This window comes from Mercenaria mercenaria, chromosome 15 (genome assembly GCF_021730395.1).
Source record: "Mercenaria mercenaria strain notata chromosome 15, MADL_Memer_1, whole genome shotgun sequence".
In the NCBI taxonomy this organism is placed as follows: Eukaryota; Metazoa; Mollusca; class Bivalvia; order Venerida; family Veneridae; genus Mercenaria; species Mercenaria mercenaria.
In genome coordinates, this window is record NC_069375.1 from 30,880,780 (window position 1) to 31,024,958 (window position 144,179).

Sequence of the window (144,179 nt, forward strand, 5' to 3'; positions counted from 1 at the left end):
CTTACATGGAGATGCCTGAATAATATTCTTCACTGATTCACGACCCCTCTTTGCTTAGAATTATACTTACTTATTGTTTTGATACACTTTATCTTTATCTCTCTTATTACTTAATATTTTGGATACAGACTCATGAATACTATTTTGAAATATCTTCATTCACCATTGAACAGTCATTAAACACTCCAGTTACAATTCCAGCTTCCTGTTACAGATGTAGTGTTGACCTACTTTCCAATAAATGTGCAATGTAACATGTTGTGTTGGCTTACTTTCCAATACAAGTACAATGCATCATATTGTTACAGTTGCAGTGTTACAGTTGCAGTGCGCCCCATGTGGTTCTGGGACGATCTGTGTATGAAAAGAATTGGAACCACTGCCTTACCTTTGCATGATCGTAAGAGGCAACTAAAAGGGTCTTAACACTTGGTTTTGCTGTAACTCTGTGATTCCAGCAGGTATGCAAATTTTGATTCCATACCTCGTGTTTTTATTTCGATGTAAATGAGATGTGGAACCAAAATTTGTAGTCGTGTTTGACGCCATATTATATATAACCTTTACTGTGTTGGTGCGCCGTAAAACCCAAATAAATAAATAAATAAATAAATAAATACAATTGCAGTGTTGACATACTTTACAATAGTAATACACACTATCATGTTGTTACAGTGTTGACGTGCTTTCCAATAAAAGTACTCTGTATCATGTGGTTACAGTTTTTTTGATTGGGGTGTGGGTGCGGTTGGCGGCGTTTTTCAACAGTATTCAAGTAAGAAACACTGGTTGGAATAACTGCCCGCCGTTTCATAACAGAAATACTGTAGAAAAATTCAACATTTATTATTACAGTTGTAGCGTTGGTGCAGTTAGTCGCTGAGATTGTCCATGGTAAAATGAAACAAAACATTGAAACAAGTGGATACTCTTGGGTGGTTAGGATAGAGAGAAACGGAAAATTCGAGTGTGGAGGAATATTGCTGGGTAGGCAGAGCATACTTACTGTGTCAGGATGTATAAACACAAGGTAAATATTGTTAAAATTAACGTGTTTAATTTGCAATTTTTTATTTGTAATCTATAGTCGTTATGATTTATAAAAAATGTACAGAATGTGGTTTTGTTCACTTTTTTCAACCAATCCAAAGCCGCGGTACAATAACATCATCTGTCCCCAACCATCGCGTTTGGGGATGGTAGGATATATTAAAACAAAAATATGTACCGTAACAAAGTTAACTTACAAGCACATGCTATAATTATATGTACAGAGGTACCTCAAAACTAAAATTTAAACGATTAATGTACATTTATCTACAAAAATACAGAAATATGGCACGCAAATTTTCTTTTGAAATTGAAAAGATGATTTACAAGTTCCGCGAGTTGTACGGTATAATCTATAGATTTGACATCAATAATACATCGATCTCGTATTCTCACAAATTCTGAAAGACGTTTTTTTTCTTATGTACATAAAGATGAGAAGTTTTCTGGAACAAACGATAACACGTAGATTTTGAAAAACACGAAAGTACGTTGCAAAATCACATTTTACACAAATTCAATTTCATCTAACGGTAAACTCATTAGCCTTTTAGATTTCAATATATTGAATTGAGACAACGGTGTTACAGTATAATAAAAAGTTGGAGCAACAGTGAGTATATTTCTTGTGATAATTCTAACAGCATATGGTATCAAACTTAAAAAAATATTTTCACATTAGTAAGTAACCAATATGTTTCATTCGAATTAAGTTGGTCTGCAGTTTGCAGTTTGCAGTTCGCAATTCGAATTGCAAACCGCAAACTGTTTTGCATTTTGCAGTTCGAATTGCAAACTGCAAACTGTTTAGCAGATTGCGATTCGAATTGAAAACCACAAACTGTTTTGCAGTTTGCGACTCAAATTGCAAAATGCGTTTTTATTTTGCAATTCAAGATTTGTATGAACCGCGTTGCTTTCCGAGAAAGCTGTTATTGTTTTGGGCTTTTTAGGATTGAAACTTTAACAATTCAATCTAATTTGTACATTGTAATATGAATTGCAAACTGCAAAACATTTTGCATTTTGCAGTTCATATTGCAAAATGAATTTTGTATTTTGCGATTCACGATACATATGAAGCGCATTTTTTTAGGCTTTGAAATTTAACATTTCACTCTAATATGTACTTTGTAATTTGAATTGCAAACTGCAAAACATTTCGCATTTTACAGTTCGAATTGCAAAATGCATTTTTATTTTGTGGTTCAAGATATATAAGGACGGCAATTCTCTTTCTAAGAAATAATCTATTATTTTTTGCCTTTGAGGCCTTATTATTGAAGATTTCAATCTAATTTGCACTTTGTAATTTGAATTGCAAACTGCAAATTATTTTGCATTTTGCACTTTGCAGTTTGAATTGCAAAATGAACTTTTATTTTGCAGTTCGAGAGATATATATAATCCGCAATTCGCTTTCCATGAAAAATTTAATATTTTGAGCAACTCGGGCTATAACATTGAATATTTCAGTCACATCGTTTTTCTTTTCTGCGATTTGCGATTCGAATGGCAAAATGAAGTTTTACTTATTATTCATTATATATATATGAATTGTAATGTTTTGAGCTTTTCAGTATTTAAAAATGAATATATTTCAGACTTTAAAATCGAACTTTTCAGTCACTTTTGCGCTTTGTATTTTTAATTGCTAACAGCAAAATATTTTGCGCTTTGCTATTCAAATTGAAAAATGATCGTCGTTTAAGATATAAATTAATCGTGATTCGCTTTCCGAGAAAGATGTTAATGTTTTGGACTTTTCAGAATTTTTATTTCAACATTTCATTCTCATTTGCGCTTTGCATTATTAATTTTCAAAATGAACGCATAGATAACGCACGTTTTCTTTTTCTTGTTATAACATCTGCAAAATCCCAAGGGATCGGTTGGTGCCCAAGCTCGGTAGGGCGAGGGCGAGAGTAGCAACGTATCCCGAGGGATATCTGATGATGTTATAACACGAAAATATAATGAACACGCGTTAACGCAATTCTAGCATAAAACGCGCATATAAAAAAAAGTTTTAATAGCACGCGAACACGAGAACACGTTGTTCAAGAAATTTATACCGCGATTTGCTTTCCGAGAAAATGATTTTCAGGCTTTAAAATCATTCCTGTGCTTGTAGTTTCAATTGCAAACCGCAAAATATTTTCCATTTTGCAGTTCGAATTTCAAATGCGTTTTTTCCAATTCTGGTTAAGATTCAACAAGTTGTCTTTTTTGGCGATGCTAGGAAAAGAATATGGGCTGTGTACACTGACCTCAGATCAAAATCAAGGCCAGTAGGTAAGGTTAGTTTAGTTTACTCGGCAAAGAGAAGTATGAACGAAAAAATTGTGAAAAAAATGTATTTTCACATTGGGACTATATTATGTGCAGAAACACAAGCATCAAGTGTTTCTAATAACAATGTACCCCAGTATGCTCATACCCAACTTTTTTCTTCTTAGGCGTCTTATCAAGCCATCCGCAGCGGGGTGGGAGAACAGGCGCCGCAGAGACTTTCCGATATCAGACAGACCTGAGATTTACATTGAAATATAGAAGGATTAAATTTTGTTTCGACCATTCTTATTTCCTGTTCTGATATTTAAATTTATCACTGTTCCTACCATAAAATTCATTTTCTTATCTTTCCACTGGTGTATTTTTTATTAATGTAACACTATTTCTTCTTGCTTCCAATTTCATTTGAAACCAACCGTAGTATTTCCCTATATAACCTATATAAAATGCAAGCAAAACACGTTTTTCGCTTACTTTAAAGGACATTTAATACTGTTTCTCTTCTGGAACAAATTTTATCACTGTTATGACGTGAAAGTATAACAAACAAAGAAAGTGATGATATAAAAATATTCAAAGTAATTCAATAGCATCTTGCTTCCATTTGCATTTAAAAACGGCTAAAATTGCACTTTAGCCACTCTGCCCAAAATGTCCGAGTTATGTTCGGTTAGCTGATAAGATTCTCTGTCTAGAGGCAAAGATATTAGAACTATTATAGCTGGAATACCATTGTAAAGGTTAAGTTTTTTGGCTGATTGTTTTAAAAATAAAAGATAAAATATTGCCTTTATCCCATTTTGCGTTACATATCGTTTATTTTATGTAAAAAAAGAAAATGGTGTAAAAAATTACTGTGTATTTCGGTAAAAGTCAGTCATGTGTCATTGTTACAGTCAACAAATGTAAATTGTCTCAACCACGTGTCATTAAAATATTCGATCTTAGAATATAACAGATTTGAAATATCCAAAATTACAGTTTATAGTTTTGTAAATTGTACATCCACGCTTTACTGTGACTGACAGAATATATCGATTGCATTTTTGTAAAAGTGAAATTAGTGCGTGCGAAATAAAAATAGTATAACGTGCAGATTCAGTATAGAAATTAAATAAAATCAGAATTCTAAACTGTTTTTACAGGGTTTTCGCTTCTATTAGTATTTATCAGAATCGGATCAGTGCATAACAGAATAAATCACAGCTATATCAACATACGACTGTATTAATTTTACTATTATTATATGTATTACCAGATTGCTATATGATATAATGGACTAATACATAAATTTAGCACTACTGGAAGTATATAAAATATTCTATTGAGTCGAGTGTTTAATTGTAATTATCATGTTTACAGTCGAACAAATAATTGTCAAAACTATTCTAAGTTTAAATGTGAACAACGGCCTGACATGATATATCTTTTAATTTGATATCTTTTTATTTAAAATAGATTTTAATATTACAGTAATTTTGATTTTAAAGTAAAATATCATATAGCATGTTGGCTGTTTTGCTTATTATATATAAGCGTGTAATGTGTTTCTGATTAATAGCAAAGTGTTAAGTATAGTAGCTGTCAGCATGACAATATGATAAAACTGCAGTTAACACAGCAGGTTTCCGCGCCTGTATAAGGGTCAGCTATAAAAAGAAAAATTCATGATGAAAAGAAATGAAAGAAAATGAACTGGATGTTTAACTAAATCATCATATTTCTATCCTAAAAATATATCCTAAAACGTTGACTTTTTCGGAAATTATTGAATACTTTTGATCACAGAATTGCGGGTTTACACAACTGCAAGCAGTGTGTGCTATCCATACGGATAAATACAACCAGATGTTCTGTTGTGCAACATATCATACTTGACTAATTAAGCAAATGCAAATGCGATAGTGGTCTGATAAACCTAAAATTTTAGTACTTAAAATTATGTGACCGGTGTCTTAAATTTTTCTTTCTTTCTGTACTGTTACATGTATATTGTAAATACATGTGTTTTAATTTTCCTTGAAATTGATCTAGTGACCTACTTTCACATGTCTCAAGCTACAGCTTTCAAATTCGGACAACATGCATGGACCACGTACACAGTGTTGTGTACCGAAATGAAATTTGACCTTGAGCTAGTCTTGAAATTTGAAACATTCAAAAATGGCTCATTGGTGGGCGCCAAGATCATTCTGTGATCTCCTGTTACTAAATGGATTTGATTCAAACTAAAAGTAGTTGTTCCACATCATATGACACAAGGTCCATAACTCTGGTACCAATATTTATTGAATCACCCCCCCTTTTTTACTTGGAATTTCAGGTTTAAGTTTTGATGCATTTTCACTCTATCTCAGTTATTACTGATTGGATTTGATTCAAACTTAAAGTAGTTGTTCAACATCAATACTAATAGGCCTATCATATGGCACAAGGGTCTTAACTTTTGCACCTATATTTCATGAATTATCCCCCTTTTACTTTGAATTTCAGGTTAAAGTTTTGATGCACTTTCATTCTATCTTATTTATTAGCTCACCTGTCACAAAGTGACAAGGTGAGCTTTTGTGATCGCGCAGCGTCCGTCGTCCGCCGTCCGTGCGTGCGTGCGTCAGTCCGTAAACTTTTGCTTGTGACCACTCTAGAGGTCACATTTTTCATGAGATCTTTATGAAAGTTGGTCAGAATGTTCATCTTGATGATATCTAGGTCAAGTTCGAAACTGGGTCACGTGCCATAAAAAACTAGGTCAGTAGGTCTAAAAATAGAAAAACCTTGTGACCTCTCTAGAGGCCATATATTTCACAAGATCTTCATGAAAATTGGTCAGAATGTTCACCTTGATGATATCTAGGTCAAGTTCGAAACTGGGTCACATGCCATCAAAAACTAGGTCAGTAGGTCTAAAAATAGAAAAACCTTGTGACCTCTCTAGAGGCCATATATTTCAAAGGATCTTCATGAAAATTGGTTAGAACGTTCACCTTGATGATATCTAGGTCAGGTTCGAAACTGGGTCACGTGCCGTCAAAAACTAGGTCAGTAGGTCAAATAATAGAAAAACCTTGTGACCTCTCTAAAGGCCATATTTTTCATGGGATCTGTATGAAAGTTAGTCTGAATGTTCATCTTGATGATATCTAGGTCAGGTTCGAAACTGGGTCACGTGCCTTCGAAAACTAGGTCAGTAGGTCAAATAATAGAAAAACCTTGTGACCTCTAAAGGCCATATTTTTCATGGGATTTGTATGAAAGTTGGTCTGAATGTTCATCTTGATGATATCTAGGTCAAGTTCGAAACTGGGTCACGTGCGTTCAAAAAGTAGGTCAGTAGGTCTAAAAATAGAAAAACCTTGTGACCTCTCTAGAGGCCATATTTTTCATGGGATCTGTATGAAAGTTGGTCTGAATGTTCATCTTGATGATATCTAGGTCAAGTTCGAAAGTGGGTCGCGTTCCCTCAAAAACTAGGTCAGTAGGTCAAATAATAGAAAAACCTTGTGACCTCTCTAAAGGCCATATTTTTCATGGGATCTGTATGAAAGTTGGTCCGAATGCTTATCTTGATGATATCTAGGTCAGGTTCGAAACAGAGCCATGTGCGGTCAAAAACTAGGTCAGTAGGTCTAAAAATAGAAAAACCTTGTGACCTCTCTAGAGGCCATACCCTAGAATGGATCTTCATGAAAATTGGTCAGAATGTTCACCTTGATGATATCTAGGTCAAGTTTGAAACTGGGTCACGTGCCTTAAAAAACTAGGTCAGTAGGTCAAATAATAAAAAAACCTTGTGACCTCTCTAGAGGCCATACTTTTCGTGGGATCTATATGAAAGTTGGTCTGAATGTTCATCTTGATGATATCTAGGTCAAGTTTGAAACTGGGTCAACTGCGGTCAAAAACTAGGTCAGTAGGTCTAAAATTAGAAAAATCTTTTGACCTCTCTAGAGGCCATATTTTTCAATGGATCTTCATGAAAATTGATCTGAATGTTCACCTTGATGATATCTAGGTCAGTTTCGAAACTGGGTCATGTGCGGTCGAAAACTAGGCCAGTAGGTATAAAAATAGAAAAACCTTGTGACCTCTCTAGAGGCCATATTTTTCATGAGATCTTCATGAAAATTAGTGAGAATGTTCACCTTGATGATGTCTAGGTTAAATTCAAAACAGGGTCACGTACCTTGGAAAACTGGTCAATAGGTCAAATAATAGAAAAACCTTGTGACCTCTCTAGAGACCATATTTTTCAATGGATCTTCATGAAAATTGGTCAGAATTTTTATCTTGATAATATCTAGGTCAAGTTCAAAACTGGGTCACATGAGCTCAAAAACTAGGTCACTATGTCAGATAATAGAAAAAACGACGTCATACTCAAAACTGGGTCATGTGGGAAGAGGTGAGCGATTCAGGACCATCATGGTCCTCTTGTTACTAAATGGATTTGATTCAAACTTGAAATAATTTTCCCACCTTATCACCCACATCATATGACACAAGATGCATAACTCTAGCACCAATTTTTCATGAATTAGGCCACCTTTTACTTAAAAGTTAAAGTTAATTTTGATGCATTTTACTGAAGTAAATATCTCAGTTATTACTAAATGGATTTGATTCAAACTTGAAATAATTTTCCCACCTTATCACCCACATCATATGACACAAGATGCATAACTCTAGCACCAATTTTTCATGAATTAGGCCACCTTTTACTTAGAAGTTAAAGTTAATTTTGATGCATTTTACTGAAGTAAATATCTCAGTTATTACTAAATGGATTTGATTCAAACTTGAAGTAGTTGTTCCACATCATCATCATCATTATTATTATTATTATACCTAACTTATATAGCACTCTTTTCATACAAAATATGTACGTTCAAAAGTGCTTTACAAAAACATAAAGAACACATACATACATACATGTAAATATATTGGTAAAAGATTAAAATGAATAGTAATTAAAACAAGATCATCCATAAATTATGTTCGGCGTTAAATTACATTACGAGACCAATCCCATTCTAAACATGAAATAAACCTTTCATGGTTTTTGGTTTAACGCCATTTTCAACAGTATTTCAGATTTTGTTATTTATTTATAACATATGTGATTTGGTTTAACGCCATTTTCAACAGTATTTCATTTTGTTATTTATTTATAACATATGTGAAAGAGATGCGTTTTCAAAGATTTTTTTAAATGCGGACAGTGAGCTTGAATCTCTGATGCTTGCTGGGAGGGCATTCCAAAGCTTTGGAGCTGCATGCTTGAAACTTCTGTCACCATACTTTACTGTTCGACTCCTCGGTCGGGCCATTTGCCGACCTTAAGTCTCTACGAGGCTTGTACATGTCCAGCATATCGACAATGTACTTAAGAGATTCATTGTGCATAGCTTTGTATGTGTTAGATTTTGAACTCAATGCGGTGCTGAACCGGAAGCCAATGCAACTCCTTGAAGACCGGCGTGATGTGTTCGTATCTTGGAGTCCTGGTTATGATGCGGGCCGCTGTGTTTTGTACACATTGAAGATTTTGCAGTGAGTCTTTGGAAATTCCATACAGCAGCGAGTTACAGTAGTCTGCTTTCGATGTAACCAGAGAGTTCACAAGAGACTTGGTAGCATCAGCTGTGATTTACTGCCTGATGTGACCAATTTGCCGAAGTTGTGCGTAACTAGCTCTACAGAGTGTTAACATACTGTGTCATGACCATGTTTGAATCCATTCTAGCACCGAGATTCTTCACACAAATTGATGGTTTAACCTGAGAGGGTCCTACTTTCACGCAGATATCTTCGGGTATTTTTGTGTGATTTGTGTGAAACAAAATGACCTCCGTTTTGTCAGTATTGAGCTTCAGCATTCTGATGCATCCAAGAGACTATGTCGTTGAGACAGATTTCAATCCGAGATAGGGCTTCGTGTTGGTGGGAAATATTTTTTGGCTTAAACGATAAGTATAATTGTGAGTCATCGGCATAAAAGTGATGATTCAGTCCATGGCTTCTGCAGATTGAACCAACGGGTTTTGTGTACATGGTGTAGTTTTTCGGTCCTAAGACAGATCCTTGTGGTACACTGTATTTCATATGGACTGGAGTAGATACTTCGCCATTTACTGAGACTGTTTGGTAGCGGTCATTCAGGTAAGAAGTCATCCACTGTAGTGGTTTGCCAATGATCCCGAAGTCCTTTTCCAAGCGTTTAAGCAGCGTTTCATGGTCGATAGTATCAAACGCAGCTGATAAGTCCAGCATTACCAAGATTGTGATTTCGTTTTGATCCAGGTATTGAAGAATGTCATTTTGAACTTTGAGAAGTGCAGTTTCTGTCGAGTGATGCTTTCTGTATGCAGACTGATGCTGTTCATGTAGATTCTTTGAAGTCAGGGGGTACTCAATGCGTTTATTTACTACTTTTTCCAGTACTTTTGAGACAAAAGGTAGGTTTGAAACAGGCCTGTAGTTCTTTAGTTCATTGGAATCAAGGCCTGGTGGTTTTTTTTGAGATTTTTTAAATTCTTTTGGAACATAGGCGGTTTCCAGTGATGTGTTGATAATTTTTGTCAAAGCCGGAAGGAGCTCGTCAAGGCATGTCTTTAAAAGCCAAGTTGGTATTGGGTCTAATTCACACGACTTACATGGAGATGCCTGAATAATATTCTTCACTGATTCACGACCCCTCTTTGCTTAGAATTATACTTACTTATTGTTTTGATACACTTTATCTTTATCTCTCTTATTACTTAATATTTTGGATACAGACTCATGAATACTATTTTGAAATATCTTCATTCACCATTGAACAGTCATTAAACACTCCAGTTACAATTCCAGCTTCCTGTTACAGATGTAGTGTTGACCTACTTTCCAATAAATGTGCAATGTAACATGTTGTGTTGGCTTACTTTCCAATACAAGTACAATGCATCATATTGTTACAGTTGCAGTGTTACAGTTGCAGTGCGCCCCATGTGGTTCTGGGACGATCTGTGTATGAAAAGAATTGGAACCACTGCCTTACCTTTGCATGATCGTAAGAGGCAACTAAAAGGGTCTTAACACTTGGTTTTGCTGTAACTCTGTGATTCCAGCAGGTATGCAAATTTTGATTCCATACCTCGTGTTTTTATTTCGATGTAAATGAGATGTGGAACCAAAATTTGTAGTCGTGTTTGACGCCATATTATATATAACCTTTACTGTGTTGGTGCGCCGTAAAACCCAAATAAATAAATAAATAAATAAATAAATACAATTGCAGTGTTGACATACTTTACAATAGTAATACACACTATCATGTTGTTACAGTGTTGACGTGCTTTCCAATAAAAGTACTCTGTATCATGTGGTTACAGTTTTTTGATTGGGGTGTGGGTGCGGTTGGCGGCGTTTTTCAACAGTATTCAAGTAAGAAACACTGGTTGGAATAACTGCCCGCCGTTTCATAACAGAAATACTGTAGAAAAATTCAACATTTATTATTACAGTTGTAGCGTTGGTGCTATTAGTCGTTGAGATTGCCCATGGTAAAATGAAACAAAACATTGAAACAAGTGGATACTCTTGGGTGGTTAGGATAGAGAGAAACGGAAAATTCGAGTGTGGAGGAATATTGCTGGGTAGGCAGAGCATACTTACTGTGTCAGGATGCATAAACACAAGGTAAATATTGTTAAAATTAACGTGTTTAATTTGCAATTTTTTATTTGTAATCTATAGTCGTTATGATTTATAAAAAATGTACAGAATGTGGTTTTGTTCACTTTTTTCAACCAATCCAAAGCCGCGGTACAATAACATCATCTGTCCCCAACCATCGCGTTTGGGGATGGTAGGATATATTAAAACAAAAATATGTACCGTAACAAAGTTAACTTACAAGCACATGCTATAATTATATGTACAGAGGTACCTCAAAACTAAAATTTAAACGATTAATGTACATTTATCTACAAAAATACAGAAATATGGCACGCAAATTTTCTTTTGAAATTGAAAAGATGATTTACAAGTTCCGCGAGTTGTACGGTATAATCTATAGATTTGACATCAATAATACATCGATCTCGTATTCTCACAAATTCTGAAAGACGTTTTTTTCTTATGTACATAAAGATGAGAAGTTTTCTGGAACAAACGATAACACGTAGATTTTGAAAACACGAAAGTACGTTGCAAAATCACATTTTACACAAATTCAATTTCATCTAACGGTAAACTCATTAGCCTTTTAGATTTCAATATATTGAATTGAGACAACGGTGTTACAGTATAATAAAAAGTTGGAGCAACAGTGAGTATATTTCTTGTGATAATTCTAACAGCATATGGTATCAAACTTAAAAAAATATTTTCACATTAGTAAGTAACCAATATGTTTCATTCGAATTAAGTTGGTCTGCAGTTTGCAGTTTGCAGTTCGCAATTCGAATTGCAAACCGCAAACTGTTTTGCATTTTGCAGTTCGAATTGCAAACTGCAAACTGTTTAGCAGATTGCGATTCGAATTGAAAACCACAAACTGTTTTGCAGTTTGCGACTCAAATTGCAAAATGCGTTTTTATTTTGCAATTCAAGATTTGTATGAACCGCGTTGCTTTCCGAGAAAGCTGTTATTGTTTTGGGCTTTTTAGGATTGAAACTTTAACAATTCAATCTAATTTGTACATTGTAATATGAATTGCAAACTGCAAAACATTTTGCATTTTGCAGTTCGAATTGCAAAATGAATTTTGTATTTTGCGATTCACGATACATATGAAGCGCATTTTTTTAGGCTTTGAAATTTAACATTTGACTCTAATATGCACTTTGTAATTTGAATTGCAAGCTGCAAAACATTTCGCATTTTACAGTTCGAATTGCAAAATGCATTTTTATTTTGTGGTTCAAGATATATAAGGACGGCAATTCTCTTTCTAAGAAATAATCTATTATTTTTTTGCCTTTCAGGCCTTATTATTGAAGATTTCAATCTAATTTGCACTTTGTAATTTGAATTGCAAACTGCAAAATATTTTGCATTTTGCACTTTGCAGTTTGAATTGCAAAATGAACTTTTATTTTGCAGTTCGAGAGATATATATAATCCGCAATTCGCTTTCCATGAAAAATTTAATATTTTGAGCAACTCGGGCTATAACATTGAATATTTCAGTCACATCGTTTTTCTTTTCTGCGATTTGCGATTCGAATGGCAAAATGAAGTTTTACTTATTATTCATTATATATATATGAATTGTAATGTTTTGAGCTTTTCAGTATTTAAAAATGAATATATTTCAGACTTTAAAATCGAACTTTTCAGTCACTTTTGCGCTTTGTATTTTTAATTGCTAACAGCAAAATATTTTGCGCTTTGCTATTCAAATTGAAAAATGATCGCCGTTTAAAATATAAATTAATCGTGATTCGCTTTCCGAGAAAGATGTTAATGTTTTGGACTTTTCAGAATTTTTATTTCAACATTTCATTCTCATTTGCGCTTTGCATTATTAATTTTCAAAATGAAACGCATAGATAACGCACGTTTTCTTTTTCTTGTTATAACATCTGCAAAATCCCAAGGGATCGGTTGGTGCCCAAGCTCGGTAGGGCGAGGGCGAGAGTAGCAACGTATCCCGAGGGATATCTGATGATGTTATAACACGAAAATATAATGAACACGCGTTAACGCAATTCTAGCATAAACGCGCATATAAAAAAAAGTTTTAATAGCACGCGAACACGAGAACACGTTGTTCAAGAAATTTATACCGCGATTTGCTTTCCGAGAAAATGATTTTCAGGCTTTAAAATCATTCCTGTGCTTGTAGTTTCAATTGCAAACCGCAAAATATTTTCCATTTTGCAGTTCGAATTTCAAATGCGTTTTTTCCAATTCTGGTTAAGATTCAACAAGTTGTCTTTTTGGCGATGCTAGGAAAAGAATATGGGCTGTGTACACTGACCTCAGATCAAAATCAAGGCCAGTAGGTAAGGTTAGTTTAGTTTACTCGGCAAAGAGAAGTATGAACGAAAAAATTGTGAAAAAAATGTATTTTCACATTGGGACTATATTATGTGCAGAAACACAAGCATCAAGTGTTTCTAATAACAATGTACCCCAGTATGCTGGAAACCGTATAAATGAATCAGTTGCACAAAGCTATGCCATTTCTGACTCCCCTTAAATACCAAGGCAACAGAAATCAAGATCCCCGCCATCAAACCGTGGTTAGAGCCAACGAGCTCCCACTTTGTACGATCAAAAAAGAATGTCTGGATACGAAATCAAGCGTCCGAGGTCCCAAGAAAAACAATCTTTGTCGACGTAGCAGACTTTAGCAAAACCCCAATAGGACAAAAGGGATGGGGGATGTCTAAAGTATTACGAATGACTGTAATTTGACATTTGCCTCACTGAATCCTAGTTACTTGAAACAGAATCTCTTTTTTCTGTATCAAAAACAAATATAAATATGTATGATATTGTAGATATTGAAGGTTATTTGCGATAATTTGCGTATATTTTGAAATATTTTGCAGTTTGCAATTCAAATTACAAAGCGAAAATATGATTGAAAACCTGAAAAGCCCCAAACAATATCATGTTTCTGAGAAAATTCATCGAAGTTCAATACATATATTGAAACTTATGTAAAATTCATTTTGCAGTTTGCAATTCAAATTACAATGCGCAATAGACCATTTCACGGCAAGCGTCTAAGTATTGGAAAAGTCTTGATCGGTAGACGCATTCTAAGCGAGAATCCTCGAGACGCAACGAGATTTGAAAAACTGGGGGCTCTTCAGTTATTTATCTATTTTTGCAACAAAGTTTCCTGATACATAAATCGGTGAAAAAGGTTTTGCACTTCAGTGTTTTATTGATTCGGCTGATATTGACATAGGAAAACTGAGTAAAAATACGGTTATGATTTTGTCAGCATTTGACCGTATTCATATCGAACACTCAGATAAAACCTTCCACCGTTTTTATCAGTATGTGTATTTCTTTTTTATCAAATTTGAATAACGTGAATATTATGCAAAAATTTAGAACCCGTGTCACCGCTAAGAGTCTGTTTTAAAGAAGCACTAACAAAAAGGCAAAAAAAAGGCAAAAAAAAAAACCCCCAAAACAAAAACAATGGACTTTCGCGTTTAAACAGTTATATGCTTACTTCATTTTCTTATTTTAATCATTATATTTGATTGCTTTTTGTTTCATACATAAAATAATACAAGCGTATCATTTTTACACAGAACAAAATGAAACAACAACTTTCATCTTTTTAAATGAACATTTTAAAGCATTGTTAACAAATACGTGCAATTCAGATTTTAAAATAATTCCAGTTTTGAAACTTCAAATACAAATGACTCTTAAAAATAGTCTTTGTCTCATTCATCCAGTCAAAAATTACCCCCCGCCCGGAACGAATTACACACTGGTTGGATCGTTCGCCCGTCAGTCGAGCGATCACATGTTTGGTGTCTGGTACGGCCACTCTATCCGTAAGTATTATTTATCAATGGGACAAGTTTAAGTTACTGTGGAAATAGCTTAGTGCTTGCAAAAAAATAAATAAATAACATGTTGAAGAAAACGGTTGTATAACCCTAAACAAACAATAATTATTATTTTATAAGTTGGTCGAAATATGCACAACCAAAACGACATGAAGTTAATGTCAGACGTAAAAATTTACGGACATGAAATAAATAGATTATTGTACTTATCCATTTGATGTCCATTATTTGTGTTGGGTTTACACCGTTTCTCAACAACCTTGTCACGGCGGTTTGCTTACACAACCTGTTTTCATACTTTCTAACCAGTAGGTTCTCTCCGTAAGAAATTTACATCTTTCCTACTTGTCAAGTGGCAGGTCTGATAATATGTATGGTCACTATGGACAGCATCTCAAACCACGAGTTTCATATACCAAATTGTTCATGAGACTCTTGACTGTCTCCTTATGTATTTCATATCCGTCATATCTTGAGCGGTTTGCCTAAAAATGAGGGTCTTTTTAGGGGTTCACTAAAGCCTGAAAATGCGCAAATGATTCCTTCTGCACTTTTCTCTCAAAGCAATAGTCTCATAAACAGTAAATTATAACTGTTCTGAAAGAAAATAAGTTTTTGTAAAAATATCATCTTATTTTCAACAGTTATTTCCTTTTGTTTCATGCACGCCATGGTTTTAGCGTGTTTAATGTAATTGTTTTGAAACGCACGTTTCTTTTCAATTTTCTAGAGTTTTGTGTTCTTAAAAGGATATTATAGGTAAAAAGGTAAGACTTTTACTTTATTTTCTATCTTATATGTTATAATTGTATATATTTTATATCATGCTGAATGAAATACACGTGATATACGTGCAAAAGTCGTTGTCATTTTACAGAAATGTGGTTGTTAAATGGGATTTTATATATGAAAATTTACATTTTCACGAGGAATCCATGCAGAATTTTTTTTCGAAGTGTCATAGTACTCGGATAGGTAGATGAATTCAGATATTACTGAAATATTCCCATTGTCGTGTATTTGTAGTGAACAATGAATAAATAATTGAAGCATTCTGTTTCTTTTTTCAGATATTGCTTGAATTAAGCTTACCTACACAGGGACACGTAGAAGAATAGTCTTTGTCTAGATTCATGTATTGAATATTCATTCAGGTATAATGCACATTTATTGCTTCTAACTCATATGATAGTAGGTTATAAACATTTAATAATTTTGATTAACATATAATAATTTTGCATCTTTGAAAAGTGAGAATTATATAAATCAATTAACATTATTGATTTCAGAACTTTACAGAGTATACGTCTTTTATAGATATCTTTGCTGCTAGATGACAAAATCTTTAAATAAGCCAGATTCTGTGCAAGCTGTTAGAGCTTGAAATTTTTGAATAAATGTTAAAGAACTTATATTAGAAAATACTCTGTTAAAAAGACACACATACATTTTATACATGTAGTGTAAAGAAAATATGCTCAAGCATTATTTACAATGTAAAAAAAACAATTCTAACTACACACTCTGTGTAACTTTTTAAAACGGCAATACATTTTCATCTTAACTTGAACCCTAAAATGATGATGTGTAGCAGATTCTTTGTGTTTGCGCATGATTAGCAATCAACCATCTACCAGAAAGATATTGTTAGGATGGATCGAGGGCCAAATGCTAAATAAGAAAAGCAATAAAAGTTTACTATATTTATTTTCACACTCAACCTGGTGTAAAAATATGTCAATAATTATTTATACAACAACAATATTTAACTGTAACCATTCATTGAATAATACCTGTATCTTATGAGTATTCATGCTCAATATATCTTCTTGATCTTTATTTTTATCTTTATCTTTATCTTATTCTATCTTTACCATTCAGATCAATATCCAGTCTCCAACTGATGGCCATTTAAAATTCGGCCTATTTATATGAATGTTTTTGTTTACATTGTGATGTCATCTAGAATCAGGTTTTCCCGTAAAAACTGGGTCGCCCTCTAGAATTCTGGGAAACAAAATGGCGGACATTCACAACGTTGTTGCAGGAGCAACTTTATATAATTAATACAAGATAATACATAAATGATTGAAATAGTAATTATGGATATTACTTAATAAGGTACATTTCTTAATGTTATTACCAATAATGGTTACTACATATTTTCCGAGAAGTATTATTTTTGATTGAAAGAGCATTGCATAAAGTAGGTGGGGAACAGCACATCAATATTGACATATCCGCTTTAAAGCATATCGGATATGGTCCTTTGCAATGTTTAGTAAATTATCTTGAAGAATATGCATACATTTCAGACTGCATTGATTGTATTTTTCTGTCTTCAGATATATCGTACTTATCACAGACAAGAGAGTCATGTCATCTGGAGACGTTGAGCATACTGATGGAGAGACTTGGAAAGTGACGTTGCAAATACATGAAAATCAGTGTGTTGTCTGCGGAAAGTGGTTCCGAAGTGAAAGGGTTATAACAGCTGATGTTGACAAAATAGATAAACTGGTGAGCATATGCAAAGTTCGAAGTGACAATTGTGCCAAACGAATCCTATCAAACATCACACAAATATATCAAGGTAACGTAAAAGTGAGATACCACAGTGCATGTAGATCAAACTACCGTGATCCCAGTACTAATAAGGATGCTGATAAGGGAGATAGCCTCTCGAACAAAGTTATGTGCAAAGAAAGAACGACTAGATCTGGTGTGAATAAATTCGACTGGAAAACCGATTTCTTTATTTGTGGTGGAAAATGTGAGTCAATTAAGTATAAAAGAAGCGCTGTTAGAAACCAGACATCACGAAGCTGGTCATTAGTTACAGACGAAACTGATACACAGTCTGAAAATATGTTTAGTAACGTTTTAAGTGTGGCTGAAGAACAGAATGACACACAGCTGCTTCTACGGCTGAGGAGTTTGCCTAATGGTGATCTATTAAGGGTGAAAGCTAGGTATCACAGAAAATGGGATTGTTGTAAATACTTAAAGGGTACTAGAGATATAGAACAATGTTGCTCAACGTCTCCTAGCAAGATATCATATACCGACATTGCCAAACGGGTAAAAGAAGAGATTGAAGCTCCGATATTCAATGAAGGTCAAATTTTGTCTGTTCCTTTTATTCGTGAGAGATTCAAGAAGATAGCGGAAGAAAGCTCCTTTGAAATAAGTGAAACCTATGTTAGAAAACAATTGCAAAGTTTGTAAAAGTCGGTCATGCCAAGGCTAAAATTCTTAAGTAAGCCTGGAAAGGCTACCTTGGTGTGTTCAGATGAAGTATCAGTTGGTGAAACACTGAGAAACATATATGAACTCAGTAACAATGATGCACTAAATGTCGAAGGTATTGAATCAAGAACATGTAGTACAAGTGAAACTGATGAAACAATTCTACATAGAGCAGCGCATATTCTGAAAACACGGTCGAATAAAAGAGTACCACGCACAGACAATGAATACTTTTCCGCAAGAGAAATGTCACGTAAAGCGCAAGAAGAGTTTGTTGACCCACTGCTTTATCAATTTGTACAATTGTTAGCAGAAGATGAGACACATGTCGAGGACATAGATATTTGCAACGAGGTAGCAATGAAGAAATGCTTGTCAATTTCTTGTGACTTAACAACACTAATGACAAATGTCTGCTCGCCCAAACACCTAGGATTGGCCATACATTTTTATAATGAGTTTGGCAGTAAGCACATAATTGATGACCTAAGTAACTTAGGTCACTGCATTAATTATGATGAAGTTAGAAGATTCTTGACATCTGCTGCCTTACACACTATAAAAGATCAACACAAAACAAGAAGCGGCGGTGTGGTTCCAAAGGAAGTTTTACAACGGTCTGAGGGTGGTGGACTGATAGTTGGTGCAGGTGATAATTGGGACCACAACGAACGGACAGTTGATGGAAAGCGCACAACTCATGCGATGACGTCAATTATAATAGGCGACTCTCCAGGCGATGTTTCGGCTACAAAGTTACCAAGAACCAATACTAAAACTCTAAAGCTATATTCAACTAATGGTAATATCATTTATTATTATTCACCCAATACTTTGACTCCTACTTCATTAGACTAATATTCATATACAAATGGTTGGTGTCTAAATTCCTGTTGTTTATTTTTTCGTCAAGGGGATGCATTTCATGTTCTCTCAGATCTTCTTATGATTTGATGGGTGCAATCATGCTGGGTGCTTTAGCCAGTTTGCTGAATGCATTTAGTCTGTAACTAGAAAGTAAATGTCTTTTCAAAACAAAATGTTCCCTTGCAAACATGTCACTTTGGCATGCTAGCTAAAATCAAAATGAACCGACAAAGTTTTTAACCTAGAATGTATTACTTATTTATCAATTGTAGTTTGTATGATTGACACCTTGATATTTTTTGCAGGGACACAACTTTATAACGTATCATTCTACAAGAAACCACACACAAGACCGGAACCTATTTTAAGAGAGCCATTTGTTCAACCACATGAACTTGTTGCTGAAAGCACAACGGCCATGAAGGTAGCAAAAATGAGAGAACGGTTATACAATATTGATCGGTGTGCAGATATATTCTGCGAGGATGTGTCTGTCAGGAATGTTGTTCCACCCTGGAGTATATACCAGTCGAAGTTTGAAGACAAGGTTAATGTTCCAGCTTCGGGGATCTCATTTAATCTAATTCTAATGTCCCAACCAACCGATTACAGCACGGTATATACGACACTACTGAGAATGAAAGAGGTCATGAATAAAATGGGTCAAGAGCATGTACCTGTCTTTTTTGACATGGGACTTTTAACCAAAGCTCTGGAAATTCTATGGGCACGATCGGTCACTTTAAGTGGCGTTATTCCATGCGAAGGGGGCATGCACCTTCTGATGTGCTTTTTTGCAGCAGTTGGCAAATTATATGGGGACTCAGGCCTGAGAAACATATTGTCTTAATCAGGAGCTTACGCTGCCGGTACAGCAGAAATGATCCTTAAAGGAAAGGATTTCGATAGAGCTATGTTGGCGTATAAGGTCTTAGACGAAGTTTTGACTAGACTGTATCTATCTCAGTTTTTGAATTGGTGCACTAAAAATGAAAAAGATGTCCCCCATGAACTTACAGAAACTGTCTGGAAAGTTATCGGCAATACAACAGAAGGACAATCTATACCTGATGAAAGCATTTTGCTAAAGCTCCATGACTGTCTTGATCCGTTTTTTGAAGAGTTCAGCGCATATGCTTCAGAGAAATCACCAACCTTTCGATACTGGGAGCAGTTCCTGAATGAGGTTTTACTACCATTTAAGCTTTTCGTAGCTTCTACTAGGTTAGGGGATTGGGATATTCATCAATCATCAAAGAAGTACATGCTACCATTGTTATTTGCTGCCGACAGGTCAAACTACGCCAAGTATATGACTGTACAGCTCCAAATCATGGAAAGACTACCAAAGGTGAATTTCGCAATGGAAAATTTGCAGCCAAAATTGCAACAGGGATTGGAAATACCACTTGGATCGACTACATCCTAGAAGCAACCCAAAATAAAGCTTTGAAAGGTTCGGGTGGTATCATCGGTCTAACGTTAAGAGGCGATGCTCTTCTGGGGTGGTTTTTGGCAAGACCTATCTCCTCCAAGTATTCAATGGAGTTTCACAACTCCATTTCAACAAGTACTGACTACGAAGAAAAGAGTCTCCGCCACCATACTGATACTCCATCAAAAGTGAAACAGTACAATGAGATGTGTATCAAGATATCGTCAATCTTTGAAAAATCGTTCATTGATCCGTTCGATTACAGTGAGCACCCAGATAGACTGATTAACATTGCAACTGGAATACAAGCCACTCAACAGATTCAGGACAGGGTGTTCAATGCACTTGAGACGGGTGCAAAGGTTCAACAAAACTTTGTCGAGGAGCGCCTTGTTACAAAGCCTGATGGTTCTTCAAATTCTAAGAGTTTTTATAACCCGTTACCAAGAATTAATGTCAGAACGATGGCAGAGATGAAGAAAAAGGTAAAAATTCAATCGAAAGACATTCCAATCGACGCAGATGTGATGTATCAAAGGCTGCTAGCGATAAATTCTTACAAGAAAGTACCTTCAGAACGGGCATTTTCATTTGAAAATACACCGGTGCCATTGAGTCTGTACGAAGAAACTGGGAAAATGTATAAAGGAGGTGAACGCAAATCAGACTACTTGCATAAACTTGAAACCTTACTTGAAAGAAAGATGCATTCAATTGATTCAGCGGACTGCGTGATATTTGATGGAATGGCTGTCGTTCAAGCACTAAAAGCACCAAAGGTACCCGTTACCTTTGTGGACATGGCTAGAGCACTTTTTCAATACATTTTGCAGAAGTCAAGAGCTATCGTTGGTGTGAAAGAGATCCACGTTGTGTTTGATAAGTATTACAAAAACAGCATCAAAAGCTTAACTAGGCAGGAACGCGGTGACGAATTAGTTTGTAAAAATATAGCTGTGAAGAGGAATATACTTATTCCTGAGCACTGGGAAGATTTCCTTTCATTTGGACAACAAAAGGCTCATTTATGTGACTTGTATACCGATTTCTTCCGAACTGAAGGACAGTTACTTTTGCACGATGATGAAACCATGATACTTAGCGGTGGAAGTAAGGATGAGACTGTTAAACTCACAATTGACGAGGTCATGACTGTAGATGACTTGTATTCTAACCAAGAGGAAGCAGATACAAGGATTCTTCTTCACGCCAAATATGCCATGGAAAAGGGTTATCATATCATTGTCGTTGAAAGCCCTGATACCGATGTTTTTGTTCTGCTTACACACCACTACCAGATATTTCGATCATGTGTTATATATTTCCATACAGGTCACTCGGGTGTTCATACAGATCCATCAAGATACATTCCATTACATGAGATATTTGATAAGCTAACAGTTCAGCAAAGAAATACATTGCTTCCAATATATTGTATCACTGGCTGCGATACGTGCAGCTATATTCGGGGCAAAGGAAAAGCAACTGCTTTTCGAATATTGAGTAATGATTGTATTGAACACCAAGGACTGACAGACTTTGGGAAATCAGTTGAAATCACAAAGGGGCAGAGACAGGCTTGCGTCAAATTTGCTGGAATGCTGTATGGGAAAAAGTCATGCACGTCTTTGAACCTTCTTCGTTGTGAAAAGGCAAAGACTTCGACAAAACCAAAGAATCTTCCACCAAGTGATAATAGCTTCACGCAACACATTTTGCGATGCTGCTACCAACTACTTATATGGCGAAATGCATTGAGACCGATCCATGACTTCCCTCCTGTAACAGAATTTGGATACAATGTTGATGAAAGTGGAGAATATTTGGAACATGTTCTTTCAACACAGCCTATGGCTGCACCAGAACTTCTTAATGATATGTTGTGTGACTGTAAAGAAGTATGTGATGAAGAATGTCCATGCTTCCAGAACAAACAGCCTTGCACATTTGTCTGTACATGTCTTGGTGATAGTGGAGACACAGACAGTGGTATCTGTGGGAATATTTACACACTTACGAGTATGGTAGATTCCGACAGTGATTCAGACAATGAATAAATAGTAATTGTTTTAAAGGCGTGTTCTGTGGTTTGTTCCAGATAGCAAGTACATGGCAAACATATTAAATTGAGTGAAAATCAACATAAAATCATTCGAGAAATTGAATTGTTAGACTAGTGGTGTGATCTGTATCACCTTTTATGAAATTCTCGTATATGTAAATGAAATGATAACAACTGTATTTTTTTCAATTAAACTAAGATTTGTTCCAGATACTAAATACATGACAAGCTTATGATATCAGATGACTGTCAATATGAAATTATTCGAGAAATGTAGTTATTAAACTACTGCAGAAGTGTTGTGATCTATATCAGTTTATCGTATGTGTATAGCTCTTAAAATCAAATTATAATAAGTATATTTCTCCAATGAATTACATGAACAATTATCAGACGGATATAAAATGATCCAGATGTATAACATTTAAATGAAATTTTTGCAAGTCTTCTGATTTAATTATTTTACAGAAATATGAATTTAACAAATTTTATTTAGTTCAACACATATGGTTAAATTATTTGTTATCCAACGTTATACAAAAAGAATGGAAAAAATGGTCCTCGGGCAACACGTGAAAGTAGATTGAAATTAAACATATATATCAGAATAAATACGCACAGTTTTTCCAAAAGTCTTGACAAGAAGTTTATAAGTTCATATTTTATTCGAATTATAATTGTAGAATACCGTTCTAACATGAATCAATTGAAATGAATATTCTTTAAAATGTTTCTGATTGTAATGAAAACTTAAAACAACAATAATTTCGATTTTTTGTGTGATTTGGCAACTGCCAAAAAATCCTGTTTTTACCAAAACTGCTCAATTTTTGACAGCAGAAAACTATTTTACATGAAAGAGCAGATTTTTCTGAAGAATTTGGTATATAAATCTTGTGGTTTGAGGTGCTGTCCATAGTTGATCGTTAACTAAGCGTCTTTTAAGTCTTAAGCCGTTCAGCTATACTTCATGCAGTGCTGTAGGAAGTCGGGCCCGAACTAACATCTCCAGATTCCGGAGAAAACTGCATTTAGTTATTTATGAAACAGCTGAAACGGGCTTAAACTTAATACGAACAAAAAAAAAAAAAAAAAAAAAAAAAACAACAACACTATTTAATAACGATACAAGCCGTAAAATAAAGGCTGCAAATAAATTAATAAATTCCACAAACAGACAATATGAACTTGGTTGGAAAATGCGGGAAAAAGACATGTTTAAAGTTCCTTAAACTTCCTAATTTTCTTAGCACTGTAGCGTGAAAATGAACCCGGTAGTCAAGGAGTTTTGTTATCTTATTCTATTCAAAAACATCTCGGGATCATTTTCAGAAAATTTCTAAATATCTATGGAGGAGAGAACGAGCAGTAGAATGTTTAATAAAAAGTATCATTTTTTTCATTACGCTTTTTTGTGTGTCCAACATGCATTCAGGCATACAAGCGTGACAATAAAAATCGGAAAGAAATCGGAGAATTGCTAACAAAATTGAAGTACGCTTAAAATGAATTTTTTGTTGTTGTTTGTATTTTTCCCTAAATCTCGCGTGAAAAGGATGGTAGGGGAAAATTGAAGACAATACAGCGAAAACAAAGTCGGAGACCCCGCATTTTATCTCTCATTTTACAGTAAAAAAAATTGTATTATGAGTTTAGTTTTTTTTTTAATTCTATGGAATGGTTTTTACACATTACTTAGTCATTCCGTTCGAAAATGATAATTTCGTAGAAAGATTTTGGCATAGTCTTTGCATAAAGTAAGAATTCCTTCGGCGAATAGTCGGAGTACATATTTGAAAATTACATTACCGTAAAGATTTCAACGGTCCTGTTATAATAAATGAAATAAATTTCTTTTTGATTGAAATGGGCGCCCGAAATTAAATTTATCGCTGTAAAAACAGCAACGTCAAAACTATTTAGGCTGAAACGTGATTTTTCGACGCCATTTGCGTAAAAAGTGTGCAATTGACCTTTTCAATAATTGTACATCAGGTGAAGATCAGCTTTTGCTATTAATTAAACAAGTTATTAAGGACGCAACTTGTGTTTGAAATTCCCGCTCATTACACCTGTCAATAAACTACAGACGCAGCGGTTGGTCAGCTATCGTTAGACATTTAAGTAAAGCGTTCAGCTATACAGACTATTTCATTGTTTATTCTCAACGTAGTTCGATCCAAAAATGAAGAAAACTGTCTCAAACTTAACACGCTGTACATAACCTATCTATCTATCTATCTATCTATCTCTTAGCCCCCAGTTTTTGTGTTATCGTTTAATCACGTTAATTCACGGATTAACGGTAATCAGTTTGCGCATGCGCATATACTTCGTGAAATGGTCTATTGACATTGAAAACGCAAAACAAAAATTCGTTTTGCAATTTGAACTGCAAAATGCAAAATATTTTACAGTTTGCAATTCAAATTACAATGCGCAATTGACATTGAAATCTTGAATTCTGAAACGCAAAACAAAAATTCATTTTGCAATTTGAACTGCAAAATGCAAAATATTTTGCAGTTTGCAATTTAAAATTATAAAACGCAAATAAGATTGAAACGTTAAATTTTCAATTTTGAAAACCCCAAACAATACCACCTTTCTGAGCAACTTCATCGCAGTTCAATACATATTGAATCATTTTGTAATTTGAACTGCAAAATGCAAAATATTTTGAAGTTTGCAATTCATATTATGAAACGCAACCTAAATTGAAACTTTAAAATTTCAAGCCAGAAAAGCGCCCGACCCCCACCCCCGCCCACACACACACACTCAAAATGCCATGCTTCTGAGAACCTTCATCGTAGTTCGATACATATATTGAATCGAAAATAAAAATGCATTTTGCAATTCGAACTGCAAAATGCAAAATATTTTGCAGTTTGCAATTCAAATCAAAAAACGCAAATAAGACTGAATTGTTAAATTTTAAAGTCTGGAAAATCCCAACCAATACCACTTTTCTAAGAAACTGAAAAGCAGTTTATTACATATATTGAATCGATATGAAAAAATATTTTACAATTCGAACAGCAAAATGCAAAATATTTTGCACTTTGTTATTCAAATTAAAAGTTTCAAAGTTTATTTCATTCTCAGTTTGTACATACATAAAAAATCATGATTTTCAAATGGAAATGGACATTGATATCCTAAATTCTGAAAAGCAAAATAAAAATCGTAGTTTGAAATTCAAATTACAAAGCGAAAAGGACATTGAAATACTGAATACTGAAACGCAAAATAAAAATTCGTTTTGCAGTTAATATAAATGTAGAAATTCTATTCTCATTAGTATGTTTGATTGTGACCTTGTTTTATATGTTGTACTGAATATATAGAAAATATGCACATACACTTTTGCAAAAACGTTTTAGGCGTAAGGTTACAAACACAGAATTCTTTTCTCTATGGCGAACTAGGAAGAGTGCCACTAATAAATCAAAGAATATTACAGATAATTAACAAAATCATATAAAGAAATATTATTGGAAACATCCAAACATACCAAAATTTATGGAGTTGTTAACGTCTGAAAACAAGCAGATTCAGAAAACTCTGTCAATATTTGTATACAAGGCATTTGAATTCCGTAGACCTATATATTATAACTAACACTTTTCTCCTCAAGACATAGAGCATTATGCTACATATTGATTTTTACATAAAACTACCGCAAATTTGCATTTAGATATTCATACGTGCACATTTCTGTTAACTGTTTAACTTAATAACCTTTCATAAATAATAGAAAGTTTTAGGTCAAGTCAGCGTAATATGTTACACTGTACATCATGAAACGACATTTTTGCTTTCTTTAAAGTTGTTTTCTACTTTAATTATTCATTACAGAAACTGTGGTCTACCAGAATAGAGACGAACATGTCACATTATATTAGAAAGTATATTTTGCTTTAAATTGTGTATCATGACATATTTTGTTTAGGCACATTTATGCTATATCTTACTAAGCATTTATTTAGATTTAAGCATTACAGCTTATCATATATACGAAACATTAGATGGATGCAATGGAAATAAATGACAAAATGAGTTTTATCAAAATAATGAGAGGGTAAAAATTCTATAACTGTTTGAACACTTTAAACAGTCGTCTCTTAAAAGATTTTTTTTCATAGACGATGTAAAAATGTCTTATTAGTGCTATAAAACAGTTCTATTATCTTGATCCGCGTCTAATATGACGGTATATACTGTTGTCTCAAGAGTCTATAAGCACCACAAACTAGCATAAAATTGGAGTAAAGTGATTCAGTTTAAATCACAAACTTTTGACTAACTCATGCCTTGCATCAAATCAAATTTACCGTCTCCTGTCTTCAGCTTACTCCTGGGCCCGGCTTTTATTTACAAAGTTAATGGCCATTTGTTACCCTTTCATATGATCTTTTCATTAACCGTGTCCGCAGTTGCCTCGCTCTCAGTGGCTTAAACTCTTCGAAGATAGCCAGTCATAGTTTTCGTAGAGGCGGAGCGAGCTTTTGTTACGCAACTGGACTTCCTACGTTGTTAGGTGATTGGCGCTCCTCCTGTTACCAGTCATACATAGACAATGGCGCCCAAACACGTTTCCAAATTATTCGTAGTATTATTCGTGTTAGGTAGAGTCGACAAAAAGTAATATTCTGTAAGTAAATTCTAAGTGTTACGGAACCTTTAAAAGAACTTGAATATCAAAGTACCTGTAATATTTCTTCACTAAATGTACACGTAGTTCTATAGAAGAAAAAGGGAAATATATACATATAATAACATTGGCGTAGTCTATTTTGAACGCAGAAAGTGTGGTTTTTTGTGACCATTTTCCCGCGCTGAGATTAAAATTTGTTGCAAAATGCATTATTATCTCAACATGATTAAGCATAAAATAAAAAGAAAATTTGTTTGTTTTTCGTGAATATGGAATATATCTCACCTCAAAGTGAGAAAATGTTAACATTTTCACTGGCGCTACGCGCTCGTGAAAATATTTGAGATTTTCTCCCCTCTAAGCGAGATATATTCCATATTCACGAAAAACAAACAAATATATATAACGTGAACCGCAAAATAACAGTTCATTTTGCTATTCGAACTGCAAAATGGATATGTTTTGCAGTTTGCAATTCAAATTACGAAGTGCAAATAAGATGGAAATGTTAAATAATAAAGCATGAAAGGCAAAAAATTACAGAATCTTTATTTATAAAGCGGCCCCATGTGGTTCTGGGACGATCTGTGTATGAAAAGAATTGGAACCACTGCCTTACCCTTGCATGATCGTAAGAGGCGACTGATAGGGTCTTAACACTTGGTTTTGCAGTAACTCTGTGATTCCAGCAGGTATGCAAATTTTGATTCCATACCTCATGTTTTTAATTTAATGTAAATGAGATGTGGAACCAAAATTTGTAGTCCTGTTTGGCGCCATATAACCTATACTGTGTTGGTGCGCCGTAAAACCCAAATAAATAAATTTATAAAGCGAATAACAGAACAGTAATTTATTGATATAACTTGAACATGTACAGTTCATCGTTATAAGAACAAAATATACTAAACATGCATAGCAATGCGAGAGTGAACAAAACAAAAGAACATTCAGTTAAAATTCATTCAATATTATTTGCAGTGTGACCTGCCGTGAGAATCAAAGACATATATGTAATAGTTTCTAGATAATATTCCCTCAGGGATAATCTTTCTTCAGTGATTGTACAATATGAGATAATATACGAAGGATACAATGTACACATTCATTGAATGTAAAAAGCGCAACTTTCTCGGAAAGCGAAATCGAAGTTCATCTACTTATATATAACTCGAACCACAAAATCATTCATTTTGCAATTCGAACTGCAAAATGCAAAACTGCAAAATGGAAATCAGTTTGCGGTTTGCATTTCGAACTGCAAAATGCAAACTGCAAAATACAAATCAGTTTGCGGTTTGCATTTCGAACTGCAAAATGCAAACTGCAGACCAACTTAACGCCTATATATGTTTCATTGGAATTTTGTTTCCTTCTCAGGAAGCTCCGCGAATACCGCCTCGTGTTCGGTTACCAGAATGGCGATGTGACAACAAATGGAATTAACAAGATTGAAGAGGTAATGCATGATAAGAGTATAAGCGCTTATTTTCGAATCATATTCATACTCACGCTCCAGCTGGATTGACCTGATTTTCTTGCACACCAGACTGGCGTTTCCGGTAATTTCGCAGAGCCTCGTTACAACTGAAATGTTACCATGGAACTGGATATACTCATATGCAACTACAACCAATGGCAGATTATTATAAATCTATTTGCAATATTCCAATGAGATTTTCAACACATATTTGCGATGACTGCTTGGTTAAAAGAATATTTATGATACATACTATAGATATTTATACACACTACTTTGGTATTTAGATCTACTTGCAAGGGTGGATCCAGGATTTTGTGTTGGGGGGAGGGGAGCGCAACTGGGGAGGGGGGGTCCGAAAATTGTGGATCCTTCTGGTGCATTCTAGACGTTCTGAGGAACTTTATTAAGTATTTTAAAAGGACAGGTTTTGTGACAAAATCAACCCAAATAACATGCTAATTATATTCCAAGTTTTATGATTTATCAGAATAATTCTTGCGTAAGGATCCCAGAATGGAATGTCTTAGCCCGAATGGATTTCTGAGGATTTTTATTGGGAGGGGTTACCAAGGGCTATTAGCATATTGTACAAATGGTAAAGAGCATTATAGGAGCTCATGCAAACTTTGTTGGATTTCTATTGTGCGAGCGTAGCGAGCAAGCAAAAATGCATATTTTATATCTTTTTTTACCAAGAACAAAAGACAAATTACCTATGCGAGCGTAGCGAGCGAGAAAAAATACATATTTTATATTTTTCACCCAGAACAAAAGACAAATACCTATGCGAGCGTAGCGAGCGAGAAAAAACGCATCTTTTACCCTGAACAAAAGATTAATACCTATGCGAGCGAGAAAAATGCATATTTTGCACTTTTTTCACCCAGAACAAAAGACAAATTACCTATGCTCCGGCGATTTTTTTTTTTTGGGTGGGGGGGGGGGGGGGGGAGGGAGGGCGCCCAATGTTATGGTATTTGGTGAACTAGGGGCCTTGCCCATTAATGTTATTGTCAAAAGTAGAGTACTTAATTACTGGTGCAAGGTTATTGAAAGTGAAACTGATAAGATCAGCCATATTCTGTATAAGTTAATGTATAAGCTTCATATTCATGATGTATATTGTTGCCCTTGGATTTCATATGTAAAGAATACATTGGAACAGCTTGGATTTGCAGAATATTGGATTAACCAGTCAGTTCCTTCGCCACTTTATTTTCGTAATATTATTAAGCTTAGATTAAAGGATCAGTATATACAAACTTGGACTAGAATGGTTCAAAATTCAAGAAAATGTGAGCGTTATAAAATATTTAAACCAGTCTAATAATTTGAAGACTATTTGAAATTATTACCATCAAATCTTGCATTATCCTTATGCCATTTTAGGTGCCGTAATAATAAGTTGCCTATTGAAAAGGGTATATTTCTTAATATTGTCCATGTTGAGACACTTGACACATGACACTTGTGTAATAATGCTGCATTGGGTGATGAGTGTCATTATATTTTTGATTGCCCTTTTTTTAATCTGGATAGACAGAAATACATTCCAATTCATCACCAGATTTCAAATGATAATAATTTTCAATGTTTGTTTCAAAGTTGTGATGAAACCCTTCTCCTGAAGTTGGCATTATTTACACAAAAGGTTCTGTATGTTACTCAGTGAAAGATACATTCTGTTAATCTGGTGCTAGTCAGAAATTATTGATTTACGTCAGATATGCATATATCTTCCGTTAAATACCTACAGTAAGATACAGTATCTGCTATGTATATTTTCGACTATCGAAGAAGTTTGAAATTATATAATTTGTCGGCTGCAAATATAATATATAAACGTGCTGCCCTTGTCACAATTTATAGCATTTAATCGAAAATAGTTCCTGTTTTTACAGATAAATTGAAGAAAAACTTGAAATTGAAGAAAATTGTACATTTTTTTACATGTTAATGTGCAGAATATGTGAACGTTTTCACTTTTTACACCTTTTATAGATGTGAAATAGTCTAACCTTGCTGGGACTGTTCAGTGAAGGACTGAGTCTGCAGGTCAACTTGCGGCTTGCTGCATAAAAGCACATATTTCACCGGCGGCATATCGGCTTTCATTTTTGAGTTTGAACCTCAGCAGGTCCTGAGTCTTTTTCGACAGGTTGCCTCATTTTTGGTTCTAATCTTATATATTCAACATTTTCTGCAGCAGAATATTGACCTCCGGTCCCTAGTGAGAAAAAATAAGCTCTCTTAAAGTTTGTCTTCCATTTCTTTTTGTCACCTTTTTCATCTTTGATTCTAATTAAGCTCTCATTATTTAATGATATTAATGATTATTAATATTAATTGTTACTGAACAAAATTTATTGAAATGATACTATGAGAAAATGCTTTCTGATAAGCCAAGTAAAGTTTTGATTGTTAGTAGATCTCGTATGAGTCATAGATAGTGTGACATACGTGTGCATATGATATGGAGTCTGATAGTAAGAGCCTGCAGTTGAGGTAATTAATTGTTAAAGGGGTCATTAAGATGACTCTGGATTTACAGAAATCACTCTGTATATGAAAGTTTACTTCTAAACCATTCTTCAGCGATATATTTACACGCTGAATAAAGTACCATATCATAGATTTGCCATATTTTTACCATTTATGTGTTGCAAATCTTACCCCATAACCAAGAAGAAAATGATAGATTGATTTTAGATGTTGTGCATACTTGGAAAACATGCCATTATTATGTTTCATTTCAGATTGAAAGTAATTCTTTTCAAAGGAACAATAATAAAATTTTAGTTTGACCAAATGTATTCATTTTCTTTGTGTTTCTTTTATATACTACAGCTTTTTATACACCATTGTAACACATTTCATTTAGAAAAAAAAAACATTGGAGACTCAGATCTTGTCCATATAAAAAATACACACATTTTATGTACAATAGTCTAAGCTTATTAAAATATATTTTATTATCATAAAAGAAAAGTCTGTCCTGAGGTCAGATTAAGTTATTGAAAGACGGCTTTGGATAGATTGAAAAAAAATGTGTAGGGAAACCGTTCGATTTAATGAGACATTAGTTGATTGGATAAAATATTATTGTTTACAATCATAAACAGGTTGTAACAAATAAGAAATACAATGTTTTCTCTCAAATTTGCTCTATGGTGACATTATTTACCATCTCCCATAACGAAGATTTTCATAAAAGGTTGTACAGTTAGCATTTCCCTTGTAACATAACAGAAATGCTGTTAAACTGAAAATCAGATCTTTCAGAATATTCAGAGTATCACAAATAACAAATTCTGTATTCTTAGTACAAACATTTGTATATTCCTATTTGAATTGTCTCCCTTGAACTAACAGGCAGAACATATGAAACCTTTTAGACCATAAAAAAGTTTGAAATTATAAAATTTGTTCATTTTCATGTATCGGCTACAATTGTAAGACTTATACGCGTCACAATATAAGGTATCTGATAGAAAACTGTGTTCAGTTTTAAGGATAAACTAAAGGCAAACTTGAAGAAACTTGTATATTTTTTCTTGTTGGTGTTCTGAAAATGTGAATATTTTCACTTTTCAGACCTTTTAAACATGCGAAAAAGTCTTTATATTGCTGGAACTATTAGTGGTGTACTGAGTCTGTAGGTAAACTTGTGGCTTACATATTTCACTAGGAGCACATCTCGGCTTTCAGTTTGTGCTTGAGCCTCAGAAGGTTTTTGTGTACAAATTGTCTCATTTTTGGTTCCAGTTTGATATTTTCAGTTTTCAGTAGCAGAATGTTAACCTCGTATCCATGGTTCGAAAGAACGACCTCTTTTACATTTTGTCTTCCTTTTTGGGTAACTGCTTTAATCTTTAATTCCAATTTAGTACAAATTCTTTATAATAGAAAAAAAATACTGAACAAAATTCATTGAAATAATACTGTAAGAAATGCTTTCTGATAAGCCAAGTAAAATTTTATTGTTACAATTTAATATATCTGGTATGAGTCATAGATAGGGTGACATATGTTTACATATGATGTGGAGTCTGATAGAGACATTTCAGGTTAAAAGGGTCATTATGAAAAGATAGTCTTTACATAAATCATCATGTATATGAAATTGAACTTTTCTTCTTAGCCATTTATCAGAGATATATATTTAAATTCGGCATTACATGCTGGAAAAAGTACCATAACATATAGTTGCTGTGTAACTAGAAACTTGCCATCATATATGTATCATTTCAGATTGAAAGAAATTCTTTTCAAATTGTAAAATTTTAGTTTGGCCAAAGTTTATCATTCACTCATATTATTTTTACTAATTTGTTTCCTATCTTAATATAACTAGTTATCTCTTATAATGTACCTAAATAGTGACATTATAGAGAGGCCTATGTGGCTGAATGCTTAAGGTCCTTCACCGAAGTGGCTTCGAACCTCGCTCGAGGCGTTGAATTCTTCATGTGAGGAAGCTATCCACCTGGCTTACGGAAGGTCGGTTGTTCTACCAAGGTGTTCGCCCATGATGAAGTACAAATGTAATACACGGAGATGTACCGTGAGTCTTCCTCTTGCCATATGACCTTGTGTCGGTGCGACGTTAAAGCCAAAAAAAAAATAATAAAATAAAAAAAAAATGTTACAATATAAACTTACACTTTCATGGAAAGAAAACGGCTAAAGCCATTATTAGTCCCCTACTGGTTGAAAACCAGTTTCAGGGACTATAGGTATGCGCTTTTCCGTCCGTCATTCCGTTCGTCCGTCCATCCGCAATTTCGTGCCCTGTCAACAACTCTGTCATCCATGAAGGAATTTTCATATTACTTGGTACAAATGTTCCCCATGATGAGACGATGTGTATTGTGCAAAACTCGGACCCTTAGCTTAAAGGCCAAGGTCACAATTTGAGGTCAAATTCAACAGGGTTTTTTTCCTGTCCGGTCAATACCTCAAAGGTCAAGGTCACACTTGGCAGTCAAATGTAAACATGGCATGAACACGGTCTGTTTCGTGTCCGGTCCATAACTCTGTCATCCATGAAGGGATTTTTATATTACTTGGCACAAATGTTCCCCATGATGAGACAACGTGTCAAGCGCACAACCCGAACCCCTAGCTAAAAGGTCAAGGTCACAATTGGAGGTCAAAGGTCAACAGAGCTTTTTTTCCGGTCCATAACTCTGTCATCCATGAAGGGATTTTTCCTTGGCACAAATGTACCTCATAATAAGACAATGTGTCATATGCAAAACTTTCAGACCCCTAGCTCAAAGGTCAAGATCACACTTGGAAGTCAAATGTTAACATGGCATGAACAGGGTCCTGTCCATAACTCTGCCATCCATGAAGGCATTACTTGGCACAAATGTTTTCCATGATGAGTTGACGTGTCATGCGCAAAATCCCGACCCCTAGTTCAAAGGTCAAGGTCACAATTGGAGGTCAAAGGTTAATAGGTTTTTTTCCTTTCCGGTCCAGAACTCTGACTTCCATCAAGAGATTTTAATATTACTTGGCATAAATGTTCCCCCTGATGAAACACACAGAACCCTAGCTTAAATGTCAATGTCACACTTGGAGATCAAAGATTAATTGGACATCCTTCCTGTCTGGTGTATAACTTTGTTATACAAAACAGGATTTGAATATTACTTTGCACAAATGTTCTCCACAATAAGAGGGAGTGTCATGCACAAAAACCTGCATGCATGTTACATCCAATTTTAGGTGTATTTTAACCTATCTCTACCTGGTAGAGAGTTTTATGTGGACTTATATGGACTTTTTTTATTATAAATAACGTTACCTTTTTGATAATCGGCCATAAATGCTATATGAAAACAACTATAGGGTTTTATATGTACAAATTTTAATCCAAGTCTTTTGTTTATAACATACTGTATATATAGTATAATATTGTTTATACATCGTTGACAGATATCAGTTCATTATGCTATACTGCAGTAGGGGACTTTGTATTGCATGGCAATACTTCATTCACTTGTTTTCCTCGTATTTTTGAAACACTTTTATACAATTTTTCGAAATGTTATTAGAAGCAGATTTATTTATCCCGAAAAGTTAAAAGGATATTGCCATTAATACTTAACATTTAGTTTCTTTATTTTGCTGGAACACATTGTGTTGTTACTGAAACATAGCTTGGTCTTGTCAGATAAATTCAGATTATCTTTTCTCAGGAAAATAAAGCGCCGCCCAACGAAACCGACAAGAACTTGGAGAAGGAATATATATACAGCGAAAAGAAAAATGGTAAATAAAATGAAATTTAGACTTATTAATCTAAATGGTTAGTGTGCTCTGAAAATTTCTATATTTACCAAACAAATGTTAAATTATATCACAAACACGGTATTTGCCAATATCTTCAAAATCACTTAAATTTGGTTTTTGGCATTTGTTATACGTTTAGCTTTTTATGTTCACTAAGAAGATTGAACAGCTTTTTCTCCATGTTTATTTTGACATATAAGTAAATCAAATATAATTACAATAATCTTTTGTCTCTTAACTTTCTATTGTATGCTCAACTTTATTGAATATGACGAAGTAACATGTATATAATCATGAACCATTTACTTAGACTTTCAGAGAAAGATTATTCAACTGTATAAAAATAATGTTGTCGAAGTATCTGCGCTACCAATACAACCGGAGCTGACCATGACAACTATCAACGAGGTATATGTTGATCCATGGCTAACTGTAAAAGAACATAAGTATTCAAAGGAGGAAACGGAAGTTACAATTTCAATGCCTGAAATATTCCGACAACAATGTAGGAGAATAAAGACCATATACGTAGTAGGAGAAGCCGGGTCGGGAAAAAGTTATTTCTGTAAGAGTCTAGTACATAGCTGGTGCCTTGCACACTCTACTCATAAAACGATATTAAAAGATAAGCTAGGTATAATAGAAGAAATGGAAAATTTTGAATTCTTGTTTTACATTACCTTGAGACATAACACTGACTGCGACAGTGTTCACAGGATGTTGAGCAAACAGTATAGCGACCAAATTCTTGATACCATCCTTTCAAACGAACCGGAAAACTGCCTCATTATACTAGACGGTTTGGATGAATGGTCACAAGAGAAGCAAGACTCACAATTTCAGACTAAAGGACTGCCTACGCGAGATCTAAGAAAGGGGTACACAGTATTAACAACGTCTAGGCCATGGAAATTTCACTCGCTGAATATACGTGAAAATGAAGTTCATTTGAAAGTTGATCTTAAAGGTATACATCAGGATTCTATCAAAATAATGACCACTTAATCGATCCAAATTTTGAACACATTGACAAAGAAGAATAAAAGTGAAGTAGATTTTGAAGAACGATTAAACAAATGCTCTGTTTCCAGTATAACCCATATACCAATAATTTTGCAACAGCTGATATGTCTTTGGTTTAATGATAAATTTCAAGAAACATTAATGATTGCCACGTATACCAATATCCTGGAACTTATTTTACAATGGACAAAAACCAGAAGCTACGGAGACCACGAGCTTGACAATATTAGAGAACAGTCGAAATCTTCGACGCAAGAGGAGTTGCCAGAGTATTTGAACAAATATGAATTATGTAATGACTACAGTTATGCAATACACCACTTATCGCGATTAGCTTTTGAAACTCTCTTTGGAAAGGTTAAAGATCAGTCATTGACGTTTAGAGATGCGACGCTTCAGAAACATAAGATACCCGATACCGTGACTAACTTTGGGTTGAAAACAGGAATTTTAGTTCAAGACAAGAGGATAAGTTTGTGTGAATTGAGCAGCCCTGTCCGCTCAACATATTCATTTCTCCATAAGTCAGTGCAAGAATACCTAGCAGCGGTATATATTGCAACGGAATTCGAAAGAATGACCGAAACTCCACTAGCAGAAAAATGCAAACGATGTGCTATGAAATACCTTGCGACGTATAGATCCATCGAAGACATTTTTGACAAATTAAATGTATTAGTTATGCTTTGTGGCTTAGAACCTTGTCTGATATCTCGCATTACTAAGTATATCTACATCATTGTTAATCTGGACCAACGTTTATCGAATTACAGGCATTTGCAACCCGCCTTTCATTTAGAAAGTATGTTTAAGCCGTTAGAAATTTGGAATGGTTGCAACTTGTATGAAAAACTTCAGGAGTGTATTGACAACTGTATCAAAGAATGTAATTGCAAACCGTTAAAATCCAGTATTCACATAAGAGATATTACTTCAAATGACTTATTGATCGACAGGAACCTGTTTGGTTTTGATGAACAGATTGTCTGTGCAGACAATGTCAAGTCTATAAGCATTCATCTATCCTGTTACGAAGTGAAAAACTTTCCAAACTTTCCAACCAAATATCGTGTTGACGCTGACACAATATATCAAGTATTGAAACGTCTTACAGAATTCGAAAAATTGAAAGCCATAGCGTGTTTTATATTTAGCCAATTCCAAAACGAGACAATTAGGAAACAGCATGATGATAAGGTTGCTGAAATTCTGGTAAAAAATTCATCAACCCTTGAAAGTGTGTTTTTGCATGCTTGCGGAAGACTTGCCAAATATTTTGTGACAGTTCTTCCTGAAATGCATACTATTACTACTCTAAGTTTTGCGGATCCCTCGCTCAGTCTCAGTCATGACGATTGTTGTACTTTGAGCAACATACTAACGGACTTTGTACAGCTGCAGCAGCTATCGCTCTCGGTAAATTGTAGCAGGTGTCGTCAGCACAAAATTGACTTGTCGAAGCATGGAATGCTCCAATATGTCGAAATACGTGGGAGCTTCTTTGCAAGCAGTTTAAACACCAATTTTCTTGAAATATGTTCGTTATCAGTTAATATTCTCAACGTCAAACACGTGTGTAATGGTCTAACAAAAGCAGGGAAACTGAGAAACATCATACTGGTGAGTGATGGGACTGATTCTATGATAAACAGACAAATGGTTATGTTGTTGCCATATTTGACCAGTCCTATCACTCTTTGCTTAGACAACTTCACTTTTACTGACACTGTCATTGCACATCCATCTGATATGAAAAATCTTAAAGAGATTGAACTTATGAATGTCAGAATGAATCTTAGAGTCTGGTGCAAGTTTATAGACAGTCTTCTTGAAATTCCACATGCTGTTCGGGTATACACAAGCGGCATACTTATTACAGAGTTAAAGAACGAGTGTGTGGCTTTGAGTGCTAAAGAAGCAGCTCATCGATATGTTAAAGAGAAAATACCATTCTACCGTCCACCAGAAAATTTGAGAGAGTTTCGCTTTTGCTCAAAGGAATTTTGAATTGGACATTTTTAAATGTTGCTGTATACTAACTGTACCATTTTAAAACACTAAATACATGCATTTTGTAACCTCTTAGGTTATCTTTGTTACTGACGGACAGATACTCTAACATTGAGGTCAAAAGTCAAAATAAGGCATATGTTATGGCCGCACTTTGAAATGTTCTTTCCAGTTATGGCGCATTTTTAATTGATCTGAATCCTATAAATCATCATAACCGTTTTATGTAAATCAGTGTTAGAAAGCTTTTCCAGCAGAGAAAGTAGACTATTCACTGGACAACGGGCAACTTCTATTTCTATTGTATTGAGTGTTTTCATGGAAGTAAAACAGTGAGTGAAAACGTCTTAATAAAGACTAACTGAATATTGCTTGGAACAACAAGTTTAATCCTAATTTATAAAACGTGTATTTTCGCATTTAAACAATTAAAACACAGCAACTTATTAAGCTGTAAACAACAAGAAGAAAAAAACAGATTTGTAAAAAAAAAGGAGATATGACAGTCTGTTGTAAAAATTACAATACCATTTGGTATAAAAAAATGTCAATCGCTACGCTCCGTTTATGTGTAATAATCATTTATTCCAAATATAATGATTTAAAGGTCCAATACTAAGGAAAGTGAACATTTTAATTTCTTTTAAAAAGCACAGAAACTGTTTCATTTTATTGGAAAATGAAAGTTGGTATGTAGAAATTCGAAATAAATCGCAGTATATGTACAATTATTTTTCTATTAAGTATTAAGAAAGTTAAAAAGACCTGGGGGGGGGGTCATTCTGTCGATTCATTGAAATTTCAACATAATACACATACATTTCTTTGAGTTTCAAAGACCTTCTGTAAATTTTGACCTGCCAATCTTCATTATTTAGTGTCTTGCAGAAGTCTATGCACTGGCTATGAAAAAAATTGCCAACTCACTTTCCCTTAATAATGGACCTTTAAATTAGTTGAAATTTAAGAAAATAAAGAAAAAGTGTTATGGTTGAAAATCTCTGCTGTAATGCTCATTAATACAAATTTCATTTAGTTATATTTGACGGTTTAAGCATAATACAAAAAAGAAATTATAAAAAAAAGAAAGACGGGCGAACCGCCGTACAAAACAGAAACTGTTTGCTAAACATTAAATAGCACAGTGTAAACTACCTTGATTAAATACACTAAACAATACTGTGAATGAGGACAAAAAACACTGCCCGAGTTAGTAACTCAGTGTGGCCTGTACAATTGCTCATCTGTTATTCTTAGTGGTGTACAGCGAAGAACTTAAACATTTTATATTGCTATAATGAGTAAACAAATGCACGTGTAGTCCATATAGCAACAACAAAAGAGTGAAAAAAGAGGATATGTTTGTCGGCACAACTGGCACGAATGGCTGAACCTAACACTGGACTGGGCCCACTCTGATATGGCACTTGAGGACCACTAGCTGTATTTAGTTCCTCTACAAGGTCTGAAATATATATGTTCAAAATATTTGTAGCAAGCAGCACAAGAAATGCTTCTAATAAACAGTTGAAATTATTCAGGATATTTTTGCTAAATAAAATTGTTTTGCATTTAATACAAAATATTAGCATGCGTTATGATAAATCCTCCTTGATAAAACTTGAAGCCCATCTATGGATTAGAATACTAGACAGACGATGATTTAGAAAACCACCAAAACATAGTAAAGTTTAAGAGATACTTGTAATATTTATCCACACAAGAGTCCTGGCGTCAATTCAATATATCTATACTATAGAACGCCACTTATGCCGCTGTTCGGGGGCGTGATGTGAATCGCACATTTAGTTGCTTTTCGTGCGTGAACAGACTGCACACTTTATCCATAAATTCATTGTATTTTCCATATCCAGTTATGAGAGAATAAACAGCTTCTCTTGCCCCAATTATCTAAAAGAAGGAGCGGTGGTTTAGTGGTTAATGTGTCTGCCGCTTAACCGTTAGGTCGTGCGTTAAAGTCTCACTGGGGACACTACCATGCCTTCTTATGTGATGTTAATATTCGCTTTTCGTGGAATAGGACTTGAGACTCATTCAAATTTTGTCGTACAAATATTCTTTCTTTCCTTGCTCGTATTTTTAATCCCATATTAAAATGACGATTATAAGGTTTCAAATATTGAGGTAGCCATTTACATGTACCATTTACCATTACTTTTATTTATTTTAATTTATATCAAGTGATATCTGATGAACCAACGACTATTTAGAAATCTATAGTTCGTTCATGTTTATTTGCTGTGTTGTTTCAGGTATCCGATTACTATACGGCGGTTATCATAATCATGATAAATAGCGCAATCTAGTTTTCTAATAATATTTTTAAACAGTGTATTATATGCAGTTAGATGATGTTTTGATCTGTACAAATAAATTATTTATTTTGCCAAAATCTCTTAAATCTACATGACTATCGGATATTATTGAGTATATTGGATAGCTTTATGACATCTATATGCATAATTTAGGTCTAATCTTGGTCAGTCATATCGTAAAAAATTAGGCCATATCACTTAAGAGAAATAGTTCTGGCTCGTCTCAATTTCGAAGCTAATATGGTCTTATAAAGATATCGTGTGAAAGTCCCATGCTTTTATTACAATTTGCACCATCTTTACAATAGATACATTTTTGCCCGACCCACTAATCAGATGTACTTGATATGTAATTACAATGTACATGTGTATGCACTTAGTCTTTAATAATAATTGATTGCCAAATAATATGATTCCACATAAAAATATGAAATTATGACTCTTAACACATTTGTTTGATATATCTTTATATATCTTAATGCACATCCATTAACGTTGATGACTTAATGAACTTTGTTAGTTATTAAAACTGCCAAATATATATAAGCAAGTAGAATATTTTTTTCCATAAATTTACTTAGAAAACGTCAAAGTTTGGAATATACCATTACAAAAAGCTTTTGATTATGATAGTCAATAAGTTAATATTTAAGAAACAGTATTGAACCAGCCTTATGAGATGATATTTGTTTATTTCACACATTTTCATACACCAGGTTAACTAAAATGTGTAATGTCTGTTTGACATACGGTAGAGAAGGTTTTGACCTCTCCAAAACTGATTTTGCTAATGGCTGAAGAAGATAAGTCTTTAGTAACACTAGAGGACATAAAGAAACTGGCCAACCAGCTGTTAAATGCAGAACGATAACAATGTTATTTTCTGTTTGTTGTCATTGCATACTTTATAACGTTTTTTACTACTCGAAATATCTTTAAAAAAAGTGGCCGATGCAAGCATAGAACATGTCGCAATCTTAACTCAAGATGTTTGTTGTGAACATACAAAGATACATTTTCAAAAAATAAACGTTAACAACTCGAATGAAAGTGCATATTGCTTTAATGCTCTCTGCCTATGCACGTTTATATGGCATTCATATAAAACGTGGCCGGTGCAATAGAAAGATGTCGGAATATCAACTCAAGAATTTTGTTGGGAACATTTTTTTTTGGTAATATATTTTTATTTCCAAATAGGTACAGTACATTTACAACAAATACATCAGTGACAGTTATTTCTTTCTAATATTGAAAAAAGTACATTCTTGCTTAATCTTTTGTATTCATTATTTATTATAAATGTCTATATCATTTGAAAAAGTAATAAAAAAGGAGGAGAGTAAAATAAAGGAGAGGAAGAAAAATAATAATAAAAAAAAAAAGATTTGGATGTTCTTGATAGAATATATATACTGTTATTGGTGGAACATACAAAGCTACTTTTTTTATAGTTAACAACGTGAAAGAAAATGCATCTTGCTTTATTGCTCTCTGCCTATGCACATTTATATCTCATTTATTTTAAAGGCCAAGGAATGCCTTATAGTAAGTTATTTCTGTATGAGAGCCATTTTCAAGCCTTTCTTAACACTGAAAGAATTTTTAAAATCGGACCACTGTTAAAATAGTTATAGCAGTTTGAAATTTTAGAAAATGGCTGATCATGGAGGAAGCCATCTTAGTGTGTTTATGACGTCATTTACACACTTCTGAATTCGTTATTTGGCAAATAACATTTTAAATAGATTATTTTCAGATGTTTCTTGAGTGTAAAAGCTGGAAAAAGTAAAGACATTTCTAACAGAAATAAGTAAATACAGTTCAAATACGTATCTAGAAATTTAATAAATCCACCATCTTGTTTTTTATTGCCATGGAAACAAAATGGGCACCATTTTGATAAACTATTTAAATGCTCATAACTTTCTCATTTTAAAATAGAGAAAAGTGGAAACTTCACAGGTCGCTCAACACGACAAAAACGAAAATGTTGCAGGCTCGGTTTGATTGAGCCTGTTCATGGACGGTAGTGGAAATGCAGGCTACCGTCCACGCCCTCTAGCCCCGGGTTGAGCAGAACTCAACATTTAAACATGCTAAAAGTACAAAAAGCAATTTAGAGACATCCGCAGATATTAAGCCTATTTTGAAAATTATTTCACTCTTCTAAATGATTTAAAAAATCCTTTCAGATGGAATTAAGATAAGAACAACATTGCCTTTCCTTTTAAGGCATTATAAATTACCATTCAATAAATGCAGATGTTATTACTATAGTTGGATTTAAGCAGAAGATGTACGGTGTATGATCACGCAAGACACGAAGTGATATAAACAACGACCTACATAAGTACCTTGTTTCATTTCATAACAGTACTGTTCTTTTCTGACATGACGCGTAAATAAAACAAAATGATAACCACGCTCTAAGGAAACTCACCGACCACAGTTATATGGAACTCCATGCCTGTCTGACCATGTTTGTTTGACACTTGGCAAAGGTATATACCGGCATTAGAATGACCGACGTCAGGAATAAAGATACTTTCTGTGTTAAGGTCTAAGTCTAGAAATGCAAGAAAACACATAATATTTTAGTATAAACGTGTCCATGTCCCATAACATGATTGACCCACTGCATGTTATTGTGTAATTGTAATGTAGAATGTATACCAAACACCGATTGAGGGTACAAAATTACAATATGAAAACCTTTATACCAAATGTTTGTCAAACTGAAAGTAAAATAACTTCTTGCTACAAAAATTTTGTATTTAGGTCTATGCTGTTTAGTAGACTGTGTATTTAGGGAAGTGGTGTACAGTAGAAATACCAAAGACGATTATATGTTTAGGTTTACGTTATATACTGGTACTGAATTATTATTATTATTTATTATTATACCAGATTTGTTGAGCGCCCTTTCCATATGAAATATACGTTCAAGGGCGCTTTACAATTAAACATGTGACATATCGCAGATATGTAGGAAAATCATAAAACTGAAACTGAAACTGAATAATTTGATTAAACGCCTATTTTTATAAATGATATATTCAATGGCGATGTACACAATAATAATAATAGTTATTATAGGTCACAAACAGGTAAGTATTTTCCCCTATATATTCTATATAAAACTGACATTTTTAAAGAGCTACGAAACATAGCTAGACCCATTTCAGAGAACATATCCTTACCTAATTTTAAAGAGTTATGATAAATTTTTACTATAATATGCAAGCAAATTACATACTAACACTTTGAAATGTACCAAATGTCCCCTCTGAAAGCTATAAATGGGCAAAATTTAGTGTGTAAATGTGCATTTAAAAAAAATACACCCAAAACAGTGAAAATGTGATTTTTTTGGTTTTTATCAATTTTTGTAGCAAAATTTCAATGAAATGCTCTTTTTTACCAAAATCTGACCAAACTAGTCCATTTATAGTAATATCTGGACAAATCTCAATTTTTGCCCACATTTTCTTATAGGTCACAAACAGGTAAACACTTTTCCCTATATATTCTATATAAAACTGACATTTTTTAAAGAGCTACGAAACATAGCTAGACCCATTTCAGAGAAAAAATCCTTACCTCATTTTAAAGAGTTATGATAAAACTGGTATAAAATGAAGAGAAAAGTAGGGGTCATTATTTTCTAAGAGAGATTTCTCTGGTCACATTTGCTTACTGTAAAATATCATCAAAATCACACTGCTGTGACCTGGAAGTACTACTCATACTAAAACTGAGCTTCACTTCACCAAGTACAACATGCTCTCCCCTTTTTTCCTACCAAAATGTCAAAAATACATCCACAATGAAATTTAAACAGAAACTAGCTTTAGTTTAGACCTCTGTTGCCATGCCAAGTGAAAAATTAGTGTTCAAAAACCTGTCCGCCATTACGCGACTAGACCAGATGGCTCCCACGCTGGTTCCTTTACTTTAGTTAGGCCTTATAACAATATTATTAATGACAATGACAATAATTACAGCCTTATTGTAACAAACAGTCATGACCGCACCCCACCCCTTGAGGTCATTATACCCCTATTGCCAATACCAGTGCTTAAAGCACCTAGTACGCCCAGACGAGCTGCATATAGAGGTTCAAACCCCCCGGTTAATGGTGCCATCATATACTGTTTTAGAAAGGAAGACCACACACTTCAATATCACAGTTCCATTTTACAAGTGTGGGACTTCGTCCAGTCATCTCAAAAACTATCTCCCGTATTCTTGAATGAAAAAGTGTGTTTTCAGTCATGTTTTAAATAAACACAATGATTTTGAATCCCGTATTCCTGGAGGGAGTGCGTTCCAAAGCTTTGCAGCGGCTGTTTCAAAACGTCTGTCACCATAAGTTGCTGTTCGAATGTTCGCAGGTAACTCCAGTCTTAGTGAACCATTCTGGGATCGTAAGTCTCGTTTTGGTTGGTACACATTCAGCCTTTTCTTGATATATACTGGACCTTTGTTATGTAATGTTTTATAGGTAAGTGTTAGGATTTTGAATTTGATTCTGTACTCTACAGGTAGCCCGTGGAAATCTTTCAGGATAGGAGTAACATGGTCATAACGGGACGATTTTGTGATGAGGCGGGCTGCTGTGTTTTGAACATGCTGTAGTCTTTTAAGATTTGTTTTCGGTATTCCATGCAGCAGCGCGTTACAATAGTCCATCCGTGATGTAACTAGGGAGTTTACTAGAGATTTTGTTGCGTCAGTTGTTAGATATTTTCCTATGTGACCAATTTGTCTGATCTGACCCTAGCACGATCTGGATACCGAGTTTATGTGCTGTTCCATGTATAATCTCACGTCAAGCATTGCCCCAAGGTTCCTAACACAAGACGATGGTTTCATTTCAGAGTCGCCAACAGTAATTGTGACGTTTTCAACTAAATGAGCAGTTTTGTTTGAGGCGAAAACTATCACGTCCGTCTTATCAGTATTTAGTTTGAGCATGTTGCTGTGCATCCATGACACAATTTCCTGAAGACACGCTTCAACACGATATATTGTGTCTGTTTGAGATTGCTTATTCGTTGGTTTGAACGGTAGGTATAATTGCGAATCGTCAGCATAAAAATGATGTTTAAGTCCATGTCTTTTACAGATGGAACCAACAGACTTCGTGTGCATGGTGTAGAATTTGGGTCCTAGTACTGAACCCTGAGGAACACTGAAATGCATCTGGTCTGTTTTTGATAGTTTCCCATCTATATACACCGTTTGATAACGATCAGTGAGATATGATTTCATCCAAGAGAGAGGTTTATCAGCAATTCCGAAATGATGTTCAAGACGGTGTAACAATGTTGCGTGGTCTATTGTATCAAAAGCTGCTGACAAATCAAGTAGCACTAGTATAGAGACCTCACTTTGGTCCAGGGATTTGACACTGGTCTGTAGTTCTTCAACATATTTTCACCAAGATTTTGTTTCTTCAAGAGAGGTCGTATACGAGAGCTTTTGAAAGATTTTGGTACTGTGAAGTTTCCAATGATAAGTTCACTATTTTTGTTAGAATTGGTGAAAGTTCAGCTGTGCATGATTTTAAAAGCCAAGTAGGAATTGGGTCGAGCTCACACGATTTATTCGGTGAACTGTTAATAAGCGTTTTGACTTCTTCTTCTGATGCTGGACTGAAATTCGTTAAGCGGCTAATATCAGTGTTCGATTGCGTTTTCGTTTCTTTATTGTCTGTGTTTGAATTTGATTGAATTTGTGATGTTAATTTGTTCCGAATGCCTTCAACTTTTTCAATAAAGAAATCACTAAATTCCCGTGCAAGGACCTGCGATGTCCTACCCGAGGGCAGAGAAACCTCACTAGGTCCGTCCAATAGATGTTTAGTGATCTTAAACAAACTCTTTTTGTCCCGTCCGCAGGATGAAACTTTGTCCGAGAAGTAATCAATTCTAGCTTTTCGTAGCATTTTGTTCATAACAGCACATTGGTTTCTGTATATTTCATGATCAATTGCAAGTCTGCTAGTACGCCATTTCCGTTCAAGTTTTCGTCTGGTGTGTTTGGTGTCGTGAAGTACTTCCGTGTACCACGGGCATGTAGGTCTTTGCGTTATCGTTTTTGTTCGTAATGGTGCATGTTTATCAATCAGCACCGACAGTCCAGTGGTATATACCTCTACTATCTCTTCAACATTTTACACTATTGCAAAGGGTTTCAGATGCCATTATATCAGATTTGAATGACTCAATATCAATAGAGCGCAGTCTTCGGAAAGATATCCTTTTTCTTACAGGCAAAGGTTTTGTCGCGGCCGCATTAAAAGTTACTGCAAAGTGATCTTTCGTAGTTTTCACAGTGCCGTCTGACAACCCTGGGTCTCTTACTTCTATATTTGACACAGTTTTGTCTGAATCCCTCGTAATCACCACATTGAGTGTGTGGCCGCGAACATGAGTGTGTTCATGCACAAGTTGTGACATTCCACAAGACTGTAAAACACTCATAAACCTGGTCGTGTCACAATCTGCCGGGTTATCAAGATGGAAATTTTAGTCGCCAGTTATTATAATATTTTTGTCCAAAGTCGCATATTTTGCAAGATACTGTGGCCATTCTTCTTCAAGAAATATGTTGGTTTTCAACCCATTTTGTTTGGATGGAGGCGGTCTGTATATGACGGTATGGCAAAGTGAATCAGACTATGTGGTTAGGTTTGCGGTGGAGAATCTATAAACTGTACCGGACAATGTGTTTAGGTTTACGGTATAGACTCAATGTTCTGAATCAGACTGTGTTTAGGTTTGTTGTGGAGAATCTATGTAGTGTTTCAGACTATGTGTTTAAGTTTGCGGTATAGAATCTATATACTGTATCAGCCTATGTGTTTAGGTTTGTGGCGGAAAATATATGTAATGTATCGGACTATGTGTTTAGGTTTGCGGAATAGAATCTATGTAATGTGTCAGACTATGGGTTTAGGTTTGCGGAATAGAATCTATGTACTTAACAGACTATGTGTTTAGGTTTGTGGTGGAGAATCTATGTACTGTATCAGATTCTGTGTTAACGTTTGTGGTGTAGAATCTATGTACTGTACCAGACTATGTTTTAGGTTTGCGGTATAGAATCTATGTATTGTATCAGACTGTGTTTAGGTTTTTGATGGAGAATCTATGTAGCGTATCAGACTAATTGTTTAGGTTTGCGATATAAAATCTATGTAATGTATCAGACTATGCGTTTAGGTTTGTGGTATAGAATCTGTGTACTGTACCAGACTCTGTGTTTAAGTTTGTGTTGGATAATCTATGTAGTGTACCAGACTTTGTGTTCAGATTTGCAGTATAAAATCTATGTACTGTATCAGTCTATGTGTTAAGGTTTGTGGCGGAGAATCTATGTAGTGTACCAGATCATGTGTTTAGGTTTGCTGTATAGAATCTATGTAATGTATCAGGCTCTGTGTTTAGGTTTGCGGTATATAATATGTGTACTGTATCAGACTCTGTGTAGGTTTGTGGTGGAGAATCTGTGTAGTGTACCAGACTATGGGTTTAGGTTTGCGGTATAGAATCTATGTACTTATCAGACTATGTGTTTAGGTTTGTGGTGGAGAATCTATGTACTGTATCAGACTCTGTGGTTACGCTTGTGCAGGAGAATCTATGCAATGTACCAGGCTATGTTTTTAGGTTTGCGGTAAAGAATCTATGTACTTTATCAGACTATGTTTTTCGGTTTGTGGTGGAGAATCTATGTACTGTATCAGGCTGTGTGGCTAGGTTTATGCTGGAGAATATATGTACTGTACCAGACTGTGTGTTTAGGTTTGCTGTGAATAGTCGGTTCCTGGATCAGACAATCAATTTAGCTTTGCAATAAAAAGTGGATATTGAACCAGGTTATATATTTATGTTTGTGATGTAGAATCGACAATCAATTATACTATATGTTTAGAAAACTGTTACTAGCGTAATTATCACATTAAATTTGGTGGGCAGCGTAACGATTAACTAAATGAAGATTTGTCTTACATTTTAGCTTTTCCTTGGATATTCTTTTATACCATTTGATTGTGGGTTGCGGTCGTCCAGTCACATTACAATATAATGTTACTCGTGCAGTGTTACACACTTGCAGGTAAATTTTGTTTGCCAGGTAGCCTGTGACAACCGGTGGTGCTGAAAATATAATGTAAAGATACATTTTGAAGTATATTATTAGTATTAAGTATATACAAATACACATAAATAGTAAAGCATTCCAGTTTTTAATGAAAATACATAAAACTCATTATACATAAATGTGCTTCAGAACAGATTCAATCTGTCACAGCGGCAAAGTCACAAAGAAAACTGCGAATTGTCCTGTGTTAATAGTCATTAATATTCAATGTGTTTGTTGCCATTTTAGATTAAGCATTCAAAGAAAAAACAAAGGATTACATTCATATAATATCACATTTTATATAAAACGTTTTTACTACAATGTAATTGGTTCATGAATAAATGCAAAGTGGATACTGGATACAAAAATGTAAGAAAACTTTATTACATTCCACGAGAAGTTGAACAGTAGAAGTGAAAGCGTCTTCAACGTGGCATTGATAGATTCCCTCGTCTCCCATTACTGCTGGAGATATACGTAGGTACCTGCAGGTGAAGTGGAATTTGTATCAAGCATTACCAAGTATTATGCTTACAGAAAAGACATCATCGGCTCCAAATAGTTAGATTTTAACCAGTAACCTTGGAAGGAAAAACACAAATATACCAATCAAGATGGAAGGAGTGAGAACCTTGAAACGAAGCGGAAGTGGCGATTTGACATAAGATACATCTCACACCATTCATTTGTTTAGCGAAGTTCACACTTTCTCACGGAGAACAAGATAACGCAGTTACGAAATTCAGGAATACTGGATTGGTTGACTGGCCACTATAAGCAAGAAAGTAGATAAAACAAATGTAAAGTAGGAATAACTTCGTCCATAAAACATAATACAATTGATCTTAGAATGCTCAAACTTCAATTTGCTCATTATTAAATTCGCATAGATTGTAAATGAGAAATAGATATTTATTCTCCAGCTATAGACAGCGTAAGCAAACTTTCGTCAAGTTTTCTTTAAACACAGTAATGACAAATTTAATATTTCCAGTTCTTAAGTCTTAGTGTAGTTGAAAACGGGCCAAGGATGATTATGTATGGTACCAGTCGCTGTTATAGGGTCTATACAGAGAGAACCTGTCTTCGCTGCTTTGGATGGTTATATTCTCTCCCTCGGACAACGTCTTCTTGCCAAAGTTCCAGTACACCTGAAAAAGAGCAGTATATATTTATCAAGGCCTAAACGTCTTTGTACATGACCTGAATATTGTATCTGTAGATAACTGCTTTAACTGAAGTAAAATTAACTATAAAGGTAATTGTTTTTATCTCGTAGTCACTTTTTCTCGTGCTTATGTGAAAGCTATGACTTAATTAAGACAAAACAGTCTCATAATTACGAAATATGGTCTCGTAATTACCACTTAATAGCTCGTTATGACGGGAAAATTTAGTCGTAAGTAAAAAAAATGTAATCTTAAGTATCCAACGACCGACTGTGCCGTGTGTTTACTTAATTAAAACATTACTTTTTTTCTTTCTTGATAAATGAGGCTTAGACTTTGTCTGTATCAACTCGTCATCGGCAGATTTTCCTCAAGCTATGATATCGTATATTTCCTAGATACTTTTCTGTGTATTCTTAAGTGTTTTACCGTGTTTTATCAACAACACACAGTCGTAAAGCTCGTTAGTTATCCAATCCCACGAGTTTTGCAAAGGCGTAGGAAAATGACACCTCTCAGATCATCACGAGGAACATAACCTCGCCGATCCTATTATACTAGACCAAAAATACTGTTGTTAATAGCATAAAGCAATTTTAAGCCTTGCGGGTACACATATAATGTTCTAAGGTATATAAATATTATTTATTGCTTACAGCACGGACAAGTGTTATCTCTTGTTTCCTTTAAAGTAATTAATTATGCAAATACCTCATAGATCAGCTGCAATCTTCCTGAAATCCTTACATTACTATATATAGTACATGTATTATCACTTACTATTTCAGCATCATTTGAGCCTCGCTTTTTAACATCTGAATACTGATAATCATTTTGTCAGTTATTAACTGATTTGTGGAGGTTAAGGCAGTACTTGTGCAGAACCCAGCCTCACTAATTGACCGCCGTTACATAATGGCAATCGGCGATGAACGTAATAGAAAAAAACAACAAAAAGCACAGCCCAACAAAACAGATAGCTGTTTCACTTTCGTGCTTGAAATTATTCGGGACTATTATCATCTGCTTACTTCAATCTTTACCTTTAGTACTACAGATTCTGCACTTTGCACTGCAAATTATTGTCCAAGTATGTCTGTGGGGACTATTTTTGTATTTTAACTTTGTTGTATGTTATTATTTTTCTTAACTTACGGTTTTATTTTCCGACAGCTGTGGCGGAAGGATACACGGTAACATGGCATCTTCACCGTCCAGCACAGACACCGTGAAGTTAGAGCATTTAACTTCATCTACTGAAATAATTCAAGAAGGACAAGAAATGCTGCTCTATTCCTTATAACTATGTTCCTTTCAAAAATTACAACTCTATGTCTATGTCCTTACAAGTCTCGCATCTCTATGCCTAGGTCCTTTTAAAAATTACAACCCTATGCCTAGGTCCTTATAAGAATTGCAGCTATATGTCTAGGTCCTTACAAGAATGGAAACTCTATGCCTAGGTCCTTACAAATATCGCAGCTCTATGCCTAGGTCCTTTCAAAAGTTACAGCGATGTGCCTAGGTTCTTACAAGAAATACACCTCTATGTCTTATGCCTATGTTCCTTACAAAAATAACAGCTCTATGCCTAGATCCGTACAAGTCTCGCATCTCTATGGCTAGGTCCTTTTAAAAATTACAGCCCTATGCCAAGGTCCTTATAAGAATTGCAGCTATATGTCTAGGTCCTTACAAGAATGGAAACTCTATGCCTAGGTCCTTACAAAAATCGCAGCTCTATGCATAGGTCCTTACAAGAATCGCAGTTCTATGCCCAGGTCCTTACAAGAATCGCAGCTCTATGCCTAGGTCCTTACAGTCGGTCGTAAACGCGAGAGTATAATGTATTTGTCAACTTGGAACACCTGTATTAAATTAGCACTGACGCCCGTTGTAGAGTGTGAAAGATGGCATCCTGTCACAATTGAGCATTTAAATGCTAAAACAATAAAACTACATCAAAGACGCTGTCGAATTAAAACTGAGTGACAATGAATTATTTGCCATTTTAATTAACCCTGTGAGATTCCCCAAGTTATTCTCCTACAGCAAAATTCACAATGGCGTCGAAAGTCCCTGTCTGATATGGGAATTACTTGCACTTTAATTAACTGGTTTTTTTCTATATTTAATCTGCAATTCCATCAACTATGTTCATTATCATTCTAACATTTATATAAAATTAATACGATTTTTTGTTGTCGTCATATGCCCGTAGGACTTTTGACTTTTGCTATAAAACTTAAAAGAAAAAAAAAACATGGAAATGAACGGCGGTTATCAATAATAAGAGGAAATATGTTATTTAACAAATAATCAAGGCCTTCGAGTTGTTTATCGTCTAATTTACCACGGTTCAGAATTCAGATGCGTAGGGATTGAACCACGAGGGTGTTAGCCGGAGTGGTTAAATACTGAAGCATTTGAACGATGAACCGTGATAAATTAGACGATAAATAGCAAGAAAGCCTTGACTGTTTTCATTCTGACATGTTCATTGATATATTTTAATAGATATTACACTGGACTTAGTTTACGCAAGGAGTAATGTATCGAACGTCATGCGGCAATATGACGTCATAATTGACGTCATAATGCTCTCTTACCGGTCCGTCCGCGCGTCAAACGTTGTTTATCGCAGAATATATAGAGCTTGATTTTCTTCTTTCTTCCATTCTTGTAAGGCCCTAGACATATAGCTGCAATTCTTATAAGGACCTTGGCATAGGGCTGTAATTTTTAAAAAGACCTAGGCATAGAGATGCGAGACTTGTACGGATCTAGGCATAGAGCTGTTATTTTGTAAGGAACATAGGCATAAGGAATAGAGCAGCATTTCTTGTAAGAACCTAGGCACATCGCTGTAACTTTTGAAAAGACCTAGGCATAGAGCTGCGATATTTGTAAGGACCTAGACATAGAGCTGTAATTCCTGTAAGGATCTAGCTGTAATTCTTGTAAGGACCTATGCATAGAGCGATAATTCTGGTAAGGCAAAGAGCCGCGATTCTTGTAAGGTCCCTGGCGTACAGCTGTGTGTATTGAAGAGACCAAGGCAAAGAGCAGCAATTCGTGTAAGGACCTAAGCATAGAGCTACGGTTTTTGTCAGGACCTAGGCTACATTCTGAGATCATTATACTATTTTATGCAGACGTAAGTGTTTATCTTCATGAATCAAAGGATTCCGTTCTATGATGTCAAACATGGAAAGTAGAGGTCAACATGGCTAAAAGGAATTTCCTTGTATTCAGCAAAAAGAAACAAAAACACACCTATAATTAATTAAATGGGGAAGAATGCTGACTTTGTATGACTTTTTTTTTAAAAAATGGTAGTTTCGATAAGCTGAAATTGCGTTGAAAGAACAAGTTAAAATAACATCTTTGATTCATACAAAAAGCCAAGAAGTTGGCACTACCATTGGAAGGTCTTGAATTTTTGCTTTACACTGCCCAAAGAATTAGGTGAGTGTCAAAGCAAAAACTTATTTCGTCTTAACCAGATCTTAACTATGGTGGACACTCAGCTAATTCTTTGGGCAGTGTCCGGCAAAATGCCAACTAAAAGCTATAAAAGAACGTTTAACATTTCTCAGTACGGCATTTTACATTTAGAAATACTTAACATTTTGATAAACGGAAAGATAACTAAGTAATGGGGAAATTGTTAAAGACACTGTTACATCAAATGGGAAATAAAGTTTCTGATTTACCATCAGATTCGATTTTGGAATTTAACTGTCGGCTTTACTTTTCTGAGATTCTGTTTACAAACTTCGTATCCGGGTCAAGGAATGTGTGAAAGTTATAAAACAAAGTGTAGATTTTGGTGTTCAACACTTTTAAGTTTTCCTAATTGATAGTGTCTGGAAAACTCCATGAGTGGCAGTGATGCTACGCTACGAGACATCTGGCCTGTTTTTATGCCCTAAATAGCGTTTCTCTTGTTGCTCTGCAAATTACCATATGTTTTTTTCCCGGAGTTGAATTTAAATTGAACGAACAGGCGTCTAAGCGTACTTATTTCCCATGAAGTCATGTATGAATACTAGAAAAATAAAGTTAATCTATGCTATTGCGAAATATCATATCATCAAACGGGAGATATGAAAACGAAAATAGCGCTGTTGCGCATGTGATATCATATATTACTGATTATATCACATGAGTAGAAAACCAAAATAACGATTTTGCGCATTAGATATTAAATCACTGGGAAAAATAATATATCGTTCAAGTAAAACTAATGAGAATTTTGCATAGGGCTTTTTAAAAGGTATTTAAGATTTTTTTTTTCGGTTTTCATGCGAAATGAACGACAGAATAGGTTCGGCAAGTTGGGCATTTCATTCCGCATGAACATCGAAAAAAGTTTCATTTCTTATATTTAAATTATATTTCCTTTCCATTTGTAAACAAGATTATATTATAAATTTCACACATTTTGTTGCATTTAACATTAAAATCAGCTTCCCGGCCATTCTGTTCATCAGACGGAATAGCTGCGACGTCATCTAAGGAACGTTCTCCCTGACTATACGCGGACGTCGTCAAAACAGCGACCCGTTATTTATACGCAGTGCTGACGTAACGTTCGCGCCTTTCCTTTTGCTGTTCATACGACATGAACGTCATCATTTTCAATGGGAAAGATAGGGCGAATGTAAATATAAATTTTTAAATGGTCTATCTCAGACAAAATTCTGGTGTAAGATAAAATGTAGCTTTTTTCCTCTCGGATTAAAATTATTTCTACATAGATTTTAAATGAACAATGAGTTAAATGTTTTTTAATAAATTTGTTAAACAACAATTACATAATGAAACTTACTTGCAACAAAACAGAGCAACGTTAATACCAGTGCAAAAACCTTAAATTTTATTTCTCCAAATATCACGTGCATCTTGTTACTTTTCTGACTAACACGGTAGAGAACAGAACACATGTAATAATATTGAATCCTATTGCAATAAACATAATTGAAAGGTTTCACAATAATCGTAAACTGCGAAATATTCTTGCATGACGTTTTAATCTGATTAGCACGTCAGTGTTTTCTGTTATATGCGGATTTACAGGGACATTGGAATTGAAGCCACTTTCAACACATGGCCGTCACCAGGGAATGTGTCGGTGTTGACTTTGTAAGCTAATTAAATGAAACAAGTCGTAAAACCAGAATATGTTATAAATAGTTAATTTGAAAACTGTAATTTGCTTTTATGCATATCGGAATATCGGATTGTTTTCTGATGAGAATATATTCTTTGTGCACACTCCTATATAAATTCGTAGAAATATGAAAATTGAAAATATATTATCACTATCTCAAAAAAGAGAAAAAAACTGTATGAAAGAAAATTCATTTTGAAGTTTAGATTTTAAATCTTTTACACAAAGAAACTATGAAAACTCTTAACAGAATTAAGTAGAAATGATTGACAGTTGTGTTTTATGCTGATCTTACATTCCTTTGATTATAGTTTACAAGTAAGATCCGAAATTTACAATATTGAAAAAAAGTATTCTTCTAGAATTATCATAAACACAGGGATCTAGTTTTCAAGCTTCGTTTGAGCTCTATGTTTTGGAAAAGGATTTTTTTTCAGCTACTATTATCTGTGTATATTACGATTTTTATTTGACTTTGGTAATATAAGTTGGTTATGCAGTTACAGACTGAGAACACTCAAGTTATTAAGTATTGATACTGATACATTTTTGTAATGTATTAATGTACTTGATACTTATGATGCACCGATGTATTGAATAAATAAGCTGTATTTTACTTATGATAAAACCTTCAAAATGTGTGTATGATGCCATTTTACTTATCGTTGTAAAAAATGGCAGAAAATACAGTACTAAATAAAACGTAATTCGTTAAACTTTATTGGTAAGTGTAATTGAAAATTATGATTCAGCTAAATCCCTTGTTGACAAACCATTTAGACCTGTTAACAATGGCAGTTTTCATGCGAACAATAAAAAAATGCAATCAGAAATACAATTATCATTCTAACGAAAATTTACAAATTTGTTACTTCATGAAGTCTGAAGACAATATTTTGAAAAGCCAAATGGACAGCCATCATATGATATGTTGGGTAATGACATCATCTGCGAGCTAGAACATACATATATACATATCATATATACAGTAACAAAATAAATTGAGAGACAAAATATGAATTAACTTCTCTGATACCTAATTTTAAATATATCATCCGGCAGACCGTCCAGATGCATGTCGGTTAATCTTTAATACAGACACTTTCTCAAAGAACTTCAGTCGAACTTGGAAAGCATGATTGGAAGATATAATAATATACTTCTGAAGATTACTTAGAGTGTTAGATAGAACATACAGTGGCCTTTAAAAAAGAAGCCCACTGAAGTTCCCTAAGACTAACATACCTGTATAGCGGAGAAGAGACCATCACGAAGCTCATCGGATTATCATGTAATTTACGCATGTTGTCAAGCAGTAAAGGCTTCAATAATACATCTAAAAGCCCGACTGACTGACAGTATCAGAAATGCTGGTTGACGACTTCAAATACCATCAACTTAAATAAACTCAACAAACAAGTTAATTTCTATGAGACCATCCCTGCTAATTAATTCGTAAATGCAGGCACGTCTATGAAAGAGCAATTGCTTGAATCAAACGTCGAAAGATTTTATATCATACTACCGCGAGTTATGTAAAAAGTCAGTAAGGCTTTACAATAAACTTGGCGAATTACACTGGGTTTCTCAAAGACTGAAATGTGTATGTATAATCAGCGATGATCGGATTTTGTAACGGACGAACATTTTCAAGCATTTGATTGATAGACAGGTAGGACATTGGCTTGGACAAAATTGAGAAAGTTATGGAAAGGAATTAATATAAGCATATACTTGCTTGTTTTCTGATCCAACATTTCATAAATGTATATTGCACAAATGTATATTGCAAATATGTTACTTGATCGAATGAAATAAAAATATGTTTAAATTAAAACTGAGAAGCAAATAGATTAAAACAATTGTCAGAGACCTGCAAATATATTATCCGTCTGCAAGATATTTCCTATGTTACCCGATTAATCGGTAAATACAATCACTTCTTTGAAGGAGAAATTGCTTCAAAGTGTCGTCTGAAAATGGATAGGTAAGCAGTATACATAGGGTAAAGAGTTCAAACGGCAGTGAGAATATATATTGGCTTGAAAATATAATGGATTACTAAACAACTACGCATATCACCATGACTTATCAAAAACAAGCAAATGCATTATATAGTCAACTAGACCATCAGGACCCCAAATAGGTTTATCTGTAGTACATACATATCTTAACGCAGCTTCGCCAAAATTGAACTGCAAATAAAGAATGAAATTTCTCTGCGAGCTACAAGTACATATGTCGTCCGTAAGACCTTCTCGACGCCTGCCGATCAAAAGATCAACTCTTCAATTTATCTTCTTAAATCTGGATTGAAAGACTTTGGATCATATTTCTGGTAGTAAATTTAAATATTAGGGAAATATACTATGAACTTTTTGCAAAAGTCACACGTCAATGAGACCGTCCCGACGCCAATTAGACAAATGTGTAATACACGTGATTTTTCTTTCAATCAATTATCTGAATGTTTTTTTTTTTACATACGGTATCAGATACTTTAGATAACGACTTCAAATGCCAGTGAAAATATCTATTGACTCCGCGACAAAATGTGGACACGAAACAGCAACAAAAGTCTCTTTGACATCCGACGGAATGACCCCGATGACTGCCAACGAATACTTTAGTAGAGGAAGTTTTTTTAAAAATACAAAGGCTATATCTGATAGTGTTTGTCAGTCAGGCTTGAGACGATGTTTGATTTTAACCTTACTTCCTTGAAAACACAAAAATGTGCATATACTAGAGAAAAACTGACGTGCGTCGCCAGGATCTCGTTGACGCCATATACGTATGTATGTCTTGGATATGGTGCCTGCTTTTTAATTTTGTCTTTTGGCAGTTCCTGTGATATGCACGTTCCATAACCTCCGATCCCTTTTCTAAATTCCAGTTTGTTTAGTTCTGCCTATTGTTTTCTCGTTTAGGGCAAACCCGTTATTTTAACTGGGGACCATGCGCCGGTTTTTATGAAACTACATGCAAGTGTATGATTGCAGGTTCCGTGTGCACCGCCGTATAAATACATCTGCGGATGTTTCTTAATTGATTTTTGTACTTGTAGCATTTGTGAAAGTTGAGTTCTGCTCAACCCGGGGTGGTTAGAGGTTGTGGACGGTAGCATGCAATTCCACTACCGTCCTTGTATAGGCTCAATCAAACCGAGCCTGCAAAATTTTCGTTTTTGTCGAGTTGAGCGACCTGTTGAGTTGCACTTTTTCTATCTTAAGAACTTCTCTGTGAGTTTGCGTCAAGCTCATTTTTTTCTCTAAGACATTTGAAATTACTATGAGGAAAAGATATTTTGACTTACAAATAGACATTCAAAGGATTGATTCAAACATTTCAGCTGTATTAAAGATTATATTGCAGGCACAGTACGGTCTGTCGCAAGCCAGATTCAGAGAATGTAATTGCTGTTTGGTGTCCCGATTTTGATAAAATCATTTAATGCTCAGATTGCCATGGAGAAGTCTGATACTATATGAGCCGTGCCATGGGAAAACCAACATAGTGGGTATGCGACCAGCATGGATCCAGACCAGCCTGCGCACCCGCGCAGTCTGGTCAGGATCCATGCTTTTCGCTTTCAAAGCCTATTGGAATTAGAGAAACTGTTAGCGAACAGCATGGATCCTGACCAGACTGCGCGGATGCGCAGGCTGGTCTGGATCCATGCTGGTCGCATACCCACTATGTTGGTTTTCCCATGGCACGGCTCATTTGTCAATCAGTCTTTATGAGGTAAGGCCGGGGATGTCTGTTAGAAAATGTGTGTATTGCATACGAATCAGCTGATGGGCATCGTGACGGCCTTGTTGACACTCTGTATGTCAAAGACAAACCTAAAGCAATTTTGTGTGAAATTCATTGCATATTCTTTCAGATGTTTAAGTCATTATGTCTTACAGTCATGTTTTCAGAGGTTTGATTAAAACATTTGCTCTTCGAAAAATTGCCTGTATTAAAGATAATCCAGCTGTCATAGGGACGACCTGCCAGACACTATATACATTAGAAGGTGTAAGAGAAGTAAATTGCTGTTTTGCGTCCCAATTTTGATGAAAATATTCTCGTCTATATTTCAGTCGTATGTTATCTGTCAGTCAGTCTTTCAAATGTCTGAGCGAAGACTTTCCTGTTTGATAATGTGTATGTATCAACCTTTAGTCTGCTGGCGGCAAGTGATTTTGCCTTTGCGACCAGTGCAGAGCACATTCGTGCAAATTCAAATAATAAATGGTATTGTCCAAATTGAATGGTGGACCAGTCAATTTTAGAATTTAGCATGCTAAAGGTTAAGAAATTCAGGAAACTTCTCATTACATATACAAAATCACACGATTCTATTCAGTCCGTTAGGTTTGAAAAAAAAGCTAGGCGTATTGTTTACAAATGGAATGCTCCAATCATAATTTCACACATCAGAGATCTACTTTTCTATATATCTATTGTGCATAGGACTGCGGTGCTAAAAATTGCCAAGAAAGCGGTGTCCGTCCGGAAAATGCCACTGTTTAGAACGAATAATTAATCAATACACTATGCACTTCAAGAAGCAGGTTGTTATCTCTATCAGAATATTTTAAAAGTTAAATCCGTAGACAATGTCCAAAGTTTAAGCCTTAATAAGATTGCTTTCAATCATATTTTATTCTATTTTGGCGTAAGACGGTACAATTGCTTTAAAACAAATGCAATTCAAGTTCCATTTTAGGACCATATTTTACATGAATAATGTATATAAATACAACATAATATAAACTACTACATTTAATTATAATAGATAGGCATTAAACGGCAGCAAAAAGATACATATACATCAAGGTATGACGGTAGTAATGCGCCGGTATTCCTCCGTGGGTTAAAAAAGGCATTTTCATGCTAGGTATTGCTTTTATTTTCAATTTAATCAGTAATAATATCCTTCTAGAGTATTTTAGAAGAGGTCAGATATATGAAAGATGGTTATATGTAATTTTGTGATGTTGCTTAGTGACAGCTGAGGATGCTGGGAAAGTTTGCGGAAGAATACATTGTTTACAATAGTGATGTCATTCGAAGTTAGCCGGTGCTCTTGCATTATGGTCAACATATTGTTTTTTTCTGTGCTTTCAATAGGATTTGGATTATTTTATACAAGGAATATGGTCTGGCAACAAGTGAAATGAAGGAAAAATAAAATAAAACACTGTAGACTTTGACAATTTAATATGACTTAAAGAAGAAATGTTTTTAATACCGTCATACCTAAAATACTTAATATTTGAAGGTTACAACACACTAAATAGCTGTTCGTCTTTATTCTATATACAATTGACATATTTCCAATCATTTTAAATGTCTGTAGCTTATATTTTCTTGAAAAATATTGTCAGAGCTGAATAAAAATCAAAAGAAATGTGGGGGTATAAACAAATATTTTCAAAATATTTTGGCAAAATCTGTCATGTTATTATTTCATTATGAAAGTGCTACCTACATGTCAAGCATATATCTGTCATATGATTTCAGTTAAAAATTGCAAAGAAAATAAGGAAAATAGCACTGCAGAGCAAAAAAAAAAAAAAAAAAAAAAAAAAAAAAAAAAACAACAACAACAACAACAACGGGTCTAATTGAATCCACCATTATGCGACTACCATTTGTTTTTTGCGCCATTTTCCCATTTAGTGTCTGTATACCTGAACACAGCACTGAGCAGTTCGATTGTTATTGCTTTTATACCAGGGAAGATGTGTTTAATTTATCGCTTTACCTGTTATGGGTAACTCGCTTAAGATACGGTTTAATATTTCACTTCATTATAATACCTGGGTATGTTGTGTACATGTTCATAGTGGGGTTGCAGTTCAGGTTGAGGTCAGCGATGTGTTTATAAGTTTACTAATAGAACAATCTGTTAAATTACTTGCTCAAGATATGATTTAGTATTTGACCTGGATTATTAACCAATTACACTATACCCGGGTAACTATGTTGTGTATTTCAAAGTGGAGTTTATTGCAGTAAGTAGATGTTTTCTATGTCAGTGATGTTTTCGTACTTTTAATCATGAAACGGTGTATTATTTAGGTAATGTTTACTAATCAGCATGCTTTTCGAATGATAATTATCTACAAATACTGTATATTATGGATGTAGATTTGCTATATATGTAGTATTTTGTACAGTACTTAAAGTTTAAGTATTGTCATATTTGTATTTTGTGGATGTGGATTTGCTATATGTGTAGTTTTTTGTACAGTACTTAATGTTTAAGCACTGTAATATTTGTTTTCTGTGGATGTGTATTTGCTATATGTGTAGTAATTTGTACAGTACTTAAAGTTTAAGCACTGTAATATTTGTATTCTGTGGATATAGGTTTGCTATAGATGTAGTATTTTGTTCTGTAAAATTCCATCTATAACATATTTCTATGTGATTCATATACCCAATGTACTTTTTAACAGATAAAAGGAAATAATATGAATGCAACATATGTTGTCAAAATAGGTATAAAATATTTTATGGATCATATAATCAACGTGTTTCTACATGTGCAAAGCAAATAATTATGATATATTTGTATTTTATGCTTGGCTAGATTTTTTTATGCTTGACTGTCATTGTAACTTTTGACACTGATTCAAGAAATCCACTGACTCATGTGAGTTCGTTGGCGACGTTACAAATACAACTGGCAAAGCATTATTTATTTATTTTACAAGGAATAACTGGCAGAAATAATGGAAAAACAACACAATTTAAAAGTAGTATCAAAATTAAGAAATGAATGTAGTATCACCCCAGTCCGCCCGCTTAGCTCAATAGGGAGAGCGCAGATCTACGGATTTCGGGTTCGTGAGTTCGACCCCTGGGCGAGGCGTATGTTCTCCGTGACGATTTGATAAAAGACATTGTGTCTGAAATCATTCGTCCTCCACCTCTGATTCATGTGGGGAAGTTGGCAGTTACTTGCGGAGAACAGGTTTGTACTGGTACAGAATCCAGGAACACTAGTTTGGTTAACTGCTTGCCGTTACATAACGGAAATACTGTTGAAAAACGGCGTTAAACCAAAAACAAACAAAACAAACAGAAATACTTTTTTCAATGAGTTAAAAAGAAACAAAGCTAGCATCATCGAAGTATTGGACACCTGCCACCTATGTGACAGGCCTCGCAATTCTCGTGGTTCTCGAATTTTTCCCTTTGATACTTCGGTCGAAACTTTAAAATTTACAATATAACTTGTAGGCTTGATTTAATAATGGCAACATTTTACATTCATATATGAAGTACCCCGAGTTGGTAGTTATAATGCAAGCTCCTCTAAGAATACTAGAACAAATTTGTTGTACATTGTCTTTTGCTCTGTACAAGCTACTTCAGTAAGAAAGAAAGAACCAGCTTTTTAGGTGCGATATTCGCATTCAGAGTTGGTATTTGTTTCGTTTGACAAAAAAAATTAAAGTGTTAATCATAGCAATTACCTCTTTAATTCTGAAATAGTTATAATTATTACCTGTAGACGCTGGTATAAACTTAGAATTGCTATTTGAAACAGATATAAGATAGTCATGCTAAACAAATGAACTGAAAACTACCAAAAAATCCTTCAGGTTTTCACTAAAACCTACGTCAAAATGAAGTTTGGAGCCAGTCCACCGAAAACGTCATAAAGGTTAGTTTATTTTACAACATATCAATTTTGCACTTAGAAATTACAAATGTTTCATTACAATTTATATCTTATTAACTAATTTTAGATAAAGATGGCGGATTCTAAAGGCAGCGGGGAGGCAAACGTGGAGCACTTCCTTCTCAATCTCTACAAAGAAGTTTCGACTGAGAGGAGATGGTCGGATGAGCTTTCGGACATTGTAAGTGCCACTAAAGAGATGGTAAAGAGGATAGTTAACCTAGCGGTTTTGCCATACATGGATGAACACGGGTCGGAAGGTTTGACAAGAATAAATCTTAAAGAGGCAGGAAGTATGGCAGACGGGACAAGTATATGTGACCCTGATGAATTCGATTTTACTTTGGCTTTTACCTACTCCTCAGATGTTATATCGACACGACCGTCTTCCAATCTGAGAGACATTTCATTTTCTAAATACACAATTAAGCCAAAAGATCCGAGATACCGGCAGATATTTTTGGGCAATAATATGGTGCACCCGTCTTTTTTCATAAAGCAGAATTTCCTACGACTTGAAAACGCTATTGTCAAAGTTCGTGACAGCGGGCCAGTCAAACTGGGAGAAAAGAGTTTATACTTATGCGTACCCGATGGGAAAGAAAGCTATTATGGCATGCAAGGACCAGCGTTTCATCTTCACAATCTCCTGAAATGGTGCTCACAAAGTCGTAGCAATGATCTTTTCATTTCCGTTGATCTTGTTCCAGCAATCGAGTTAAGTGATGAATCTGTATATGACAATGTGCCACTATTCAAACAAGAATGCCCATGCAAGGAACACGATCTCGGCCGACCAGAGCGTTGCCTGCTTCTGCCATTAAAATGTAGAGAACTTGTTATGAGTGCAATTCATCATTACGGTGACCGCGACGAAGACTACTATAAGGCAAAAACACAGTTTCTACAGAGCAACTTCATGGTATCGCTATCGGAATATGAAAATAACATAATGAAACAGTGGAAATGTGAAAAGTCCATTTATCATAACTGGTACATTTGTTATACGTTAATGAAATGTTTCGGAAAACTGGATCATAACTGTGGCAGCACAGTCAATTTCAAAGACGGAAACACGCAGATAAAATCTCATAAGCCTAATACAAGTTATCCGGAGAGAAATGATAGTTTTTCAAGTTACTCATGGAAAACTATGGTTTTTACAAAGGCACAAAAAGAAGGCATGACTTGTTTAACAGTTAAAATTGTTTCGATTGTCTCACGAGCGTGTTTGAGGAAGAAAATCTGAGGAAATCTCAAGTTGTAACAATCGATTCTTTCTGGTGTCCGTCGGAGATCGCAGAAACAATTCTGCTGACAAAGAAAGACACAGAGGAATATACACCATTTGTGGAAAGTATGAGAAGTTTGAAATCAATGTTAAAAGAACTGAGCATCGATCTCAGTTATACTTACGAGAAATACAAGGAAAAACTTTTCGAGCTCTTCCCAGACCTCTCAGCACATCTCCTGTCAGTCAAAAGCTAAATATTTGCTGAAAGTGCGAAAAGACTAGTGAATAGGGATTAGGTGCTGATATGATAATTGCATTACTGTATTTGTTTGTTATTATTACGGACTTTGTACGAATATTAGATCTAGCCAATTCTGTATTTTTACATGAAACTGCATATGAAATCATATTTTATAGCTGAGCGGTTTCCTTTCAATAACTTTTTCAATTATAGATATATTGTAAAATACAGTGTCACGCTACAGCTGCTAAAACAGAAAATTTATTTTGTTGTGAGTTTTTTAAACGCGGTGACGCCATTTCCGTTCATAGACGCAATTTTCCTGCGCTTTCGAAAATTTAGATTAGATTTAAATTGACCGAAAAGCGTATTTTAACCCCCATTTCTTTTTTTTTCTATAGGTGATGCCTAATTCACATTTGACCCGGGCGCCGTGCGATAAATTAGTCTAAGATTTTCATTGCGGTTTTGCGGGCATCGTAGGTGGCTGCGGGCTACGGCGTATATGTTCACATTATATATGAGCATCGTGCCATTTTTGTACAGTCTCTCGGGGAAGGCCGGGAGAAATCGGTACGGACGCTGCGCGGAGATTATACGTAAATCGTGCAATTTCAGTGCAGTTGCCGTGCAGTCTCCACAAGCTTCCCACGGAAATCGTACGACGCTTCCGTGCATGCAAAGGTTCCCGCATCAACTCCTGCATCAGGGTGTCGTATTATCCCAGGGTGACCCGTCTCAGCAGCCAGGGCTTCACGCACACCGTCCTCTTCCTGTGCCTCTCGGGCCTGCTACTCAACCGCAGGTACGCCGCTCCGAGTCTTAGTGGTACTATCATCGAATAATGAAAACATGTTGGACTGAGATGGCCAATATATATTACCATCTGAAAAATGTTTTGTCCACATCAAGGCCGCCGCTTAATATCCGTGCGATTTCACTGGTACCACACGGGCAGCAAGCGACAGCTGCGCGAGGGCGTGCGAAGGTCCCACGAGTCTACAATCTCCGTACGATTTCTTTTGGGCACCATGTCTACGGAAAATCGTGCGTTGGCTGCACGTTCAGCGCGCGACCTCTTAAAGATGCCCGTCGGGGATTGTGCAATGCCACCTGCGACATGTATACGGACTACGGGCTTACTATTTTTTCAAATTTATATAGCTTTTCACTAAACAAAATGGTAGAGGCTGCGAAGCCCGTAAATCCGTACGAAAATCGCACTGCCGCCTCCTGCACGGAAACTTGCCGAGAGGATACGGACAGTCTACGGGCTCCACATACGCATCGCAGGCCAAATGCGAACCAGGCTTTACTTGCCAAATATTCCCAGCTGTGTACATTTACATAGTAATTATTCCTTGTATCACAGAATATGATTTTTAGAAAGATCAGAGCATTACTTTTATGCGAAAACGATTATGTATAGCTATATACCTAAAATGACAGTTTAAGTTTACATTAATTTTCTAATGAATGGAGCAATGTAAACTTTGTTTCATAAACATCAATGACCCTTTTCTATGCACATCGCATCTGTCAAATATTAAGATCAGAGCATTACTTTTATGCGAAAACGATTATGTATAGCTATATACCTAAAATGACAGTTTAAGTTTACATTAATTTTCTAATGAATGGAGCAATGTAATCTTTGTTTCATAAACATCAATGACCCTTTTCTATGCACATCGCATCTGTCAAATATTAAGATCAGAGCATTACTTTTATGCGAAAACGATTATGTATAGCTATATACCTAAAATGACAGTTTAAGTTTACATTAATTTTCTAATGAATGGAGCAATGTAAACTTTGTTTCATAAACATCAATGACCCTTTTCTATGCACATCGCATCTGTCAAATATTTTTTTAAAAAAATGTTGTGTCTTTCTGTATATTTCGTTTGCATTATTATTATTATCTTAACTTACTTAATACAAATAAATTAAATGAACTTACAAAGACGTTATGTATTATTCACAGAAAAAAGCGATAAAATGAGTCGCATATCTACCCATCAGTAAGCTTTTAAATACATGCCAAATCGCACGAATGTCTTCTTGATTTAAAAAAAAAAATTCTGGGGGAGGCCTCCCATACCTCCACACCTACCCCCACTCGCACCCACCTCCAAAAACTTCTGGTTACGCCAATGATGTGGAAGCAGTCGTTTTAAATAATTGACAGTGAGCATATTGTTGATGCATAGGGGGTTTGAAAAAAATGGCTTAATGTTAAACAAAACCCATCCATCTTATTGCGTAAATTGGAGCTTTTTCCGCAAATAATACAAGGTTATATTTAATAAAGTATTTAGGTCTGGTAATAAATAAGTTTCGAAAATGATTGATTCTAGCTTTCGCATGATTTGCCTTTTGGCAAACAATACATACAGACGAACTTGTTGTTGTACGTGTGTAAACAAAATCTTCATTAGCTTGAAAAATTAAAGCATGTTTTAGAAGTATTATCGAGTGTTTTCTCAACATATATCAAGGGCTACACGTTATCTTTCTCTTGTTTGTGGTCTTATAGAAATATGCTGGAAAAAATACCTTTTTCTATTCCGTAACAAAAAGACATAATGAAAATGTGACATAAATACACGATACAATTATTATGTGACTGCTTATATAAATCGCTGGTCCATAGTGCATGATTCAACATTAATTTTTCTGGGCTAAAGTCAAAACTTAAAAAAAAAAGCATTTATGAAAATTTATTTCTGATGTCATGTGATAAAATACTTACTGAATGGTTTGCCGTTTAATGGTAAAATCTATTTGACCCCTGTCCTTCGGACCTCGGGCAATATTTTTTACTATTGACCGGTAAGCCATTTGATATGTGCATACTGTGAAATACTTTATTACAAGACTGCTTATATTAATCACCGGTATATAGATTTTGCTATATGTTCGGTCTATTGCTGACACAAATTTGCTGGAATAAACTCCAAACTTGAAAAAAGTCAGTGAAAATTTATTTCTGATTTCTTGTAATAAAAATTTCTGAATGACTTGCCGGCCAATAGTTTTGACTAGTGTTTATTAGCAGAAAACGTCGCATTACGGATAAATGTGTGAAAATACTACTTCTTCTATATCTAAATGGTCAGTTTCCAACACTGTAGAATAAGTCGGTCAAGTACGAAAGTCTTGCATCAACGGGTCTCAAGTCTGGGGTAAAGAAAGCGGGGAGGCCTACACCTAATACTGAAATCTACATCTGTGTATGTGACTGGTCACTCATTTTCTTATCTAAAGGCTATTTACTTTCCAAAAATCAAAACATCAAGAAATATTTCAATTTTTATTTTTGTAATATCTGTTTAAACAGTAATACGGACACTATCAAACAAAGAGTCATAAAAATGCGGCAAATGAACGCCTTCTTTTTTCTGAGTTTTCGAAAATGGATGAAAATTGTAAAAAAAAATATTGATAAAAATTAAATGATTCCGAGTTTTGATTTTAAAAAACATTTTGAGCTATCAGTCACAACATCGATTTCTTAACGTATGCTAATTTTCAAATTTATATTATCATTCGTTGTAAATATTTGTAATTTATCGAGCGCTCCTTTAGGTATATTACTTAAATTATTAATGGGAATGCATCACTTGCAAGAGTGATCAACTAACATCATGTTCCATATTACAGAAGATGCACAATGCATGGCTAAAAGCGAGAACTAAGCAAAGAATGAATACAACTTTAACATCGCAAAACCCTCGTTAAATTACTATATACAATGTATGTACAATGTCTCGCAAAGTAGTCGTTAAGAGGCATTCGAAAGGTGCAGGGGGTTCATGCGATTCGAGCAGTACGATGCCAGCCACATCAGTAAAAGGTGTGGCAACCACTGTTAACCCAGCGATCAGACGGACTTCTGTAAGAATATAACACCATGCTTAACCCATATCATGCTGGACACGATTGATTATGTCTTTGCAATCAGTGCTGATCATGATCAGCCTGCACATCCTTGCAGTCTGATCAAGATCTGCACTGTTCGCCATTCAGACAGTATCTTTTTGGTAAGCACCTCTTTTAACTGTTAATGGTACCTTTCAAATTGAAAGATGGACAAGTTCATTATAGAAATTTAGCAAGGTAAGGGTTTAGTATACAATCATCTGATATTGAAACAAAAGCATTCCGATACATAAAACAGTGATGCTACATTACAAAGAACCTACTGACGTCGAAACGTTGATATAGATAATATTGTTTTTGGTAATATATGGAAGTTGTAACATTGAAATGTACAACTCGCTGAGATACGACTTTGCAGGCAAAAGGTTATCTTTATGTTTATTTGGTTAAAACGAAGTAGGCACCAATATCATCATAATTTCTCAACAAAACTATTTCTTCTGTAAAGGTAGTTTGCAGCAGAACTCTTTACAGAAGGCTCCGTAATATCACTTAGTAATATCTGATTTTTATTTAGGAAAAAAAGATTTTAATCGTTTCTAAACAAAATGTACTTTCCTACAAAAAGTTGCGGTTTATTTACCGCTGGATTGTTAGAAATACAGTAGATGAACCTGGTGGTGAATTCTTCAGATCTGTGGAAGAAACAGGCGGTGATATCGTGCAATGGGTCGATGAATCCGGAGATTACCTCGTCGACTGTATAGACGAACCTGGTTATGAACTCTCCGATTCAGTAGATTGAATCCATAATGAAAACGTCTATTCAGTAAAAGAATCGGATCATGACCTTAATCGGTGAATTCTTTACCTGGTTTTTCTACTTTATCGACAAGTTCAACATCTTGTTCTTCTACTGCATCGATAAGTTCACCGCCGTATTCATCTGATGAATGAACGGGTTCATCACCTGATTCTTCTACCCAATCGATAAATTCTTCACCTGTTTCTTTTTCTGATTCAAAGAGTGTTGAACTTGCCGATATAACAGAAGAACCCAGTAAAGAACTTATCGATTCAGTTGAAAAACCAGTTAATTATTACACACATATACACAATTATAATATTTAATAATTATAATATTGCACTTCGTATAGTTATAGTATAAACAAAATACTGGTATTAAATGCACTTGTCTGTCTTCTATATGTTAAAATGTACCACGTAAATATTTTAGATGTATATGTTATGTATTGTTTTGAGGGCCTCATGGAAGATTGATGTTGTTCGTCAAATGAGTTTTCTTCGTTAAATAAAGGCTTTATTATTATTATTATTATTATTATTATCTCGTCGAATCAGTATATGAGCCTGGGTATTGTGCAATCCTAGCGTGTATCAGTGTTATACACTGGGCACGTTAAAGAACCAGACTGTTTGTTCGCAACGAGCTAGGCTAAGTTAGCCGGACAATCCTGTATCTGATTTCTGATCTCTCTGTCGTGGGGGCTTTGTCTCACTCTGTCCCTCTGGTCAGATCGCTCTGTGTCTGTACAGGTACATAAATACAGAGTACATTACAACCGATAATATTTATTTTCAATTTCAGTGTCTCTTTCGGACCAGTCCGTGGCGATTTATTAAATTTCATTCTAAACTTCTATACTACTAATTGTCTAACGTTTTACTTGACGTTATATTTGATATGACCAATGTCTATATTGCAACAATCAATTGTATTACTAGTTATAAACTTTACGCCACATTTGATATGATGACTGTATATACTGTTAACTTTCGTTTGCTGTCACCATATACTTATAAATGCTGTATTTTGCCACATGGGTCTATGACCTTCTGGTTTGTGTGAAAAAAATCTTGTGAAATCTTGTACTAGTAGAGGAAGAATTATGCGCCCTGTGTGGCTGCATTTGAACTATGTAAAGCGCCTTTGAACGTGAAATTGATCATGAAAAGGGCGCGATATAAATCTGGTATTATAATAATATAATATAATGTACTCCACGTCTTTGCATGAGAAATAGCAATAACTGACAAATCTAAAGGTTACGATACATTTCCTGGAAACACAAAGTAGTGAAAAATATAGCAGACAGGTTGCAAAAAAGACAAAAAAAACTGGCAAGTACATTTTAGTTATATGCAAGGTACAAATATATGGATGGAATGAAGTCAAGTAAATTCCACCTAACTATACCATTTTCAAACCCAATCCTCCGAAAAATTTGTCTTTATACTCAGTGTACATCTATTACCGTGGTCATTGTCTTTGCCGTGGATATGATTGGTAGGGGTTGGTTCACATCTGTATATGGAGTGTGTACTGGATTCAAGAAGAGTGTAATTTTTAGATAATGTTTAATGGAGAAAAAAACCTTTCTTGCATGACATAATTAATATGATTCAGCAATTAACACTGAGATTTTATTTTAGCCGTGACTTCATCTCAGTGTTGTTATATTTTTCGGTCCTTCGGGATCATTGATTTCAACTCATTTAGATTTGAAGATTGAATACTGCTTAAGCCGGTGTTAGTGGGGTAGGGGTGGCAGTGTTGCATTTAAAATTACTGCTCTTGAACAGGCCCCGTGTTCACAAAACATTTTTCGGTCTCAGCTGAGTTTGAGTTTGAAATTTTCATATCAATTTTACTAAAACTTAAAGGTTAACTTCCATCTGAGACAGACCATCAGTACTGAATAGCCACTTGAGTATAGTTATTGACTTAAAATTTAGTTTAAAACATGCTATTTAGATATAAATGACAAATAAAGTTTCATTATCAAACTCAGCTGAGACTGAAAATGTTTTGTGAACACGGGGCCAGACTCGATCAATCCAATTTTCACTGTTTGCGTTGTTCTCGGTGCTTCCGAGGGACCTACTTTCCAGATTTTATTTGAACAGATGCAAAAGTAGTGAGTTAAGTGAAAACTAAAACTGTTTATCGTGTCAAGAGAAACATTTCTGTACATCTATTTCCCTTAAATATGATACTTAATTAATCTGGAACGGAAAGCAAATTAAGAAAGTGTTCGATAATTAAATAGTGCAATAGTCCGTTAATAAATTTTTAAAAAAATATACACGTTACATAATACGAAAAAATAGAGTAAAAAAAAGTATGCACGACTAAAATGATGGGGTTAAGTCTTGCACTGAACAGTACAATTATTCACTAAATCTTAATTTGATGCTTTGTGGTTCATGTTAGTTAATTTTAACTGTAATATAACTATAATGTGATATGTATATACCACTTTTATAGTTAAGCTATATTAGTAATGCAATAAATTGTTTAAACCATGTTTGTTGCAATCTTACAAGATTAAATGTTGTAAAAGTATGTTTTAACGAGAGGCTGGTATTAATCAGTTTACAACAGATCTGATCTGTTATAATACTTGTTTTTTTAAAACCGTTTTTTTACCAGATACACATTAGTGTTGTTTTGGCCAATCAGTTTTTTAGGTAACTGAATCGTTTTATGGCAGCTTTTAGGCCAGTAAAAAGCCCAGATTAATGCCAGCTTCTCGGTTTTTACACATAGTTTTTAGCTCGACTCTTCAAAGAAAATGTAGAGCTATTGCACTCACACCAGTGTTGGCATCCTTGTCGGCGCTGCCGTTGGTTAAAGATTTTGATAAATATCTCTGTTACTATCAAAACTGTTGACTTAGAACTTACAGTAGTTATTATCTATCACAGTCTGCACCAGGAGAGACAATACTCATAGTAATGATTTGAATTTTGAAAGATTTATGCCCCTTCTTAAGTTTTTGATACGTTGCTATCAAAGCTTTTGACTTAGAACTTCATACAATTTTCTACTATCAAAGCCTACCCAAGGAGAAACAATCCCCACAACTCTGTTTGAATTTTGACAGAGTTATGCCCCTTTTTAAACTTAGAATTTTCTTCATCTCTTACATAATGTCCAAGATCTCTGTTGCTATCGAAGCTATTGAATTGAAAATTAAACACTTGTTTACTATGAAAGGTTACACCATAAGAATCAATTCCCATAGTTTTGATTAAAAATTTGAGAAATTTATGCACATTTTACTGGCAAAGCTCTTATTCAGAGGCAAGCACTGAGAAAAGTCGAGTGTGCTGTCTAACGGACAGCTCTTGTTATTCATGAATCTTATCTGTAACTTATTTGAATATTTTATGTGATATGTACAGAAATTATATTATAATTGCAGTCTCTTATAATTCTTTAATAGAATGGTCTTGCAATAGTGTGTTTGTAATTGTACACTGTAATTATATGCTGTATGCAAGAATGAGACGTAAATAAAGATATAAAACTAAAACTATCTGATTAAGCTCATTGCTTTAGCTCATGGAAACGAATTTCCATACATCCTCAGAATAACGATTGTGCTTAACGCGTAACATTAAAATGTTTAACCTTTAGCCTTTTAAATTTTTATAATGAACTGGTCCTTTATACAGTTTGGGCAATACCATTTATAATTTGAAGGGGTGTTCACTAAATATTTACTGACTGAATAGAAAACAGTGCAGCCTGCACGGACGTGCAAGCTGATCATGGTCTGCACTGGCCACAAAGGCCTTGCCGCCGGCAGGCTAAAGGTTAAAAAAGGGGCAAATTCAGATGTATGTAAGTCTCAGTAATTTCTTATTATTCTATTCATTTCCTATATATATTAGCCCAAGTTTTGAGTGTGTGTGAGTAAATAAAAAAAGATAATTTATTTATGATTACGCGGTTGTTGAACAAAATAAAAACATGTAAACAATTTTTATATATATTTTATTGCCATGTTGTTTCACAACATATAACAGAACTGAAGTTTCCTTTGCTCTAAGGCCTCTGACCATTGCAAACATGTTAACAAACAAGCAAAACACATATCATAGGCACATTCATATAAACAGTGAAGAAAATTGACATATATCATATATATATATATATACAATGTCTGACAACTAGACATTTGACTTTTGTTTAACAAAATGTAAGTATATAGCAGTCGACCTTATTTTATTTTCATATTTTGTGAACATTTCGATATTGAATTTGTTTTGGGTTTGGCTAAAGTATTACTTCTAAGGTAAATACATCATTCTTAATTCAGAGTGAAATTCGCCACAGCGCGATAAATGGAACTCATCTTCTATGACATTCTTATTGCATTTACTACACAATCTATTTTCTCTTCCTATTTTCCTATGCTGACAAGTGTCAATCTCAAGATCATGAGAACTAATTCTAAAATTTTTGTACACAAACCTAAATATACTGTTGTCTTATTTATATTTTACTAAAATTTTCTATTTGCACTTTACTGATATTCGCTATTTTTTGTAGGTAAATATCTTTTAATCTATTTACAAACGTTTTTGTGCTGCTGTGGTTTACGGTGAAGGGAGACAACATTTTAAGAATGTGGCTTTTCCTGTTGAATATCCATCCTTGCTTTTTTCCCTTTCTCTAAACACACTCACCCTTTTGTCTACCCCTTACACCTCTTTTTATATTTTGCATATATGTGTAATTAAAATGTACTTGTGGATTTTTGAAGCAACCCTTCAACTATATTTTTCCGTTACTGTTTCTTTTTGTTTCGGGCCTACTTTGCGATACATGGCACCATGATTTTGTTTGAGATGCTCTGTGTTTCAGGAAAATTTACGTTTACCTTTTATCTTTTTTACTGTTAGTGTGATAAGACATTTTGATACATATTTACAGGTTTAAAACAATAATATTTAAAACAACAATACAGAGAAGATATTTACAACAGAAGTTAAATTATTTTCGATAAAATGTTAGAAGCAAATTTAGTGATGTGTTTCATTCATGCTAAAACATTTCTGAAACGATTGTAAATGCTCTACAGACATCAGATCAGTTTTTGGTTGCGGGTTAATCCCGCTACCAAAGTTAAGTGTATTTCTGACAATCATGTAGCATCTTTATTTGATTCCAGATCACATCCAAAGGAATTTGTTCATGTGCTACACAAAGTAGTCCAATTCCTGAACAATGCGGATGAATTATCAATGATCAAGCAGTTCTTATTCATCCTCTATCCATTCACACTGGCCATTTAGATTATATAAGATCTGTCAATGATTAGGTATTCCAGCCCATGGTTACATCACTGACTTCCAGCTGTTCATGTAAGGTCAGACAGAGTTTATCTTAGGTATGAGGCACATAGTTTTTGTTTTTATACATGTATATTTATAGATTGGCATTTAAAATGAAAATAATTCTAGCAAAACCCGCAACCACCAGACATCTCAAGGCTTTGATCTCTGGATGTTATGTATATTGTACGGAAAAGAGATATTTCATGGATTTAGGGTTTCTCGGCACATCAGTTTAGATTGGTCAATAGCGCCAAATGTCACAAAAATCGCAACGAAAATAGAAAGTAACTGCTAAATGTGAAAGTGAAATTAGATATAGATATACTTTTTATCCTGTTTTATTCTATAGTTGTGTCCATTTTTGTTAAATAGTTAGACAAGAGTTCACTCGAAAGAAGAGTTTAATCACTCAGAAAGATTCGTGAAATAGTCCACATGTAGAATTATATTACAGTATGTTATCAGACAATTTTATGGTCGTAAATTCAAGTCCCGGCGAAGTGATGGTAGTTTTGGTTTTAAGTTTTTTTTTATTAATATTGTTTTCAATTATGTAAAATTATTATTATTAGATATAAATGGGTTTCTATATTTGATTTACATTTAATTACGATGCAGCATAGAAATGACTTCATCAAAGCATTTGTTTTATTTCACAATCCTTTAAAGATATACTATTGTCACCTTTTACGTAAATATTTCATCATTACAAATTGATTTTAGTCTAGAACATCCTCATTAAACATCTTTAACTGGGCTAAATATATAAAGTAACTGTATATGTTGCAATCACAATCACACGTCTATATATAGCAACAACCATTTGTTCAAGATTTTTAGTGGCGTAACATATTCATACTGTGTTTACATACACAGTTTTAAGTCTGTAGTATTAAAACCTTACACACTAACTTTTATACTCGCAAGCATATTTTCTTTATGATTCCATAAATACTATGCAGTAATTGTTCATTTATTCAAATATGAAATTTGGGCATAATATATCTTTAATATTGTAAAGATGACGATCCATTTATTCATTATAACATTATGCAAGATAAGTATGTGTGCGTACGATGTAAACATGTAAACTATAAAAAAAACTCATTTTAAGTACCAAAAACAAACAACTCCGATCAATTATTTGCAGAGGATGATAGGTTTAGTTTTAACAAATGGCCGCCATTTTGATGACGTCATAACTCGGTCTAGTCCCAGAATTCAGTCTGGCGACATGCCTTAGAATAAACTCCAAACATTACGGGACAAATTGTTATATGTCGCCATTAATCATATTTTTCCAATCGCACGGGACCCAAAATACGGCTCTCAGCAAACATACTATCAGCATTCTTGTCATATTTTAATAGAATGAAAAATCCCAGTGGATTCAGCATTTTGACTGCGGTATGTATCAACTTAATAGCAGAGGGAAGTTTGCATGTAGATCCTTTAAAAAGAAATAACGTATACATTTTTCCACAATTATATACATCTAAACTGGAAAACTCTCATTTTTCAGTTCACAGTTTGGCAGTATTAATGGATCGCGATAATTTTATTTTAACGGTACTTGGTAAAATCCAAAAACAGGTAAAGCAGGTATATTATCCGATAAATGGTGTTAATTTGTATAATGTAGTATTCTTAACTCTAAATACGATGTGGTATATCATAATAGACTTGTAGTCTAGTGGATAGTGTTTCGGTCTTCTGTTCTTTTTATGTTTGTATGGTGTATGTTCGAGCCCTTCTTTGTGATTTTTACTTATTCATTTTTTGCAGATATTTTTATATCGTCTTTTGTATTTATTTTTCTTTCATTTTTCATTTTTTATTTATTTGTTTAAGTTTATTTTTCATGTCATGACAAATATGTATACAGAAGTTCATTAAAAAGCACTGTCGGTATCTGAGTAGTCATCCTGCTCGCTAGCAGTGTCTGTAGCCACTGGCCTCAATATGAGATCCTCTGCAAAATGTCAGTAAGTACTCAGTATATGTTACCTGTATTCCTTCTCCAGGTAGAAACATGATAGATAAAAAAATGTACCTCGTCATGTATTCGAACCAGCACCGTAAGCTTACAAATCATACGTGTTAACCACTAGACCACGACGCTTCTTACATTGGTTTTGCGAAATAAGATATTTGTCATATAATATGTCTACCTGATTCCCGATTTCATCGTTATGGGTTAATCCGGTATTGGTAAATAAAGGCCACAGTTATCGCGTTTTGTTAATAAATCTACAACAGAAACAAATTTTGGCCTTTATTTTGTTTTTGTTGGGTTAAGAGTCACATTGACAGCGATTTTTCTAGCTTTTCATTGTAAGGAAAAACCCAGGTGCCCATCCGAACATTGTTTCTGGCATGAGCGGGTACCTTAGTAGAACCACTGCATTCTAAAAGAATGTTTTAATTTATAAAAGATACTCTGAGCATCTGAGCACTTAAATTACATTACAATCATTTCTGTTATCATAGACTTTCGTATGATTGAATACCATAACATGTGCAAAGAGAAATATATCCCAATATGATTATAACATCCAAAATGCTAGTTTGATTAACCTAGAACTAAAGAAGCAGAATCGCCTACCGGTATAAGAGCAAAACGTAATCCGGAAAAAAACACGATTAAAAATGATAAATACAATTATAACGTTTGGCTTCGTATCTTGAAAAAAGAAACATGTCACTATAAACTATCTTTTACAACAAAACAAAAATAAATCTTGAATATGTGGTGCCTCAACCCCCGTATTCCCCAGACCTTGCCCCATGTGATTTCTTTTTGTTTCCGAAATTGAAATCATTCCTTGCTGGGCGGAAATACCAGCCCCGACAGGCACTTGGATCTGCCATTCATCAAGTACCTTATTACTGTGCCCAAATCAGCGTACCGTGACGCCTTCGAGAAGTGGATACATCGGCTGAAACTTTGCATTTCTAGCCACTGGGAGTACTTCGAGGGCATGAAATGAGCCCTTTTGGGCTAACTTGAAATTTGAAGTCTCTAGATAGAAATAAGCAATCCATTTCGAACATCCCTCGTAATTCTTGTTTTTTTTTTTTTGTTTTTTTTTTTTGTTTTTTTTTTTTTTTGTCGCTTGTTTTCTACAAATTGGTGTCTGCTTTATTACCAAGAAGAATACAATAACAGAAACAAATGTTTTAAAGTGAGAAAATATATATATCAAATTTTACCACGTCGCCTTTATCAACTACTGATTGTTTATTATTAAATCATAGTTGCTTCACTGTCCGAAAAACGGTGTACAGAAGTGCGTTTTATATTTCTATAGAAGCTAAAGGTACGGTAGTTGGCTCTCGTGGTTGAGGCTTCATTCCTGACGTGGAGCCTGTTTGGAAAATACTGACTTGATTGCTTTGTGAGCCATTGTCAGTGCACGTGATACTGCTTTTTATGTTACTTCCTGCTTCTGGAATAACTTGGTTGGTTCGTCGGCAGACAATTTGAAAACTTAACAATTCTTTAATTCTGCGTATCTTTCCAGCAAGTATCTTATTTACATCTTTGTTCCTAAAGCCAAAGATGACAGGGTTCCAGAAACCCGCTGTCTTTGCAGTTATCAGAGGTATAAGTGTGATTTCCTTGGAAATTGGAAACTGCTCTTCAAAACCAAGGGTTTTGTTAAGGCCAATTACTGAATACGGTGTCCATGCGAATAGAAATGCAACTGAAATACAAAAATAATCTATCTATATAATAAAATCGTCGGCAAACATATGAGCCGTGCCATGAGAAAACCAACATAGTGGGTTTGCGACCAGCATGGATCCAGACCAGCCTGCGCATCCGCGCAGTCTGGTCAGGATCCATGCTGTTCGCTAACAGTTTCTCCAATTCCAGTAGGCTTTAAAAGCGAACAGCAAGGATCCTGACCAGACTGCGCGGATGCGCAGGCTGGTCTGGATCCATGCTGGTCGCAAACCCATTATGTTGGTTTTCTCATGGCACGGCTCACAATATTAAATGTAATAATATACTGTTATACATATAATGTGGATATTTATTATTTGTATTACAAATCGAGAGTAATAACCTGTGTCACAAGCACATGTCAGGAGGACATGCGCACATCATGCTTGATTCGAACAAATTATATCACATTTTGAATCACTAACAGCGAGAAGTACAGGCACAGGCACAACTCTGACCCGCTTCACATTGAATTTAGCTTATACTGTTAAACACACGATACTTTTAGAGTTTACCTTTCTGTAGCATTCGATGCTGGATACATGTCACATTTGCTGAAACCCATTTATCCTCTAAAGTTTATACGAAACTATTTTTGTAGGGATAACGCATGTTTTTTTTTTCTGCAGAATCCCAAGGGATTGGTTGGTACCCGAGCCCGTTAGGACGAGGGTACCAACGATTCCCGAGGGATTCTGAAGATGTTATAACACGAAAAGAACATGCGCTAACGCTATTCTAGCATAAAACGCGTAAAAACCAGGTAAATGAATATATTGTCCCTCAACGTCATTAAATTTCCCTGAAATGCGCGGTAAAGTCTACGTTGTTTTCTTTTTCACGTTGACGTCATTTCTTTTTAAATTATGCATTTTCGGGCCATAATACGTTTAAGCATTGCCACGGACAGAAGTTAATTAAGGGAAATTGCTGTATAATAACTTACTGTTTTCAGCCTCCTTTGTTTAATAGGAAAATGAATCGGATCGTGTTAGGACTGCCCCTAGTAATAAAACTTTAGTCCACAGAATAATTAAGATAATTCTTAATTACCCATACATGTAATAACTTTTTTTTTAGTCCCCTACTGGTTGAAAACCAGTTTCGGGGACTATAGGAATGCACTTTTCCGCCATTCCGTCCGTCCGTCTGTCCGTCCGTCTGTCCGTTCTAACGAAACGGTATTTATGTGACACCCCCCTTGATCTCTCTATTGTTCTAACAGTCACCTAAAACGAAAAAGGTCACATAAACAGAACGGAATGAATGACATCAAAGAGAAAGTACCGTTATGCAGTCACTTAACCATCATTTTGCGGGCACGGACAGACGGACGGACGGACAGACGGCCACGTCCTCCGTCCGTCCGTCCGCAATTTCGTGTCCGGTCAATAACTCTGTCATCCATGAAGGGATTTTAATATTACTTGGCACAAATGTTCCCCATGATGAGACGACGTGTCATGCGCAAAACCCGGACCCCTAGCTCAAAGGTCAAGGTCACAATTGGAGGTAAAAGGTCAACAGGGCTTTTTTCCTGTCCGGTCCACAACTCTCCCATCCTTGAAGGGATTTTAGTATTACTTGGCACAAATGTTCCCCATGCAAATCTCGGACCCCTAGCTCAAAGGTCAAGGTCACAATTGGAGGTCAAAGGTCAACAGGGCTTTTTTCCTGTCCGGTCCATAACTCTCCCATCCATGAAGAGATTTTAATATTACTTGGCACAAATGTTCCCCATGAGGAGACGACGTGTCATGCGCAAAACCTGGACCCCGAGCTTAAAGGTCAATGTCACAATTGGAGGTCAAAGGTCAACAAGGCTTTTTTCCTGTCCGGTCCATAACTCTCCCATCTATGAAGGGATTTTAATATTACTTGGCACAAATGTACCTCATAATAAGACGATGTGTCATGCACAACTTTCAGACCCCTAGCTCAAAGGCCAAGGTCACACTTAGCAGTCAATGTTAACATAGCATGAACAGGGTCTGTTTCGTGTCCGGTCCATAACTCTGACATTCATTAAGGGATTTTAATATTACTTAGCACAAGTGTTTCCCATGATGAGACGACATGTCGTGCGTAAATCCCAGACCCCTAGCTCAAAGGTCAAGGTCACAATTGGGGGTCAAAAGTCAACAGAGTTTTTTTCCTGTCCCGTCCATAACTCTGCCATCCATGAAGGGATTTTAATATTACTTGGCACAAATGTTCCCCATGATAAGACAACATGTCATGCGCAAAGCCCAGACCCTTAGCTCAAAGGTCAAGGTCACAACTGGAGGTCAAAGGTCAATAAGGTTTTTTCCCTGTCCGATGCAGAACTCTGTCATCCATCAAGGGATTACAATATTACTTGGCATAAATGTTTCCCATGATGAGACGACGTGTCATGCGCAACACCCAGTACCCTAGCTTAAAGGTCAAGGTCACACTTTGAGATCAAAGGTCAAGAGGATTTTTTTCCTGTCCGGTCTGTAACTTTGTCATGCAAAGAGGATTTAGATATCAGTTGGCACAAATATTCCCCTGGATGAGACAACATGTCATGCGCACGAACCAGGTCCCTAGGTCTAAGGTCAAGGTCATATTTAAAGGTCAAAGGTCAAATTCAAGAATGACTTTGTACGGAACATTTCTTCTTCATGCCTGGAGGGATTTTGATGTAACTTGGACCAAATGTTCACCACCATGAGGCACCCTTGTTTTTAGAATTACGTCCCTTTGTTTTATTATCAATAGATTTTATTGTAATTTTTTTATTACTGGCGGTAGAGAAAAATCGAGACCACTTTTCTGTGGTACAGCATGCATGTAACATCCAATTTTAAGGTGTATTTTGACCTATCTCTACCTGGTAAAGGGTTTCTTGTGGACTTATATTATAATTATAGATTTATTTATTTTTTTTTAAAGATTAATTTCCCTTTGTTGTTACTATAAATAACTTACATGATAACATTTTTATAATCAGCCAAAAAAATTCAATCTTAAAACAACTGTGGGTTTTTATATATGCACATTTTAATCCAAAAGTGTTGTTATAACATATTGTATATGTAGTACAATATTGTTTATACATCATTGACAGATATCAGTTCATTATGTTATACTGCAGTAGAGAAAATTAGGTGCCTTCCAGTAGGGGACTTTGTATTGCATGGCAATACTTCATTCACTTGTTGTCAATAGTATAAGCATTTTGTAAGATATTGTAATTTCACCTTTGTCCACAGAATAATCAACTTGTTTACGTTCATCATTGTGATAATAAAAGTTATGGAAGTAATGACGACACAATTATCGTTTTTTTTAGGTTACTATACTGCTTATCTTTTATCATTCTCAAAGTTTTAATAGGCTAACTTTTTTTCACTAAAATACTGTTTATTTTGAAAGAATGTCTCCACTTACACATTGTAATGGCAACAGTTATGGCAACGTGTCTCTCCACGGAAGCGTCATGATGTAGCGTTACTCTTTCGCGCCTTCGTACTCGCAACTGAAAAATAATGAATGATGTTTTATTTCTGTAAAAACAAGAGAAAGCGATAGAGCAGAGCGAAAGATGTCCTTGTCATTATTAAAAAAAGGAGATGATAAACTTCTTTGGCTTTCACCCCGAATCATGTATTTTGGTAACATATTTACTGAACCATATTTAGTGCAAATATCACCCTGCACTTCAGGAGGAGATTTTTCTACTTTATTTTCAAACAAAAAATTTTCAGTCTCGTTTGCATAGGATATACTTATAAATTAACAAACTTGCACATGCTTTATGTACGGATACTTTACACCACAGTTTTGAAAATTAATCGTACATATTTAAAAAAAAAAGTCCTTTGAATTTTAAAGTTAAAAACGGACACACAGTTATATCAAACGCTTGTGTATAAGTATTTGCCTCAGATGAGCTAAAATGAAATATTATTTAAGCAATAAACTAACTAAAAGAATAACCAAAAACAATTTTGCAAATAACACTAAAAATGATTTTACCTCTCGGAATATGGCGGAGTAGCAGCCTATAGATACCAGCACTGGCATCAGGAAACAAACACTGAATAATCCGAGCATATAGCCAATATTGTCATGTGACCAGTCTGGTGTACACGAGATGCCAGAGGGCTCATAGACGTAACGGTTTACGCCGACAAGAGGAAGGAAACCCCACACAAGTCCATGCAGGTAACAACCGAGGCCCAGGACATTGACTACGTTCTTAGTTAGTAGACGCTTGATGTCTGGTCGGCACATAATAATATAGCGTTCAAACGAAATACCTGAAATTCAAACAAACAAAAAAACCGTTAATTATATTCCCACCTACACTTACTATGCATCTTTTTACATAAGTTTTAAATTACCTTTTGTTGCTGTTGTTTATCAAATAATCGAGTCTTCTCGTTCTTTATCATGATTAACCACAGAGTTCATACTTATGGGACTTGACCCGCCAGACTCTAGGCTTCAGACCACTTTGTACACTTTATATCTGTATAGCCAGGACCATGGTGTACAAAAAGTTGTTCCGTTAGTGATATTAAATGCCTAGCAATAAAATAGATACCGGCTGTTCCAAATAGCTGAAACCGTATGAGCCGTGCCATGAGAAAACCAACATAGTGGGTTTGCGACCAGCATGGATCCAGACCAGCCTGCGCATCCGCGCAGTCTGGTCAGGCTCCATGCTGTTCGCTTTTGAAGCCTATTGGAATTGGAGAAACTGTTAGCGAACAGCATGGAGCCTGACCAGACTGCGCGGATGCGCAGGCTGGTCTGGATCCATGCTGGTCGCAAACCCACTATGTTGGTTTTCTCATGGCGCGGCTCGTATATTTTCAGAAATTTTGATTATTTCACTTCATCGACTTTTCACTATGACGTTCAATATGGCGCCGATCCATTCCCACGGTGGCTGATGTGTATGCCTGGAGATTGCAAAATTTCAAATGACAAATTGAAACAAAAAAGTCACAAATGATCATGAACTGTTAATCCATAAAGTACAATGTAAAAGTGCATTACATATAAATGTTTAATAGGATTCTTACTTTTAGCATTTTTGTTATTAAGTAAAATGTGCACATGTCCTTATCTCTATATAGAAAATTTGACCAGTATTGATTAACGACTGGATGAATATTCTTCGTAATGCGACTCGCAATATACCATCTTAGTATTTCAAGCTAATGACTTAAATGTCTTCGGTTTAGATAAGACCTCATTATGCTTTCTTGCCGATTAGAAATAACTGATTGCTAATTTTCGCTGTCCATAAAAAGAATGGCATCCATAAAACTGCAAATTAGTTAACAGCTTTTCGGATTATTCCTTTACAAAATGTCAATGCTAATATTAGGACAGCAGTTACATAATATTACTTGTGTGTGTCATTCTAGGATCACATTTTGTACTAATTGTGAAAACATCCTTAATACAACATGAAATACCGATTCACTCATTCGAGAGCAGAATTATATGAAATCGTATCCTACATGTATACGTTATCTGAAATTTATTTAAAAACGAACAAAGATGAAATACGAATAGTTACATTTAAGGACATATAACAGCATTTGTATTGCAGTCTAGAAAAAGTAAACAAATAAAAAACAAATATTTCTCGTAAACCAAGGACTAAGTAAATTGTTTAGGGAAAACAGTGGGGTATAGTTTAGGAAACACTACTGGAGATTTATACCTGTTATTGTTCAACTACACTTTAGTCTACTTTCTGACCGTTTCTTCTGTGGTGTTTTTAAAGTGTGCTGAGTTTGCGTTCTAGTAATATGCCAGCTTCCCGTACTTCCATTTGAAATACATTAAGGCATGCAGTGTCGTTGCTAAATACGCCAACTAATAGAACGCTTATGTACGCCTACTTAAAATAGAACGCTTAAGTACGCCTACTTAAAATACTGTGTACGTACTTAAAATAGAACGCCTGTGTACGCCTAAAACTGGAACGCCTATGTACGCCTACTTAAAATAGAACGCTTAAGTACGCCTACTTAAAATAGAACACCAATGTATATGTACTTAAAATAGAACGCCTGTGTACGCCTAAAACTGGAACGCCTATGTACGCCTACTTAAAATAGAACGCCCATGTACGCTTACTTAAAATAGAAAGCCTATGTATGCCTATTTAAAACAGAGGCCTATGTGCGTCTACATCAAATAGAAAGCCCATGTATGCCTACTTAAAAAGAACGCCTAAGAACGCCTACTTAGAACAAAAACGCCAATGTATGCCTACTTGAAATAGAACGCCTATGTTTGCCTACTTAAAATAGAACGCCCATGTACGCCTACTTAAAATAGAACGCCCATGTATGGCTACTTAAAATAGAATGCCCATGTACGCCTATTTAAAATAGAATGCCCATGTACGCCTACTTAAAATAGAACGCCCATGTATGGCTACTTAAAATAAAATTCCAATGTACGCCTATTTAAAATAGAAACGCCCATGTATGCCTACTGAAAAAAGAACGCCTATCTATACCTACTTAAAATTGAACACCTATGTACGCCTACTTAAAACAGAACGCCCATGTACGCCTACTTAAAATAGAACTATTAGGTACGCCTACTTAAAATAGAACGACTATGTACGCCTACTTAAAATAGAACGCCAATGTACGCCTACTTAAAATAGAACGACTATGTACGCCTACTTAAAACAGAACGACTATGTACGCCTACTTAAAATAGACTGCCAATGTACGCATATTTAAAACAGAAACGTCCATGTATGCCTACTGAAAATAGAACGCCTATCTATACCTACTTAAGTTAGAACACCTATGTACGCCTTCTTAAAACAGAACGCCCATGTACGCCTACTTAAAATAGAACTATTATGTACGCCTACTTAAAATAGAACGACTATGTACGCCTACTTTAAATAGACTGCCAATGTACGCATATTTAAAACAGAAACGTCCATGTATGCCTACAGAAAATAGAACGCGTATCTATACCTACTTAAAATAGAACACCTATGTACGCCTACTTAAAACAGAACGCCCATGTACGCCTATTTAAAATAGAACTATTATGTACGCCTACATAAAATAGAATGCCAATGTACGCATATTTAAAACAGAAACGTCCATGTATGCCTTCTGGAAATAGAACGCCTATCTATACCTACTTAAAATAGAACACCTAGGTACACCTACTTAAAACAGAACGCCAATGTATGCCTACTTAAAATAAAACAACTATGTTCGCCTACTTAAAACAGGAACGCCCATGAAAGCCTACTTAAAATAGAAACGCCCATGTAAAATAGAACCCCCATGTATGCCTACTTAAAATAGAACGATTATGTCATCTACTTAAAATAGAATGCCAATGTACGCATATTTAAAATAGAAACGTCCATGTATGCCTACTGAAAATAGAACGCCTATCTATATCTACTTAAAATAGAACACCTATGTACGCCTACTTAAAACAGAACGCCCACGTACGCCTACTTAAAATAGAACGATCATGTACGCTGACTTAAAATAGAATGCCAATGTACGCATATTTGAAACAGAAACGTCCATGTATGCCTACTGAAAATAGAACGCCTATCTATACCTACTTAAAATGGAACACCTATGTACGCCTACTTAAAACAGAACGCCCAAGTATGCCCACTTAAAATAGAACAACTATGTTCGCCTACTTAAAATAGAAACACCCATGAAACCCTACTTAAAATAGAACGCCTATGTAAAATAGAACCCCCATGTATGCCTACTTAAAACAGAACGCCTCTGTATGCCTACTTAAAACAGAACGTCCATGTACGCATACTTACAATAGAACGCCAATGTGCGCCTACTTGAAATAGAACGCCCATGTACGCCTACTTAAAACAGAACGACTATGTACGCCTACTTAAAATAGAAACGCCCAGGTATGCCTACTGAAAATAGAACGCCTATCTATACCTACTTAAAACAGAATGCCAATGTATGCCTACTTAAAATAGAACGACTATGTTCGCCTACTTAAAATAGAACGTCCATGAACGTCTACTTAACATAGAACGCCAATGTGTGCCCACTTGAAATAGAACGCCCATGTACGCCTACTTAAAACAGAACGACTATATACGCCTACTTAAAATAGAACGCCCATGTATACCTACTTAAAATAGAACGACTATGTACGCCTACTTAAAATAGAACGCCCATTTATGCATACTTAAAATAGAACGCGTACTTATGCTTTCTTAAAAGAGAACACCTATGTACCCCTACTTAAAATAGAACACCCATGTTTAAAGGGAAAGGCAATGTTGTTTTGATGTTAATTCCATCTGTTGGGATTTCTTTAATCATTTAAAGATGTGAAAGAATTTTTCAAAATCGACTTAAAAATAAGAAAGTTATGAGCATTTAAATATTTGATCGAAATGGCGGCCATTTTGTTTCCATGGCAACAAAAAACAAAATGGCGGATATATTAAATTTGTAGACACATATTTGAACTGTATTTACTTATTTCTGTAAAATGATTTCTCTATTTTTCCAAGCTATAATGAAAAAAGTTAGCATGTTTTACATATTACATTCAAGAAACATATAAAATTAATCTATTTAAAAGGTTATTTGCTAAAGAAAAGAATTCAGCAGTGTGTAAATGACGTGATAAACACGCAAAATGGCTGCCTCCATGATCAGCAATTTTCTTAAATTTCAAACTGCTATATCTTTTTCAATAGTGGTCCGATTTTAAAAATTCTTTCAGCGTTATGAAAGGCTTGATAATGGCTTTCATACGAAATTAACATATTGTCAGGCTTTCCTTATCCTAGAACGCCTATGTAAAATAGAATGTCCATGTATCCCTACTTAAGATAGAACGCCTCTGTATGCCTACATAAAATAGAACGCCCATGTACGCCTACTTGAAATAGAACGCCCATGTGCGCCTACTTAATATAGAACGTCCATGTACGCCTACTTTTAATAGAACGACTATGTACGCCTACTTAAAATAGAACGCCCAAGTACGCCTACTTAACATAGAACGCCTATATACGCCTACTTAAAATAGAACGCCCTTGTACGCCTACATAAAATAGAACGCCCAAGTACGCCTACTTGAAATAGAACGCCATGTGCGCCTACTTAATATAGAACGCCCATGTACGCCTACCTGTAATAGAACGACTATGTACGCCTACTTGAAATAGAACGCCCTTGTACGCCTACTTAAAATAGAACGCCCATATACGCCTACTTAAAATAGAACGGCTATGTATGCCTACTTAAAATAGAACGCCTATGTACGCCTACTTAAAATAGAACGCACTTGATGCCTACTTAAAATAGAACGCCCATGTATACCTACTTAAAATAGAACGCCTTTGTACCCCTTCTTAAAATAGAACGTCCATGTACGCCTACCTAAAAAGAACGCCTATGTACTCCTATTTAAAATAGAACAATCCACTTTAGTCAAACTGCAACTGCAAAACTATGCTTCTTAGATCATTTGTAGTGATAAATTTGCGAGAGCCTATGCTTTGGTGTTGCACATTTCACTTTCATCCATATCTGTCTCAGTGCAGCATGGTCTGCTATTATTTCGGTAAAACCGAGATATCATGATTGCATTGCGAGTACATGTAGCTTGTAAATGGCCATAAGTATGGCCATGACTTGTTTTTAATTGTCGTACTTCGCGTCCCATTGCCGTGCGTCGCATCACAATATGGACTGTCGTATGAAGTGTCGCATTGTATTGTCGAGTGTTATGTCGGAGCGGGACACACGACATTCATTGTGACACGAATTTGACACCGTAGTTTTATGTAGGACGCACCAAAGAACGTTTCTATTTTGAGATAAATATATTACCCTTTTCTTCCGTTAGCTTACAGTTTATGTTCGGATGTGAATCACTAATGATTTAACCTATTTTCAGACTTGACCGAGTTGGACGTTATTATAATTAACCTATTTGTATACAGCCACGATATTTCCTTGCATTAACTGGATTATGAAACAATTACACACTCTGTAGACAGTTTCCATACTTGTATATTCTATGATTCGTAGGATAAACGTATGTAGGTGTGACGGTGTCAATATATGTTAAATTTCCCTACCCATACTATAATCTAATGAGCAAGGGCACGGAAAGGAAGTGCAACGTAATCAAGAACCAACGCAAATGAGTGATCCACACGATTATTAATGCTGGTTTAGGTGAGCAATGTCTTGTCGTGTTTATCTCCTCGTACTTTGACTCACATGTTGTTGTGTATTTTTTTTATTTCTGGTCCTTTGGGATCATTTAGAACATTTGATTTTACTGTAATAGAATTACACTGGGGCGTTTTGTATATAAACATGATGCACATTTTCATTAACATTCGGCAATATTAAAGTCACGTTGACATATCATTTGGCGCCAAAACAGGTGCCGACATAAAAATGCTAAATCATCCTTGGCTTCATTACATTTTTTTCGGTTACCTTACATCCCCGAATACAAACTCCAACACAGCGTTACTTCCTCTTATCGGTACAGTACATGATTTTGACAATATTCCTGCGATGAGATTTAAGTGTAATAGGAGATGCCGGGAAACAAAATCCAAACAAAGAGGAAAATAATAAAACTCAATTCCTTGGTCAGCCTAATTAGCTTCCTGTCTAATTCCCTTATCACTGTAAATAAAAGTTTTGTCTGTCAAACATTGTTTCTTACTATTTGGCCTAATAGAAAACTTTGATTTGATATAACAAGACGATTGTTGACTCTCCAATCATCCAGCGAATATATTGCGATTTTCACCAGAACCGAAGCGATGCATTCTGCTAAATGAGTATCGCAAAGTAAATTTTGCCGAAACTTTCTGCCAATCACAGTACTATATATAAAGGGGTGGTATTAATTTGCAATAAAAAACAGCTTAGGGACATAGGTTATAAAACTGTATTTTCAGGACATCATGTACATATACTACACTTTCAGGCACCTGACACTAACTTGCGAACAACAGCACTTACGCAACTAGCCAAGCCATTCCCTTTTAGAAGGAATATTTTATATGAATCGAAACGGTATTACACTTCATTCACATACTGAATACATGATGGTGGACTGATGGTCTAGTGGTAACATGCTTGATTGTCAATTCAGAGGTCCGGGGTGCGAATCCCGGTCCAGGCACTTGATATTTCCGAGATGCTCTTGAGTGTCTCCCACCTAACTAAGAGGCCTGTACTGGCTCTTCTATATCGGTGTTATTCCCCGGGCACGTTAAAAGACCAGACTTTCTATTCGCAGAGCTAGGTTAAGTTAGCTGGACAGATCTGTATCTAAACAAAAGATTTTTTCTCTATCTGTTCTGGGGGGCTTTCATCTAACTCTGTCCCTCTGGTCAGATCGCTCTGTGTCTTTACTAGTAGAGGATGAATTTCGTGCCCTGTGTGGCAATAATATTTATAATAATAACGGTGATAAGGCGCCTACGTCATTTTGCGCATCATGTTACTTAGTCTTAAAACTGTTAGAGCACGGTTATGCGCGTGCATCACGTCAACCTACGCAATGAAAAAGGACACTCTAGCACAATACTGCTGCTTTTGTCACTTTCCAGGGGTGTTTTAACAAGAGAGAAAACGTGTGTTTACAGAGTAATTATTATAGTGCTGTTAAAATACCTTTTTATATATGCGCGTTCCATGGCGATGTGTAAACGTATTTCGGCCCCAAAACGGATAATTAAAATGGAAATCACGTCAACGTGAAAAAAACAACGTAGCTTTTACCGCACATTTCATGGAAATTTAATGATGTTGAGGGACAATAGTCATTTATTTGGTTTTTACACGTTTTATGCTAGAAAAGCGTCAGCGCATGTTCTTTTCGTGTTATAACTTCTTCAGAATCCCTCGGGAATCGTTGGTACCCTCGCCCTACTGGGGCCAATATAAAATCGCTTGATTAATAACATTGTACATGGTATGTACCTCTTCAAATTTGCAGGGGAAAAACTTTATCTAAATTTATGAAATATTACCGAATTTTAAAAAATGCAATTTTTATAATAAGTATAATATGTTTTTAAATGGAAGTGAAAGGCGGGGAGATTTGGTCCGCCGTGGTCAAATTGAACAGGGGAATTTTGTCCGTGAAGGGATAATTTGTAATACGTACAAAAGCGCATTTAGTAACAAAAAAAAAAGATGATATAAAAACAGTTTTGATACATCTACACATGCAAATTATCTATAGTATTTGTAATTTATTTAAACTCTTGAAAGTCAAGTCAAATGTGTTATTTTCTTATCATACCAGGTAGAACACGTACTTAAGAATCATATAATTAAATGAAAGAAAATATACGCCGCTTTATCATCAGACGATACGCGATCAAAATTTCACATTGGATTTGCAGCTGCAATATAAGCGAAACTTATTTTTAGTTCGATGATCAAAAAGTTGTTTTCTTAAAATTTTACGGACTACTTTTAGAGATTTCCTCTTTTTGGAGACCTTCTGTGATACGGATGATCCATAATGCCTTTGATTATATATAAAGTTTAGTTCCGGTCGATTATAACTTGCTAGTCTATTTAAAAAAAATCATTTATTCAATATTATTTACCAACGAATTTACTCTTCAAATAAGAGTTTTTAAACAAAAACCAACAACAACACCATACCAATCATGCACTTACATGTAAAAAGTGAAGTTGAAGTAACTCCCAACCATGTCATAAAGAATCCGTAAAATATACACCCGAAATCGCCATACAACCACCAACTTGCCAACATTGAGGTCACGATCATTGGCGACCCGAATATTCGAACTAACACTTCGTCCACCAAAAGGAAAGCTACAAGTCTGTAAACAGGACATTGTACTTGTTTTGTCTTCCACAGAGCCCAGAGTACACTTGTACTCATCAAAGAAGAACACAAAAATACAAGCAGAGAAATAAATCCACATGCCGTTGATACCTTCTGGAAAGTCATGTCGTCCGCAAATACCATATCCGTTGTATTGATCATAGTGACCACCAATAGTTTGAACACCAACAGATCTCTAATTTAAAGATGTAAGTATTCCATGTTATATAGCGATAAAATCTATTTGCCACAAGATAGGAAAACAGGCTCCTAACAGATGTCAACGACATGAAGCACGGTTGATGCAGATCGTTATAATCAATGAACGTTTGTAGCAACTTTGTCTAACAAAAAGGTGAGAAACTGTCAGTATCATTTATACGAAATGAAAAAAGAGACACTATATATTCATTCGAGACGTAATATCAATAAGTGTCGAGGATAGTTCGTTTAATAGCAAACAACTGAACTACCAATAATTATCAAATATCACATCGATAGTCTTTAGGTAATATCATATTTTGTAATCATTCTGAATTAAAGAATCCGATTATACTGAAACCCGATTCGAACAGGCTATGTGTCTAACATGATAAGTATCTAACATGACATACTGAGTAACCAACTTTACTTGGAACTTTATATGGAGCTCAAACTCATCAATCAAGATCCCGATATTAAGGACAGAATTATAATTCAATACATAATTATTATTATTATTGTTATTATTATTATTATAATTATTATTATTATCGTTTCATTTCGCACATGAAAAAAGCAATATTCCGACAAATGCAGTCGTGTCGTGTGCAGTCAGGCAAATCAAATTAATGAGTTATTAGAAATAGTGACAGAGTTTTATTGATAGAAAAAAAGGGTAAATGCGCTATACACCGATATCAGCTTTGAGTCAGAAACAATTGTGTTAATATCTGAATGGGGTGTTCACATAATATAAAAATCGATTTTTTAATGAAACCATTAAAACAATGTTTCCTTGACCTTTTTTCATGCGATACCATAAAATCATAAGATGCTTTATAAAGTAAGTTTCCAGTCTTAAAAAAAGCTTGTAACTGTATTGCTTGTGGAGAGTTTGTCGACTTCCGGGCAAATCGAACTTAATACTACAAGACACAGGTCTGGTAGGAATCAAGTTAAAAGCTGCTTCTAGGGGGCACGAGTCGTGCTACACGTATCACGTGAACAGATTCAATCATACCGAGTTATTCTGTTGATTATTTTTCTCTATTGATCCAAATAGTCACCTAATTATGTTTAAAAAATGATAATAATAATAAAATTGTTATTTTTATATTCCTTCCTTTCTGTTTATTCGTTTAAGGACTATGCTATTTTGAAATGTATGAATAAGTTAGATGGGGTACATCATCATTTCTGAAGAATTTCGAAGTTACTATAAAACAAGCTTTTTTCTGGTAAGACAATACGTTAAAACCATGAAGTGCTGAACTATCACTTTAATCAAAAGAGTTATCAGTATGTTGGTGTCACAATTTTCGGTACAAGTATTCTGTATAAATGCGTAAAACTATAACATGCAAAATAAAGCAGAACTATCTGTGTACAAGTGAATGAGCTGAGCGCGTTTTCTTCTAATTCCATTTATTACTTTTTTTAAAAAAACACAATACAACTACCCAGGTGTTGGCAAAATAAGTCATTTCTGTGCACATGCCTTTACATGAGCGAGTACTATAGGTAATGATATGGTGAGCGAGAAGGGTCTGAGCGCTCACGTAGAGCGCATTAACACGGATTTTACATCAAGCAGATAAGGTGTCACCCCGGTATTGAAGTACTTCCGGGTCGTTGTATCCTAGGAAGTAGTTCTTTGAAATTTTGGAGTTCCCAATTTGAAGCTATCCCTACTTTGACATGTTAAATTCCAAAAGTATTTATTGACATTGTCATGATTGTGTACCTTTTGTGTCATTTCTAATGTCTTTAACAGTTGTTTTGTCTGTGTTTTCATGACTACATTTCTGTGCGGAAGGATTAAAAAAAGACCGGTGGCCATGCCAGATGTGAGGGGGTGGGGGGGGGGGGGGCATTTAAACATGGACTAAATACTTTGATGTGTAGCAAAAAGGTTCATTGTTTATGATAGTGTGTTTGTGTGCTATATTGACTGGGGTAGTATAACTCTTCAGAAATACAGAGTTGTCAATGCTGCAATTTTGTTGTGAAATTCACAATCCATACCCGAAAGTGCTTATTTTACTACACAGCAAAGAAGGAGAAATTGTGCTGGGCCGACACCATAAAGATACATATAACTTTACCATAAGTCCGCAAAGTACAACAAAGAAAACAACAGTATTAATTTTGAAATAATATTATTTATTTACAGACGAATGCCTGACAAATGACTTCGAGAATTAGAAAGCTGCATACTCGAGTACCTGATATTTTCCACTTTGGTTAAAAAAAGGCATTTTTACAACAGATAATGACTGACTACGGTAATAAATAAAAGCGCCGAAAGCACAGAAAGGTTGAAACCCGCATAAACCGCTCCGCTGTAAAAATTTAAGTTACTTTCATGAAACAGTATAACATTCAAACCATTTGCATCAGTGTTATGCACTATATACCAGAAATTCTGCTCTGACTAAAACCATCAAGTGTCTTGAAACACACTGACGAGCTAGGTAAGGCAACCCTCCATCGGCTTAATTAAAATTTACTCTAATGATACAAATGAGAAATACAGTGTCTGTTTCATTAAAAGCACACATATTCACAAAGAGCCTAGATAATAGAATTATTAGACCCATATCTTTTTTTCAAATTAAAGAGGCATACCCTACATCAAGCAGATTAAAATTTTGCAACCGTATATTATGGGCTAGACATAAGTAAAAGAAGAATTTATTACAATATTCAAGAAGAACATATCGAACTATTCCGTTTTAGGCGAATAATCACCTATATAGCGTCTGTCTATAATAAATCGCTATCCACCCAAAATTGTACAACAACAACTTGATAGATAGTAAACCATGAATTTTACATATTATTGCTGGAGTGTTTAGCTGAATTTTTGAGAGTTGTTGTGTTATGGATCAATACAGGTGCGTGTAATATGATCAATAAAGAAGGTTTCGCAGCGAATTCGCTTGCTGCAGCGGCGCCGTATGTGCTGTGTTCCTTAAGTACACTGCTTGTTCCTTTTGATGATTCATGTACACATGGTTAATTGCACTCAGTTTTAATGTATGCCTCTTTTAACATGAAATTTTAACAGTTAACAAACGTTACTTTACGTTAAAAATCTATAGAAAATGCCATTTTTAACTGCCAGTGTGTCATAGTTTCTCTTTCGATTTTCTAAAAGATATACACTGTTAGAAAGCTTGCGATCGATGGATAATTAAATATATTTTCTTTTCTCATGTGAGTTGAAACGATTGTTAAACCTGACCAGGAACTGTTACATGTATACTAGAAATAGCGGTCGGTATACTCGTAAATAATCAATAAAAGTAGAACGGCGGATTAATCTGCTTCAGTGAAAACTGTCATTATTGATATTCTTGCAGTCTCCAGAATATTTGTATTGATAAGAAGGTAAATCTGTAAAATTGAGTTAGAACTACTGAAAATATTAAATTGAAAGGAAATATGTTTATTTTACATGTAAGAGCAAGGCATTAAACCCCTCGTGAAACTATTGCAAATGGTATTCACCGTCGATGTATTATATTTTAACGTTTAACTGAAACAAACAAATACCTCTTGTATATTTATTCAAATAAAAAAAAACAAACAAACAATCAAAGATAAAGATAAAACAGGAACAGTGTTCATCTATCTTATTTTGTTGAGTTTAAAGCAACACCAAAACAACACAATTAACGTCATATGGCGAATTTCCCTGCTTTTTTCCAGGCTTTTTGATTTTGCAGGCTCAGGCGAGCTCCTAGGTAGAGACACCGACCTTCAATAAGCCAGCTGGACAACTTCCTTACATGAAAAATTTTACACCTAAAGAAATTCAATCCCACGTTGGCGGACAAGGCATTCGAAGTCACTGACCTTAACCACTAAGCCACAGAGGCGCCTATAGAAGCATCGTTTGAAATATTCACAACTGTGAAATTCTCACGCCGATTTTCAAATCTGCCAGTAACCAGCCTTGATGTATGAGTCCATCTCATGAAAACGGCTGTAGATATATAGATTGCAAAACCTTGAAGTCGTCGGCGAACATATTTTCTAGAATTATATTATCATAAGGTGAATTTTAGTACCGTCTTGACACATGAACGGATGTAAATTGATCAATTCTGTCTCCGTTTTTCTTTTGCAAGTATTAAATATTCAATTAAATAATTGCAATATGTTTTCGTCAACATCACCATACTTTATATCACAAAAATTAACACACCCGAAGGTCGGAATGCACGGAATTTAAGTTCTTGTACGTACATGTGAATCCACATGTTTGAAATGTAAACAAATGAAGAAAAGTAAATGTATCTATTTTCGTCCGTATTAGATTCTTTTAGTACAGAACAGGTTTCTCGTGTTCTGTTTTAAGTACCGTAGTTATTGTATAGGTCTTAACGGTTCTTTGTAGTCATTCGAGGTTTTGACGGACAACGTACAAGATATATCAACCCACGCACCCACCCTTTGTGCCTTTGCCTATCAGTTGTGTACATGTTTTAACGGTACTTTTTCTTTTGCAGACTGGTGATTTTTTGTTGCCTGTTTCATGTTTAAAAGCCAGAAAGAGGTGTACTTTACGCAAGATTTTTTCACAGTGATTGTATAACATAGAACCTTGATTGGAGAGTGTGGAATAGTTCCGGACAGTTTAATTAATTGGAATATCATTAATTCCAATTATGTTTCTTCCAGTGTATAACGTTAGTAACTTTGAATGTCCCAAGATTTTAAAGGGGCTTTGTAACACCCCTAAATTGTAACAACTTATTTCGGCCGAGTTTTGGTAGCGACAAAATGCGTTGCATGAGTACATATGATGTGTTAAGGATCATGGAATGGAACGTATTTTGGTAGTTTTTCCTACAATAGGGGCTGTGCTCATTTTTATATTAGGCACAAAAGAGGGAGATAAAAGGAGGGAATGTCTCCTATAAAAATGGTGGAGGAGGGGGTTCGGAGTTTCCCTCCCGAGATATAGTTTTCGTATAAAAACAACCAAAATGTAGATTCCTGAGCATGTGAAAGGGGCCTCAAACGACGCTTCCTATGCAATAACGTAATAATAATTGTACTGTTTTGTTGTTTTAATGTGCTAGTGTTGTCGGAAGGATAGTCCTGATATTTACTCGACCAACCTCGGTAACTCTCAGTGAATAAATTAATCGATAACCCTCGGCTAGTTTGGATTATTTAATTGTATTTCACTATATTAAACAACATTGAAATATTCTAAATTTTTGGTAGATAAAGGTTGCATGTCTACCTTGCATATACTTTTAAAGGTATTATGCAACCCGTCTTATGTGACATTTTCTCGTGAATCTCCTGAATTCTTACGTATGGGCGTTTGTGAAACCTGAATCAGGGTCATGCGAACGACGCATCAAATAATTGTAGTGAACAATTGTGCCAAATTCCTTCAGTATCTCTTGATCTATGTCAAAGTTAGAGTTGCATTGACTTCTCTCACGTGTGTTCCAATGGTCCTATTTGACTGAATCTAGAGACCGTTATATTTTCAAGGTCAAAAGGTCAAGGTCGGATGAGCGACTAAGTTCCATCATGACTCTCTTTGAAATAATATTGTCCATTCGTCACAGAATATTCTTTTTGTAAATAATGAGATTATCATTTAATATACCGTTTTGCGTTGGATGTGTACATATCCAACACATTTTGGTACTACATTTTTGTAAACTACCAAATTGCGTTGAGTATAACGCATTTTGGTAGTGACTACCAAAATGCGTTGCTACCATTTTGAGGTGCAACAGAGCTTTTTTGTGGAACTATCTTGTGTGATAGATGTTTTTATTGAAATGATGTTGTATTATGAAATGTTTATGAAATACAGAGCGTAATCCGTCATACCACTCCTATATTGTGTTTAGTTGTTGTTGTTGTTGTTTTTACTGGTACTACTCCCGCACGATAATTTAAACGACAGCATGTTTATATTATCGTTTGATTGCTATGGTTCTCATTCATCGTTGACCTCAAAAAGGTTGTCAATGATAGAAGTTAAGTGCATACTGTAATGTTATACAAAATGTTTTCTGTATTGAAACGTTTTAATGAAGAAAAATCATATTTATCAAAAATGTTATCGTCTGAGTTATCGTGCGGAATTTAAAGATATAAAATTATTTATGTTTGGGCTGAACGTAGCGAAAGAAAACATAACTGTTTTCATATTCGTGGAAAAGATCGAACTGCGATTTTCAATGTTCCCGATACGGAATAAATATACATGTATAAACACGAGCCGTTTCTTCTTATAGATAAAAATCGGTGCACGTGTGATTTGTGTTAGACAGTTTAACGAAGTTTTCTTAAAAAAAAAACGCTCATCTCATTTACACTAACATATCCTTGACTGATGAATAATTATGTATTTTGTATAAATATGAGCGACGCACGGTACCAATCCCGAAAATGTCTATGCAATTTTGTTGGGACACGCTTTTGAGAGTCATTGATACTGTATAATTTACTTAGACGGTATTCTTTTCAACATTATTAATTTCTACTTGATCTCCACGCATTTCTCGTTTTGTTTCGACAATCTCAGTTTTACATATGAATTTTACATTGTCAAAGTGGCATCGGCCTTAATTTTAGTGTTTGTTTGTTTTTTATTTAACGAAAGGGGTATTTTGTCCGCCTTTGTTAAAAACCCACCACAACCTAATGACCTTCTTTTTCATCTCATATGAATTTCGTGAAAATCATTCTGATAATACTGATACAAATTATAATACAGCCATATTACAAAATGGCAGGCGGATAATATAGGCCCTCCCTGATTAAATATGTTCTCACAACTTCGTGCGGAAACTTATACAAGCAATCTCTTTCCAGTATAGTTTTTAAAAAAATCTTACACTGTTATAACAAACTGTAATCTGAACTCTATACACAATTCTATGCATTCTGCTTCATTTAATCAATAAAATTAAACACATTGTTTAGACCCAATATATCTCACTGTCAGTTTGTAACCTGATACTTGTATGTTTCTTTTTTTTCATGCAAATCATGCATAATTACCATCATTGAAATACAAAAGAATGCAGTTATCCTGTGGGGCGTCTTTAAACGCATTTTCTTCATAAGCGAAACGCAATAGTACAATGGCGAAATGCGACAGTACATTGGCGAAGCGCTACAGTACAGTGGTGTTACTATGATGGTGAATGGCGAAGCGCGACAGTATGATGGTTGTTTTCATATCATAACATGTACTTAAAAATCGTCATTACATAGATGAAAATACATGTGGATTAATAAGCAGAACTATTATCGATATCGTGATTTACAACGATCAAATTTTGGTCACTGTAAAATACAGTCATATAAAAGTAGTTCTTCTTTTAAGTTTTCTTAGCTCAGCCAATTGTTACTTGCTTGTTTACAATTATTGTTTACCAACTGGTTTACACGACTCTTCGAAGGAGATGTTTTAAACAAAAACAAACACCATAATACCAACCATGCACATACATGTAAAAAGCGAAGTAGAAGTAACACCCAACCATGTCTGCAAGAATCCGTACAATATACACCCGAAGTCACCATACAACCACCGACTTGCCAACAGCGAGGTCACGATCATTGGCAACCCGAATATTCGAACTAACACTTCGTCCATCAAGAGAAATGCTACAATTCTATAAACAGGAACTTGTTCTTGTTTTGTCTTCCACAGAGCCCAGAGTACACTTGTACTCAACACAAATGAACACGAAAATACGAGTAGAGAAATAAATCCGCATGCCGTTGATACCGTCTGGAAAGCCGAGTTGACCTCAAATACCACATCAGTTGTATTGGTCATATTGACCATCAACAGTTTTTAATTTAAAGATGCAAGTATTCCAGGTTAATGTCGCAATGGACAAATTCTGTATGCCACTGGAAAGGAATACAGGCTCCTAACAGATATCAACATCATGAATGACAGGTGATGAAGATAGTTATAAATGAGCGTTTGTTATCATTTTTTTCTGACAGCAAGGTGTGCTGTTTCTCACAACAAGCTGAGAAACTGTCATTATACTATGACACTTTATATACATTCGAGCAGATGTAATATCAATAAGTGTTATAAACATTTGAGCCGTGCCATGGGAAAACCAACATAGTGGGTTTGCGACCAGCATGGATCCAGACCAGCCTGCGCAACCGCGCAGTCTGGTCAGGATCCATGCTGTTCGCTAACAGTTTCTCCAATTCCAATAGGCTTTAAAAGCGAACAGCATGGAGCCTGACCAGACTGCGCGGATGCGCAGGCTGGTCTGGATCTATGCTGGTCGCAAACCCACTATGTTGGTTTTCCCATGGCACGGCTCATTTCATTTCACTGCAAACGAGTTAACTACTTAAGTCTGTCTCATTTTGGACCTCAACTTCGGGCTGATGTGGTGATGGAACGGAATCAAAGTACATAATACATGATTTTGTGAATACAAAAGTCACCCTTGAGAATTTCAAGGAAGTTTGCAACAATCATCTGGTTTTCCCATGCGAGTGAATTTAATTTTATCGTCTCCACGGAAATCCGCTGTTGTTTATTTCTGGTCACCATTGCAAACATTTCTCTATTTTGGAGATTACCGCGAAATTTCACGTGCTATGTTTCAAAGTTTGTTTTATTATTCCTGTCTGTTATTCAAAAATAAATAGATCAGACGTCGCTAATTGTGAGCAAACCCCAACCAAAATGACGCTTTTATGGACGACGCCATCTTCGAATGGACGTCCTATCATTTTACAACGTAAGTCTAAGAGGAAAATCACAAAATCTTGATTTTTAACTTCATTTCATATTTAACATGCCATGAGATAATTACCCTCTGGTATTAATAATGCCATTTTGAGTATTTTACTTATATCATAAATTAATCATCGGAGGCCCAAAATTATGTTAGACAGACTTTAGTAGCCTAATCATAAACTATTATACCAGTAGTTTTCACTATATAGAATCTTTCAAACTTTCTGCCACACTTAAAGGGCAAAGAACACCTGATAATAAGATGACTTTATATGAAAGCCATCCTCAAGTCTTTCGTAACGCTGAAAGAATTTTTAAGATCGGACCACTATTGAAAAAGATATGGCAGTTTGAAATTTAAGAAAATGGCTGATCATGGAGGCAGCCATTTCAGTGTGTTTATGACGTCATTTGCACACTGCTGAATTCTTTATTTAGCAAATAACCTTTTAAATAGAATAATTTTGTATGTTTCTTGAGTGTAAGATGTAAAACATGGTAAATTCTTTCATTATAGCTGGAAAAAGTAGAGAAAATATTTTACAGAAATAAGTAAATACAGTTCAAATATATATCTAGAAATTTAACAAATCCGCCATTTTGTTTTTTGTTGCCGTGGAAACAAAATGGCCGTCATTTTGATCAAATATTTAAATACTCATAATTTTCTCATTTTCAAGCCGATTTTGAAAATTCTTTCAATTCTTTTAAATGATTTAAGAAATCCTAGCAGGCGGAATTAACTTTAGAACAACATTGCCTTTCCCTTTAATTTTCCCATCACCCAAAACGTTTCTACTAAAAACAATTGAATAAAAGAACTGGCTTTGAAGATCTACGGTGTGTGTTACCATGGCAGCGGCTGAAGAAAGAAGTCAAGTTTTAAAAAAAAAGATTTTATACTTAAACGAGTGAAACTTCAATATACGGTATAATTACATCTGATTCAATATCTATCATATAGATTTAATGATGTCACTGCTGATTTGTAATACACAAGTCTCAATTCAAATTGACAGAAAGGAATGTCATATTCATTGTTTCCCAGTCCATTATTCTTGTCTTTCACGATTAATTACAGAACATTTAAGCAAATTTGTCTCCGGTCACTTATTCGTTTCAGATGATGCACGCTTCATTTGTAAAGACCATTTGCATTTTGTTAATGCTACAAAAATAGTTACTTGCAGACTTATATTATTTTACTTGTAATAGTAATCGCTTATTGTATTAAACGTAAATCGCATGCCTTTTGTAATATTACAGTTTTTAAAAAAAAAATTGATAAACAGTTATTGTATTGGAAAAACATTGTATTAAAAAAATTACTGAGATATTTTACAGGAAGGTGTTGAAATTACATCTCATCTATATAAAACAAGGGGTACAGCCAACACCGCATTCTAGTTCTGGTATTGTAAAGAGTTTTATCGCATGGTGCGGTTATTTTCATTTGATCTTTTCATTGCGATATACATGGTAACGTACTTCCCAGTCAGGAACTGTACAGATAACAGAAAAAAACTGTATTGTCACAACATTAAGACTATGATTCTAGCAGAGCCTCTTTTTATAGAAGTATATCAAATTTTCAATTCCAGCCTTACTTAACCTTGATTAGTATTAGAAAATTTCGCATTGGTGTTTCAAAGTTAAGAGTATCTTCTCATTGATTAAATGTTGAAACGGGAAGATGGGTTCCATTTTGTTTTATAATGTACCATTAATTCTGACTTAAGAGAACACTATATACCGGCATCCAAATATGTTGAAGCTCATAGAACTATTTAATACAAATAATGTTAAATTAGTAAGGAACTTTAGCATATTTGTAAATAAGGCTTTTGAAATTAGGTCCCAAAATCTTTATAGTGATTCCGACATATAATATTAGTGAGAGAGTTGGGTTTTACGGCAAATCGACACAAAACGGTCATATATCGCCGAGTATAATGATATTAGCATTCATCTATAGTAACTACAGTAACTAAGTGTTTTAAGTACTGTTATTCATGTTCATGTGTTTGATATTACATTTGTGCATACATGTACCTATAATATCCTTAAGTTGGTCTTGTATTTCGGTTTTGGCATGACCAACACATATGGATATTATAAATTGGCTGCATGAGTCTCAAATATGAAATTGTAATTATTGCATACATTATCTGTTTAGCTGTAATTTTTTTGTGTCATTTTGCTGAGTCTTATCTTGTTACTTTCAACTCAAAACAAGGTCAGACCCATGCATGTAACTTTTATCATGATGTTTTGTATAAAATTGATATAATCACAAGTGATATCTACCCGAAAACTAATAATGAGCCGTGCCATGGGAAAACCAACATAGTGGCTTTGCGACCAGCATGGATCCAGATCAGCCTGCGCATCCGCGCAGTCTGGTCAGGATCCATGCTGTTCGCTTTTAAAGCCTTTTGGAATTGGAGAAACTGTTAGCGAACAGCATGGATCCTGACCAGACTGCGCGGATGCGCAGGCTGGGCTGGATTCATGCTGGTCGCTAACCCACTATGTTGGTTTTCTCATAGCGCGGCTCAATTATATTATTGGGAATCTAATTACACTGACAAAATCATTGTCAGCAGCCATTGTCTGCAGCTATTGTCAGCCGTAGTCATTGTCAAAGTTTCTATTTAATTATAGATAGATAGATAGATAGATAGATAGATAGATAGATAGATAGATTTATTCAGGTATAAGATCATATATACAATCTAAAATTACAAATATCGCATTAAGTAAGACAAGTTTTGTAAGATATTTAAAACAAAGCGAACAAATTCTAAAACTAACATGTGACTTACATTCACATAATATTGCTTAAACATAGATAAATAATACAAATAGATAGTTTGATAAAAGTTATAAAAAGACAATGATTTAATACTAATAAAAATCATAAAAAAAGTTATTTCAAGTTTAGTCGTGCTTCCTAAATTATACTCCGCTGATCTTATACCAAGGATAACCCATGAAAGTAGCTTGAAGAGCACTTATTTCCAATGGGGTCCTCGACTCATTACAGCACCGATTTAGTTATATGTTAAGTAAAAAGAAAAAAATCATCAGTGAAAAACTAATACGCGAAAGAAGAATAAAATAAAAAGGAAGTACTAAAGAGAATTATTTTAGTGAGTACCTCAGTAATAACAACTAAAGTTTAAATAACAATTGGATTTAAAAACTAAATATTAATATCTTATAACTTGGCTTTCCTCAAGTAATTTCCCTTCTTTAAACAGATGTGCTTTTAAAGCAGATTTAAAACGTGACTTATTTTTTATATCTTTTATGCTGCTTGGCAGAGCATTCCAATCTGAAATTGCCTGACAAAAGAATGTCCTTGACTCAAAGGATGAAATTTTCGGAACTACAAAATTGTTTTTACTAAATCTTGTCTTTGTATGTATCTCAGATACTTTAATAAAGTTTTGTTTCAAATAGTTTGGGCATTTATCGTGAAATATATTGAAGGCATGATTCAGACGTAGTTGCTTCGCTCTGTCACATACTTTGAGGATATTGATATTTTCTAAAACATCATAATTAATACTGGTTCTAGTAGGTAAGTTTAAAACAAATCTAGTTATTCTGTTTTGTGAAGTTTGTAGTTTTGATTTCAATTTCTTATTTAGACCGGAATACCAAGATGAACAAGAATAATTTAAATGGCATTGGACAAGGGCAGACGCTAAGGTCATTTTTGTTTTTTGACTTAAGTACTGGCAATTTCTGTACAAAAATTTTACTCGAGAGTTGACCTTTTTAATAATGCTATTAACAAATGCCTCACATGTTAAGAACTTATCCATAGTAAAACCAAGGTAAGTAACAGATTCTCTTGCAGGTATGACATGAGTGTTACAAGTTACATCAAATGATTTAATCTTGCGTAATTTTTTTGATGATCCGAATAGCATACATTCTGTTTTACCTAAATGTAATGATAATTTATTATCAATTAACCATGATGAACAAGATTCCATAACATGTCCTAATTGTTTTGAAATAACATCGGGTTTTTTATGAGCAAAAAGTATTGCACTGTCATCCGCATACAATATGAGTTTACAAGATGGATCAATGCAGGTCGGCATATCATTCACATAACAAAGAAAAAGGAGAGGACCTAAAATACTACCCTGGGGAACTCCACAAGAAATATTCATAGGTTCTGATAAACAATTGTTGATTTTAACAATTTGTTGTCGATTTGCCAAGTATGATTTAAACCAACCAGTACATAAAACGCCCATTTCTGATAACTTTTCACATAAAATTTTGTGATCTACGGTATCAAATGCCTTCTGCAGATCTAACATGACCATCCCAGTATAAAGACCGTTTGCATTATTTTGCTTTATATAATCTAAAAGATGAATTAAGCATGTATCAGTAGAGTACTTAGACCTAAACCCTGACTGGAATTCAAACAGCAAGGAGTGTTTTTCAAGGTAGTCTGAGAGTTGATTATATACCGATCGTTCAAGTATTTTTGAAACGATGCTTAAAATGCTTACAGGACGGTAGTTGCCTACTTCGAGAGGACTATTTTTCTTATATAGTGGGGTAACACGTACATGTTTCATGTCATCAGGAACAACTGACAAATCTATGGATAAATTAATTATATACGTTATGGGAAGTTTCAAAACTGACGCGCCATCTTTGATAAACCTTGCAGGAATGCCATCGAGACCTGTGCTCTTCGCAGAGTTCAAAGACATAAGCTGTTTATATACAAATTGTTCAGATACATGATGTAAACGAAATTCTGGACGACTACCTGTTTCGTCTTCAAAAATTATGAGTGTATCACAATTAGCATTTATATATAGGTAATTATAGGTAGTATTTACTCGATAACTCGTAATGCGAACTGTGTTTATTTGTAGTAATAATAAGTTTTATTACCGCAGGTTATTGTCAATAGCCAGTGTCGTTATTAGAGATGGTTTGCAACATTTTCGTTTTTGTCGTGTTGAGCGACCTGTGAAGTTTCCACTTTTCTCAATTGTATGTACTGCTTTTAATTACATGGCAAGTCGACTTATATTAAAGTAACATGATACGTTACATAATGGCATGTTGTCTTACTGCGACTACATAAAGACGTACCTCATAGTAAATTTAGGTAAGCGTAGCATAAATTATGACCTGTGGTAGAAACTTTGTCAACAAGACCAGAATCAGTTCTGGCGTGACGTCTTAATAATATCCGAGATGCCACGATATTACGCGATATGTCGAGATAATCTATCCTGACATGTCAATAATTTTCACCCCAACTCGGGGGTCAATTAACGCTTCCATAGCTTTGTCATGGATATTAATTAATGACATAATATGATATTATATAGAGCAGTTTATATTTGTCAAATTTCATTTGTAAAATTGTGTTATGTATACCGCAATATAATGTATCACATGTCCACTTGGGTCTTAGACTTCTGGAATTTATAGGAATAACTTGTAAACTTGTAAACAACAGGACAGAAATAACTGTGGTTATATATAACAGAATAATTTTGTAGGAAAGTAGGGCGATATATATCGGCATAATTTGTAACACTCAAACAAAAGGTCATACTATTATGGCATTTTGGGCTACCAGTGGGGAACTCTTGTTAATGATAAATCTATATCATTTTGGATAAAAAAAAATGAAATATTGTTTTCATGCGATAAAACATTTAAAGGACATACACTCGTGCATTATCGAAAATATCATAGCGTTTGGTGAAATCTCGGGGTTTCCGTTCTCATCTATCAGTTTGCTTAAAAACGAAGGTAGGTTGTTTATTCTGCGGACCGTTTACTGAAATTCAGTAATATGAGGGTGCCTGACTTCAGTTGACTTGCATTTCACTGCACACTATTCAACACCTCTTTCAAACATACGTGGCATGAAATAATATACATAGTTTATTGTTTATTTCAGTCTCATCCATTTACATGTTTACAGTATAAAAACATGACATATACATAATAAAACACAAGTAAATGGCCACTCAAATTTGAATTACAAGAGACTATATATATAAAATTTCTACATATCACATATTTCACATAAATCAATTCTCATATATTACAGTAAAAAGCAAGACATGTCTGCTAATCATAACACAAAGATGTGTCCTAAAATTTAATTAGAAAAAAAGGGTTATAAGACACTGAACCAGATTAGACAGGTGCACTAAATGTGCGCTAGTAAAAAATGGCTTAAAGAATCAAGTATCCCCACCAATCAGATTGGTAGAGAACAGATTAGCAGATATCTCTTACTTAACACTAAAATACTGTAATTATTTAAAAGAATCTACATACAATTTAGTAAAAAAAAAAAAAAAAAAAAAATTATAAATAAATAAAAGCCTATCTATACAGGTACATTAAACTGTGTTTATATTATATAAAGTATTACTTCTTTTTTTAAGTATATCATAACAGGTTTTTGCAACTATTCTTATCAAATTTGGATGTGTGAATAACAGAACCAGTTTATCATTGTCATTTAGACTCCCAAAGTTTACAAATATAGAAGTGACCTTTTCTAATAGAAGTCTTCGTTCAACAGTATAAAGCGGACAGCATAGAATAACATGTATCTCTGATACTACAGTATTACAACCAAATGGGCACAATCGTTGATTTTCTGTTAAACCTTCGTAACGACCCGTTTCGAGTCTTATGGGTGCAACACCGCACCTGAATCTAGACAATGCAGATCTATGAGAGAAAGGCATAAGCAACTTACAATAAGGTTCTACATTACACTCATTCTTAAACATTCTGTAGGTTCGTAACTTATTTTGACCAGCACCACTGACACCAGTTAATCTTGAAATGTCAGTAGACCATTTTTCTAAATGAGTATTTAACAAAACAGTAGACATAGTTTCAATTAAGCGTTTTCTTGAGAAAGGTAATTGCAAGAAGTCATTTAACTCTAAACACTTAAATTTTTCTTTAACAATAAATGGCCAGTTCTTACATCTTGAGTTACCTTTCTTACAGGACCAGCTAAAGATCTTTTTATTTATACGTGTATTTTCATAACTCAGACAGCGATACCAATGATTACATACTGAAGTCCACTGATCTATAAGGATTGGCTTCCAACCCATTTCACCATAAACAGCCACATTTGGTGTATATTTTCCTGTTCCAAGGTAGAATCTCATGGCCCGGTGGTGGACTGCATCTATACACGAAAATACCTTAGTTCCCCAAATTGAGGAGCCATATGTTATAACTGGGACAACAATTGAATAATACAGTTTTGTGTATACATCATATGGTAAGCCTCCATTGTTTTTAAAGCGAGCAATGAGAAGACCCAGGGCACGTCCAGCACTCTGGGCAACAACTTTTGCTGTTACATTATAATCAAGGTGTTCTGTCAACATAATACCAAGGTACAAATACTGACTGACATAATCTAATTTTGATTCACCACATACAAATAAATAATCAGATCTTTGAACAGAGGTAGGTCTAAAATGTACAATATTGCTCTTGCTTGTATTAACAGACATACAATTAATTTTACACCAATCATTTAACATATTTAACATGAATTGCAAATCAGCTTCATTTTCAGCAATCAAGACAATGTCATCTACATGTATGGTTAGAGACCAACAATTGTTTTCCCATAGACTTTTGTTATAACATTATTGCGTGTACGGCCTTCCAGAAATAGAACCGTGTGTACTTAATTACGTTTTATTCAATAACTATCTTTGTTCGACCACAGTAACAAACTAAAACATATGAAACAAGAGGGTCATGATGACCCTGGATCGCTCACCTGAGTAATATGAGCTACATGTTTCAAGTGTCAAACTGATGATAAAATATTAAGAAACTCAGTAGGTCACATTCATGGTCAATGAAATTCAGTTTTACGATTTGTGTGCAAAACTGTGTATGTCATCAAAATTTCAAGGCTGTATCTTAAAAAACTAGAAAGTAGGTCAGTAGGTCAAGGTCACAGTCAAGAGACATCTTATCACTTGGGGTCATCAGGTAATTATAATTAAACAGTCTTGGAAATAGGATCAGATGATTTTTTAAGTATTTTTCCTATATAACTCACATAATAACTAAGTGACCCCAGGGCGGGGCCTCTTTTAACCCCAGTGGAATAATTTGAATAATTTTGGTAGATGACTACTAGACAATGCATCATTCCAAATATCAAAAGCCTAGGTCTTATGGTTTCAGACAAGAAGATTTTTAAAGCTTTTTCCTATATAAGTCTATATAAAACTTGGGACCCCCAGGGCAGGGCCTCCTTTCACCTAAGGGGTACAATTAAAACAATTTTGGTTGAGGACCATAAGACAATGCTACAAACCAAATATCAAAGGTCTAAGTGTTGTGGTTTCAGACAAGAAAATTTTTAAACTTTATATAAGTCTATGTAAAATTTGGGACCCCCGGGGCAGGGCCATATTTGACCCTAGGGGGATAATTTGACCAATCTTGGTAGAAGACCACTAGATGATGCTACATACCAAATATCAAAGCCCTTGGCCATGTGGTTTTGTACAAGAAGATTTTCAAAGTTTTCCCTATATAAGTCTATATAAACAATTCGACCCCCGGGGCGGGACCATATTTGACCCTAGGAGGATGATTTGAACAACCTTGGTAGAGGACTACTAGATGATGCTACATACCAAATATCAAAGCCTTAGGCCATGTGGTTTTGTACAAGAAGATTTTCAAAGTTTTCCCTATATAAGTCTATATAAACCATGTGACCCCCGGGGCGGGGCCATATTTGAACCTAGGGGGATAATTTGAACAATTTTGGTAGAGGACCACTAGATGATGCTACACACCAGATATCAAAGCCCTATGCCCTGTGGTTTTGGACAAGAGGATTTTTAAAGTTTTTTCTTTCGGTGGCCATGGCAACCAGAGTTCTGCATGGAATTCAATTCTTTGAACAATTTTGAAAGGGGGCCACCCAAGGATCATTCTTGTGAAGTTTGGTGTAATTCTGCCCAGTGGTTTTCAAGAAGAAGATTTTTTTAAGAAATTGTTGACGCACGACGGACGACGCACGACTGACGACGGACTACGCACGACGGACGATGCACGACGGACATCAAGCGGTCGTGACAGGTGAGCTAAAAAGTGATATTTTTCGAGTCAATAATATGACCACCTGTCTACATCATTGGCACGACGGGTGAAAAGCGTTTCATGAATCTTTTCAATAAATATCAAAGTGCAAATATATCCAAAAAAAATTCTTATGCAACTATAACTTTATTAAAGACGCATCGGTGATTCAAATTCTAATCTTTGTTAATGTCCCGTCATGGTTTCAAAGAATTTAGAATTACAAGAGATTTTTATTTCTTCATTAGCCTATACATAGGTTCAGCCATAGATGTGGCAGTTCTTTATAAACACATTTTTTATTTAACATATTTGTTCACTGGCAGTTTATTATAAGAACGTTATCGTATATATGTGTACGAGGTTTCGGGTTTTACAAGTGTGTAAAACAAAAAAAAACTACGACATTTATTACTTTTGTTTCTTTTTATAGTATAAAAATCTGTTTTATTCTTACAATCAAAGATTTGCAAATTATTTCAAATCTCTGTACTGGCAGTATAAATAAAAAGTGAAAAAAGTAGTCCAACATCGGGAACAGCACAAAAGTTATCCGAATAAATTTGTTTTACACACTTGTAGAAAAATTCTGTTAGCCAATCAAATTGAAGGAAAAGGTCCAAAAAAGAAACAACAAACTGTAATATTATAGGCAACAGAACTGATTTTTTTAAGGTCACTAATTATAGCAGGGACGATCAGACTTTTAAGGAATACACATATAACTGATTATCGTGTTGCAAATTAAAATACTAAACTGTAATAGCCAGATCATTTGAGCATGAAATATTTTGATTTTGCTCTAAAATTAGTAATAACTTGTACAGATTTACCGAGAGCTAAGTAATATTCTATTCGGCAATATAATAAATTCCTTTCTCAATAATTTTCCAAGTATCATAAAGCATAGGAAAAGTCTTTTACTACTTTTGATTATCAAAAGCATGTATCAAAGTTCTATTATTCTATTTCACTTCTTTGTGGTGATTGAAAATAACAAATATCCGAGCTTTTACTTCCCCTAAATTCTGAATTTTTAGTACAGCTTATTTATTTGTGGATTCCATTGATGTAAAATCTTCAATGAAAAATCCGTCATCCAGCCTCGTATATAAAGCGTGCTTAGTTTATTGGTCAGCGGGCACATCGCCTGCTCGCGTTCAAATCACACTAATTGTCTGCATTCAATTAAAGCGCGCAGTGACAGTTGTTCTATGTACCGCCATTTGAGAACTATTTTCTTTCGGCGGAGTGTGAAATATATGTTGGTTATCAAAAAATCGATTAAGCCGAAATTCGTATATGTATTATTGTGGTTCCACTGGACGGAATTGTTTTCGACAATCCGTCCAAAAATTAATAAACGTCTTTATATCTGTCAACTTAACGTCAACTGCCACGTTTTCGTTAATAGTATTAACCTCGTTATGACGTAAAGAATCGCCACAGAATAACAGTATTCTTTTGGATATCCACGGTGGTAATTATGCATGAATTGCACGAAAAACTATTGAATAAATGTAGCATCATGTAAATATTTTGATATACTGAGTTAAGTTTAAGACCACATTTTGTTTCTACATGTTAAGGTAATTTATTAAGTTTTCAGATGAAGTTCTGAGATACATTTATTCATAAAATACATGATTTGCATGAAAAATATTAGATATACAAGCTTTTAGTTTCAAACTGACAGTGACATATAAGGACAAGACAATGTGCTTAATATCTTAATACTTAATTGAATTAATGCAGCAATATATACATAAATCAGTGTATTTAGTTCAATTTTAAATCACATTTTGTTTCCTGTATTATGAGAATGATTTATATGAAGTTTTTGTGGACGAAAGAAGTAGGTCACAAGGTCGTATTGGGTCTTTAAGCGTCTTCATAATGATTTTCACGAAGTTCATGTGACATTGTAAAGGAAGGTCACTAGGTTGTGGCGAGTCTTTCAACTGACCTACTTTCCTCTCATATAATTTTCTTGAATACTGATATAAATGTATAATACAGCTATATTACAAAATGACAGGTGGACAATTTAGGCCCTCCCTGATTAAATGCGTTTACTCAACTTCATGTGAAGACTGTGCAATCAACCTCCTATCAGTATAGTATAAAACACTGAAAAATACAAATCATACACTGTAATAACGAACTGTGGTCTAAACTCAACTTTATACATTAAACACATTGTTCTGGCCTAATAAATGCCACTGTCAGTATATAACTAGATACTTGTATGTCTCAACATGTAAATCATGCATAATTACCATCACTGAAATACAAAAGAATGCATTTATTTAATTGCGCGGCTTAAAACGCATTTTTCTTCATAAGCGAAGCGCAATAGTACAATGACGAAATGCGACAGTACAATGACGAAGTGCGACAGTTTGATGGCGAAGCTCTACAGTACGGAGGTGTTACTATGATGGTGAAATGCGACAGTACGACGGCGAAGCGCTACAGTACGGGGGTGTTACTATGATGGTGAAACGCGACAGTACGATGGCGGAGCGTTACCGCACGGGAGTATTACTTTGATGGTGAAACGCGAGCGCGACTGTACGGTAGTTGTTTTCATATCATAACATGTAGTACATGTACTTCTACTACTGTAATCGTCATTACATAGGTAAAAATACACATGGATTCAGTAGCAGAACTTTTATCGATATCGTGATGAACAACGACCAGATTTACTCACTTTGTAAAATACAATGTCCTATAATTGTAGTTCTTCTTTTAAGATTTCTTAGCTTAGCCAATTGTTTTTTGCTTTTTTACAATTTTTGTTTACCAACTGAATTACACGACTCTTCGAATAAGATGTTTAAACAAAATTAAACAACACAATATCAACCATGCACTTACATGTAAAAAGTGAAGTAGAAGTAACACCGAACCATGTCATAAAGAATCCGTACAATGTACACCCTAAGTCACCATACAACCACCGACTTGCCAACATTGAGGTCACGATCATTGGCGACCCGAATATTCGAGTCAACACTTCGTCCATCAAGAGAAATGCTGCAATTCTGTTAACAGGAAATTGTACTTGTTTTGTCTTCCACAGAGCCCAGAGTACACTTGTACTCAACACAGATGAACACAAAAATACGAGTAGAGAAATAAATCCACATGCCGTTGATATCGTCTGGAAAGTCGAGTCGACCTCAAATACCACATCCGTTGTATTCACATCCGTTGTATTGTTCATTGTGGCCATCAGCGGTCCTCTAATTTGAAGTGTGTGTCGCGTTAATGTTGTGGTTGACAAATACTATATTCCAACGGAAATAAGAACAGGCTACTGATACATTTTGTAGATATCAACACCATGAAGGATAGGTGATGAAGGATAGGTGATGAATATCTATGGAAACGTTAATTGGGCACCCGAATGTTGAGTTAACGTGGTTTGAAATCGTCTTGTTGTTTGTAGTATTGTCCACTTTAACACGGTATCTCATAAATTATTTGTCTACTTGATGCATTAATGTTTCTGCTTTTTCCAATTATTTTGATCCTTAATGTTGTTATGTTTAAGCAATATACCAGAAGTTTTTTAATACAAAACTGTTCTTTATGACATGTAGATATAATGGAACAGGTCTTGACGAGAAAAAGGATCGCCTCCTGGCGACATGATTAGGTTATATCGACATCTGTTTTTACAGAATGCCGTTATAATCTAAGTAACTCTACATCGGCGACTTAAATATCTAGAGTTACTTAGACTATAACGGCATTCTGTAAAAACAGATGTCGATATAACCCAATCATGTCACCAGGAGGCGATCCTTTTTCTCGTCAAGACCTGTTCCATTATATCTACATATATTTTATCCCACATTATTCATAAATTTATTTTGATTTAGAGATTATTTTGATCATGTGATTTCCCACAGTGTACCTATATAGGGTGTGACACAGCTATTGTCGATTTTTGCTTACAATGTTGTTTTTGGTGTTGTTGATATCCAATGTACGCCATAGTGAAAATAATAAGTGTCCTGTGCCTTATTTTCAGATATATCGATTTCATATTGCTGTTGTCATATACTTATGAATCAAAGAATACATTCCCACCTTTGGTTATTGTGTGAAATACAAACGTTATGGTGAGAAAATGAAGAAAGTAACTGTAGGTATTCTAACCTCTGGCGATAATTCACTATGACAATGTATGATATCTGGCGATAATTCACTATGCCTACAGGAAGTATGTATTTTGTTGTCGTTGTTGTTGTTGTTGTTGTTTCTTTTCCTTCTTCGTGAAAATTTCACAATGAAAAACTATTGACAATATCATCAGAGGTTCTTAACCTATAGCCTGCTAAATTTCTAAAATGAACATGTCCATCATTCAGTTTTGGCAGTACCATTTATTATTCGAGGGGTGCTCACTAAAATTTACTGACTGAATAGCAAAAAGTGCAGACCGTGTTGTCCGTGCAGGCTGATCTGGTCTGTACTGGTCGCAAAGACAGAATCACATGCCGCCAGGAGGCTAAAGGTTAAAACAATATGCCCGTAATACGATCATTATCAATGAAACAGATCTCAAGAATTCCGGTTGAATTGTGACATTTTTCTATTTCTTTCAACTTCATTCCTATAATAATTATTTTGAATTCATGAATAACCCACCCAACCTATATTTTGTATCCGTCCTTGTCTAAACCGATGCCTGGAAGAGCACGTGGGGTCTTTCTCCACCATGAAAGGCTTGGAAAGTCACCATATGACCTTGACTCTAAAGCCTATCAAAAATTAATTGTGTCCTAATTTAAACCCAAATGAATAATACTGTAAATACACGTATTAGTTTCTTTTTTACATAAACTGTAAGTAATAACTGTTCATATTTTAAAATATGAAATTTACGATTAACATTTTATTACGAGGCAGTTCTTTCTGTCAGACCATGTTTTGAATTGTCGGTCCTTCTCACAAACTAGATGTGTGGCCATTGGACACGGTAACCACCCCTTCCTTTCATTGTACGTGTTTTCATGACTATGTGAAATGAAATATTTTTATGATATATTCAATACAAAATTTTAAACACTTTAAGTGTATATTTCACTAAGTCACGGGCCATAACTCTGATCTAGCTGAAGGCAATCCCAAACAGAAACAAGGTGCACAATTTAACATACTATATAACAATCCTCTAAATAAATGTTTTACAAATCTAAGTCAAGTATATTTAAGATCATGTGACACGAGACATAAATTTTCATGCCCTTAATGCATATTTTATTACTAACTAAGGGGTCGTAACTGCAAGAAATCTTTGCACAAATTCACAAGCTGAATGATATACCTGTATGTTTTCAAGACTATATGAGCCGTGCCATGGGAAAACCAACATAGTGGCTTTGCGACCAGCATGGATCCAGACCAGCCTGCGCATCTGCGCAGTCTGGTCAGGATCCATGCTGTTCGCTAACAGTTTCTCTAATTGCAATAGACTTTGAAAGCGAACAGCATGGATCCTGACCAGACTGTGCGGATGCGCAGGCTGGTCTGGATCCATGCTGGTCGCAAACCCACTATGTTGATTTTCTCATGGCGCGGCTCATATGGAAACTATTTTTAAGATATATGCAACACAAACTTCTAAGCACTTTCTTTGTATATTTCACTAAACCAAGGACCATAACTCTAGTCTAGACTAGGGTTATGGCTCTTTATTAGTAAAAAATATGCATAAAGGGCTCATAAGATTTATTATATATCTGAATAATTTCTGTAAAAATTCAGCTTGTATTTCGCAATTAAATATGAACAGGCAGAAAAAAGTCCGTATTATATGTTGCCGGACTACTTGCATTTATGCATGGTCTGATACAGTTCTATAAAAAGCGCACAAAAAAACTTTCCATTTTAGTATTGCTAAACACTGAAGATTTCGTTCAATAACCAAACAACATGATAAACATTGGAGATTTCGTTCAATAACCAAACAACAAACAAAAATATATAAAATTATTCACGTTTTTCATCGTCTGCTAACTATTTTGTCTCCAGTTCCCGGTAGTTATTTTACCGCGTTTTCTGCTTGCAATTCACGATTTTCTCATGTTTTCAGTGCACTATATAAGTGATTGTTAATTGATATTCTTCACTCGAGGTTGAATATTTGACAGCATAACAAGTACTAATAAACTTTGATAATGTGGCGGTTGACCCCAATACAATCGACACCGTTTATTTTCCAATACAGGTAAATCCAATAATTGCTTTGCAATAGATCTATGACGGATTATCTTTGAACACCCCCGGACTTTTTGGACTCAACTGCCACATTATCAAAGTTTATTAGTATTTTGATTATTTGTTTATTCCCTCCCACCCACCCTTGCAGACATTTCAAGTTTCTTAATAATTATTGCTGATGGCTTGTAGCTGTATTCGAATATCAAAGGCAGGTTTGACTTTTTGACTGTGATTTAAACAAGAGTAATCATTTAGTTCTAGAAAGATTCAAACATTACGTCTCCTTTATGTTCTGATAGAAAATAAGGTTCACAGTTACGTACCTTATATTTCTAAGGGTCTTTAGACATGAACAGTTCCTTGATAATTATTACTGTTGAGTATTCATGTATTACTAGAACTTTAAAGGCAGATATACATTTGACATTATATGAGAACATTTGAATTCTTCATGCCAGACTCGGTATCTACATTTAGAAAAGTAACATTCACATGTACGCATTTAATTCTATATCAATATATTTTATGCTGTTTTTTCCCGTGCAATGTTATTCTTTCATTATCAAATGGAAATTGCCGTTATCCTCTTTTGAGCTAGTTTTCATTTTATTTTTGATTTGACATTGAAAGAATGTTATGTTTTACACACTGCACATTTTTTCTTATTTTGTGGTTATTCAACGAAGCTGAGAGAGACCAGAATTGCCATCTTATATGATGTTTAACTATTCTAGATAAGGCGAGTTCAAGTTATTACATTTGGTTCATTCGGGACCTAAACACATTTTTACAGTTTAGATTTTCATGTACATCTGATTGTATGTTTGCCTTAAATTTTGATAGTGTGTTTTCAGGCTGAGTCGTGTACAAAGATAAAGATAACAATTTTTACCCCACTTCTACTGGTCGATCATCAACACATCGCACAACATCGTACCGTCTGACATTTGGAAGACAAATATATTCGTATTTTTTGTACATTGGAATGCTGTCAGATACTAAGACCTGTATCCTATATTTTTGTTTGTTGTTTTTGTAGTTAGGAACATGAAATTAGTGAATAATTGATTTACTCACGATATAGAGTGAGTAAAGAGGTATATGATAAAAGGGTTATTATAACAGTAGCTAGGTCTGGAGCTTTGTATTCGGCTCTTGTGGATTTTGCAAGGTCGGATCACATTTTGCTCATAAATTCGTTATTTAGGATCATCCTTAACCCTTTTTTCACTGACATCCCTATTAAAGCGTTAAAATGGTCGACACAAGCGTTTTGCACTTTCGTTTTGCACTCTGGTTCTAAGGAATAATGTTCAGGATTACGACATCACTAACTTTACTTACTTTATTTCAGGAAAAATCAGAATTCTGTTTTCAAACCACATTTTTTGTGTTTTTTCGCAGGATATTTAATTATTTGACAGTTTTTATCATATAAGTTCTGGAATACTTAATTACTTAATTATATCACCACCGCTTGTCTTGCCCTCCCCCCCCCCCCCCCTCCCCCCACACACACACCTCTGGTTTCCCAAACAGACCATGAATGACAGTATATTGCCTCTATATTGTGCCTTTTAGAATGCCTAGACAATTTTATAGAGAAACAGAAAACACAATTTTGTTTCTTGATTTATAACAAAGTAGATTTATAACAAAGTTAGAAAGCACTGCATGCCAATATCGATCGCGAGCGAAGACATGATCATGGGCAGTGTCCGTGTTCGTGTGCGTGACCGTGCACGGGAGCCTGTCCAGCAATTGTTTCAAACAGCTATCAAACAATAAAAATGGCAGTATTAAAATGAGCCGCACCATGAGAAAACCAACATAGTGCGTTTGCGACCAGCATGGAAACAGCGCAGTCTGGTCAGGATCCATGCTGTTCGCTAACGGTTTCTCTAATTGCAATAGGCTTTGAAAACGAACAGCATGGATCCTTACCATGGACCTGGTCTGGATCCATGCTGGTCGCAAACGCACTATGTTGGTTTTATCGTGGTGCAGCTCAAACAGTTTCAAAACAAGTGTTGATGAAATCCATTTCATGCAAAATTCTTGTTTATCTTACAGATTATGTAATTGCGTAACTAAAATGGATTTTTGAAAAAAAATAATTTGAAATAGAGAATTGTGTCATTAAATCGATATTTCGGAAAACAAACTTTATAGTAATAATAATAATAATGATAATAAATGTTTTATTTTTTATTTTTTAATAAAACAACGAATTAACGAGTTAACGAAATACTATTTTGAAAAAAAACGAAAAAAAAATACTTAAAGCTGAATTAATATTTTGAAGTTCGAAACAGGATTTCAAACAAGGACTCCCCTTAAGCAATCAGTAAACAAGAGGTCATGATGACCCTGTATCGCTCACCTGACCTAGATCTTATCCCCAAGTAACTTAGAATCTGACAATCTGATCTACATTCCATTTCAACAAACGTTCTTTATAAAAAAAAAATCTAATAGAACGTTAAACAATGTTTTTGTTTTTTCCGCAATTATTTTGTTCAGTGACCTAGATTTTGACTAGCTGACTGAGTTTTGAACTTCACCTAGATTTTTATAAAGTTATGTAATGCAGCATCTTACATATAAACAAGACTTTTCAATGAATTGACCAAGTTACCTAGTATTTATCTCCAAACTTATCGTAATTTTCATTGAAACAAATATTCTAATACATATTTATGAAGATCAGTTAGAAACTGTGGCTTCCAGAATGTTAGCACGGTTTTTCTATCATCTGTACTGGTAACCTTGTTTTCGACCTTAAGCCCCGATCTCATTGTCACGGTTTGGTCTCCCGGTTTATCCCGGTTCAGTGGTCCGGGATAAACCTTGTTCAACCTTGTTGAACCGGCGTACAACCTTGACGATTCCGTGAACGTCCGGGAAGATCCTTGATAAAACTTGTAGAACTGGCAAACGGCCCCGGTTGTTTTAAAATGTTTACCACAACCGGGAATCACCGGGAACGATGGCCAAAACCAATAAGAATTTTCTGTCCTTTGACATAGTGACCTAAATTTTGAACCCGGATTTCCCAGTTTTGAATCAAAACTTTAGTGATCAATTTTCATTAACACCAGGCCAAAACTGTGACCTCTAATAAGAAAATAGTAAACATTCAAACGAAGAACGGCGGACGTTGGGCGATCACAACAGCTCATCTTGAGCACGTTGTGCTCAGGTGAACTAAATATAGAAACATACCTTAACCCAGTAGTTCACAAACTCATCTTGATTCACAGACCCATTGCCTGAAATTATGTGTAAATAAACTAAAGCGTACAAAATCTAAAAAGTAATAAACGTAATAAATAATAATTCTACTCAAGGAATTATAGGCAGCGGTGTATAGTTAAATGCAGAATCACGGCCCCCTCGATGCTGCACTATCTTTCAACAACACAATCGAAGAAAAGTAAACATTCGACATAAATTCTTTGCTGCAGACGATATTACTTGAACATGAAATAACATCGAGAGCTTTAGCGTCCCTTTTATCGCAGAAGTGTCGTATTCAGTACTAATCATTAAAACTGATTTATCCTGACATTAAGGAGCATTATGTGAATGATTAAACTTAATTTTACGCCAATTTAAAAAAAAATAACGCCAATTCTTTTAAACGTGAACGTACTATCGCCGGTAGCATCGATTTTAGCGTGCCACGCTTCGAAATCTGACTGCTCCAGATGATGATCTCCATTGACATCATAGTCGTCAAACAAGTAATGTGAAAGCTGGAAGAGGTCAGGGTCAGCTGTACAAATCATTGTTGTATATTCGTGTCGGCTTTCCCTTCCATCCCCTGTACCAGGTATACAATTATTTTTATTATTATAATCATGATAATTATTATTATTATTAAAAGATTATGTCTTCCAGATGTGCTTTTTAAGTTACGTAAATTGATTTCAAAAGTCTTATCTGAAAAGGTTAATATTTTCTTCATTCAAAATTTATTCCTACATATTAACATTGTATAAAATGATATACTAGTATATAACTACTATTTTATTATTGCAATTTATGAAGAAGATATATTATAATACATGAACGAAAATGAAATTTACCATTTGTATCGTATTTATCAAAGACTGAATCTATTTCTGCTATAGTCATTATGCCGTCCTGGTTCAAATCCTCTTGTAGAAACATAACAGCTGCTGTCAGGTTATAAGGCTGTACTTTTGACATGTCTACCGCCGATGCCCTGAAAAATTAATGAGCCGCGCCATGAGAAAACCAACTGTTCGCTTTCAAAGTCTATTGCAATTAGAGAAAAGTAGATAACCGATTAATTGGAGATCTGATTCAATAGCATTCCTTTCCAAATGAAATATTCCTTGATTTAAATGCAGAAATCTAAAATCCTTCGCAAACGCTCTAGATGGCTCACCTTTCGTTTCCTTGAGCGACTTCATTATAAAAAAAAAACTTCTTTTGGTAACTGCAAATATACATTTTTTCATGCAGATCTCATGTACCTTATTAGTGCTGGCTACCATACCTTAACTGACGCTGTTTTTATTTTCTGATGGTCGCGTCCATTGAGTTATGGCGAAACACCATTTGGTTAACTAACCAGTATCAAACCGCAACATCTCGCACGGTTTCCCGTGAGAAACTGATAATGTCATACAACAGTTCAGAGCACGTTGTTATTTTTGAAAATCAAGATCAAAATTTCACCTATTTATGATTTTTTTTTAATCATAAACATAACCATATTCGATAATATTCATAAAAAAACATACCTTAGAAAGTTTAAGTTCTCAGAAAAGGTCAATTATTAACAATTCTATACCGCCTATTGGTTTTCAAATGAAGAGTACCCTGGTCAGGTGACAGCTGCAATGGCGGACAAAATGTTGCAGACAGGGGTACCAATTTGAAACTTGTATGTATAACTTGTGTTCAAATTAAGTTGCATGGATTATTTTATGCCAGATCAAAAGAAAAAGTGGATTAGAAACATTTTAAAGTAAAAGGTGAGTTTATTGCATTTCATTTGACGAAATTATAGCGTGACAGACTTCTGGCACGATTCCTGGTTAGGTTTCAGTACGGGATTCGTTTCAGCTCAGAGATCCGTAACAACATCTCTGAGCTGAAATTTTTAGCTAGTACCTTATAAAACTCGTTTATAAAAGTCGTTTAGGCCCAATCGTTGCATAAATATATCTTATGCAGTTGTTCTCAAAAACAAGATGGCATCGTTTCGAACAAAATGTCAAAAAGAGGCCCAGTAAATTTTTATTTTGTCACTGACCAAATGGAGCAAAATTGATCATTCCTCTAGACTTTGCCCTTTATTGTTTATGGAGGTAGGATAAATGTAAACAGACAATAAATTATGGGGAAAAAAGCAAAGTCATCAACGTCTTAATCCTTTGCTAGTGACAAGTGCAAGTCAAAGATAAGTATAATGATTACAAACAATGATTATTATACTATTTGTACAATCATTATAATTTATAGAGGCAAATTATATCAAATAGAATATATATGTAGAAATAAAGATACGTTACCCTCCGCAGAGCGCGCACACAACAAAAACAATCAGTGCTCCAGACGGTCCCATATTTCTATAAGATAAAGTAGTCAGGAATATATATGAGCCGCGCCATAGAAAGACCAACATAGTGGCTTTGCGACCAGCATGGATCAGACCAGCCTGCGCACCCGCGCGCTGTGGTCAAGATCCATGCTGTTCGCTAACAGTTTCTCTAATTGCATTATGCTTTGAAAGCGAACAGCATGGATCCTGATATGATCCATGCTGGTCGCAAACGCAAACGCACTATGTTGGTTTTCTCATGGAGTGGCTCACATGCATCATCACCTGAATCTGGAAGTTATGGTCTAAAAGGAGAATAAACAAAACAAAGGGTCATTTTTCCAACTGTGGTCACTTTCAACATGCAGTGAAACGTGAAAAAGAAGCAAGAAATATTCTTTAAAAAGATATTCGTCGTTGGTGGAGCCTGATATGGATTTTTTGGGACAGCGTATATCCCGTTTCCTGTCACCAACAAGCTGTGTACCGATTTTGTCATGCCGACTACCCTTTACTCACATGCTATAATCTAGTATTTTGTATTTTGTTTTAATCAAAATTCATATTTGAAATGCACTAGCAGGATATTGAATATATCCTGTCTCCACGTGACGTCTATTGACCAATAGAATTGCAAGAAACTTGTAGGAGGCAAGATAAATCTACATCCAATGTCAGATAACAGTTCTCAGGGGCGTGCATTTACTTGCATTACATGCTATTATTATTAAATTTCATAAAGTTAACAAAACTCTCCAAACCTTACATTTGACAGATAGGAAGAAAATAAACGATAAATCACAATCGAAATAGAAGTGCAACCTACCTTCAAGTGAGAACTTGTCAAATGCCAAAAATCTCCGTATAACCTAAATAAATATCTTATCAATCGTGAGATAAAATTTTAGGTTATATCATCATATTTTACGGCGAGGCTCTCCAGGGATGAAACTGAAAATTAACAATTTAGCGAAAAAAGGTGACGGTTTTGCCAATAAAAGAGAGAAAAACTCGATTGATGATGAAACATCGAGCTACTAGTCTGAAATAGTACCAAATTGTTATTTGGTACTCGGCGTTGTCGGTGTGCATGAATTACTACTTGGTGTTTGGCGTTGGCAGTGTATATGAAATACTGTATTTTACTCCGTGTTAACGGTGTGTGTAAAAAAAGACTGAGTTAATACTTGGTGTGGGCGGTGTATGCGAAATACTGAGATGGTACCAGGCGTGGAGGGTGAATACGAAATACTGAGCTTGTATGGTGTATATAATATGTTGTTCATTGTCATTTTTTTTCTTTTTAACATTCTACTCTTATTATTTATTGAGCGGCGATGTATATAAAATACTGAATGGTACTTGGTGCCGACGATATAATTATGCAATGCACTCTGTTGGTTCGCGATGTTTACGGCAGATGGAGTATAGAGTTGGCGCTTGATGTTAAGGGTGTATGTAAGATACTGAGCTGGAACTCTGTGTTGACTGTATATACTGAACTTTGATATTTGAAATGTTGTTGCATTTAAGTGGCAGGGGCCAGTTTCGAAATGTGATTGATAGATGTATGTAAATGACGTAACCGTTTATATTCAACTGGTTATTTATGATGTTTATAGAACTAAGGATTCCTGCGGACGAGTAATTATTGTGTAAAATAAATATATGCTTGAATCGATTTTCCTAGTTCCGTGCAGACGGCCGGGCCTAAAATCTTACCTGAGGTAACGGAAGTCAGACGAATGGAAACGGTCATCCATCCATCCAGATTCAGCTCAAATTTGCGGGAAAAGTAAACGGCTATAAGACATTTTTCTTCCTGCCATTATTAGAAATATGCATATGTTTTAAGCCAGTCATTTGCAGATAATAATAACAGGTCGCGCAAGTTGTTCATTTTGGGTCATTTTAGCCTCACGATTTAGTGTCCTTAAACCAGGGTTTTACTCGTTTTTATCATAGAAATTACGGAATCGGCAGGCGGGAAATGTCCTTTTCGCCCCGGCTTCAACGCAAGTTTGTGCAAGTTTGAAACTTACTATCCCTTGTCCCTTAACGAATGTTCACATGATTAAAAGCAGGCCAAGATGACGACAACATCCGACGGACTTTGTTTTCAATATTATACTTTCTCCATCATTGGTCATTTCTTTTTTTTTTTCTTTTTAGGTCTTTGTTTCAATTCGCTAGCGCTCAGTATCTCTACAATTTTATACAATTTAAAGCGGCCAAGGCCTCATTTCAAAATCGGGACATTCGGAAATTGACAATCTGATCACGAAGTATTAAATCATAGCCAGTGACACGAATATCCACTCTTATACAATGTAAGTCACGTCTTCAGTTAACTTTAAGAACTTTTGACCCTGGACGAATTTGGGAGCAAACTTGTGTGATATTAATATTTCTAAAGGGTTTCGATAAATGATATGAACTAATCAAAATTATGAGAATTTAAAGTGAAAAGTTGGAAGTTAAAGATGGAATCAGACGGGTGTCTTTATAAGACAGATCTGTAACGTTATCGAAGGGACTGATTGATTCTGATATGCAAGTTTGCATTTATTAACACGAGTTATTCATTTGGTCGCCGACCTTTTCTCAAGATTTTTTTCCGCGATACTCTAGGTTCAATAACAAATCAGCCGTTTGTCTATGTGTACTATGATATTATTATATCCCTTATTTCTGTAAATGCCATAGATTTCTGTGCATTCGGTTACAACAGCCTTTATGGTTTACGCTCGTTTTCGCTCGTCAAACAACTAATGTTTAGCTATTTGTGGAAAGTGTTGCATGGTTGGACTTGTCAGCTTTACAAGGAAGAAGGTAAAGCTATGTATATTGTGCGATAAACAACGGTTAAGGCGCGGACGTGTAAGAGAGCATTATTACGTCTAATTCTGATTTATCTCATGGCGTCCAATTCATTACTACACAGATAAATGAAGTCTAGCATAAATTTTTGTTCAATTTTCCCCGAGCTGCACGGTGCGTGCACGTCGCGGAGAGGGCACATATGGCGCTAACTGGGTCATGTATATTGTCTGTATATTGTCAGCCTAGTAAGCGCCACATGACTTAAACCGGGGAGTGTGGCCGTAAAAAGGGAACAACAATCGATCGGAATGCATCCTACCGCTCTGTACAACGTAGATGTCGTCGATCGTGCATGTGCTAAGCCGCGCCACGCTCTGAGGACTTGATTAGTTGGAAACCTGCTGGGACTTCTACACTTGGATATCGATGTCGACAACATAGTTTTTAACCTGCTTTTATTTTGATTTTAACCAAGTTCACCGGTTTGGAATCGCCGGTTTGGCTGGTGCGCTCTTGCGGCTCTTGACAGATACCCGGGTAGAGGAACTGGAAGCAGACCGATGGGATGGCACCGGACTGGAAAACTCCTCAGGAACTTGGGAGGGGCCTATAAAGCATGTCAGCTTTGGTCGACTTCTCGGAAATTGTCTTCAATTATGGTCTGCTTTGGTGACGACAACAACGCAAAGGCTTCCAGATGTTGGGTGCCGAAGACAGCGGAGAATATGGACGACCGAGGGAACTACCACGTATCATAGCGGCGGGATGCAGACCGGATGCTTTTTTTATATAGCAACGAAAGATGACACGTCAATTGTAGACAAGATGACAACTAACAACGCAGATCAACATAACAACGTAGACACAACGGAGACACACCATAACAAATGTTACAACACATAAGCAGGCACAACATAAAGTAGATTCAACTATAGGAGTGATGAAAAGATGATGTTACGGAAGAAGGAGGGAAATAACTGTAGTTCCAGTCGCCCATATGGTATCAACCGGTGGCGACGTTAAACAAACTCAACACATACAAATTTTGTCCAAAGCATTTCAATCAGCTGGAAAAACAATCAAAATCTTTTTATGGTTTATTGTCTAATTTACCATGGTTCAATGTTCAGATGCTTTAGTATTTAAACCACTCGTGCAAACGCGCCCGAGGTGCAATTTCTGCGCATCTTAACTCTGAACTGTGATAAATCTGGCAACAAACCATTTCAAGACTGATTTTTGACAACTAAACAGAGGTTGTTATTGGAGGGATTTTTTTTACAATGACAGCAATTAATATGGACTATGTATTTGAGCCGCGCCACGAGAAACCCAATATAGTGCGTTTGCGACCAGTATGGATCCAGACCAGCCTGCGCACCCGCGCAATCTGGTCTGGATCCATGTTGTTTGCTAATAGTTTCTCTAATTGCAATAGGCTTTGAAAGCGAACAGCATGGATCCTGACCAGACAGTGCCGATGCGCATCCGCGCTGGTTTGGATCCATGCTGGTCTCAAACGTATTATGTTGGTTTTCTCATGGCGCGGCTTATTTGCAAATTTCAGGTCATGGTAACGGTAAAATGAGATACAACATCATCAACGATATTTCAGCATTTTGCAAGAGTTAGCCAGTACTTATGCTATTGCTATAACCTAAATAACATGAAAAGCTTCATTTCATTTTAGTAAAAGGTTTGTTTGAAAACAGTGAATTCGTCTGGTAAAGCTAGTATGCAATTCTCGCTTGGGAGAAGTGTATCTCCTAAAACGTTTGCTTTGCTTTGTTGGGTTCAACGTATCATATTTTAGCTGGGCACGTCCACTTTTCACCGATACTAAGACTTTTGAAATGACACATTGATTTGGGGAGCAGCAGCACGCTAAATATTGTGCCAAAACGGACATTTCTTATACAATGTACATACTTAAATACATATGTGCATAGCATAGAAAATAACGGCTTTTACCCTAATTCGGGACTCGGATTTTTTCTTTGATATCAACACTGGAATGGTCCTAGAAGACCAACGACTTACATACATTAGGATATTACAATATTAAGCCCTACCCCCAGGTCTCCTTTGGTTAAATTTCATCTTATGTACATCGAAGTGGGTAATCCTATTTTAAGGAACATAGTAGGAAATAGCGTGGTTAAGTTATTGAAGAGCTGAAATCCTAATAAGCCCTCTGCAAGACTTCTCAAGAAGATTCACAAAGGACAGCTGTAGTCATAAAAACATATATTCAAACTATCGCTTTAAACTGGTCAAGCCCCAGTACATGGAAGAATGCAGTCACTTCGATCCAGTATATGTACAAGGAAGGTCAAAAATCCTATATACTTAGCATGCATTGCCTGTGAAATGATGGAACCCCATTCCCTAGAAGCATAGGAAAAGGACTGGTCGATGAAGGTCAACCCAGATAAATATGGGGTACTAGAGACTACTTGAAAGAAAACAACCAAGTATTTACAATTACACAGTTATTTCATAGCATAATTATGAAATTGATAGAATGAACAAAATACACCGACGTCAATTTAAGTAAATATCTCATTTGGTCAAAGCACACAAATATCATTACCGCAAAAGTAAAAAAAGAACTCACCCAGCATCATAAAGAGAAATGTCAAAACAACAATCAGAAAAGTCAAAGAAACAGCTTATAACACCTTTTGTCCGACCAACTTGAATGCTACACTATCACATACAATTCAATGAGTATAAATATGAGCAGATCAATACGTATGCAAAAACTATAAACAAACAAGCAGTATCACCTTAAAGAACTTAAATGGCAATCCCTTGAAAATCGCAGTTTCCAAACATCTCTCTCATAATATTCTATGAAATAAAGTATTATCTTGTTGAAACTTATCATTATAATATCCATAAGGAATCTAATATATTGGATCCCGCAATGTCACACCCAGAATGTAAGTTCTTTATTTCAACAACCAACAACCATACGTTCATTGATTTGCACCGTTTCACAAACAAGAGGACCACATTAGCCTCGGTATTAAATTACGTCATGACAATATGAAGCCACAATTCAATCCGTGCTTGTATAATAACTTTACATGCATGGCGTTCTCCTGGGCCTTATGATCGGCAGACATATTATAGAAAGGTATCATACTGAAGCTGGACTCATACACTTTGCAACGATACTAAGACACATTGAATTGGGGAGCAGTAGTACGCTAAATATAGTGCCAAAACAGAAAAACGAAAAAATAAAACAATAAAAAATCCTCATAAACATTCGAACTCACAAAACAATTTGCTTATATCCAATTGTTACCTGCATTTTACCCGACTGAGCCATGTTGCAGTGCAGTGCACTAACTGGCTAGTTAAAATGCAACAAACACTAATATTTACTTATCAAGTATTGTGCAAGCATTATGAATTGGTTTTTTTATCAGTTATCATAAAATGGACTCGTCCTCTCGTTTCGAGGGGAATAGCGTTATCATCGGGGATTAGTATCATCAACACATGGTGTTTAGGTTATGGCTTTTTTCCTTTTGCATTGTTTATTTTCTATTTTGTAAGTGTTTACCCTACAGTTGGACAGTTTTTCATTGTCGTCTTTGACACATTCGTAAAATTGCACATGATTAATTATCTTATTTCTGTGGTATTATATAATAAGGATTTTTTGAGGCCCCCGATCAGGGGTGACCCCGTTTATTTGCCCCGTCAAAGGCAGTGTAGGGGTCGAGGCGCACCCTCTACCTGCCTTACAATGACAATAATAGAACACAAACATCTAATTTTATAACACAATAATCAATATGAAGCATAAGAAATATGTAACTTCTATTTCCTATCTAATATCTTGTTAACAATGATTATGATCATGATTCAGGTGATTACAAGCAGAGTATAAGTATACCCGTTGTCGCAATACCTTATCGAAACGAAATGTCAAGGCATGTGTGAGGTACACCTAGATAAGGGGAAAGAGACATGTTCCCGCACTGCTGTTATCTCTCTTGCAATAGATCGCGTCAAGACTCTTTCTGTCGTTATATTTATTTTTACCGTATTCAATGTTTTCACATACATTATAGCATATTTTTGAGACGCATGTTTGCGTTGTATGATTTTGATCCGGACTGAATTTGTGACTATTCCTAAATTTCTATATTTGCCATTTGGTTTCGAAGATTAGTGCATTAATTATAGGCGATTTTGTACCCGTGATTATCGGTGTGAGCAATAGTGTATGTAGTTCTCATTTCTAGTTTTGATCCTTTTTCAATTATCTTTTGAATTTCATTCCATATTGTTTTGACTTTATCGCAATCTCAGAATAGATGGGCAAGGGTTTCTCTTTTATTTTTGCATATTCGACATAAACCATTAGAAACTTTCATGATAGCTAATCGGTGTTCCGTGAAAATAACATTGTGTAAAAACTTAAACTGGAACTGTTTGCTTTTAGTGACGATACGAAATTATATATATTTCCCCATACTTTATTCAAATTTATTTGATCTGCAATAGCTATCTTTCTTTCCCATTTTGATTCGCAAGGCAGTTTTTTGCTTGTTACAGTAATAATTAGCTGTTTCATAATATCTTTAAGTTTTAAATTTTGTGGACATATAGATTGTCTACATTTATTAAAACTGTTAAATTATTTTGTTGTAAATGCACCTTTTTTTCGAAATTGAAATTCGAGATTTCAAAATATGTACTATATCTTGTGGAATAGCTTTCTTTATTATGTACCACTCTGAAATCCAGTTGTTCTTGGGTTTCAACGTAGAAAGAAGCTCATTTTGTGTTCCGGTATTCCATATATCGTTTACAGTGCGAATATTACTATCAAGAAAACTTTCGAAGGATATTTGTTTTCTTCATTCATAAATTACTGAGTATCTAAATCTGTGAAATTTTGCATTTGTTTAAAATCTGTATGGACAAACATTAATCTAAGCTAATACTTTTCCTGTAAGTGGTATGATTTATCACAGTGGCTATAGGTACTGTCCTGTAAGTAACGCAATGACAGTTTTCAAGTTCAGCATATTGGGTAGTTTTTTTTTTTGAGAAGCAAATGATCATAGCTAAAGACTAGATATTACCAAAATGTTGTCAGGTTGTGTTGAAATATTTTATCTGTTACATGGCAAATATGCAAAACAAATGCAGATATAAATTGAAACTTCACATGTGTCTTTGGGCCTTCGGGGTTATAAAACTAGTTGATTGCATTAAGTCACATAACTCTGACATGCATTTGGCCAAACACGTCCCCTTTTGAACTTAAAACTTCTGGTTAAATTTTTTAGGCAAGTTACTATGTCCAAAACTAATGCAAATACTGCAAGCTCTATAGATATTTTAACATTTAGGTAATATTCCTGCTTCTGGGACAACAATTCGAATAGCCGAGCATTGGCCATTGTTTTTTGACAATTTATAATTTTATACTTGTAGATTGAATCTCATTTTAATTCATAATGTTTATACATGTAGACTGAATCTCATTTTAATTCATAATTTTATACTTGTAGATTGAATCTTATTTTAATTCATAATGTTTATACCTGTAGATTGAATTTCATTTTAGTTCATAATTTTAAACTTGTAGACTGAATCTCATTTTAATTCATAATGTTTATACTTGTAGATTGAATCTGTTTATAAACACATTTTGAAAATTAACTGAAGATGTATGCAAACGTAATCAACTAGCGAAAACAGCTAGCTTTTTCTTTGCACAATTTTAAAAAACTGTGCTTTGTAGCAGTATAAACATCTTTGTATTTTAAAAAACAAATAATTTGGTAAAGTATGAATCCGAACAACTAAAATTTGTATAAATACTGTAATTCTGTATAAAAAATATAGTAACTTATACAAAATCACAGTTTTGTAGGGGTATATTATAAAATCATGTAAGGAGTTTTTAGATTTTACCTTTTTCCACAGAAAAATTTACACACTGGCACTGTGATGAAAAATTTACTTTCTGCTACTCTCCAAATCAAGAACCACTCGTTAAACTTAGTTTTTCCATCAAAATTTTATACTAATTGAACAAAAAATATTAATTAAAGTACTTCAGCTCAAATGTTAAATAATATAGTTAATTCAAAATCTTCCCGTTGCATATATTTCTATGAAGATCACAGCAATCATATAACTATTACCTCTGGAAGCCCAGTAAGCAACATTGGACTAACTTTAAGAAGATTTTTGCAGACAAAACAAAGTCTACCGCAACATCAGCACAAGGGGGATAAATCTTACACTCCTTACATTTGAAATTTGACACCTCTGTCAGTCATAAGTGCCATGTTGGTCCTTGACTGATCTTACCTGAAAATGTTATGACCAGCTGTACTTGAAAATGTGTGGAGATGGTATTTCTTCCCATGTACTTCAGAAATGGTGGCTAGTAGGGTCAAAATCTTACACTCATTACTTTTTCGAGTCCAGTAAGGATTATAGTCACCAAAGTTCTATTTTTAGGTATATTTTAATGCATACAAAATGCAGGGCCCTTTTTCTTATGCCTTGGTTACTTTTATTAACAAAATAATATTTAATTATGTTGAAAACGGGCGTGGTTTCTTTGAGAAACTTCTGCCGTTTGTTTCATTTTTATTTAGATTGGGTACACCTTTTGAAAGGTGCTCGGCGAAGAGAACATTAACTTTTGTCAGTTCAGTTTAGGAATAAAGTAGAGCCAGGACCATAAAGTTCCATATGTAGTAACTTATTTAAGTGTTTCTATGGAGGTAATTTGTAATCATAACCTTTATTTGAATGTTTATGATTATTCAAAATATCACGCAAAAAGTTTTACAATCCTGACAATTTAAGCGCTAAATTGTAGATATGTTGTTGTTTTCTTTCATTTGAAAACACATCTTGATGAAAACTGGACACAATGAATTTACCATCCCAACTCATACATTACTACTAAGATATAAAACTTAAAGTCCATACGATTTATAAAAAAATAGTTTTCTTTTTTTTAATGTGCCCTTATAAAGCTTTGACGTTGACGTCGTTTTAAGTATAGGAGACGTCTGTCGAATTTAATTGGTGTATAATAGGTAAAGAAGGGCGATATTTTAATGTTTCAGCAAGAAAAGCTTACATGTGATAAAATAATATTACATTTGTGTCTTTCCACGCTGAATTTATTAAACTCATTGAATAAAATCTATAAAATGCTCGCATTTTATTGTTTTATTCAACTCGTCTAATAAATTCAATATGAAAAGACACTCATAAAATACCATCTATATATTACTATTTTTCTTTATATCCTTATTAAACAGATATATCTGACAATCTATAATGTCTGTTTATTTTTTTCTCTTTCGTTCGTCTACGAATCCAGGTTGAAAAGATATGCATGCATCGTTGAAAAGTGAAATATCTTTGGTGTAAGGGTTATTTTGTCAAATTTGAGTTATACTGATCTATCTTTGAAATAGGATGCGCATCGCACTGAGCTCTTGTTCTATGTATTTAATGTTGCGTTTTGTATTCTAAAGCTTTTACTTATAGTGGCAAGGCCGATTCTACCCATTTCAGTTTTTATGGACGACAATACAGGGTACAGAAGATATTATAATTCAAGAAACATATTTTGGTTCTTTAACGTGCAAGGTTTAAAATATTAACACACTTTGATTTAAAATCACACCTGAAATTACGAGAATTTTAGACACCGCATTTTACCACTTGACAAACTCCCAAGTTTGTCCTATGTCTAATGTCCGTGTCTTCTTTATAAAAAAAAAACAAACAAAAAAAAAGTGAGCTCTTGAGACTTATCTTTAGTGAAGTATTTCTAAAAAGACAAGACAATGTATCGGAAAATTGGAGTCAATTAAGGTTCATTCTATCGGAAAAATAGTGGGTCTAAATAATTAAGATTGGCGGGTTTGTTACTGGACAAAAGTCATAAAAAGTATACACCAATAGATTCGTATTGGAACGAAGTATACGACTAGATAATCAAACTACGACTACGACTCTTTCATAAGTCGTACGACGACGAATTTGATAACAAAATTGGTCATGTTTTTTCAAAATCAAGGGTTGCTTCAAAATACATGCGGAGTCCATTTAAAATGTATTAATAGACAGACAAGACATGTGTCTAGTTCCTGCCACCCTTTAAATTACCCAAACTTTTTCTAAAAGGCTGACAATTTACGATTGAAAATATACTTTAAAATGCTTCAGACGATTGTTTTCATCGTGTTTTGTTGACATGACGGACTACTTTTTTGTTACTATAAATACTAATATTGCACGGTGAAAACGTGCTCGATTCCCGCCAAATATAATAAAGGATAGTTCTTCACGCCGTTTACCTGAAGGGAGAGTTCTTTATCCCGATTATCATTCTCGGTAGATTTTATAGATCCAATAACACTATTCTAATAGTACAGTCAAAAAGTATTCGAAGAATAATCAATATTTTTTTTTAATATTCTACAACCTGAAATGAAATCTAGAATATCTGATTCATTGAACTACGGTCTACTTAATATGATAAAAGCGTTATCGTTCCAAACTTTGTAAAAAAAATTCTTACATCCATAACGTTTTTTTAAAAAATTTGACTACCTCAGGGGCGGATACAGTATTTGGTGTAAGAGGGGGCGTAAAATATTTGAAGACTAGAGCAAATAGGGGGTCCGGGGGCATGATTCCCCGGAAAACTATGAAAATAATGGATCCATTTGGTGCATTCTGGGCGTTCTGGGGTACTTTATTTGTTATTGACAAAGGACAGGTTTTGTGACAAAATCAACACAAATAACATGCTAATTATAGTCACGTCTTATGAATTGTCAGACTTATTCTTGCGTGAGTATCTCGGAATTTCTTAGCCGTTCGTTTTTTGAGGATTTTCATGGAGAGGGTTTACCTAGGAGTAAAATAAAAAGGTTTTTTGGAGCTTATGCAAACTGTCAGATTTTAAATGTGCCAGCACAGCGAGCGAGAAAAAAATGCATTTTTTCCATCAATAAAAAAACAAACAAAAAAAAAAATAACAAATTAACAAAAAAAAAACAAAAACAAAAAACAAACAAGTAAGACAAATTACCTGTGAGACAGAGATAAAAATGCACTTTTTATGTTTAACCCAGAACAGAAAACAAATTAAGTTTTCGAGCGTAGCAAGCGAGAAAAAATATGCATATTTTTCAGCCGGAACAAAAGATTAATCATTAGTGCGAGCGTAGCGAGCGAGAAAAAATGCATATTTCATATTCTTCAGTCAGAATAAAAGACAAATTATGTATCAAAGCGTAGCGAGCGAGAAAAAATGTATATTTTGCAATTATTTTACCCAGAACATAAGACAAATTACCTATGCTCCGGCGATTTTAGGGGCGGGAGCGCCCCGGTGACCCCCCCCCCCCCCCCCCCCACGACCTCCGCTATGAATCCACTAATGGTAATACTTCAGTCTGTACGCATAAATGATTACTGTACAAAATTCATAACTTGATGGAGTTTTATTGTACAAAAACGGCTTTAGTTTTGGAGTTTAAGTATGCCTGCATCTTAAGCCTGACAACAGAACAACTTCATAATCTCTGCCGACGTCGTTGATCAGCTTAAATGTTGTAAAACTTTGCTAGATCCCTCTTCCGACATCGACCTTAAAGGCCTTTATCATACTTAACGGCAGGTCCGGATCTAGCCTGGGAATCCAGTCTGACAATTTCTAACCATTTTTCTACCTGCAAATTGACAATATCAGAAACTCGGATGAACGCCAATTAACATTAATTGGCACAATTTAAGTTGGATCTTTAATGTAGGTAAGATGTCTTCTGACAATTATTGTCAACGGCTTCCCGGGCTAGTCCGGATCCAGAAATGCCTTTATTTGATGCAGCGAGGCAACAGTTTAGAAAGAATGTGTCACCAGCGAGACACATAGCTCCCAGCGTGAGTAGGAGTCAGGGTGTTCTCCCCCAGTAAAAGTTTGAAATATAGTTATGTAATGGTGGCATCTGATAGATTTTTGGTCTGAATTTTGAAAAAATATGTTTAGTATACAGCATCTTCTGTGTATGACTGTGCTATTTACGATAAAAAGGATGAAAGTGACGACAAGTAAAGTAATCAATGATGACTGTTTTATTTTGCAGTATAACAAATTCATGCATGTTCACACAAATAAAAGTGTTATGTATATGAGCAAGGCAAATAATGCATAGACAGTTGTGCTACAAAAGGAAGCGAACTCTTCCCCTTATCGGTATAGTGTGACAATATTCCTTCACGGAGGTTGCAAAGCGAACTAGAATGATGTCGACAATAATGTTTCATTCAATAACTTATAATAACGACGGGTCAATAATGTTATTAAAGAAAAATATATAGAAGTTAAACAACTGAACAAGAAACAAATGCGCATGTCTACATAATGTTTATGATGCTTAACAAGTTTTATTTGAAATGAAGAGAAGGAAACTACAATGTAGTTGTCATCCGTCGTTAAAGAAGGGCCACAACTCCAGACAAAATAATCGATCATAAAAGTCAGGGCAACATGTACATATTCATTTCATGCTTCTGATGTATACCTAGTTTCAATTCAGTTGGATGGATTTGTTCGACTTAAGTTCACGAGTTCACGATGTGATGAATTAGTTCAAGATCAAATAGGGCAACAACTCCAGAAAAAAACAACAAGAATTTGTAACAGAGTTAGCAACGTCCCCTGCCTAAGGACATTTTCATCATACATACTGTATTCCAATACAGCATCTTGGCATGAACAAAATAATACAAGAGTGCCAGGATATATGCTCGTCAGAAAGATGATATAATAGAACATTTTCTGTACAAAACTATAAGTTTGGTAGACAGAAAGCCAAAACAGTGACATATCCAATTCTAACAACCAGCGTAAAAAGTTTCAAGAATAATCGTTTTATATAGTAGTAACAAAGGGAAGTAAGTTTTTATTTTTTAAGTCTACAAAAAACTCCTTACCAGAAGACGTACCTTAAAATACACCTAAAATTTGAAAGTAACACAGAACAAGAGCTGTCCGTAAGACAGCGCGCTCCACTATTCGGGGATTTGACAGTAAAATGAATATATGTCTGAATAAGACACCTCTACTTTAAAAGGAAGATACACCAAGGGGCATAATTCCATCAAATACACAAATCTGAGTTATTAGGATTGTTACAACACATGCAGATGATGATGATAAAGATATATTTTGAGTTTCAAGTCATTATCTTATATAGCACCAAATTTATGTCCAGAAAACAAAGTTTGTAAAAAATTTAAGTATAAAAGGGGCATAATTTGGTCAAAAATACAAATCAGAGTTATGGGGATTGTTACCACACATGCAGATGATGATGATAAAGATACATTTAAAGTTTCAAGTCTTTATCTTATATTGCATTAAAGTAGTATTCAGAGAGCGAAGATTGCAAAAAAGTTTAAGTACAAAAGGGGCATAATTCTATCAAAACACAATTAGAGTTATGGGGTATGTAGCTGCACATGCAGATGATCATAAACAAATACTTTTAATTTCAAGTCATTATCTTTTAAAATACCAAAGATATGTCTATAAACAAAGCTTTCGGAAAAAATAACATGAAAATAATTCTATGTATAACTCCTTGGTGACCTTGACCTTGGGTATAATGGGCCCAGCCCTTACACATACTTTGTTTGTATGCTGGACAAAGTTGAACTTACAGTATGATATAAGCAAAAGTAACAAAGATATGACAGAAAAACAAAGGCTGCCGAAAAACTTTAACCATAAAAATAACCAAAGTGTAAGACCTTGGTGACCTTGACCTTTGGTATAATGGGCCCTGCACATACTTTGTTTGTATACTGGACAATGTTTATGTAAAGTTACAGTAAGATATAAGCAACAGTAACAAAGATATGACAGAAAAACAAAGGTTGCCGAAAAACTTTAACCTTAAAAATAACCTAAGTATAACACCTTGGTGACCTTGACCTTGGGTATAATGGGCCCAGCCCTTACACATACTTTGTTTGTATGCTGGACAAAGTTGAACTTACAGTATGATATAAGCAAAAGTAACAAAGATATGACAGAAAAACAAAGGCTGCCGAAAAACTTTAACCATAAAAATAACCTAAGTGTAAGACCTTGGTGACCTTGACCTTTGGTACAATGGGCCCTGCACATACTTTGTTTGTATACTGGACAATGTTTATGTAAAGTTACAGTAAGATATAAGCAACAGTAACAAAGATATGACAGAAAAACAAAGGTTGCCGAAAAACTTTAACCTTAAAAATAACCTAAGTATAACACCTTGGTGACCTTGACCTTGGGTATAATAGGCTCAGCCCCTATACAAACTTTGTTTTTATACTGGACAATGTTAATGTGAAGTTACAGTAAGATATAAGCAATATTAACAAAGATATGACAGAAAAACGAAGGTTGCCGAAAGACTTTAACCTTAAAAATAACCTAAGTATAACACCTTGGTGACCTTGACCTTGGGTATAATGGGCTCAGACCCTACACATATATTGTTTGTATACTGGACAATGTTTATGTGAAGTTACAGTACGATATAAGCAATAGTAACAAAGATATGACAGAAAAACAAAGGTTGCCGAAAAACTTTAACCTTAAAAATAACCCAAGTATAACACCTTGGTGACCTTGACCTTGGGTATAATGGGCTCAGCCCCTACACATATATTGTTTGTATACTGGACAATGTTTATGTGAAGTTACAGTAAGATACAAGCAATAGTAACAAAGATATGACAGAAAAACAAAGGTTGCCGAAAAACTTTAACCAAGAAGGGTAACGCCGACGCCGGGGCGAGTAGTATGACTCCCCCTATTCTCTGAATAGTGGAGCTAAAAATGGTCTTGATTTCTCCCTACGGTCAATTATAAAAAAGTTGTCTATATATTGTTTATAGTGACAACAAAGAGAAGTTAATCTGAAAAAAATCTAAGTCCACACAAAAGTACTTATCAGGCAGCCTTACGTCAAAATACATCAAAAATTGGATGTAACATGCGTGTTGTACTACAGAAAAGTAGTCCCAATTTTCTCCTAGGGCTAATATTAACCCTTACCCTGCTGAATTTCTATAATGAACTTGTCCATTTTTCAATTTGGACAGTACCATTAACTGTTAAACGGGATGCTTACCAAAAATATACTGATTGAATGGCGAACAGTGCTGATCATCATCAGACTGCATGGATGTGCAGGCTGATCATGATCTACACTGGTCGCAAAGACAGAATAAATCATGTTCAGCATGATAAGGGTTAATAGAATAGAAGTTTACAGTAATAGCTATTTATAGTAACAGCAAAGGATTAGGGGCCTGGTTCTTACTCATCACACACCATCTCATGTTGATGAACATTTTTGCCATTGTACATCAAAATCCCTCCATGCATGAACAAGAAATGCTACCGACAAAGTCATTTTTGTATCTGACCTTTGGCCTCCAAGTGTGACCTTTGAGCTTGGGGTCTTGGTTTTGAGCATGACACCTGGTATCATTCTGGTGAACATTTATGCCAAGTTATCTAAATGTCCCTTCATGGATCGCAGAGCTATTGACCAGACACCAAAAAGACTCTATTAACCTTTGACCTCTAAGTGTGACCTTGACCTTGGAGCAAGGGTTTGGGTCTTGTGCATAACACGTTGTCTCTTTATGGTGAACATTTATGCCGAGTAATTCCAAAATCCCTTTATGTATGGCAGTTATTGACCAGACAGAAACAGACCCGTTTAACCTTTGACATCTAAGTGTAACCTTGACTTAGGAGCTAGTGGTCTGGGTCTAGCAAACTTACATTGAAACATCCAGAAACATTTTCTATAAAACAAGTATGAAAGTCTTACACTTTTTCTACAAGACTATTTTATAAAGTTACAACTTTTATGTAGAACTATGCTCAGAGAAGTTGAAGATTAATCAAAGTCCACACTTTTAACTTCCATATTCATAATATCATTAACAGTTGTGAGGATAAAAAGTATTTTGTAAATTAATAAAAAGCAAGTTCTTCATTCATGACAATTATTTCTTTATCCCTAATTCTTGATATTTCTTCTCTGATTCCCCCAATGTGTTTGGAAATAAGATTAAACCTTTTGTATTATCCCTGTTTTTATTCAGAATTATGCTCACAAAATTGGAAAAGAAATTTTGCACTGGACACATATTTTCCAGAAGAGTACACCTTTCTTAACTTTCTTATGCAATCAGCAATTGTTAGATTTCAATGTATTTTGCAAATTATTCTTAGGCAGTTCTTCATTCATGATGCACACTTTTCTTCCTCTCTAATACTTGATATTTCTATTTCTCTGATTCTGGAAATATGGTAGTACATTCTGCAGATGTATGATCCATCAAATAGTTCAGTTTTTGTTGACCAGTGCTTTAAACAATTGTGGCCCTTCAGATGACCATCTGAAATGGAACAATTTAGCCATTTTTTTACTAGTATAAACTTAATATGTTTTATATGTTCATAAAACACAAAATTTTAGAATGTAAAATCTTACAATTATAATATTATCAGTCTGACAGACATTATCAAGAAAATGTCATTAAAAAGTGGAAAAACAGTACCTTACACAAGTAATAAAGACTAAGAAATATAGCTATGACTTCTTACAGATGATATATATTTGTCTGTATGTCTTCATATATTCCATTTTCAACTAACACTATATATAGGCACATGATCACTTCATGTCCATAATGTATACTAAATTTCTTATGAATTGTTTGAAACTGTGAGTAGGCATACACAATGTACAAGTGTATTTGTGATATTTTAAAGGACATCACTCAATAAAAAGTAACCTGAAATGAAGTCTTGCAATATGTGCATGCCTACTTCATGTTGATAATTTCATATCAACTTACTTTTGCACTGTGACACAGTATGGAAACTGTAGGAGGAGATGAAATATAATTCTTATAATATAAAAAAGGGGCATAACACTCCAAATTTAGATTTTAGGCTAAAATAGATAAAGGCCTTAATTTACATTTAAGGTAAAAGTGTATTACAAGTTTCAAGGGCAGGATTGAAAGTGGGGGAGGAGCTGAGTACATAAAGAACAAAAGAAAAGAAACTGTAACTCTTTCATTTAATTCAAGATTCTAAAAGGACCATAACTTTAGAAAACTGTCATCAGATGTAAAATCCACTATTATAATAGTATGTGTATAATTCTGCTGCTTGGCCATGAAGTATACCATGATCCATTTGAATATGATGGAATCTGCAGAAAGAGAGTTTTAATGCAAAAGGTATGAAGGAAGCTATGATATGACAATTTGAAAAAGAAAATGACATAATAACTGAAGAAACAAATAATCAAATTTGATAGTCCTGACAATATGTGCCTGTCCACTTCATGCTGATGTACCAAGTTTCATTTGAACTGATAAATAGTAATTACATAAAAAATTACATAAATGCAGCTCTAAACTATCCTGTACCTTTTGATGTCTACTGTTCATAGTCTAGCCAAAGCTCCAGAACTGGCTGCATTGAGGCATTTTGTTCACCATATCATACTGTAACCTTAAAAAAAGCCCAACATGTACATTTATATATACATAAATTTTTCTTTCACAATTAACTGTGATTTCTCTATAAATTTCTGACACTTCACATTAAAAACAATCTAAAAGTACAATGCAGATAATTCTAAAATCAGTTATTATAGTTTGTAAAATAAATGCTGAATGCCATATCTATTTTCAAAACACTTTTAAACACCTACCTGTATAAAATGGTGTGTAAATTGGCAGTCTTCTTCTTGGCAATTTTAGCATTCATTGTCCCATTATTTCTTTGAATAAATTTATATCTTCATCTGAAATAAGTATAGTATAGTATAAAAAAACTATGAGGAAACATATTGGTGGTTTTCAAAATAATGAAGCAAAAGTGTGACATAGGGGTTGGAAATTCAAACCTATTTCTTTTGGTGGTCACCTATTTTTTATGACAGCAAATAATTAAAATTTCAAGGAAATATACAACTTTGGGAAAGTGTTGAGAAATACCAATCAGATAATATTTTGAACAGCCTTCAGTTCATAAGTTCAGAGAATTTCCAGTAAGATAGGTGATAAATATTGCAGTGTTTTATGACAAGGAAATATGTATAACAGTAAATGTTTTTCAACATATATGAATATGTGTTTGTGTATAGTTTGAAACTTATTTAATAACTGTTTGTGGACTTTGGTTTTTAAAATCACCCTTTCTGCACAAATCTGACATAAAATAAAATTTTACCTAGAAAAGTTGTTGCTGAATGAAAAATAATTAACATATTGTTATAAAACTTTTTTTTCTCTCACATTTTGCAGGTTTATAAACCACATTCCAAATTTCAAAAATGTCTGGTGATTTTTAAGAGATGCACAGGGGACACATACTAAAAATCAGTGTAATATTCATTAAGTATTAGTTTTTCTGTTCAAAACAAGATTAATCGTGATCATCTTAAGACAAAAGTCTATTGAACAATTACTAAATAAATATTCCACAAAATAACTACAAAACTGAAAATTCAGCAACATGTAATGCTTTAAATGAAAACTAAGTGACTTTAAACACAATTAACACATTGAAATCATTTAGTTTACATGCACTGCTTATTCAGAGTAGAAAAATGACAAAATATCATGCATGGTAAAATGGAATGGTAAAATTCATACATCTTTATAATGCTACTAATTTTAAGAAGATGCACAGGGGAAAAATGGCAGCAAAATATATATTCATGGAATATGTTCATAGTAAGTAAAATTCTTTCAACTACACAATACTAGCTACTGAATATTTACATATGTAGGTAAACTTTAATTAAAATTAATGTTTCCCCTTTTAAACCTGAAAACTTGAGAAAAATGCAAAAAATAAAATTTAAATTGTCCTGGGATTCTTATATAATGCTTAATTATCAAGTAATGCATGCATTTAACTTACACACTGCTAAGAATATAGAACTGCCACAACATATTACAGTATAAATGCTATGATAACTGATGAATGTCAAAAAAAGGTGCACAGGGGACATCACTTTGGCTTAATATGTGAAGCTGAAAGCTGCTTTTGTAACCATTGTAACTTCCATTTAGAGTGAAATAAAGTAAAAACCCATTTTATTTAAAGAATACTTACAAGGGACATTTTTGGGTGTGTAGACATATATGAAGATTCTGAGAAAGTTGATTTATAAAACAATAAAATCATAAGGTGTCTTCAAAGCTGTAAGGATAAAGATCTTAGAAAAACATTATGACTTAAGAAAAGTAATGGGGTTATGAAATTGTAGTGTTCAACTTTTAAATGTATCACTATTTTTTTTATGAAAGGGCTTCCATCACAAGACATGAACTATTGGTAGGAATAAAATGTAGTTAATGAAAAGAAGTATTTTGTTTTAAATGTGCAGAGTTCAGATTTCATTTAAGAAAAGCCAAAGCTGTAACAATTAAGTTTGGTTTGAAAAAGTAAAACACAGTTGAAAACTATCCTTTATGCAAAATGTCACACTTTTGGTGCAGAGGGGACAAAATTAGCTATATAATTTAACATAACTTTAAAAATGCTTGAGCCATTCATCTGAAATTGCACACATTTCTTGAATACATTGATTTGGATATGATTTGCCCCAAAACACATTCTAAAACTGAACTGAATTAAAGTAAGGTGAAAAAGAAGAAAAAGCTTCATTGTTTTGAAAACCACCCATATAAGGAAATCAGCATTATATATGGAATCTTGACAAGTTTGGATTGATGTATCTTAAAACTATTCATGTAGCTTCATTTCTTTATGCTGATTCTGTAGGTCTACAGCACAGCTGATTTATGAAGTTGAACAATTCATGCATGCCATGTAAAATAAATAATTATGATACTATTTTTTAATCACATCTTGCTGTAATATAGGCCTACTGTATGTTATTTCATTCCATTGTATAAATGTATAAATTTGTTGATATTTTGGTGCATGATCATGCTTCATTCAGACCCTTGACCTTGTCAGCTATGCAGAGGTGTCCTTTCTTTGGCTTACTTATAGACATTGTTCTTTTTTTTTTACGAAATTATTGTAGAATATATATAGAACATTGACATTTACCTAGCTGTACTGTTGGTCGACATCATGTATTCCTGTTGAACAAGAAATGTCAATGTGAACGCCCAGCACAGGTTCAAAAAGTTTGCAAATGACATTGTTTCCATGGTGCAGGTATTCATTCATCTGAAACAAACACATGACGGATTAAATGCACAGTAGACCTTGATTCTAATTAATGTTGCTTTAGAAATATTGATGGTTTTTGCCGGATGATTCAGCACGTCCGATCAGACATATTTTATGGCATAAATGCAGTCTATGTTCAAATTATGTCAATTCGAATGCAAAAAGTACATCAACGTTTTTTTCTATGACAATGATCTATTCTGTCTATTCTGATCGATTCACTATCTATGAAACAATGCGTTAATTCTGCATCGACTCTCTTTCAAGATCTGAGAATGATTTGTTGTAGATCTACCAGTGGATCTAATGATAATCTATGGTGGCAGTGATACAAGCATGCATATGCTATGTTCTCCGCCCAAAAATAGGCAAATCATTCTCAGATCTTGAAATAGAGTCGACTGATAATCAACCTTACTTTGAACTCGTTGCAGAAATAATAAATTTATATAAATCTATATAACTTTGCACTTACCATTGTTCCTAGTCCCCGAACAACTCGACCTGTCAAAATATGTAAACACGAGGGAGGCCTTTTGACAGGACAGTCCTGTAAACTTCCGAAGGAAATAGTCCAAATTTATTCCAGTTACTTCCATATGCGATATTATCGTGAATTATAATTATATGCATAATGTATCGCATATAGATTTAAGCATAAATTTAATGTTCGTGAATCCTGTGCTTTAGCTGTTTTCACGTTAAGCGCCGAAAATCATGAAATCCATAAGGCCATGTGCTCAGCCTGATCACATTTCTACGCACTAACACATTTTTGTGTGAAAAAAATATGCTGAAATTTACATTTTATTCTGTCAATAACTTTGTGACTGCAACCGTTTCTAAAAATAAAATTGACACATCTGACTTTTATGTGTATTGCCCTTGTAATGATATTATGGATTTTTGTCATAGATACGCATGTTTATCTCAAATTAATTGTGAAATGATGATGTCTGCATGAAAAAAAGAGAAAATAAAAATTGTCTGAAATTATCGACTATAAAAGGCACTTTCATCAAATTTATTTAAAAATTGATTGCTCGCAGGAAGTAGATATATTATCTAGGTACGTTTTGGTCACAATTTTAGGCAGAATAATGCTTGAATGTAGCAGCTGTCGATTTTGAAAAAATATGACCGCCTAAAAATATTTTTTTCTGTCTTCTGTCCGGATTTTCGGGTACAAGTTGGCATTTGTTTTTCAAGATATATACTTCGAAGGAGAGCTAAATCATTTTCAATAGGCATTTCATTCATCAAATTATGTAATTCTTCAGTAAAAATTCGCAAAATGGTTGTAAAGACAAGCACTAAAATGTCGATATTTTGGCTATAGAATGTACCTTAAAAATGATTTATCGAACTATACATATCAGGAAGTTTTTAAAAGTTAAATGAGCGAATACACAATAATAAACAATTTCTGTGTTTAGCATGATCTAACTGACAGACTTTATTATATTATTTAAAAGTTTTGCTGCAATCTTCTTTCCCTTACTCCCGCCACCACCACCCTCCCCTCCCTCTTCTTTCCACACACTTTTCCATCATCTCGAGGTCTTTGATTTTACGTCTTATTTACGTTAGCTGAATGCGTAGTCGTCAAGTCAAAGCTTCTAAATTAGGCACAATTGCACCGATGTATTTTAACAACATCTACCTATGGCTATGACTTGAAATAATGAAGTCCTGTAATAAACTGTTATGATTTATCGAATGCTTTTAACATTGCAACTGACGTCAACGTGTAGACTGCAGCACCTTGACAATACATGACCTCTATATTGGACTTTTTAGAACGCCTATTGAATTTTTAAAGAAAAAAAACACAAATATATTTCTTGATTTATTGCAAAGTATAAGAAAGCACCACTGAATGCCATTATTGATGACCAGGGCAGTGTCCGTGTTCGTGTGAGTGACCGTGCACGGGAACCTGTCCTTCTATATATGTAAACAACTGTAAAACGATTACAAACACAGTATTTAAACAGTTTCAGAGGACTTGTTGATAAAATCCATTTCTCACAAAATTCTTGTTCTATTTAATAGATTATATGATTGCGTTACAAAAATACATTTTGGAGACAATGAAATAGAAAAATTTGTTATCAAAAATCGATATTTTGAGAAACAAACGAACACGAATATTGAAAAGCACGAAATAACGATTTAACAAAATATTGTTTTGAAGAAAAGAAAAAAAAAAGATTAGCGCTAAATTAATATACCGACATCTGAAAAAAGGTTTTCGATCAAGGACTCCATTTAAGCATTTAGTAAACAAGAGGGCCATGATGACCCTGTCCGCTCACCTGATCTAGTTTTTACCCCAGGTAACCTAGAATCTGACAATCTAATCTACATTTTATTTCAACAAACATTCTATCCATGCTTTATTCAAATCAAATAAAACATAACCCAAGATTTTCAATCGAACTTGTCCTATATTTTATAG

At 34.8% G+C, this 144,179-nt stretch overlaps 5 protein-coding genes and 1 long non-coding RNA gene across 8 annotated transcripts in view; 2 read left to right on the plus strand and 4 right to left on the minus strand.

The window, feature by feature from the left end:
• Positions 1-34,837: 34,837 nt before the first annotated feature.
• On the plus strand, positions 34,838-40,240 carry LOC128549003 (uncharacterized). Its single transcript, XM_053524911.1, has 2 exons — positions 34,838-34,912; positions 35,244-40,240. Exon 2 carries the CDS (start codon positions 36,098-36,100, stop codon positions 37,961-37,963), a length of 1,866 nt encoding a protein of 621 aa, XP_053380886.1. The 5' UTR covers positions 34,838-34,912; positions 35,244-36,097; the 3' UTR covers positions 37,964-40,240.
• A 20,331-nt stretch (positions 40,241-60,571) lies between these two features.
• Positions 60,572-65,925, plus strand: LOC123560825 (uncharacterized). Its single transcript, XM_045352985.2, has 2 exons — positions 60,572-60,812; positions 62,559-65,925. Exon 2 carries the CDS (start codon positions 62,565-62,567, stop codon positions 63,738-63,740), a length of 1,176 nt encoding a protein of 391 aa, XP_045208920.2. The 5' UTR covers positions 60,572-60,812; positions 62,559-62,564; the 3' UTR covers positions 63,741-65,925.
• Positions 65,926-77,122: 11,197 nt separating this feature from the next.
• On the minus strand, positions 77,123-111,920 carry LOC123552002 (visual pigment-like receptor peropsin). The gene is made up of 4 exons (XM_053524912.1): positions 111,633-111,920; positions 81,737-82,020; positions 81,149-81,236; positions 77,123-77,708 (listed from the first exon to the last, which is right to left on the minus strand). Exons 1-4 carry the CDS (start codon positions 111,778-111,780, stop codon positions 77,299-77,301), a joined length of 930 nt encoding a protein of 309 aa, XP_053380887.1. The 5' UTR covers positions 111,781-111,920; the 3' UTR covers positions 77,123-77,298.
• A 4,688-nt stretch (positions 111,921-116,608) lies between these two features.
• Positions 116,609-121,468, minus strand: LOC123560836 (uncharacterized). The gene is made up of 6 exons (XM_045352996.2): positions 121,394-121,468; positions 120,539-120,595; positions 119,081-119,220; positions 118,645-118,815; positions 118,215-118,261; positions 116,609-116,763 (listed from the first exon to the last, which is right to left on the minus strand). Exons 2-6 carry the CDS (start codon positions 120,589-120,591, stop codon positions 116,695-116,697), a joined length of 480 nt encoding a protein of 159 aa, XP_045208931.1. The 5' UTR covers positions 120,592-120,595; positions 121,394-121,468; the 3' UTR covers positions 116,609-116,694.
• A 16,113-nt stretch (positions 121,469-137,581) lies between these two features.
• LOC128549004 (uncharacterized) lies at positions 137,582-142,575 on the minus strand. Of its 3 annotated transcripts, XR_008367410.1 has the most exons (5): positions 142,194-142,575; positions 141,593-141,715; positions 139,215-139,307; positions 138,928-139,012; positions 137,582-137,883 (listed from the first exon to the last, which is right to left on the minus strand). It is a non-coding gene; the product is annotated as an uncharacterized LOC128549004 (long non-coding RNA). The 3 variants fall into 3 exon arrangements; XR_008367411.1 differs by lacking the exon at positions 142,194-142,575 and having other exon boundaries at positions 138,928-139,005; positions 141,593-142,179; XR_008367409.1 differs by lacking the exon at positions 142,194-142,575 and having other exon boundaries at positions 141,593-142,179.
• A 979-nt stretch (positions 142,576-143,554) lies between these two features.
• LOC123560848 (uncharacterized) overlaps positions 143,555-144,179 on the minus strand; it is a 3,621-nt gene continuing 2,996 nt past the window's right edge. Inside the window, exon 6 of the mRNA XM_045353006.2 lies at positions 143,555-143,681. Coding sequence (XP_045208941.1) covers positions 143,604-143,681 — 78 coding nt within the window. The 3' untranslated portion in view covers positions 143,555-143,603. The remainder of the gene's footprint in view (positions 143,682-144,179) is intronic.

Bases quoted from the DNA above. Each gene is read 5' to 3' on its own strand.
- LOC123560825 (XM_045352985.2), top strand. From the start codon at position 62,565: ATGGCGGATTCTAAAGGCAGCGGGGAGGCAAACGTGGAGCACTTCCTT.
- LOC128549003 (XM_053524911.1), top strand. From the start codon at position 36,098: ATGATTGCCACGTATACCAATATCCTGGAACTTATTTTACAATGGACA.
- LOC123560836 (XM_045352996.2), bottom strand. From the start codon at position 120,591: ATGGGACCGTCTGGAGCACTGATTGTTTTTGTTGTGTGCGCGCTCTGC. The intron at 119,221-120,538 runs GTAACGTATCTT...TTAATTTTTCAG, and splicing joins GTGTGCGCGCTCTGCGGAGG to GGCATCGGCGGTAGACATGT. The intron at 118,262-118,644 runs GTACGTTCACGT...ACATAATTTCAG, and splicing joins AATCGATGCTACCGGCGATA to GCAATGGGTCTGTGAATCAA.
- LOC123552002 (XM_053524912.1), bottom strand. From the start codon at position 111,780: ATGGACGAAGTGTTGACTCGAATATTCGGGTCGCCAATGATCGTGACC. The intron at 82,021-111,632 runs GTAAGTGCATGG...TTTGAATTTCAG, and splicing joins TTCTACTTCACTTTTTACAT to GTATTTCGTTTGAACGCTAT. The intron at 77,709-81,148 runs GTAAGTGGAGAC...TTTGTATTTCAG, and splicing joins AACTGTTGCCATTACAATGT to TTGCATTTCTATTCGCATGG.